The sequence below is a fragment of the Ammodytes marinus genome (assembly GCF_949987685.1).
Source record: "Ammodytes marinus genome assembly, chromosome: 6".
Lineage (NCBI taxonomy): Eukaryota > Metazoa > Chordata > Actinopteri > Uranoscopiformes > Ammodytidae > Ammodytes > Ammodytes marinus.
The window spans coordinates 18808563-18928428 of NC_137235.1; the positions used below are offsets into that span (position 1 = coordinate 18808563).

The 119866-nt window shown below is 41.7% G+C and overlaps 4 protein-coding genes across 6 annotated transcripts; 3 read left to right on the forward strand and 1 right to left on the reverse strand.

Moving 5' to 3' along the window:
- Positions 1-6115: 6115 nt before the first annotated feature.
- prr36a (proline rich 36a) lies at positions 6116-41153 on the forward strand (the record flags this gene model as incomplete). The annotated part of the gene is made up of 6 exons (XM_080028819.1): positions 6116-6358; positions 20382-21055; positions 21197-21290; positions 34864-35042; positions 35315-37933; positions 40075-41153. The coding sequence occupies exons 2-6, from the start codon at positions 20482-20484 to the stop codon at positions 41151-41153; spliced, it is 4545 nt and encodes a 1514-aa protein (XP_079884945.1). The 5' UTR covers positions 6116-6358; positions 20382-20481.
- A 4097-nt stretch (positions 41154-45250) lies between these two features.
- On the reverse strand, positions 45251-49798 carry cUnh19orf67 (chromosome Un C19orf67 homolog; the record flags this gene model as incomplete). The annotated part of the gene is made up of 7 exons (XM_080028820.1): positions 45251-45422; positions 45601-45750; positions 45878-46072; positions 48024-48133; positions 48793-48937; positions 49254-49452; positions 49702-49798. 7 exons carry the CDS (start codon positions 49796-49798, stop codon positions 45251-45253), a joined length of 1068 nt encoding a protein of 355 aa, XP_079884946.1.
- Positions 49799-52547: 2749 nt separating this feature from the next.
- pkn1a (protein kinase N1a) lies at positions 52548-99637 on the forward strand. 3 transcript variants are annotated; one of them, XM_080029767.1, is made up of 23 exons: positions 52548-53379; positions 83392-83586; positions 85183-85288; positions 85820-85968; positions 86716-86839; positions 89783-89928; positions 90353-90566; positions 91529-91723; positions 92380-92489; positions 92605-92748; positions 93135-93210; positions 93645-93780; positions 94050-94176; positions 94534-94613; positions 95072-95147; positions 95516-95607; positions 95710-95886; positions 96461-96523; positions 96753-96829; positions 96955-97097; positions 97334-97441; positions 97632-97712; positions 97901-99637. In XM_080029767.1, the coding sequence occupies exons 1-23, from the start codon at positions 53359-53361 to the stop codon at positions 98102-98104; spliced, it is 2844 nt and encodes a 947-aa protein (XP_079885893.1). In that variant the 5' UTR covers positions 52548-53358; the 3' UTR covers positions 98105-99637. The 3 variants fall into 3 exon arrangements, with proteins under 3 accessions (XP_079885893.1, XP_079885892.1, XP_079885894.1); XM_080029766.1 differs by lacking the exon at positions 52548-53379 and adding an exon at positions 82475-82589; XM_080029768.1 differs by lacking the exon at positions 52548-53379 and adding an exon at positions 82475-82589 and having other exon boundaries at positions 94050-94134.
- Positions 99638-106592: 6955 nt separating this feature from the next.
- Positions 106593-118979, forward strand: map2k7 (mitogen-activated protein kinase kinase 7; the record flags this gene model as incomplete). The annotated part of the gene is given in 13 exon segments (XM_080029343.1): positions 106593-106605; positions 106608-106736; positions 108203-108250; positions 111778-111925; positions 112541-112607; positions 113297-113410; positions 114098-114217; positions 114391-114498; positions 114608-114787; positions 115040-115120; positions 115705-115847; positions 116213-116258; positions 116372-118979. Coding segments are annotated over 13 exon segments (1341 nt in total). The 3' UTR covers positions 116516-118979.
- Between the last annotated feature and the right edge of the window lie 887 nt (positions 118980-119866).

Below are 119866 nucleotides of genomic sequence, written 5' to 3' on the forward strand. Positions count from 1 at the left end.
CTGCAGCACAAAGTGCTCACATAGGCCAGGCAAAGTAAGGCATTTTGGGGCCAAAAATAGAATAAATTGTAAAAGAATTTTTTTCAGCTCAGATAATTTCTATGAGGTGTCCAGAACAACATACTAAAAGTCCTAAGAAATCCTAGTTGGGGAAATATGTTTAATTCTCATCAATCCGAGATGTGTGCCAATAAGGCGAGACACCAATAAATCCCAATGGGGCAATTTTTTTCCTTTACTCCTATCAAAATGAAACTTTACACAATGAAAGTATCCATGAAAATTTAAATGTTTTGTATTACAAGTTTCTTTGGAAATTTATTTTAATATGCAAATGAGCTATACACTAATCGTACACGCCCAAAATAAACCCAAATAGGCTTAATTTTTTCCTTTACTCCTACCACAATAAAACTTTACATAGTAAAAGTATACTTGAAAAGTAAAACATTTTGTATTACAAGTTTCTTTTTAAATGAATTTGAATATGCACATGAGCTCCACACTTATTGAATATCCAATCATCGTACTGCCAATGGGTGATGGCAATGCTGCTTTTAGACTGGCCTCTAACCTGAAAAACTGCCTGGCTTACCTGCCAGGGGTATAACAGGTGCCTCTCATGAATTAGATTTGTCTCTTCAAATACCACTGCACGCAATTTGATGGCACTACATCCAATCAGAGCAATGAACAATGTGACGTATTAAGCCCTGTTCGTTTAGTGAACAGCGGGGTTAACTGTTAAATCAAACTTTTGCCGCGGTCGGTCAGCAAAACAGAACATTCCTCTTACTTGCTAATGAAAGATTTGCGTGCCGTCTTCCAAATTGTAAAGGGTCGAGGCCCCAGAGCACCATACATAGGGCTCTGGCCCGCCCATATCAGATAGAACCAATTAAAACGCAGCTCAGGATTTCTTGACATATTTAATGAGCTTCAATGGAGAGTGCCCAGACCAACAGGCGCAGCACATTTAATTTGCCAGCGCCTAGTGGCAGGTCTGGAGTTCCAGGCTAGTGCCATTCCCTTTCCTATGCCAAATAGACGAGATGTAGAATCACAGCCTGAAATGGCGAAAAGAAGGAGAAAGAGGAGATTGTCACACACCTTGGGACCAAGTAACTCCTTTGTCTACTTTATGCACCATATCCGTCTTGTTTTTGTTGCTTTCTTTGGTTCTGGTGCCAGAAACAGCTCGTGTGCATTCAGATCAGCATGATGCAACAAGAGTACTAACAAGTCTGTGTCATCACCTACTGAGACTGTGTCTTTTGTTCTGGCAGAGGCAATGGCAGTTTGGACAATGAGCACATCTGCATCGTGCTTTGCATGGTTTGTTATACACCATTTTTATCTTACAAGTTTCTTTGAAAATGAATTTTAATATGCAAATGAGCTATACTCTAATCAAATATAGGCTACCCAAAATATATCCGCATAGGCTTCATTTTTTCCTTTAAAGATCCAAGTGACTGCTGCAGATATTGCTACGGTTGGTTGCATACACATTCAGTACTTTATGATTCCTCCTATACGTGAACCTATTGTGTATCAGCCACTGGCTCTGTTGCCAGCAGATAACAAAACATCACAGCTGGATGTTTTGTGGAAGACATCCCTACTCCTTCACTCTCAAAGGCCATCATGGTCTGGTATGATGCAGATCCTGCATCTTCTAGATGAACACCCTGGGAGAGCTTCAGTAACATTACTTCCAATGATTGATCTTGATCCCAGTGATGAATCCTGCATATACTCAACATTGAGGTTTGTGGCAACTCAAGCTCTGCAGTATGATGTGACCCCTGTTCTGACGTTCGACCAACCCCTTCTGGAAAGCCTTGACCAATATAAGTTAACTTCTAATACAAATGTTTTACTTTTCATGTAGACTTTCATTGTGTAAAGTTTTAATGTGGTAGGAGTAAAGGTAAAAATGAAGCCTATGCAGATATATTTTGGGTAGCCTATATTTGATTAGTGCATAGCTCATTTGCATATTAAAATTCATTTTCAAAGAAACTTGTAAGACAAAAAATGGTGTATCACAAACCATGCAAAGCACGATGCAGATGTGCTCATTGTCCAAACTGCCATTGCCTGTGCCAGAACAAAAGACACAGTCTCAGTAGGTGATGACACAGACTTGTTAGTACTCTTGTTGCATCATACTGATCTGAATGCACACAAGCTGTTTATGGCACAAGAACCAAATAAATTAATGTATAGCTGTCCCCAGACAAATGTGCAACATCACATCTCTCTTCCTGAGATCCTCTGAGATTGTCTTTCCCTTTTGGTATGTCTAATCTGTATGGGTTCACTTTCGTGGGCCTACACTGACCTGGTTTAATCTCTGTTTTATCTGGTGCCGCCCAATTACTTCCCTAAAGATCTCTCATTACATTGGTCCATTTCATCACTCAATTTGGCCCACCTGATTGTGTTTACCTGCTCCATTTAAGCAATGCAGCTCAGGGTTCACAAACTTTTGCACATACAAAAGTTGTCAAATAATTAATTTTTTATCAGTTTTAACAATTGATTTCCGGTAAAGAAAAATGTGGAATTGATAAACAAAAATCTGTTATTTCATATAAAAAATACTGGTATTGATAAAAATTAATTAATGATAGTCAAAATAAATACAATTCCAAAAGGCGAGTTAATTGGTCCCAAGGTGTGTGACAATCTCCTCTTTCTCCATGCCATTTCAGGCTGTGATTCTACGTCTCGTCTATTTGGCATTGGAAAGGGAATGGCACTGAAAAAAGTTAAAAATGACACTAGCTGGGGGGGTGGGGGGGGTGGGGGGGGGGAATCTAATTCATGAGAGGCACCTGTTATAAGTAAGCCAGGCAGTTTTTCAGGTTAGAGGCCAGTCTAAAAGCAGCATCGCCATCACCCATTGGCAGTACGATGATTGGATATTCAATAAGTGTGGAGCTCATGTGCATATTCCAATTCATTTAAAAAGAAACTTGTAATACAAAATGTTTTACTTTTCATGTATACTTTTACTATGTAAAGTTTTATTGTGGTAGGAGTAAAGGAAAAAATTAAGCCTATTTGGGTTTATTTTGGGCGTGTACGATTAGTGTATAGCTCATTTGCATATTAAAATACATTTTCAAAGAAACTTGTAATACAAAACATTTAAATTTTCATTGATACTTTCATTGTGTAAAGTTTCATTTTGATAGGACTAAAGGAAAAAAATAGCCCCATTGGGATTTATTGGTGTTTCGCCTTATTGGCACACATCTCGGATTGATGAGAATTAAACATATTTCCCCAACTAGGATTTCTTAGGACTTTTAGTATGTTGTTCTGGACACCTCATAGAAATGATCTGAGCTGAAAAAAATTCTTTTACAATTTATTCTATGAAAAACGCTATTTTGCCTGGACTAACAGAGGGGAAATTACCATTCTGCATCTTTTTTCCTTTTCTTTCTCTCTGAACAGTCCGATATGATGAGCTCATTTCCTGGTTATTGAGCTTCCCAAGCGAGGTTTGGCAGCTGAAGTAGCACATCTTTGCCTTCCACCCACTTAACCTAATACCATCATATATTATGTACTGCGCCGACAACGCCTTGACGTTTTTATCATGTCAGACTGTGCGAGAGCAGAGGGAAGGATAGGAAGGCTTCATAGTTGAATGTCCCTCATAAAAAAATTTTCATTCATTTTCCTACAAAACAAAAACTCATTATTTTCACGTGATGTGTATGTGTATGTGTGTATGCAGCACAGCTTTTATTCACTGCAAATGTTGCACAAAGAATGTAATGTCTTGCTCCAGAGGCCACCAAATGGTGCATCAGTTGTAGTTTCAGTGTGCTGCTGTTGGGTGTGGTCCTTTGTTGATGCCAGTGTGGTCTCGGCTTGAATTTAAATGCTCTCCAGGTACTCTCTTGTTGTACGTGCAGGGCCTTTTCTATTAACAAAGCATATCGGATCAAAACAGCAGGCCTGCAGCAGCCACAGTTTCCTGTTCCTGTCTTATATCTTGTATAATGAGTCATTGAATCTGTGGTCGCATGAGTTTCTGTGTGTTGTGTGTGCATGTGTTTTTTTTCATATATATGTGTGTGTTTGTAACCCCAGGCAGCGTGTGCACAGCTGTCTCTTCTCTACGAGGTGTTTTGGCAGATGGGTGATTGAACCACATTAAGAAAACAGATTTTTAAAGGAGCCAAGTCTGTGAATGAAAGTCTTGTGGATTATCGGTCCATTCTTATTCTGTTAAGGACTTTCACCAGAGCCCAGTGCTGAACCACGAACCAGCCATGCCATTGTGTAACTACATTACGAAGCAATCTCAAATGGATGGGCAGGATGTGGGGGGGATTTAGTAGGTTTTTCAGCTCTGCAATATAATGATGGATGCCATTAGTGTGTGTAGCTTAGTCAAATGAAAGATGGAAGCCTTAATGTTTTAACCATATATAACCAGTATACTGCTGGTGGATTAGCACTCCAAAGGCAACTTCCTTTGGCAAGAATATGATTTCTGTGTTGAGATTTGCATCAACAATACAATTGTTTTAACATTCATACTGCAAACTAACAAAGAATTAGTGAAACTTTAGGGTGAGCGTTGGCTTTTCCCCCTCGCTCTGGCACTGGGCCCCTTAGCTGACTGGAAAGACTGACAGGCCGCTGATGAAATAGCTGCCGGAAGGGTTGGTAAGGAGCAGGGATGGAGAGGCAGAGACATGACTCACCATTATTCTTCATTGAGGCCCATTGAATTGTGTGCACTGGTGAGGCTGTGGTTGGTGCTTTCTGGTAAGCCTGCAATCCTCCCCTCACACAGAGCTAGGTGTCCCTCTGCCCATGCTTCTCCTTTTGAATGTCTCCAAATCTCTCCATTCTCTCTCCTTTTATCTGAGTTTTATCAGAGAAAACAACAGTTGATGTCTGATGCATTGACACTGTTCAACTCGCTTTCTTTCTCTTTCTCTCTCTCTCTTTCTCTCTCTCTCTGAGTTGCAATAGTCTTTGTATGTCCTCTTCCCTTTTCTTCAATTTCTATTGTGGAGCCTGCAGCTGCAGCTCATCATTTTTAAAAAAAGAAAAGAAAAAAGCATTGAACTTGCAGCTATTGTGGGCTTGTACCATAGGGAAGTTGATGCTGTGCTAAACTACAACTAGGCCTACAAGAAAATACCAAGTGAAGTTTTAGAGAAACTGAAAGAATCAGGATCAGAATTAGGCATACTCCCAACTAGACAAGTCTCTGGATACAGAAAGCCCTTTGTGTGTGTGTGTGTGTGTGTGTGTGTGTGTGTGTATATAAGCGAGAACAACTCATGCAATTTGGTGTCACATTTCATTGTAAGCACAGATACTAAACATTAGGGCTTTATTGGGGATACAGCTTGTGAACTTTTCATGGTTCAAGCATTTTTTTTCTTTGCCTCTTTTTCAGTCAATTTCAGTCAAATAGAGTGAATAGCCTATATAAGATCATGTGTTACAAATTGGAGGCTGATGTTTTTGAGACATAGGCATTTACCATACAGGGAAATTCAAAAGAAAAAACTATTAGTTGCATTGTGATAAATTAATCTTGTCTTTTTTGAGTTTGAAAATGTCCTTGTAAATCCCCAGCTTTACAGAAGTGCAATAGGCAAGCAAACTTCATTGTTGGAATACCCCTCTCACCAAATTTTACTGGATTCCTGTTTTGCTCTATCTTGAGGATAGAGCCTACATTATTCAAAGATAGGCTATAATGAAAACAAATCACTATTAGCCTACATCTACAATAAGAGCCCTCTACCCTCAGTTTTTACACATTCAAAGTAAATTCAACAGTCTTTCTTACACCCTGACAATCTTCAGGACTCCGGAGCATGGACGCAAGAAATAGGAGCCTGACCCCGATTGGTAACCACCCCTCCCGCGCCAAAAGACACAAGAGAGCTCGCGCTTGGTTAAACTTCAACGTCATCCCTGTTTTGCATAACCACCAGTCTCGCGCTTTTGATTGGACCGCTCGCGGGATTTTAATCTGCATTTTCTTTTATGACCACCACCACCCATGCCACCACCACCACGCTTCTCCTTTCAATCTGCTGCCGGACTGCTCTGTCACTAACTCCCCCCGCCTGGGTCCATCCTTCATGAAGGGAAGCAGCCTGCCGACGCTCAAACGTGGAGGGAAGGACAAGGAAAGAGACGCTACGCCGCTGACTGCGCGGCTCCATTGTTAGTCCCGTGTAATTTACGTCTCTACCGACATATTTAGTGCATAAATGCATGTAAGCCCATAGCTGGATCCGAAAGGAAGGGACTGTTTGTTTCTCCAGGAGTCTCCAAGAACAGAGTCGGCGGTCGATAGGTAAGGAGAAATAACGTTGTAGCGTTTCAAGCGCGAGCGCAATTATTTAAGTTAACGCTGCATCACCTCCTCGTTTCTTTGTATTATTTGAACAGTTTAGCAACTCAAATATGAATGTGTTGCCTAAGGAAGCCCCTCGCCCCCTTTGGTGTGTCTTTTTAATGGACCAAATGTTACTTGTTTTGAAGCCAGAATGTGACGTGGAATGCAGTTCGCGGCTGTATATTATCGTGATGGATGTGTAACGTTCACGTTAGCATGGGTCGGAACGGTCGGTGCTTTTGATACGAGATTTTCTCCCAAAAAGCCATTTACTTAGGTGTACTTTGGAATGAGACAGAGCTGGCACTGTCATGGTTGTACCATGATGGATTTTATTGACTGGCTTTCTTGTGCTTCTCTGCCCTAGAAGCTCACGCCGCTATTGTTCTGTGAGGCTAAATTGGGCCTTTTGCTAAACCTGGAATTCAGCGTGTTTGTTCCCATCAAATGGTATTATTAAAGCTTCACTTGAGGCTTGGGGGTTAACGAAAACAACAACAACAACACACACCCAGAAAGAAGGGCTCCAAAAGTGAGGTCATGGGACCACCTACAGCTCGATAACATAGGCACAGTTTAAACATCTTAGAACATATTAGACACTGGTGGAGATGGGGAATAAAATGTCTATAAAAAGTAGCTTACCACATTTTGAGATTTCAATAAAACCCTGCAACCAAAAATGAAATCTCCTTTGTGCTTTCTGTTAGGCTCATGTCTGATAAGAAAGTCATTTTGAACCTTTTTGATTTCCTGCCTGCTGACACCCAGGTCTTTCAATACACTCTCAGTTGTGTCTTACCATAGCCATCATCATCTCTGTTGTCATATTTGCATCGTGCACATGGAGTGATCTCATTCTTGGCTTGGCACAGTGACATGAGGAAGAAGGAGGAGTACAGAGCGCCCAGAGGCAGGCTATCAGACGGCATCGTCTGCAGGTCTCTGCGATAGAGGGATGCTGCGTTTTTTTGGCTCAGAGTCCAACATTACATAATCGTTGTGTTTTTTTTTTGCTGTGTGGTGGGCAGGATGAGGGCGTGGGAGCAGTGACTCTCTTCCCTGGCTTTAAAGAGGTATTTGACATCCAGATACTCACTTACTGGGGAGAGTGCGCCGTCTTCTGAAAACGCTGGTCTGACTGCTTTGAGGTTGCAGGAGTCGACACCTGAGTGTGAAACCAAGTGTGAATTACACGTGCATGGTCTTTATCTCTCCCCTTCACGCCTTTCCTGTCTTTCTGGTGAACTCCCAAGAGCTCACTGCAGGGTCACTGTCGATACTGGTGTCAATTTTTGACCCCACTATCCTACACTCCAGTGGAAATTGGTCAATAGCTTAATGGTGCATTGAGTTGAGCTTTGTTCAATAAAACACTATATTTATCAGTTATTTATTTTGCACTTTGGTGCTCATCAGTTACTGGTGCCAGTCAGGTTCCACATCTACTACTGTTGAAATTAGCTTTACTTATTGTTTGGAACCCCACAGGCAACATTTTAAGAACAACCAAATCCTTTTCTTTCTCTTCTGAAGTTGTTTTTAAACCCATTATGTGGAATATGGCATGGACAAATCTTACTTTTGGCCCCCCCAAAAAAGCAATTAACAAAGTATGCAGTATGTTATTCTGCATTTGACTACATATGTTTGGTGTCAGTTGGATCCCACAGAGGTCTAACTTCCTGTCAGACCTCTTGTGGTCCAACAGGAAGTGAATCCACAGCTTCTAAACAGAGTATTTAAGTTTAGGGAAGCATCTTAGTCCATCTTAAAGGAACAGTTAGTTTTGGTGTCTTTATGGCTATTATTGTTATTATTATTATTATTATTATTATTATTATTATTATTATTATTATTATTATTATTATTATTATTATTTCCCGATGAGGTCCTGCCTCTGTGATAGACCCACATCCTTTGCCATATCCACCTTGGGACATCTGGGTTTTTCTATCCTGCAAAGCCACTTCCACTGTCCACACCTCTGTTTCCCTTTCCTCTTCCTAGAGGCCAATACAGACCAGAAGAGGAGCTCAAATTAGTACACTTCACTGCATCCTATGACCATGAGCAGGCCAATAGGATTCATAAGGTAGTAAAAATGTGGAAACTGCAAGCCAAGTGTAAAAAGAGTTTTCATAATCTAAAATCTCCACAAATGTATAACTACTGCTCCCCCCTCCCCCCTTTGCGGACACAGACTATTTTGTAATTCACTGTTGATGTTTAAAATAAAATGACCAATGTTATTGAAAGCAGAGTCATATTGGTCTTGTTATATGATCCAATCCGTGTCTCAAAAAATCCAAACCGTGAGTTTTTTGTTCCGTTGCACCCCTACTAATGGAGTGAACGCAGTTCATTATCAATACATTTCAAGATTTTTAACGGTTTGCTCTATAAAATCTCAGAAAATCATGAAAAATTTGTTTTACATTCAGTTTCTGAAAACTCAAGTTGAGAGATTTTGTTTGTCAACTGAATCTGGTTGGGTTTTGGTCATAGGATTAAGAGGACCGTTAAATATTCCTACTTGGGACGGGTAAATGTTCAGCAGTTTTGTTATTGGAAAAACTTCAGTGACGATCGCCTAACTGATTCAGCTGTAGGTTGGCTTAGTAGTGCTGAATTAAAAAAAATCTGTAAAGGGCTTTCATTTGTACCACCCACAACATTGGCCCTTTTCAACCTGTCTCTTGTCTGAAAACTGACTCCAAAATCTGCTTGGACGTCAGCTGCACTTACCGTCTGCTACCAGGATCGGTCTCTGTCCCACACCCATGGAAATTCAATCCCAACTCACCACTGCTTGACTGAATCTGTTTCGGATGACATTCAGGGTTAATAAACTATATTATTTGATCATTCAGCCTTCAGATTTGTTTATCTCCCGTGTTGATCTTGGCTGTTCAGCTGTGGGGCATGGGACGGTGTGGTGCTGTAACTCTCCTAACTGTGGTTTGGAGCCTGGCACTCTCCTGCCCATTGGGATAGAGTGGTGAACGCTGGCGCTGCATTTTGAGGCACTCAGTCTGTCTGGAACTGTGGACCTAGGCTCAGTGCACTGTAATTATTGAAAGAGTAATTCAGCACTTTCGTCTGTTTGTTAGTTCACTTTGGGAGCCTTGAATGCCATCCGATAGACATATGTTTTCTGTCTCCTGTGTTTTTACACTGATGCATCTTGCAGCATTGTAAAGTGCCCCTATATTTGCATGTGATAAGAGAAGGTACAATAGATAAAGTTGCACATGTCTGGTGGCGCTTGTGATGTAGTGGTTAGACCATCCCCCTACAGGCTCAGTCCTCAGTGCAGCAAACGCGGTTGGTTCTCTGCATGTCCTCCCCTCTTTGCCTCTTTTCAACTCTCTCTCAAAATATGTCTAATAAAAGCGAAAAACGCCAAAATATAATCTTTTTTTGTGCAATTACTCGAGCTCTTCGACCCCAAAAATCTTCTTATCTTATTTTTTATACAAGCTCCTGGTGAGGTTCAAGGCTTGGTCTATGCATGAACACATTTATATACTCCCTAAGGGAAGGGATGAGTGTGGGCAAAATATAGGCAGATGAGGTTGTACACTTTACGTTGCTGCCCTGCTAATTGCTACTGGGTCGACAACCTAGCAAGTGAGTCCTTAGGTTTGTTGTTATAGTGCATGGCAGTTGTTTAAATAAATATTATTTGGGGGAATTCTCAATGCAGCTGCTTTCTACAAAGTCAGTAATCATCCTTATCTTTTTTTGGTGACCTTGTCATCTAGATGTTGAATCAAAAGTACTACTGGTGTCATGGTTATCCAATCAGAACAGCTTTGCTCACAGTCGCCAATGTCCTTTTTTTTTATTTTATTTTTGCTTGGTTTACTGCTACGTCAATAGTGCATGCAAGTTGATAGTGAACTTTTAGAACGTCCTCTGCTGGACCCATAGTCAAACTTCTTAACAGTCTGTTGAGTTTTTAAAAACTGAAGATTGAAATTATACAAATTGTACAAGGGCCAACCCAGTAGATAATGGGAACATGTGTGTGACTCAACTAGATTAGATTTCAGATTTGATGATGATGAATAGGCCCCAAACCGCTTGTGTCGACAACTCAACACTGTCTGTAGACTGTCTGTTACTCTCACTCTACTGTAGCAATACTGAATAGTTTAATCTATTTTGTTTATGGATCCAAGGCTATCTGAGATTAATCAAGGTGCACAGTATATATTTGTGTTGAGCACGCTGGGTAGGCCTATATCCTGTTATCCTTTGCTGGGGATGCGCAAGTCAATTAGGGGCTCAGTAATTGGTTTGTGTGTATTTCACAGCATTTAGGGGTGTAACTGTGGGTATGGGTGACTGTCAGTGAGGCAGGCAGGCAGGCGAGATGTGGGATCACGGTCCATCTGGCCTCAGCTCACCCTGCCCAGTGAGAGGCATGGTAACTGATCTGGCCCTCAGGCTCTCCAGCATTGTACTGTATTGACTATATGCCTGACTGTCTATAGCCAGTTTGCTGGTGATACTGTTGGCTGGCTTTTAATATTGCAGCTCTGGATTCTCTACAGCCTATCAACCTTGACAGAATTGTGTACGGTAGTTAGATTTTTATTTTTTGTCTTTAATGTGTTGAATTCATATAACTGAACATTTTACACTTGACACCAAAATGATAAAGTGATGTGAATAAGAGGTACTGTCGCAGTTTTTCTCATGCCTGGCTGCACACAGTCTTCTCCAGCCCCCTCCTTCTACTTTTATTAGTTAGTTGCCTGTGGAAAGCAACAGGAAATATAAAAATAGGGAAGAAGATAATAACGTACAAAGGTCCTTGGCTGGAAGCAAGTATGAATTTTATACTGCACTATGCCTGGTCTAAATCTATTTTATAGCCTTGGTACTGCCACTGACACAACAGGACTACAGCAGCAAACAAGTTATCTAATATAAAAGTGATGCTTAACGTGTGACTTCCAGTCCCTTGAGCAAGTTCATTAAGGTTATCTCTGCATTCAGTGTGTCCATGTGATATGCATGATGTTCTGCATGAAAGAGGCGCCATCCATCCTTCCCTCTTTCACCCTGAAGCCTATTCGATATCCCTGGGTTCTTTTTTTGGGTGAAGTTACCCGCGCCAGCTGCTCCTCCTCCATCCCGTTGCACAAGTTAATCCACTCCAAACCCACCCCCACTCCCCGCAGCACCACGCCTGAGGGGGTTACTTTATGCACAGTGCAGACAATAGGGCTTGTTTGCCCACCCTCCCCCTGTTGTACCCTAATGTTATATCACTTATGTGCAGAAACACTTAAGACTATCATGGTTGTTGTATTGGTGCCAGATCTGATTACATGCACACGGATACATGCCCTCACTCATCCCTCCCTGCTTGATGATACCACCCTCCTCCTGACTTTAATCACTCCACTGTTGGCCTGTCCTGGTTGGCAGCAGAGCTTGGCCGCTTCTTTTTGAAATCCTTGCCAGGTTCTGAACAGACTGATACCCATGTCCCTGCAGCCTTTTAGACCATTCCCGCTGCCAGTAGCCGCTAGTCCACCTCATTTAGTTTGCCACTCCTTTAAAGGCAAACAGGCTTAGTCCGTTTCACTTGTAGTCACATTTAACCACCTGCTTCTAATGGCCCTTTCATTGAGTGGTTTACAGTCACTTAGCACATGTTAGTGTCCCGTATGGAATTGATGAGAATAAGCTGCATGCGTAATGGAAAGCCCAACCCCCCCCCCCTCCTAATAAGGTGGATGGATTGCCATTCATCTTCTTGATAGTTTTCTGCAAGGAGCCTCTGTCCTTCTCAACCACACACCCACACACATGCATGAATGTGAAAATAGCAAAATACTGATATTGCTGTGAAATGTATTTTACTGTCTGACAAATGGGTTTCCTGTTGCAAAGTACCCCAGCATGTATAAAAAGCAGTCCCACCCAGCCATAACCCTTCCCTTCCCACATGGGAATTCTTTAAGGGGGAGGGGAAATGTTAAGCAGTGCTGTGTCTTTGGGTGATGTTTTCATGTTCTCAGATCGCATAAATGTTTCATCCACCATACAGGATGTTGATTATAAAAGTGGGAAAGCGATAATTCATTTTGGGGTGCTTCCTTTTCTTTGGCATAATGCGGCCTTAACATACCACTACAAATTCACTTCCAGCAACGGAAAACATATTATATAGTTGTGAGATTTGCTGGTTTGATTTTAATTTCTTTATATTGTGACTCATGTTGTGTCCAGTCAGTGGTTATTCATAAACGGACATTATACTTTTTTCATTTTCATTCCTTTTAGTTGGACAGATCTGTGCTTAAGATCCACCTGTGATATTGCTTTTAGATTTTGCCTATTTACTGTCACTATGGATCATGCACATAAGCAAGATAAATGTTTTAAAGTGATTTGTTTTAAAATACAAAGTTCTATTGATATCCTAACAAAGAAGCACTGCCTGTAGTAGCACACAAGCATGTGTTCCTGTTGTTTTGCTTCAGGGAGACATTTGGTGAGAAAGAATGCTTGTTTTTACTTCCTCCATCCTCACAATGTCCCACAAGGAATGGGGCAGTTTTGCTTTCGGTGTGTTTTTTTCTTCTTGCCTGAGGAATAAATATAGTGATTAATGGGTTGTGTTCATCTACAAGTTACTCCATGTCTCATTGATATCCAGTCTAAACTGCTGAATATTCTTTGAGTAATTACACCTCTGTCAAACAGCATGTTCTATTGCCTATGGTTTAAAAGTTTCCATGACCTATACAGTAGAGTCTAGACAACACCAGAACATTTCTATAGATACAAGGAAGGAATTCACATTTTGACTTTGTCTGTGCTCGGAACAGCCAGCAGTACACTACACTGTGTGTTAAGTCAATAAACCAATTGCTGTGTTGTATGGTAACTTCTAGTAGATGGCAGGCTATATTGAACTTCATTGACTTGATGTTTATTGGTTGTTCCTAACCTGGTGCAAGCTGTCACTATCATTTTAAGATCAGATCATGTAAGACCACTTTGCTGTGGAGAAGACCGTTAATTTACACACAGTGGCAGGGCCAGAGTGCTGTCTGAGTAAAATCAGTTCAACAAGATCATTGTTGGTCTAACTCTGGTGGAGAAGCCTGTTAAACGTGATGGCCAAGCTGCATCTCTGGCTTTATTAATATGTGACAATGTTGTTGCTGCCTTATTTGGTTATCATGGCAGTGCATTCTTGTTCATGTTTTCTGCTTTTAATAATGCATTCCTGTCTGTAGCCTGCCTTCTTTAACGTTCATAAGCTTGCACCACATTGTACAACACAAGCCTGGCTTCATTATTAATCGGAACTCAAGAAGTGAGTTTAAGCCACATCACAAAGTCATCCTTTGTCAAAGGAGAAATACGATAGAAATGTTGATATGTCCCCCTATCTTGGTTTTGTTCGTGAAATACCCTCTGTGTGTGTGTGTGTGTGTGTGTCATAGTGAGATATAGCTGGTTTACCCTTGTAGTAGTGGTGATGATAGCAGTAGACAGGGTTGGAAGTGTATGTGTGCAGTTTCAGGACTGAGGCTTGAGCTTCAGCTTGGGAAAACACCTTAATTTCCCAAACGTATAAAAATATTATAACAAACCACTAACCATGAGGGTCAAGTTCACCAGGCAAGCTTTAGTTTATTTTTATTGTTTAAAGGTGCGGTTCGAGTCAGAATGTAGAGATGTATTGAATGTGCCTGTGGAATTGAAAGAATGCAGGAAGTGGAGACCCACTAAATCCCAGTTTCCCTTCTTTTCTGTCTGCATGTCCTAAATTTGTGAGACATTTTTACATCATACACACTTTCATCCTACACACTCTTTGTTCATTGGCAATCTCCTTAAACACTGCTCCATTTGATGAATGTACAAACAGAGCACACACATTCATCGGACCTCCCTATGACCCTTTCGGTCCTCCGCGGTCACACACTTGCATACTAACACACACACACACCCGCACATAAACACAGCCAGCTGTCATTGTGTAGACTGAGGAGTCTTGAGGAAGACAGCAGAGCTGGAATGTGGATGGGTCGGATGTGCTCTTGATACCGCTGCTGATTTAGGCATGCATTTCTACCATTAATCATCGAAGAGCAGATGCAGCATTGACATGAGTCTTAAAGTAGAAACTCATCATCAGTAAATGGACTCAATGTAACCAACAAGGGGCCGCAATCTGAAATCTGCCCTTTTCTAATGAATCGGACATGATATTGTTCAAGAACCAGTATCAAAGCCAATGTAAGTGTATTGATAATAAAATAGAAATAACGATACCCAGCCCTACTTATGTAAAAAAATTGTGAAATCAAATCAAATCAAATCCAAAAGTGATGTCTTTATATAGCTGGTTTTGTCTGACCAACACCTGAAATCCCAAAGATATTCAGTTTACTACTTTCTTCTGAAAAATAAAAGCTGTAAGGTTCTTAAAGCTCACCCGGAGTTTAGATGCCCAATCAATGTGTAACACACCTAATGTGCATTGCCTCTTTACTGTTTTTACAATTTCAGCCTTGTGACAGCAGCAGTCTAGGGCAAACCTACGGATGACAATAAGCCCTAGCATCAGTATTAACTGCCTCTTCCATCCCCCTCCACCAGCACCTCCAGCAGTCTACACTATGCATTACATTCCAAACCCCTGCCATGCTCACTGCTAATTCCCTCTCTACTTGTATTAGACACGGTATTAAAAGTGACCCATTTTGTCAGACACCACTTCCAATGTCTGGGCGTGTATAGTTGGAGACTTAGACATGGGCCGTGACAGATGTAATTAAACTGCCTCAAGACAGAGGTCAAGAGTAAGATTTAATGACACACAAGGCCATATTTCTTTATTAGAATTGGAATGTAAATACCACTGAGGCCACTGAGTTCTTTCTCCGTCTAGACTCTAGACAGACTCCCTCTAAACATCTTAAAGTGAAAAGGCTGAATATATATACCAGTGTTTCCCCCAGCGCTTTATAGCTAAGGCGGCCGCCTTAGCAACGCCAGCCTCCCGCCTTGACTACCAACCGACCCCAAAAAAAAATAATTTTTTTTTTAATTATTTATTTATTTATTTATTTTGTGCTGCACAATCAATGTACTAGCAAGCGCGATGTGCGTGTTGTGCATGGTCATAACTGCGCGAAAGGCCGCGATTTGCGGTAAAAAGCATGTTTCTCCAAGCGTTTCTCTATCAGCTGCTCTGTGTCTGCGGCGCGACCACGGCATGCACGCGGGAGAGTTAAACGAGCAGAAGCAAACCGAGATTTAACTGGTGGCGATAATAAACGCAGTGCAGTTCTATGGGGATATTTAGCTGAACAGAAAGAAGTGCTCTGCAAAGCTAGAATAGTGAGACTCCACATCACTGTGGCAACACAACCTATCAGCGCAGAGAAAAGTTTGAAGAAGGCATGAGAGTGATGGCCCAGGCAAGTTTCAGTAATGCCTCATTTCCACCGAGTAGAGCGGGTCGGATCGGAGCGGCTCAGAGCGGGACAGCTCACTTTTAAGAATCTCAGTGTTGTTTCCACCGCCGACCCTACCCTTACTGGTAGGGCGGGGTTTAGGCTGGACTGCGATAGCCGCCGCCAGATTGTGGGTCAAACTATCGGGCTGTGGAACAACTGTGGTCAAGCCAGCAGTCTCTTGTTTTTGCTTGGTCAAACCAGCCGCTTCTTTATTTATTCCCCCGTGTTGTGAGCACAGAGACGGCTCGATGCAACTGATAAGAGACGGTGAGCGAACAGCGCTGGCTGCGGCAGCTACGTGACATCGTAGCAGTGGGACACAGTGTAGCCAACTGATTCATTTAATGACGAGGAAAAACACCACACAATAAACAGTGCCGCGCTCACATTGTCACCAAAACTCCCTTCACTCTAGCCGAGGTGACTACAAACGGCGGAAATGATTCAAACCAGCCGCTTCTTTATTTATTCCCCCCGTGTTGTTGTGAGCGTGTATTTACTACTATCTATGGCGTAAACACACAGAGACGGCTCGGCGCAACTCACAGAGACAGTGAGCGAACAGTGCTGGCTGCGGCAGCTACGTGACTATGGGACACAGTGTAACCAACTGATTAATTTATTGACGAGGAAAAACACCACACAATAAACAGAGCTGTGCTCACATTTTCGCCAAAACACAAGACTATCTTCACTCTTGCCGAGATGACTACACATGGCGGAAATTATTCTTTCGACCAATCAAATGACGGCTCCGCCGTTTCGGCACCCTTTCAGGCGGCTAGTACCCCTACGGAGGAGTACTGAGATCGGGAGCGGCTCAGAGCGGTTAGGTGCGCTTAAACCGTACCCTACCCAACTTTTGGCAAGTGAAAAGCCAAACTACCCGGACCGAACCGCTCCGACCCGCTCTACTCGGTGGAAATGAGGCATAAGTGTTTACAGAAGTGCCAAACTAGGCCTACTGTCTTTGAAATGCATTAAGTCATTTTAAGGGGAAAACACATTGTATTTATTATTTAAAGTTATTTTTAAAACAGCATGCTAGTGTAGGCCAAGAAGATTTATTTTCTGAATTTTCAATGCTGCTTTATTTTTATGTTTTAAATTGGGAAATACATGTTCCAAAACGACCTCTGTATTTAAAAATAAATCAAGCAAGTAGGCTTAAAATAACCATTAATCGCACAACAGCCCCCATCCAAAAAGGAACTTTAAAAAGTTGTATTTGCACTTTGATGTGCATACAGATGTTAAATGTATGGTCCATTATTTATATTTAGTGTGTCTGTATAGTATTGCACCAAAACAGTAGAAGTTTTCTTTAATTGTGCTTTGTACTGTCTGTACGTTTACACATAATTTGTACCTGCACATAGCAAACAAAATTGCCAACTGTAAGGTCAGTGTCTGTTTTATTTTTGTATTCAAATAAACAGTTGTTTATTTCTTTACGGCGCATTGGCATCTTTGAGCAAAATACCCCTAAAATGTTTGCCGCGGCGCTTTGCACCGCGCCTCCCCCAACACGGGGCAGTGACCACCTTGACTAAGACATTTTCTGGGGGAAACACTGTCACTCTTCTTCCACTTGGACTAAACATGTATTTCAGCCTTTGGGCCTTTGTTTTGATCATCACAATACTTTGAACAAATTTGTATTTGTCACCAGGGGTATAGAGTGAACCAAGAGGCATGCTGCGTCCTGAATATGGTTTAAAATCTTCAGTGAAATAGCAATTGTTGTGCAAATTTGAGTGACAATAGAAAACAATAGAGGTTTTCTTGTATTTCATCAAAATGCATGAGGCTGTTGGTCTTGACCAGGCAGTCTATTTACAAATTGCTGCCAGTACTGTCGTGCAGGTATTTCTCTAAACAATCTAAAGCTCTGACTCAATATGTTTCAGTTACGTGTCAACAGCTTGAGGAATTACAAAAAGGATGTCTAGTATTGGTGTCAAGTGTGTTTAAATGTTTAAACAAGCGCTATAGCTGCAGAGCAGCTCACTGTAATTTAGTAAAACATCACTTATCTTAACGTGCGTGCGTGTGTGGATGGGATTTTAATAATCCATTCACTTACCCTGTGCTGCGTCACATAGTGACTGTGCTGGTTAGAAATTATGCATTTACCTGCCCAGAAGGGTGTCACTCACCACACGAGGAATTTGATTCATTCTGCTAAATCCTAGACTAGTGAAACTGTGCTATACTCGTCTCAGAGCCAGTCAAGCTCCCTGTCTTTCTGTTTTTGATACCGCCCTTTCCCGTCTGAACAAACTAGGTCGATCAAGATTCAAATTTAGACTACTGGTTAGAAGCCAACTTTAACTCATTCTCAAGATGTTGAACATCAGTGGTGTGAAATCTTGATTTATTTTTATTTTAGATTTTGCTTTTATAGTTCCCAATTTGCTATGACATCCAATCGTTCCCATTAACACGAATAGGCCGATGGCAATGGATTTGATTTGTGCAACACTGTCCCAAAGGCTTTGCACATTAGCTAATTGATGCTCATTTAAGCCTTGATATTTATTAAAGGAGAATCCAGGTTACTGCTCGTCTTTCTTTCTGTGTGAAATTTGTTACCAGAGAGCCCAGAGTAGAACCAGAAAAACAAGAGAAGACGGGAGGTGTGAACACTCTTTAAAGGCAACCACTGAGTCAATCTGTGTGACTTTTCCAAGGCTGAACCAAAGGGTAGTAGGACTTTATTATGCCATACAAGAGATCAGGTGGTTTCAGTGGGTTTGTTCAGGCATGGGTGTTTTTGTGAAATATGCATTTGTCTTTAGATTGTGATACACAACAAGTAAGGCATAGAGGGACCTTTTTTTAACCTTAACATGTTCGGATCTATTCACAACAATATCATCATTTTATCTAAGATATTGACGAGCACAAGCTCTAACAAGAACAAGCTGTTGCTGCTGCTTCTCCAAAAGAGTTGATTCAAAAATGTATTTTGGACATTAGTCAGTTGGAGATAGATGCTTTATCCTCCCTGAAGGCAAACATTTGTAGTCCATGATTATTATTTTACACTTTAGTTTAGTCTGTGGAAAATCTTGCTCATTGGAACGTTTTTCCAAGATGTTATATTATCCGTCTTAATGGCTTGCATTTCATACACTATCTATGCCTTTGACCTTCTTATTAGTTTGCACTGGAGGGCTGAGTCTGCTCTCTTTCTGAACTGCTGTCATGGTTTGTTCATTCTTCTGACTGAACCAGCCTTTCTTTTGTAGTAATTTGGACGTGTCAACATCTGTTTCTCTACTACTCATTTTGTTCCTTCAACTCTTTATAAATCTATTTTCATAGGTCTTCTTTGCTATTGTATATCAATTATTATTTTTTCAATCGTTGTCTTTGTTTCATTTCTTGCACTGCTCGTTATATACAGATATTCTGCTGGCTACACCATCTGAGGAGCAGTTTACTGGAAGGACATCTACAACGTATTTGCAGTGGGAGGAGGGAAGGGTGTGACCAAGGAGTGAACAAGTGGCAAAGTAGGAAAAAGGAGAGGCATTATCGGGAGGGGTTGGGGAGAAGCTACTGTGCTCGGAGGGGCAAACAAGTAGGGAGAGTGGGAAAGGGATGATGGGGGGGGGGGGGGGGGGGTAAACCCATAACGGATCCGGGAAGAGAGAGAATTTGAATGATGTTAATGAGTTCTAAGGCCTATATGTGACTACTCGCACACAATCCTCCACATCTCACCCCTCCACTTCCTTTTCTCCAGTTCTTCACCAGAGTGTATTACACTCCACAATCGTTTCAAGTTTTTCCAGTAGTGCGGTCAATTAAGGAATATATTCCAGCACACAAATTTTATTAAGAATGACATGACGATTACCATATGCATCTGCTCGATAAAGAGGAAGACAGTGGCCCACAAATGGGGCTGTTTGGTGCTGGTTTTCCACCTCCTCCCTCCTTCTCCTTGTCCTCTGTGAGCTGTGTGTCATGTCAGGAGATTGTGAATACTCTTGGCTGTCACAGTTCCAAACCACAGCTTTTTTTCCCCTTTCAGCTTCATGATTCTGGAACCATGTGGAGCCCAGTCCCCATTTCTGCCCCATAAAAGCTGCAGTTAAAATATCCCTGGTTTCTTTTATTGTGGTATTTTAATGGTGATCCCTAAGTTTTATTTTGGTGCCACAAGCATTGTGATGCATTATCATGGTAATTCTGTTAAATGTAACAATACACTGTGGGTGAGAGTGACTGGTTTAGAGAAGATGTTTTTGCATCTCCCATGTCTCACTTCCTCTTTTCCAGATTCCCCCTAGATTCTTTGGAGGGCCCCTTACCATACATGGCATTTCCTTTGGCAGACAGGGATATGTTTACCATGTGATCTCCAGAGTTCAATATGGTTAAATTCTGCATTTTGTTTAAGAGGTGTGCAGTAAAAATACATTCTATAACATCCCTGTGATCTTTGTTTTGTTGTTCTTCTACAGATCATTGAAGTGTGAGACGAACTGGCCATTAAAGACGAGAGCGACTGGACCTTGTAAACAACAGCAGCAACGTCGGCGTCTACACTATTAGGAGGAGGGAATGAAACCGGATGGGGTTACCATGGAACCCACGGAACCTACTGAGACCGCAGCAGTACCTGAGGCCTCCCCATCGCAGGACAACATAGCAGAGCAAGCCCCGTCGCAACCAGAGGAAGCTGCGAACGATGCAGCTCCGGCGGCTGCTCCAAAGGCCAAGGGCAAGCCAGTGACGGCAGACCCTAAAGTCAATCCAAAAGCTGCTGCAAGTAAAACACAGCCCGCAGCTAAATCAGCGGGGGCTTCTGGAGCCAACTCACGGCCAGGTGCTGCCTCTCACCGCACAATGAATGACGTAAAATCAACTCATAATGTGTCTGTAGCTCCAGTCAGGAAAACAGCAACAACTACAGCCAAAGCATCAGCTGCGGGAGCTGTACCTAAAAGACCATTGGGTGTAGCAGCAGGTTCCTACACGGTCAAGAACCAAACAAGAGTACCTGATAGGAAGCCAGTTGGAACGGCCAGGACTACCTCTGTTGCTGCTGCCACAGTAACAAATGGTACCAAACCGACAACAGCAAACTGCAATCCTAAGAGACCCGTGGCTGAGACTGTTAGAACCAAAACCTCATGTAAGTCTGAATGAGAAGTATTATTCAGTTGTATTAGTGTCACTCATTATGTGTTGTGCCTGACAATATTTCATTTCTGCCGTCTTAAACAGCCTGAATTCTATGCAGTCTCATTTTCATGTTCTTTCATTTGTCTTGTAGCCACTGCCAGTAGACCACCGGCACCCACTGCCCCCAAAGCCAGCACTTCAACCACAGCAAAAGCTGCTGTTGGTTCCGTTTTAAGGACCGCCAGGTATGCATGGCTATCATAATCAGAAAGCGAGTTATTGAGTAATATCAAATTCATTTGTTTGCAGTTGAAAAACCCCTTTTTTATTTTACTAACAACACTGTATCATCCCTTTCTCCCTGTCCTTTGTTGTTCCTGTTCGTCTTTCACAAACATCTTCCCCATCTCTGAGATCTTAACTACAGTACCCTCCATAAGTATCGGAACAGTGAGGCCAATTCCTTTATTTTTGCTGTAGACTGGAAACATTTGGGTTTGACACCAAAATATGAATATGAGACAATAGATCAACATTTCAGCTTTCATTTCCAGGTATTCACATCTGGATCTGATACACAACTGAGAAGATAGCATTATTTGTAAAGGAACACCACATTTTTAGTTGAGCAAAAGTATTGGAACAGATAGACTTAAAGTGAATAAGACTTAATATTTTGTTGCAAATCCTTCGCTTGCAACAACTGCATCAAGCCTGTGACCCATTGACATCACACAACTTTTGAATCCTCCTTTTTGATGCTTTTCCAGGCTTTCGCCGCAGCCTTATTCAGTTGCTGTTTGTTTACTCTCTTCAGTCTCCTCTTTAGCAGGTAAAATGCATGCTCTATAGGGTTTAAGTCTAGAGACTGACTTGCCCAGTCTAAAACCTTCCATTTCTTGACGCTGATTAACTCGTTTGTTGTTTTTGCAGTGTGTTTTGGGTCATTATCTTGCTGCATTATGAAGGATCTTCCAATCAGTTTGGTTGCATCTTTCTTTAAATTGTCGGACAAAATGTTTGTGTAAACTTCTGAGTTCATTTAGCTGTTGCCATCATGTGTTACATCATCAATGAAGATTAATGAGCCCAGAAGAAGCCATGCAAGCCCAAGCCATGACATTGCCTCCACCGTGTTTCACAGATGAGCTCGTATGCTTGGGGTCATGAGCAGATCCTTTCTTTCTCCAAACTTTAGCCTTTCCATCACTTTGGTAAAGGTTCATCTTGACAACAACACAGTAACACATGATGGCAGCAGCAAAATGAACTTAGAAGTCTACAGAAACATTCGGTCTGCCAATTTAAAGAAAGATGCAACCAAACTGATTGGAAGATCCTTCATCATGCAGCAAGGTAATGACCCAAAAAAACTGCAAAAACAACAAAGGAGTTCATCAGGGGCAAGAAATGGAAAGTTTTAGACTGGCCAAGTCAATCTCCAGACTTAAACCCTTTAGAGCATGCATTTTACCTGCTAAAGAGGAGACCGAAGGGAGTAACCCCCCAAAACAAACAGCAACTGAATGAGGACTGGAAAAGCATCACAAAAGAAGAATGCAAAAGTTTTGTTATGTCAATGGGTCACAGGCTTGATGCAGTTATTGCAAGCGAAGGATTTGCAACAAAATATTAAGTCTTATTCACTTTAATTTACTTTAAGTCTATCTGTCCAATACTTCTGCTCACCTAAAAATGTGGTGTTCCTTTACAAAAAATGCTATCTTCTCAGTTGTGTATCAGATCCAGATGTGAATACCTGGAAATGAAAGCTTAAATGTTGATCTATTGTATCATATTCATATTTTGGTGTCAAACCCAAATGTGTCTAGCCTGGTCCAACCAGACCATCGTACTTCATTTCATTTGTACAGAAGGTCTGGAAGTGCTGTAATTGGCAAACGTTCACTCACTTGGAGGCGGGTGTCTGTCGAAGTTTAAAACTATTAGATCTGCCCAGTGCCACTCTGGATTAGCCAACCAATCGCATCACGTTTGGTCGTCACGTGTGTCATGAGCCGGCTTCTGGCGGTGCGTTCCAGTTGTACTGGGAACTCGGACATTTCCGACTTCACTACATATTGTAGTCTATGAATCTACCGGTACCTGGCAACAGTAACTTGTTAGAGCCTAACGTTTAGTTATTTGGACGAGAAAGGTTTTAGGCGTCCATACTTTCGCGAGCAGATGCACTGGAACACAGACAGGTCGGAACTCGGAACTACCAAGTCGGAAATCTCCTTCTTCCGAGTATAAAGGAACGCAGCATTCAACTGAAACTGGAGCGCGACTTCGACGTCATCGTTCTCAGCCACTCGCTCTGTTCGCTGATTGGACGACTGTAGATTCTCCGGCTAAAGCTGGGAAATGCACTGTACACCCAGACTGACTACTGAAGGGAAAATGAAATTTGGCCCGAAGTAGGCGAGCGGGCGGAGCCAGGCTAAAATGTTTCCAGTCTACAGCAAAAATAAAGGAATTGGCCTCACTGTTCCGATACTTATGGAGGGGACTGTATGTAGTTCCCCATTTAAAAACTGTGAAGAGAGAATGTGACTTTGTTTATCTTGATGCCCTGAAAGAGAGCAGTGCAGAACAATGTCCATTGTGGGCTTTGGGCCGTTATTGAGTCAGATTTTGCTTGACTGCGAGTCATGTTAGCAGAAATAACCTGAGACAGAGAGCCTTAACAGAGGCAACGATACTGAAGAACTGCCGCTTTGTCCCAAACAGACCCCCTGGCAGAAACCAGCCCCACCTCCCCAGGGCACAGAGCTATTGACTAGGATCATAATCCCTCTCATACTGAGCTGGTGGTTTGGATAGAGAGTGCTCTAGTTGGACTAAGCTTGCCCAAAAGGCTTTTTCCAAATGATCATTTTATTTTATTTTATTTTATTTTATTTTTATTTATTATTCTTTCGGACAATTCCACACAATACACAATTTTCTCTTGCAAATATTCATACATCATACTTTGTGTTGTCCGAAGGGAGACGGAAGAAGCCAAAGGCTTATCAGGTCCCGCCCCCATTTCATCCATTGTAGAATTCCAAAGTTGACCAGGTCATTAAAGGCCTACTTCACCGGTTTGAATATGAAGGTGTATTGAATTCTGAGATCCTATGTAGTATAAATGTGCAAAAAAAATTTAAATCGGTTCATCCTAGTCTGAGAAAAGGCAGAAACACAGTGGTTGACACTAACGGTTGCCCGCTTGCCCGGGGCAACTGAAAATAATGTTTGGGCAAGTTGAGATTGCTTCTTGGTTGCCCAGACGGGCAAGTGGATTTTAGAGGGTTTGTCTGTAGTCTAGGCTATGTATTCATGTGTTTTACAGTCTGCAAAACATTTTTTTTCCCGCTAACTAACACAAAATAGATCGGCTATATTCGCAATTGAGCAGCTGCGCGCGGCAGCCAGCAGCATCACGGTCGCTCTTTCGCACTCGATCTCTCTATCTCTCTCTCTCTCACACACACACACACACACACTACACACACAGCCTGTGTGCGCGCAGTTTCGCTGTCTACGTTCCGAAGGCCGGCTCTATCCTACGGACCTGGTTCCGCTATATTCAAAACCCAGAAATCAATAACGTTTGAGCTTATCGATACGGCTATGGAGTCCAGTAGGCTAGGTCACATTATATCATTTTAAATATCGAGTCGGGTCATCTTCATCTAATTAGGCCTACTTCAGCGTATTATTCCATCACTGGACCGCATCACGGACTGTAAAAGTGTTTTACCTTCGACTGTCTTGAAGAAACTCCTTCAACCCGCTCCGTCTCCAAAAAAAAAAAAAACTTGTCTGCTGAGCCGCTGCCGCTGCAGACGGGCTCCGCACCGTCTCATCATTCATTCAATGCAGCGGTGATCAACAAACGAGAGACTGTAGCAAGTCCCGCAGTTAAAAAATCGGATAGTTTTTAAATCCATATTCAAATCTGCAGGATAAGACCTAGTTAGCTAAAAAAAATCGCAAACGGTTCAAATGTGATGTGTTCAGGTCGGCTCAGTAAAATGATTATTAGGCACAGGTCAATAAAATGACATCATGATGTGTTCAAATGTAACATCAAGAAAATAAGAAATTTTAGTTTTTTGCGGGAAGCTTGAATAATAGCCTACAGTTTGGGTAAAAAATTGTTTTCCCAGCAATATAAACTAAATAGTAGGCCTAAATATGGAATTATGACCTGCTTAAAGTCCTATCCTGAGCTCTGCTCATCATATAAGCAATTAAAGCAATAATACCAGTTCTCTTTAAACAAAATAATAGAAAGGTATCGATAAAGATTTGGATTGTGGAGTCTTTATAATGGTATCAATATGAATAGAAATGAATGATCCCCCTCTTACTTACAGTATAACTGGGCAATAGCTTTAACATGGTGGACTTTAATCATTTTATGCCACACGATCACTTTTTGGCAATGTGACCGTTTTAAATAAGTAAAATTGTTCTGTGGAAGCTAACATTCAGCTTGACTCTGAGCTAGACTGAGTTTTCTGAGCCCCTGGGCAAGGTGCATGGCAAAAAGAGGCCCTTTCACGATGCTGCAGCAGGACCAAGCGCTTGGTGTAGTGTGTGATGTCATGATATATAGGCTTATATGAATTGTTGTTCGTTTTATGTGGTCAGGATGAGACTAGTAAGCAGTGTTTGCATTTAAGAGATAAGAGATCGCTAAAATGTATAATTCAATTAGCCTATACTGTATATATCATTGTTTAACAGTTTTTTTGGGCAAGTGAACACAACATTCGGGCAAGTAAAACATTACCTGTACTTGCCCTATGGGCAAGTGCATTTGAAACCTTAGTGTCAACCCCTGGAAACAGTGTTTTTTTTAACCCTATATTTCTCCTTCTCGTGACATCACAGAAAGAGAAATATAGGGTTAAAAAAAACTTACTTTGTAAATATTACTGTGATGTCTTTTACTGTGACATCACAGTAATATTTACAAAGTATGTTTTTTTGGCCTTTGTCCAATCCATTCACCTGCAAAGGTGAATGGATTGGTTTTTATCTGACTAATAGTCCCAAAAATCCGATTTATCTTTGTTGTGTTTAATACTGTGGCGTGGCAAGCTAAGAGTGTGTGGGGAAGGGTGTTTACATAAAGAAGCTTGTCTTCCTGAATTAAACAGATATTTAAACTGTAAGCATCTGATTACAGGAGCTTTTTCCCTGGGCCTCTCAGCTTGAGACACAGAGAGGACAACTTGTGGCAGATGATATGTGTTGCATGTTGTGCCACCTGCCTGGCAAGGTGGCACAAAGTCACTGGCGTGTCGAATCCTTTGTGTAGTAACAGTAGTAGTGGTGTGCTTTTCAGTCAGTGTTGGTGTTCGTGCTGTTTCTCTGGCAGAGTCAGGCAGTATCCCCCAAAAGACCAATCTCTTCGCTCAAACAGTGACTTGCACTAATCATGACCTTGAACATGGTGGCCATAACAGATTTTAAGGGTGTAGAAGGATTTGACAAACTACCTAATGAGATTACTTAGCTGCAACAAAATAGCCTCTTCCTTGTTATTAAAGCACAGTAGTACTTTTTTTTTCTTCTTAATGTTGCAATATATTGTTGCCCCAACTGGCACACAGGAATGCACATCAACATTTTTACGGTCAAGTTTCTTTCAGGTAGACCTATTGATGGAAATAGCAAAGGCTGTCAGTCCAGTATTCTGTTTTAGCATACTGCCTGTGACAAATTAAAAAGACAAGTCTCTCATTAAATATTCAATTAAATTGGTCCAAAGGGAGCAATGAAAACCATGAGTATCATTCATGAGGAGCAAATGGGATTTTTTGCAGATTGCGTTCAACTGCTATCTCCTGGAGAAATTATTTTTGCCTGGGGAAAGTGGCAATAAGACTTGATAGGATATGAAAGAAAATGGCTGGATCTGTGCTGAGCACACTTACTGTACGCAGTAATGTGGCAGGTGTGTCATACATGTGTCTCAGCACAATCCATCCAAACGGGTGAATCTCACCATACAAGTGGTCAATGAGAACTTGAAAACTGTAGTAGTCAAATGTTTTGAAGGCTTGCACCTGCTTTGCTTTCTGCTCTCCTCTATGGTGGGTTATGGTGTCCTCACTGCCTAAGCAATCAGTCTTTGTCCACCCCACCCCCTATTTCAATCTCAGTTATTTCGCCCCATGTCCCTTTTGTCATGCCGTCTCTGCATGTAAATTGTTGGGCATTTGGCTAGGACCTTTTCAAGCCTTCCCAACAACCCATTTTCCATCTCGTTGGCATTAATTATTTAGCTGCAAATATAGAAATGCAGAGTATAGTTGTGTATCATGAGGAGAACAGGAGAACAAGATTATGCCTTCATGGTGCTGAATGATCGGGACGATGATTTCTATTAAATGGGTCACCTTTGGGAATGACCAGTATTGCAGATTGATAGTACCTTTTGGTTCCTCTGATACAGAATATTCCCTCATTATTGATCAACTGAATGGGCTATTAAGTACAATTTAACCACACCAAAACCATTACTCTGGCCTTAGAATAATTGCTTTCTTTTTGGGCAACACACTTTTTTCTTTTAGATTTGTCTGCTCCTTTCCCTTGCTCATCTCCCATATACTTCTTTGTTGTCCCATTGGAGATTAAACTGTCATTTACCCCCGGCAGTCTTGGCAGGAAAGCGAGATTACTGTCCCCACAGAAACGGCCCATGGCATCCATCACTGGGACAGTTGGGGCCTAGGGCCTAAGCTCCAACACTACCAATGCTATTGCTAGGCTGCAACATTTCGTCTTAACTCTCGACTGACCTGATTCAGGCCCTCTCAGACTCTTTATTGTCAAGGAGATAACTGTAGGCCCACACAAACCCTAGGAATGTGTGCTCCTCTCAGTAAGGAGTAAGACGACTGGTTTTGGACGGCCTACAAGCCAAACAAGGTATTGTTTGGGCACTCCATTTCCATTTGTTGTCCTGGAGGGTGCTCTTGAAATGATGAGGAGGAAAATCGGCGAGGACACAAACATTTGTGTTTTAGACTTCATTTTATTTGTAAGATGCACCTACTGCAGCAAGGATAAAGTGTACTTTCCCGGGAGAGCCCTCGCCTTTTTGGCTTGATTTAAAAATCGAATAATAAAATCTACAGTGGTGGGTATGCTAAGGCCGTCTCCCAGCAGCATTTTTAAGACAGGGACAAGAGGAAAGAGGGAGTCATGGATGATGCATGGTAGGGGAGTAGGTGTGGCTTATGTTTACACTTCTGTCCAAGCAGATGTTGCAGCTGCTCAGTATTTTAATACATTGTTATACAAGGTTGTTTGCATCTACTGTAAACACTCCAAAGCAAGCTATAAAGTGTATCAATGTCCTTGTGCTGACCTTTTACCTCATGAAGACATTGTGTTTGGTCATTAGAACCCTGAAGAAGGCTGTGTAGTGCCTCTCATCCTCCCTTTGGACTGTGATTTGTATTGATTTCAACTCTGTGTTGGCAGGAAATGAAATCCATACTAATACACCAACAACACACAACCACCAGCCACCACCTACAGGCAGTGTGTGGAGTGCAGACATTAGTGGGTCTCTAGCTCTCTGTGCCGTCCCTCTGGATCTAGCCTTTGAGTTATGACTCATCTTAAAATAATGGACGGGGGAGGGGGGTTATATTGTGTCTGTGACCTCTCCTTACCCCTCTTTTATTCCCATCACTTAACTCTTATCTTCATTTCTGTCTCTCGGTCTGATTTAATTTTTCAGTCTCACTCACGTTTCCCTTTTGGAGAACGCCGACTCAATTGTATCCGCTTTGATTCATGCTATAATTGAGCGGCTCCATCAATTTTTATTTTGCCTGGACATGAAAACAGCCACAATTAATGCATAGTTTTTTTTCAAAAGTTCAGACTCGTGCCCTTTTCTCCTGTCTTGCTTGTATTTCTTACTGTTGTGCATCATTACCTTACATTTGTTCGGAGCAGATTTTGATCTAAGTGCATACTCCCAGTGGGTGGACTTGACTTCACATTACAACCCAAATCTCCTGTCTGATGGCAGCCAATTACAATATCCTTATTAGTCCATGTCTGTGATGTTGCAGTCTGATCTTGGAAAGAAAAAGGTTATTGTAATGGCTATTGTAATGTGGGAGCAGCATCTGTGTGCTGGCATGCTACTCTACTGGAAGCCAGTCATTGTGTCTTTGTCAGTTCATGTCAACATCAGACCAAGTCCAAAAGAAGACATAATGGAGATTTTTTAAATTGGTGGTCAGGTCACACAGTTCCTTTAGGCAATGGTTTTTTAGCTTGTTTTTTTTTGGTTCTTAAAGTGAATTGTTTTTATTAGAAACGGATGTCAAACAAATGATTTACCATGCAGAGGTCTGGCATTGTTTTTTTACACCAGGGTTTAAGTGTCGAAAAGAGGTCTTGTACTGCCTGCGGCTGATGACTTGCTCATTTACTAACTTTTTTTATTTGTAGGCTAGCCAATGCAGTAGTGCATTGCATCACACACTATGTCAAATTCTTGGAGCATGACAAGATAAATGTATTGTTTGAAGATCTCACAGAAACCAGTATAACAGAGCAAAAGATTCAGAGTTTATGTATGCTACTGCTTCTGGACTAGTATCCCTGCCCTTTTTTAAGCCTGACTTACAGATCACAGAATAGTCACTGGACGTGTCACTTGTCTGATTTGACAAATTGAATACCATAAGAGGTTGTTGGTGTATGGAAATTGCTTTAGTTGCGTTGAGCTGATCAGAGCAGGACTGTTATTGAAAGAAGACTTGCCGTTAGGTCTTCACGTGTCCCTCACTAAGGCCCTAGAATTCATAACTGAGTGATATCACATATGGGACAAAAGTATAATGTATCAAGTTTCAGGTTCCGTTCATTCATTGCACTAGGCTTTGGCTTTGGATGTGGTTATTCAAATCTGTTTTTTTACGAATGTTCTCTCTCTTACATATCCAATCAACTTAGCCCAGTATAACAAGTAGATTTGCATTTGTGATGCCCAATGGGGAGAGGGAAAGAGGCGGTGTTGGCAACGCTTACATTAGCTGGTAAAGAGTTGGTGATTTATTATATCAAATAAAAATTGTCTGGTTCATCTCTCAAATATGGCTTTACCATCAGGTTCAGTGAGGTATGATGCTATAGACAAGGATAACACAGATTCCGGTCGCAGTTTTCGGCCCCTAGTTGGCTTAAAGGTAACTTTTTCTGCAAAATACACTTTTCCATGTTTTTTCAACATTGATACGAGTCCCTGGTTTGACTAGAGTCCCAAAGTGTGAGACAAAACAACCCTCTCTTGTTCTATACCTCTGCCTTTCTGGAAATCCTGTAAAAAAAAAAGAAAAAAAAGAAAAGTCAGATTTATCTCCATAAGGGCAGAAACCACGCTTAGTGGTCAGTTAAGTGACTGAGCTAGGAGCAGAGCACATGCTGAATCCTATTGCTTGTCTATATGCAAGAAGAGAGGATGATAGGAACATTTGTTTCACTTGTTGTAGCTGCAGTTGGAGTGACTGTGTGGATTAGTGCATTGTCACATAATAACTCCTCCAGGCTGAGCAGTAGACCGGGAGCTTAATAATTGAGTTAAAGCCATGTTTTATTTCCTCCTCCCCAAACTGCGCTATATATATATATATATATATATATATATATATATATATATATATATATATATATATATATATATATATCACATACACACACACAGGTCCTTCTCATATAATTAGCATATTGTGATAAAGTTCAATATTTTCTGTAATGTCCTGATAAACATATATATATATATATGTGTATGTGTATATATATATATGTGTATGTATATATATATGTTTGTATGTATGTATATATGTATATATATATGTATGTACAGTATCTCACAAAAGTGAGTACACCCCTCACATTTCTTCAAATATTTCATTATATCTTTCCATGCGACAACACTGAATAAATGACACTTTGATGCAATGTCAAGTAGTCAGTGTACAGCTTGTATAACAGTGTAAATTTACTGTCCCCTCAAAATAACTCGACACACAGCCATTAATGTCTAAACTGTTGGCAACAAAAGTGAGTACACCCCTAAGAAAAAATTTCCAAATTGGGCCCTTTGTGTCAATATTTTGTTTTGCCATCATTATTTTCTAGCACTGCCTTAACCCTCTTGGGCATGTAGTTCACTAGAGCTTCACAGGTTGCAACTGGAACCCTCTTCTACCCATTCATGACGACATCAAGGAGCTGGTGGATATTAGAGTCCTTGCGCTCCTCCATCTCCCATTTGAGGATGCCCCAAAGATGCTCAATAGGGTTTAAGACTGGAGACATGCTTGGCCAGTCCATAACCTTTACCCTCAGCTTCTTTAGCAAGCCAGTGGTCGTTCGGAGGGGTGTTTGGGGTCGTTATCATGTTGCAGTACTGCCCTGCGGCCCAGTTTATGAAGGGAGGGGATCATGCTCTGCTTCAGTATGTCACAGTACATGTTAGAATTCAATTAACTGTAGATCCCCAGTGCTGGCAGCACTCATGCAGCCCCAGACCATGACACTCCAACCACCATGCTTGACTCTAGGCAAGACACACTTGTCTTTGTACTCCTCACCTGGTTGCCGCTCCACACTCTTAACACCATCTGAACCAAATAAATGTATTTTGGTCTCATCAGACCACAGGACATGGTTGCAGTAATCCATGTCCGTAGTCTGTTTGTCTTCAGCAAACTTTTTGTGGGGTTTCTTTTGCATCATCTTTAGAATAGGCTTCCTTCTGGGATGACAGCCATGCAGACCAGTATGATGCAGAGTGCGGCGTATGGTCTGAGCACTGACATGTTGACCCCCCACCCCTTCAAGCCCTTCAGCAATGCTGGCAGCACTCATACGTCTATTTTCCAAAGCCAACCTCTGTGTACGACGCTGACCACGTGCACTCAACCTTCGTAAACTGGACCGCAGGGTGGTATTGCAACATGATAACGACCCCAAACACACCTCCAAGACGACCAGTGGCTTGCTAAAAAAGCTGAGGGTAAAGGTTATGGCCTGGCCAAGCATGTATCCAGACCTAAACCCTATTGAGCATCTTTGGGGCATCCTCAAACAGAAGGTGGAGGAGCGCAAGGTCTTTAATATCCACCAGCTCTGTGATGCTGTCATAAATGGGTGAAAGAGGGTTCCAGTTGCAACCTGTGAAGCTCTAGTGAACGACATGCCCAAGAGGGTTAAGGCAGTGCTGGAAAATAATGGTGTCCACACAAAATATTTACACTTTGGGCCCAATTTGTAAATTTTTTCTAAGGGGTGTACTCACTTTTGTTGCCAGCAGTTTAGACATTAATGGCTGTGTGTCGAGTTATTTTGAGGGGACAGTAAATTTACACTTTTATACAAGCTGTACACTGACTACTTTACATTGTATCAAAGTGTCATTTATTCAGTGTTGTCCCATGGAAAGATATAAAGAAAAATGTGAAGAAATGTGAGGGGTGTACTCACTTTTGTGAGATACTGTATATATACAGTATCTCACAAAAGTGAGTACACCCCTAACATTTCTTCAAATATTTCATTATATCTTTCCATGCGACAACACTGAATAAATGACACTTTGATACAATGTCAAGTAGTCAGTGTACAGCTTGTATAACAGTGTAAATTTACTGTCCCCTCAAAATAACTCGACACACAGCCATTAATGTCTAAACTGTTGGCAACAAAAGTGAGTACACCCCTAAGAAAAAATGTCCAAATTGGGCCCAAAGTGTACATTTTTTGTTTTGCCATCATTATTTTCTAGCGCTGCCTTAACCCTCTTGGGCATGTAGTTCAGTAGAGCTTCCCAGGTTGCAACTGGAACCCTCTTCTACCCATTCATGACGACATCAAGGAGCTGGTGGATATTAGAGTCCTTGCGCTCCTCCATCTCCCGTTTGAGGATGCCCCAAAGATGCTCAAAAGGGTTTAAGACTGGTGACATGCTTGGCCAGTCCATAACCTTTACCCTCAGCTTCTTTAGCAAGCCAGTGGTTGTTCGGAGGTGTGTTTGGGGTTCTTATCATGTTGCAGTACTGCCCTGCGGCCCAGTTTATGAAGGGAGGGGATCATGCTCTGCTTCAGTATGTCACAGTACATGTTAGAATTCAATTAACTGTAGATCCCCAGTGCTGGCAGCACTCATGCAGCCCCAGACCATGACACTCCAACCACCATGCTTGACTCTAGGCAAGACACACTTGTCTTTGTACTCCTCACCTGGTTGCCGCTCCACACTCTTAACACCATCTGAACCAAATAAATGTATCTTGGTCTCATCAGACCACAGGACATGGTTGCAGTAATCCATGTCCGTAGTCTGTTTGTCTTCAGCAAACTTTTTGTGGGGTTTCTTGTGCATCATCTTTAGAATAGGCTTCCTTCTGGGATGACAGCCATGCAGACCAGTATGATGCAGAGTGCGGCGTATGGTCTGAGCACTGACAGGTTGACCCCCCACCCCTTCAAGCCCTTCAGCAATGCTGGCAGCACTCATACGTCTATTTTCCAAAGCCTACCTCTGTGTACGACGCTGACCACGTGCACTCAACCTTCGTAAACTGGGCCGCAGGGTGGTATTGCAACATGATAACGACCCCAAACACACCTCCAAGACGACCAGTGGCTTGCTAAAAAAGCTGAGGGTAAAGGTTATGGCCTGGCCAAGCATGTATCCAGACCTAAACCCTATTGAGCATCTTTGGGGCATCCTCAAACAGAAGGTGGAGGAGCGCAAGGTCTTTAATATCCACCAGCTCTGTGATGCTGTCATAAATGGGTGAAAGAGGGTTCCAGTTGCAACCTGTGAAGCTCTAGTGAACGACATGCCCAAGAGGGTTAAGGCAGTGCTGGAAAATAATGGTGGCCACACAAAATATTTACACTTTGGGCCCAATTTGTAAATTTTTTCTAAGGGGTGTACTCACTTTTGTTGCCAGCAGTTTAGACATTAATGGCTGTGTGTCGAGTTATTTTGAGGGGACAGTAAATTTACACTTTTATACAAGCTGTACACTGACTACTTTACATTGTATCAAAGTGTCATTTATTCAGTGTTGTCCCATGGAAAGATATAAAGAAAAATGTGAAGAAATGTGAGGGGTGTACTCACTTTTGTGAGATACTGTATGTATGTATATATATATATGTATGTATATATGTATGTTTGCCATAATGTCCCCCTTTCAATTTCCTCCTCTTTTATTGTTTTGTCTCCTCACTCTTGACTTTGCTCACCTTCATTACTTTTCCCTGTTATTTTCTTGTTTTCATTATTCTCAGCATTGAGTTTTGTATCCTCAGAATCCAAAACCCATTCGTTCTCTGCTCCCATCACCATTAGTTGCATCAGATCTCATCTCCTCTTCCTTTCCAGTAACAATTTTCTTCGTCTGTTAAAGCTGCTCATTCCTCATTCGCCTTTTGACATTTTTTTCTGTCTTTGTCATTCCACTTGTCATTACATCCCATCCTCGCCTCTTGGGTGTAATTGGAGAATGAAGGAGGCATTTCGCTGTGGCAATAGATAGATGATGCTGTGCTAATGGTTTCCCATTGTTGAAATTGATTTTGTGGTTCACATTAGGACATGTCATTTATCTATGCTTGCAAGTGCATGTAGAAGTGGAGCATCATGTTTCCTGATTTAATCTTTGCCAAAAAAGTCAATTGACCACACAAATTAAACTGCTACAACTTGTTTATTTTAATTTTTTTTCCAATGTTTGAGTGAACGTGACTTTCTTTTTCTGCTTTCAGGCCTACAACAGGTCCCTCAACATCTCGACCTGCTACCAACACATCCAGGCCCACCACAGCTACAACCAAGCCCTCCACCACTGCAACTGCCAAAACTGCTGCTTCCAGAGTTACCACAGCATCCTCTACTGGCAGGACCACAGCAGTACAGCCTCCAAAAACTGTTGCTGCTAGGAAAGGTAAGAAGCTACACCTTGTGCTTCAGAAGATTGTCTCCTGGTCAGAACATCTGACGGCTTTAGACAGGTTCAGTTCTTATATGAATATGTGATGACATGAATCTATGACCTGTTATGAATATGAACTAGAAGTATAATTGTAATTGTCTAAGCTCAAATAACACAAAGGTACTCGACTAATTATGGTTGAATCACAAAATTTGAAAATGTTTTTATTGTTGCCAATCCTTTTTGGTGAACTGTTTTTTTTTTTTTTTTTTTCTTTGCACCAGATGTCAGTCGACCAGCAGTTGCTGCAATGGCTAAGAAACCTACAACTGCTTCAGCAACCGCTGCTTCCAAAAAACCTGAAACCTCTAAACCCACAGCCACCGTAAAGCTCACTGCTGGCTCCAAAGTGTCAACAACAGCGAAGCCAGTAGATGCAAAGGTGTCGCAGTCCAAAACTCAACTTGCTCCAAAGTCTACTCCTATAAAGAAACCTGCCGCTGCTAGTCGGTTTCCTGCCCTTAACAAATCGCCCCTTGGCCGAACCCCACCTGCCTCTCCAGCCAACAGCAGCACCGCTCAGGCAAAACGTGGCACCAAACCCTCTCAGGCTGTCTCCTCTTTCACACCTGTCAAGAAGACCGGGGTTTCAAATAATACCACACCTGCTGTGACGGCACAGAGAGCTGCCAGTGCAGTGTTGGCAGCTGCCAGTGCAGCGACTGCGCTGGTAGAAAGCCAAACGGAGGCTACAGTGTCGTTGCCACAAGGATCATCCCTTGCTGCCTCCGTAAAAGAGGAGGTCCCACTCTTGGCCCAGGATACCACACCAGACGTGGTACCTACCTACCCAGAGATTCCTCAAACCAAATCAGCGTCTTCCTCACCTCCAGAAAGTCCTGTCAGAACAGCATTACCAAAAACATATCCACCCCAGGAGCAGCTAGAAAGCAGTGCTCTCTTACTAACAACAGAGGAGCAGATCCCTGCCCCATTGGGGCCTACAGTAGCACTAGTGGCCTCCATTGCAGACCTATCCGAGGAGCCTGTTTACCCTTTATCTGACCAAGCCCCATCCACATCTATGGCCCTCCCAACGCTAAGTGTCATCCCTCAGATAGTTCCTCCCACCAATCTAAATGAAGAGGAGGATGAAGAGGAGAAGGAGGGAAGCCAGCTTGTTTCTGAATCTGAAATGAGTGGAACCACGCAGCCCACAGAGGAATCGCGTCCCGGGTCGGCTGGACCGGTAGGAGGGTCTGCATGGAGGGCCGGTGGTGCCTTGCTCTCTGAGCTGGACTCTGAAGAGGTAAGCGGCAGCCAACAGGGTGCGTCTGAGTTGAGCGCCCCTGGTGTCTTGGAGGGCACAGAGAGCATGGATGATCTGGGAGACGGCAGTCTCAAAGGTGCGATTGATATGGAAGGAGCCTCAGCAGGTTCCCCAGACTTTGAGAAGGTTCCCGACATACCAGTTAATGACTTTGATGAGGAGGAAGACATCTACGAGGATCGTGTGTGTGATATGGAAGTGGGCTCAGAGCGCGCGGATGAACCGCAGAGACCCAGGCATGACAACGATGTGGACGAGGAGGATGACGAAGATGTAGAAATGGCTAGTGAGGGGGTGACAGAGAGTGGGCTGGAAAGCTACGGAAACGCAGATGAAGATGACTTTGCTGAGGATGAAAGGCTGGACAACTTAAACAGGATGGCTCAGCCGCCTCCCCCTCCTGCGCTGCCCTCTGCCCCTGCTGCACAGTGGGACCAACCAAACCCCTTTGCTGATCCCTGGGCAGATCCTCTTCAGCCACAGCAGGTTCTGGAGCAAGTCTCCCAGCCCATACAGGCTGCAGGAGGGGCTGCAGAAAGCCCTTTGGCAGGCCCTTGGCAAGCAGACTCTGAGACCCCGACTCAGACCCAGGACCAAGCTTGGCTAGAAGTAAGCTCTAGTTCTTTTATTCCTGAAAACCAAGAAGTTGCCCATCATTCCACAGTCAAAGGTGATCCTCAAAATCTGGAAGCCCAAATGTACATGGATCAGTCCAACTCAGCCCCGATGCAGAACCTGGCCCCGGCCCCCCTCTCTACCCAGGGAATGTCTCTGTCAAGCACCCTGAGCAGTGAGACCAGCACGCCCGAGGAGCTCGGCATCTACAATCCAGACGGGATGCTCCAGCCTCAACCCGCGGCAGCAGCAGTGACTTCCCCACAGCCTGACCTGGACGACCAGGATCTGGGAATCCACTTGGAGGAAGAAGAGGAGGCCGAGGCGGAGACTCTGCCTGCTGATGAAGTCCTGGGAGGCCCCACGACCGCCCCCACTTCCAACCCCTCCTCGTCCTCTGGAACAGAAGACGAGGCCAGTGACACAGAAGGAGAAGCTCAGTTGGAGGATTCTTTGGAGAGTCCAGCGGTGGTGAGCAACATAACCTTTGACAACCAGCCTCCAGCCCAGCGCTGCCTGTCCACCGTGGAAGAGGGAGAGGAGGTGGTGAGCGGCGGTGCAGGTGAAGATACCACCCCACCTTCGGCTACGTCGTTGGCATCTTACGGCTTCGACACCATGACCACGGCTTCAAACTCCAATGCCCAGTCCACAGGGGAGGGCTGCATCAAGAGCCCCGGCATCTTCTCCCTGGAGGAGCTGCCCGAGGAGGCCAAGGAGCCCTGCCCGATCCCACAGCCTCACACCCAGCCGTGCCTCGCAGAGCACCAGTATATTGAGTGTGAGAAGCAGGAAGCGGAGTCTGCCGAGCAAGTCAGGGGGGAAGTGCCGGGATCGGAGGAAGCTCTGGATCCTTCGTCAACTCCCAGCACTTTGCAGCAACCAGAGGAAGCCCCAGATGACATCCAGCCTCCCTACTATTCCACTATCTGTGAAAAGACTGAGAACTCTTATGCAGGTAACGTATAGATCATCATCTATATAACAGCCTAGTTAATGTCCCCTAACTCCCCTCCGGCCCCGTTCCAGCCTCCCCACAATATCTCACTGTTGTAGTTACCATCGTCAGTGTTTTTCTTGAATTATCTGGGGGAGGACATAATCAAAGCATAACAAACAACAGCCAAAAAAAAACAGAGAGCAAAAAAAAGAAGAAATAAAGAGGACAGCAGTGGCACTTCTCCTCTTATATAACATTTCCGATGATGAGTATATGGCTTCAATTCCTGTATGTGCAATAGCTACTACTATTTACTCCTAATGTTAGCGCTCCTATAATAGCTGGTTGCTATTTTAATTAACACAGAATGATGTGGTTGCCCTGAACTGGCTTGGATTTGATTTGTCTGCTTACAGCTCTTAAAGAGGGATAACAAAAAGATGACGCTTAACAAAACAATTGTGGAATGAACTGTTCATCTGTATATTTACCCCAAAGCTTTTTGCCGAACAAAGTTGATAACTGACCATGAGGTGTTATTGTATATTCCTGTTTGATTTTGTTCTCCTACCTTTATACGATACAGACAATCTTCCTTATCCCCAATCACTCCTCATCTCTTCTTGCACTTTAAATTGTACCCTGCCTTTTTCTTGTGTTTATCCATCTTTTGAAGTAATGAACCTTTAAGATTAAATAAAGATTAGATTTATACCATGATGTACTCTCACTGTACAGTTTTATTGAATTGGGAGTGGATTGGAAAGCATACGTATGGTCTATGGATCTGCGTGCGAGACAAATCATCACCACTGGTATTCATTTCAAGGTCTGACAAACTTCACTAGTGGTTCTATATATCTCATTATATATAGCAGACACTTCCACTCAGTCAACCATTCAGCCAAAAACCCATCATTGCTTTACTACTGCCACACACTCGCACTGACTCGTACTTAAGTCCGGACCTTTCAATTTGAAAACTGGACATGATAAACAGAGGAACTCATTCCGCCAACGTCAAAGACGTTAATGGTCTGAAAACCACATAAAGGGAATACATCGGCCTCAAGTTGATCAGACAACAGCAGACCCCCTAATCCATGGATCGAACTTCGACATCACAAGCAGCAAAGAAGTGTGACATCTCTTCATCAAGCCTCAAGAACCGAACCCTCCACATTCTGCTGCTAAATTTCCCTCCAGTCCACTGGGTGTGTTGCTGTTGTAGCTCTTTCTCTACTGCCTTTTTTCAGGCATTCTTATTGCCCTGTTCCACAGCACTGTATTAACGTTAACTTGTGCTTATGCATGTCACTGTTGCATTATGACTTGACTTTCACTACGTTACTTTGGACTGGTTTGTTCAGGGTCCGCCAGATAGCTTGGCTCTAGGACTTGATGTACTGTACTTCAGTTGGAAAAAAATGTATTCCTTCTAAGGCCAAGCTATTATTTGGAGTTTTCTTGTGATGCCGGACGTCCATGATGCATGTAGAGCTTTTGCATGTACCACTGGTTGACTAACTATAAACTTCATTCACGGGTGATGACGGTTTAAGCTCGCACTTAGCTTTTCTGTGGTTAATTATCACCATATTTGATAGTGATTGCATATACAGGATGTTGGCTGCCATTTTTTTTTTTTTTTTTTTTTTTTTTTTGCACAAAAATCCTTCTTTTTGGGTACCGTTTAAAAAAAAATAAAAAATTTGAGGAAAAAATTCACATTTGCTCTCTGCTAAAAAAAAAAATCTCCCCAGCTACCACCCCCAGTCACCTCACCTTGGATCACTAGATTATTTTAATGTGCTCACTGCTTTTATACAAATACTGTAGCTGCATCACTCTGAATACTTAGCAGGCTGTGTCTGTCACTGCTGCATCGCATTCAAACAATGTCCCACTGTCACTTCAAAGTACAAAACTAGAGTAGTTGCCGGTCAGTTAGGCTACTGGCGGATGTTTGGTTTAGGCTTCACACAATGCTTCCACTATTCCTCCAGCAAGTCTGAGCCTCTGAAGGCCACACCCCCTTTCCCCTCTACATCCTTCTGCTTGTACTCACACTGCACAGCCGTCACTGTCCTGCTGCCTGTCACCTGTTTTTATAACATCACGCTACTGTAATCTTCCTTACCGCTTCCTCTCACACACAGGCTTGGCTGCACTACCGCAGCCTCACCGGCGCGACCACGCAGCGTACCCCAGAACCTACTGTGACATCGTCAAACCTCTCGGCGCCGCGCCCGCCCCGCCCAAGCTCACTTGTGCCGACCTCCCGCCGAGGAGCCTCGGGCAACACGCGCTGAGCCCCCAACTCCGCCGGCTGGAACAACACCACCGACAACTGCTGGAGATGCAGCAACGCAGGGAGCAACAGAGCAACAAACCACTGGAGGAGGCCGAGCAAGAGAGGAAGAGGAGGGAGGAAGAAGAGCTAAGGAAGAAGAAAGACGAGGCTGAAGAAGAGATAAAGAGGAATAAGGAGGAAGTGGAGAGGAAGACGCGAGAACAGGCTGAGGCCACCAAGAACAAGGAAGAGGAGCTTCAGCAGAGGAGAGACCTGGAACTGCAACTGCAGCAGCAACAGGAGGAACTCAAGCAAAGGCAGCAAATCTTGCAGTGGCAGCAAGAACTGCAACAGTCCAATAAAGGTCAGACGCCGCTGCTGTCCCCGTCCTCTGGCCTGTGCACCATCTACGAAGGCCTGGAGAATAGCGACGGAGAGGACACTGAAGGCGAAGAAGATGGCGTAAATGAGCTCAACTTTACTAAAAAGAAGAAAGTGCCTGTGCAAAATATGTCAAATCAAGAGATGGATGGCCAAGACTGTGAAAGGAGCACATCGGGTGTAGATGAACATCGAGAGCCTTCTCCTCCTCCCCGCCCAGACTCTCCTCAGACACCCAGCAACCCTTCCTCCCCTTCCCCCTGTGAGTCTCCAGAGCGTCCTCCGCCCCTGGACCTGGACTGGGGTAAGAAAGTGGACATAGTGCAGCAGCTGATCAATCAGACCCTTCTGCTCAACAGAGATGGCTGCTCCTCCCTACTCCTGCTGCCAGGCGGGGCTGGAGGCACCCTGAGCCCCCTGGAGAGCAGCCTGTGGCCCACCCTGCTGCCTCCCCTCACCCCTCCCTCTGCCACTGTCACCTCCGTTAGTAGTTTCTCCCCAGAGACCACTGGCAGCTCTCCACAGGGAGAGTGGACAGTGGTGGAGCTGGAAACACATCACTGATTGGGACGCAAGTGTGTGTGTGATCAATACAACATCTACAGGACTGTTAAACATTAACAACACTCATTCGGGGAATGAAGGTGACACAATTGCTGTCTATTCAGTATTCACACACAACACACGTGGGGAAAAGGCACACGACAAACAAGGTGATATACACATGCAAAGCAACACACAGACACACACGATTATGCAAATGTCATAATTGCTCCTGGGAAACGGCTGTCAAAACAGTATTTGGGCCGGGGCAATGTGAGAAAATAATACTGGTTATGGGCAATAAGCTTGATCACTTTGTTGACCATTGTACTGAATAATAATGGATTATTTATATTCCCAAGTATTTCAGCAAAATAAATGTAGTGTGGTGTCTAATAAGACAATGTAGAGCTGTTCACACACGTGGGGAGAAAAATCATTATGGGATCATACAGAGCCCTGTAGGTATAAACTGGTGCTGTAGATCAACTTGGGGTTATGAGATGACTAACAAGACAGAATAGCAACAAAAAAATATTTTGGCTACACAATGTAACTGTTTTTTCAGACCTTTTTCTTATCTTTTTGTTATTTCTTCTAAACTACTGAATAAATGTAAATTAGGGCTTAGTAAAATATTCAAATACAGCAATTTTAGCAGGAATAATCACTTCTAGTTTTTCTGTAGGCAGATGCAACTTGTGTTAATCAACATAAAATAGAGCTGTGTCTTAATGGGAGCCACTGCAATAGATTATCCTGAGCGAGAGAGACATGGATTTCTAACTGTACTGTTAAAACAAGCACAAGCAACACAGATTCTAATGCTTTGTGGTGCTATAGTTCCATTGTTGGCTGTTACTCTTAGCATGCATGCCTGTATATTAATGCAAAAAAAAGGTCAAAGGTAAATACTTTCATGCCCTAAATTGAGACCCTCAGGTAGTGCGTACCCACTGCCTTGCTACCACCCCAACAAAGTTAACGGATGAATATGGGACAGGGTGTGGATAGGTTTTTAGAAAAAATAAGTTAACATGGATGTTTTTTCCCCCTTTTTAATTCAGTTAAAAGTACCAAACAATTAGGTATTTAGTCATATTCCTAGGCTATTTTCAAACTTATTTGATTCAAATATTCATTGTTTTGATCAAACTATAAGAACATATGTTTATTATTAACACTGATCCATGGAGTAGTTATAACAAAAAGTATATATTGTCTGGGGTGCTGCCAGCCAAGAACCTGGGTCTCAACTCAGCCACTGAAATTTAAGAAGACAAACAACACTACACTACACTACAGTGAAAACTTAAACCTCTTACCTCACACCTCTGCAAACACAAACCTAACACTATATAATATATAATATAATATAAAATGTCAGTCCTTTTTAAACTCACACCTGAAACCATGCGATTACTGCCAGAATCCCATGATGCATTACTGCTACTGAATGACGAGGTTGGAACTAGAAAAGTTTCTTTATGCCAAATCTCTGCCATTGTCGCACACGGAAAATCAAGGAAATTTGACATAACTTTGTGTTCCTCACCCGCAGCCCAAATTTAATTCAATACACACATCCTTATATTACCTTTTTATTGTGAAATTGGAACACACACTGGACGCTGTGCTACTGAAGAGTGATCAAAGAACAAAGATTCCCAGATCGCATTTAATCAAATGAAAGCCTTTTATTTTGTATCAATGCATATGTGTTGAGTATTGACAAACTCAACTGAAGTCAAAGAAATGTATTGAACTAGAGATGAGGAGGGTCATCGCATTTTTGACAACCTGAGTATGAGCTCAAGCATTCCTCAGTATGAGGATCTTACACTTCCTTAGTAAAGGTCCGGACAAAGTCTAAACTTTTCCATCTGAAACACTGGAGTCAAACTGAGGTTTAAATGATGTGCGTATTATTGTGCTATGAGCTTAGTTAGTGATTAGATTTTTTTAAAAAAACAATGGTAAAACTTAGCTTAACATGGTCAACATCACTGTTCTATTGTAATTCTTTAGAAAGTTGTTGGTCTTCTCTGTTCTCATGTGCACATTTTAGATGCTATTTCAGTCACAGACTACTACAGACACATGAAGCCGGTTATGATATAAGGCCTTCCACACTGGACCAGTACACACATTTTACATTGGACAACAACTGACTCTGGGATTTAGCCGATACTGCTGTGAAGGTCACTTTATTGTGTGATGTGAAGAAGATCATTTAAAAAGGGGGAATGATGGGAGGGTTCAATATCGGGTTATTCTGGGTATTAAGTGTTATGGTTGACACTGTGATGAGCTTTGGTACGGAAGTGTGTGTGTGTGTGTGTGTGTGTGTGTGTGTGTGTGTGTGTGTGTGTGTGTGTGTGTGTGTGTGTGTGTGTGTGTGTGTGTGTGTGTGTGTGTGTGTGTGTGTGTGTGTGTGTGTGTGTGTGTGTGTGTGTGTGTGTGTGTGTGTGTGTGTGTGTGTGTGTGTGTGTGTGTGTGTGTGTGTGTGTGTGTGTGTGTGTGTGTGTGTGTGTGTGTGTGTGTGTGTGTGTGTGTGTGTGTGTGTGTGTGTGTGTGTGTGTGTGTGTGTGTGTGTGTGTGTAAGTCACTGTTTAGGGCAGAAACGTTGAGCCTAACTGTAATATCACAGGTTTTAAGATGAGAGGGAAATTCAGTGTAGCTTTCTGACTGTTTGGGGAACAGAAACCGAAGAGAAAATTATTTTGCACTGAAGTATTTTTGAATCCAGTTTTTATGTGTATTTTGTTCTTGGCTTCTTTTTCTCCCCTGCTCTCCAGTGACAAATACATTAAAGTCTGAATTAAGCTTAATAACTGAATTGAAAGCAGTAGTGAACCAAGTGTGAAATTGACTAACTGACATTTTTTCCCTACACTGTTGATTCCAGCGAGGAAAACCACCACCTGCTATTTTGTCCACTCTCTTATCAAAGCATTTGTGTAGCAGCTGAAAAGCAAGCAGGTGTGTATGCTTTATGTATGTTTGCATTTCCCATACCTTGGGGCAAGGCACATTATCCTTGCTGCATTTCTGACAAAGCTGGACTTTTTCAATGTGCTTTCTTGTCTGTGTAGTGTTTTTGTAGCATTTCTGTGTATATTGTTCAAAAAGACTGTTCACTGTAATGAAGGGAAACTCCACTTTTGTACTTATTAGGTATAGTAGCCCTTAAAGTCATATATAGATTTATGATTGACTAGTCACTAGAGAATGAAGGAAGTTGGTTGTATGTGGTAGATTTTATTCTTTGTTGTAAGTAAATTGCCTTATTGTTCTATGACCAGTCAACAGAACTGATGAGCTCAATGTTTATATGGTCAAACTGAACACAGAAGACTGAACTCTGAGTGAACAAATTGAATTTGTTACTCGGGTTCAAAGTGATTCGATCTTACATTTTGGATATGCATTTATTGAAAATTAAGTGAGTCCTGTGAAATGAAGTGCACAGGAAATCTCACTTCTGGAGCCCAAATCTTGGCAGCTTGTTTAATAAAATTATTATTTTTTTCTAAACTTTCCGAAAGACAGAACTATGTGATTGTAAGTAATTATTTCAATGCAATGTTTCATGTATATAAAATGTTTTTTAATAACACGTCTAGACTTATTTACAACAGTACAAACTGCTCTAAAAAAAGAAAACGTTTAAAAAAGTTCACTCAACAAAATATTTACAAACTCTTATAAAACTCACACCATCAACATGCGGAACAGAATAAAGTGCCAAAATAGTGGGCAGCAAACATCAGACTTAAACACACTTGTCACAGTACACGGCATAACACTTCTTTTCTTTTTCTTTTTTACATAACCTGAGTCAGACAATAAAACTGTGTATTATGAAAACACACAAACCTCTACAGCTTTAAATGTGGGAAACCCCAACAAGCCCTGAATGTATCAAATCCCTCTAGCTTTAACAGTTGTGTGACATCCGTATCATCACAGCTCTTGGATTAAGTTCAGACAAAACCAGCTGTTAAACCTTACACATCTCACTTAAACTCAACAACATGCATTTGCATAACTCTAGTGGATTTCTGTGGGATTTAAATTGGTCCTCCTATCAACCATCAAGACTGGGAGACGGATGCCTAATTTGCACTGTTGGACACGTACTCGTCCTGCAGGGTGTAACTTCCCTCCGTTGTCTGGCGTGCCAACAGCAGCTGCTGCAGGTAGTCTGTAGCACTGCAGCTTGATGGCTCGTCGCTGCCCAGAAACAACAGCCTGTGGTAGTTGGCCTGAGGGACCTCGCACATGATCCTGAACCAAACAGGAAGACATTACCTAAGAACCTAACCGGTTGCAGAGTTATCAGACCTTCTGATGATGGTTTTACACTCCTAACATGTTTAGTATTTACCACTGAGCATCACAGACAAATCCCATGAGATAAAAAGCATCAACAGAGAAATCAATGAAGAAATTCAACTCTGCATACCAGTCATAGATGTCGTTTGTGTCGGGGTTCTCCTGCACCCACTGACCAATGGACCACATCCTCGTCACCAGGTCACCTTGAGAGACGCCTTGGCTATCCCTGTCAGCCGCTGCGTGTGTGTTGGGAATATCCTCGCAGCACAGTAGGTAACTGGTTGGGACGTTGGTAATAGGAGATTAATAAGAAGTGTGTCATATCGGAGGAAGAACGGGTAAGAGATAAAAAATAAAAAAAAATAGAACAAAAAGATAAAGAGGGTACAGATATCCAGACTCACTACTCTGTGTCTGCCTCCCTCTCCTCTTCTTCATCTGCCTGCTGCTCCCCGTCTGGGAGTCTCTCCACGTTCCAGCGCATGCGTTTGTGCAGGCCGGTGTCAACCCGGGCCAGAAACGGCGTGGGCTTACAGTATAGGAACGCCGTCAGCCTCAGTTGACCCAGCTGACTCTGACCGATGCAGAAGTGAGACACGCTGAGGATGGGAGTGGAGAGAGTCAAAGATGGAGCCAGCCATTCTGGTTAATGCTTTTTTTGGGGGGGTCAAAATCAGTGAATATCTCCTTACGAACAGCTACCTGTACACACTGTGTGCGGACTGTAAATAAATCCAATGCTTTTACACAGACTAGGCTCTGTAAGGTATGTAAACAAAGGGGGGCCCACCGTAGCAAACGTAGCAGAAGCAAACACTGGATTTTTTTTCAGAGCACACACGGTACAGACAGGTAGCGGGTCGTGATGAGATATTCATTGATTTTGACCAAAAGCGAATTTAGGAAGCATTGCATTGCTTGAAGGAAGGAAATAGACTATAAGGCAGGAAGGGAAGTACATTCATGCTGGAAAGAATATCGAGCAATCTGTCAAATTGGACAGCAGGGAATGTGCCATATTGATTTCATGTGTTGTGTTTGTTATCTGGGAACTTCAGAGCCTCAAAATTGTAACAGGTTTGTACAACTGGGGCTTCCAGATGGCATTTGCATGTGTGTAGTTGACTTAGGGGCCACTCACACTAGGGCCGCGGCCCCGTGCCCGAGCTCATTTGCATACTAAAGTCTAGAACGTTTGGCTAGTGTGACCACGCCATCCGTATTCCAGCACGGAACAGCCCCTTGGCCACGGCACACTTGGGAGAGGTGTGCCGTGGCCAAAGTACAGATGCTAATGATATGACACGCGCACAAGCAAGCGCACCAGCAAGCGCACAGGCGGCGTTCCTGACGTGAATTTATTAAGGATGCATTGTCCGTTAATGTCCGCTGCCTTTCTAGTCGGCACCAGAATTGCCCACCACTTGGACATAGCTACATAAAATGTGTGAGCATTAACGTGTGTGTAGGCCTAGGTGTGGGCTAATAAGGGAGATAGCTAAATAGGTGAGCGCAGAAAGCAAAGCAAAAAGGTTTTCGTGTTTACTCACGTTCGTCAGATGATTTTTTTGTTTTTCCTCCCGTCAGCTGTCATAATACTGTCTTTACGCATGGCGGTGGAGACGAACACAAAACAACACACAACGGGACTCCGCGGCCCGGTGATAAGGAAACTGTCAGTAGCCTACACTAAGGTTTAACAAGAAACTTTATAAAGACACTTAAAAAAACGATCTCTGCCCATACAAAAAGTTCTGACTCGGATTACTTGATGGAGCGATCGATGTGTATAAAACCATCCGGTAGGCTACGTATGGTCTGATGACGGGCCGTTATATTAATAATAAACAGCGTGCTGCACAAATATGAGACTGTCCATCGCGACCATTACGTCAAGGCTACATTTAAAAAAAAACAATAGATTAAGGATTCTCGTTGCTCTAATTTGGAAGTGGAATATTTGATGCAAATTTGGCCGGATGAAAATATTCACAAACAGTCGTATAGCCTACAAGTAGACTACGCTTCAAATCCTAAACGCGCACGGTGACGTAGGCAAGGTGCAATCGTGCCCAGGCCACGAGCAGTGTGACCACGGGCCAGCGGGGGGAGTGGGGAGGGAGGGAATCGTGCTGAATCTTCCTGCAGCACGGAACAGACAAACGGCCCTAGTGTGAAACAGTTTGTGTAAAGGTTTGTAGCTATGCAAGCTTTACATATACTCAAACTGTATGGTAATTAAAGCAATTAGAGGATCCTTAATTTGGATATGATGCATATACTGTACAAACTCAAAGCATTGCATGCGTATCCTTTGTTAAATGAATGGTTTTACTTTATAATCGTTAGGGACTGAATTAAACAGATCAACTGTGCTGCAATGTACTTAGAGAATATAGAGGAAGCTATACAATGAAGAGACAGAAATTGGAGAAAATTTATCATTCACATGAAACCAAATGCTGCACATAAATAAAATAATTAGAGACCTGACGTGTTACTGTGTGTGTGTGTGTGTGTGTGTGTGTGTGTGTGTGTGTGTGTGTGTACCTGTTAGGCTCTGTCTCATCCAAACAGAGGACATTGTGGCTGGCATAGGTCAACACCAGCTGCTCCAACCTGTCACACAACTGCTGAGAGAAGTCCAACAGCTGCATGCGCTACACCCACACACACACACACACACATACACATTTAGAGTTGACTTGTTAATGTTAAAGAATGATGTTCTCATGCAAAGTAAAGAGAAATGTCCCTCAAACAGCAGCAGATACAGTGTGCTCACCTTAGAATGCCGTTTGTTCCAAACACTGGATCTACGTTTACAGTCACAACTAGTATTTCCTGTAGCTCAAATCTGAGGATGTTCTTTAAAAACATGTTTTTCGTCTGGGATTTCACATGCAAAGGAAATGCTTTCTAAACCTTTCACTTAAGATTCACCCACCTTGTCCAACAAAGTAAACCAAAGACAATCACTTTGGAATAGACAGTATATGCATTTTATGATGTGATAAGAGGCAAAACTCACAGCCATGGGATAATTACCATCCAGCACTTTCCTTCATTTAAATGATAGAAAAGCTGTTTACTCAGTTGCTAAATTAATCCATCAGATCTGAAATTAGTATACTTTAATGTCGGGCACATTGCATATATTTTCTCTCTTGCCTCTAATGGTGTTGAGCCGAGCGGTTTTGGTCTTATTTGGTTTCATTGTGCTACCACTCAAATACAATGGAGGGCAATGGGGGAAAAAATTAAAGTTGATATACATTCAGCAGCAACAGCTTTTTCCAGCCCCTTAAAAAAAACGTACCCTGGTGAACATGTCGAAGGGCAGGAGTGTGTGCTGGGACACTGTGTTCCTAGTTGTAGATTCCAAGTGGTTAAAGTAAGGCTGACAGGTGTACAGGAAATTGGGCACTGCTGCAGCAAGAGCCTCACTTTTTAGATGACCCTGTCTGCAAATAAACGCACATGCAAAATAAAATCAGAAAGTAGCAGAAATAATATTTATACACTTAATTCCTATTGTGCCTTTCAAAACCGGAATTTTCCCCCAAAAAAGACAATATTGTACGTGTGTAAGGAGAGAAAAGAAGGAAAATAAAAATGTAATTCTTTATACGAGGAATATGCAAAGACAAAGTATAAATGATATCATAGATAGATAAACGAAGTATATAAGAACATTAAATAATGACATGACTCCAGCCACTGACTCAGCAGCTATGATATTGTGGCAGCATAGGTGCATAGACAGGCCGGGACTCCTACCCGTTAACAAGGCATTCCTGTAAGTCGTCCGCTTTGCTCATGAGGAACTGGAGCTGAAGCTGCATGGACTGGAGGCTCCCTTCCATCCTCCTGACCTCCAGACATCTGCAGGCCTCACAGTCACAGCTGCAGGCCGCGTGATCGCCGCAGGGTGTCGCCAGAGCAACGTCGACCAACAGCGACAGCGGCTCCTCCATGTCTGAAAGTTAACATTGAGGAAGAAAATTATCTATTAACTCCTCTTTGTCCCATTTCAAAATATTAATGACAATCGCATACTTTTAAAGCGGCGGGGACAATTCTTGTTGTTGCTTTTGGGGGCATTAATGAGTGCAGCTGAATGAGCGGTGACATTGTGCTTAAAAGTCAAAACGAAAAGACATCCACTAGCTGAGAGCGTGTGGGGGAAAGGCTGTCCGACCTCGTTCTCCAGTTTTATGCAAACTACCTGCGCGACATGGCTCCTTCTCCCCGCTCATGTCCCGCTTTCCTGGCGGACAGTTTGGGGTTAGCTGGTCCACACCCTGAACTTCAACGTCCGTCATACTCACTGCTGTAGAAGGTAGGACTACGTCGGTAAATCAAAATTTTGGGAAAACCAGCCGAGAAAAACACGTAATATTAGCCGGTGGTTTGTAGCCTGTTGCCGAGCTAGCGAATGACGGCATTAGCCAGGAGTATTTTTATAATGTAGTCGAAAACTTTGGGCTCTTTTGGCCAAATTAATACACACGATATTTAAATGGCTACCCACGCAGCAGTCTGTATAGTTTACCGTTTTAATAGCAGAGCAGTTAGCCTTAAGTTTATGCTGCCTAGCTAGCGGCTAAGCGTCTGTACCTTCTTCCCTGCAGGGGTTGGCGCCTTGGGTTGAGAGGTCAAAAGTCACAATAATTTAGGCCACACTACACATAAAACAAGATACAGGTTTTATTTTTATTTGTAGTGTTTTGCTTTTGTATTGGGGCGGTCAGCAGTTTAAAAAAATATATCAAAACAGATAGGTCTTTTTGGAATAAAATTACTTTTTCTCGTTTTATTAACCAGACATTGTCAATTAGCCAACATTAGCTCAATCGCCAGAAAATAATCAGTGCAGGGTAAGTAAATTCTCCCAAGTAAATATTTGCTGCTTTTTTTCTTCTTCACATCTTAAATATTTAATTCCTTAATGAAAATCGTTCAGCTCGCTTCTTCGGGCATAACAATGTTGTTATTATGAAGTAAAATGTTAATACCCATGCACAGTATCCATGTGGTAGCCTATTAACACTTGTTGTATAGAATATATCAAGGCAGTTTTATAGTTAGAGTTAGGGCTGATTTTGTGTATTGAATGTCTTTCAGTTTCTCTCAGAAGCTCGTAAAATAACATTACAGACACTGCATAATTCTCATTTTGACATGCATTAAAGGTGAAGTAAGCGGTCTATTTATGTTAATATATACGTGTTTAAAGCTGGGTTGGAGGATTTGGGGAGAAAATGGCAGTTGGGATAGAGATTCGAATTCAAATACCTCAACCGCTCCATTTGTTCTCTTTGGTACATCCCCTATGGTCCCTCCCTGAAACGCTCTAGTCTACACCAACAAAGTCGTGCCAAAGTGAATGGACACTTGGACAGTCCCAACAGCCATTTAGAACAGAGAATCGGAGCCTCGCTCTGATTGGTCAAAGTGTATAGCTCATGTTAACTTTGACCAATCAGAAATCATATACCCCAGCTTTAAATCGATCTATATTCATACAGTGATCACTTATATAGTGTGCGCGTTTCATAACTCCGATCTCTCAGTCACCCGCTCTGCATGTTATCGGCAAATAAGATTTTCTGGGATCCCACAACTGATATCCAATCAGAAGAGAGAACGCTACAAACCAGCACGTCTCTCAGCCGGTGCACGCAGAGCGACAGATGGGTGAATGTTTATGCGCCTACTATGGCGGAGCAGGTAAAAATACTTCCCAATGTCTATTTTGATGGTTTTTATCATGTTTTATCGCACTTACGGATCTGAGATGATGCTAGATAGCTCGCTGCTTGAAGACTGCTGTGCATTAGTGTGGTGACGTAGGGACGAGGAAGGGGACAACTGCAGTCACTGACAGGAAGTTAGCTAAAAGAACCATTTCGCTTACAGCACCTTTAATAACACATTATCTTTTTAAGGCTGTTCAACCTGCTGGCTTTTAATGTTTTAAAAGCCAGTAAATAAATACAGCGTTTGCGACTTGTCTTTAACACATTTTTCTTCAGAATAATAGCAAAAGCGTCATTATCAGCATGAAAAAATATATAATTTTGTCAACAAAGTCTTACTAAACTAACACATCTTATCCTGTCTTGTCCATTAAGATTTATTTTTTATTTTTTAACTCAACCCTTGACATCCACAGAATATGTTTGTAACGTTTTATTTTTTAACTCAACCCTTGACATCCACAGAATATGTTTGTAACGTTTTCACAGTGTCATCCTTTCAGCTCTCTCAGAGCAAGTTGAATCACATTCAGTGCTGACTGACTCAGGGTTAATCATTATATTGTCAGTAAAAATGTTCACATCATGATATTAAGGGTATGTTGTGTGTTTCCCGGAGTGTTGGGGGTTTCTGACTGTTCCCTTCTATGTCTAATTTACATCATGCAAATCGGTTATGCAAATTGTTCCAGTTTTGCTTCTCCATCAAATCTACAAAAGACACCTGCTCACACCACTACGCTATCACCTAACTCACCGTCAGTTCCTCTCACAAACCAACAAAAAAAAATCCCTGCAGGGATGAAAAAAGTTTCTATCTATCTATCTATCTATCTATCTATCTATCTATCTATCTATCTATCTATCTATCTATCTATCTATCTATCTATCTATCTATCTATCTATCTATCTATCTATCTATCTATCTATCTATCTATCTATCTATCTATCTATCTATGCAACTTAAACAGCAATGCAGCAGTATATAGGCCTAATTAAACAACATCAGACATAATAGTAAAACAATGACTGATGATGATGACACACTTTCACTTAAGTAGTGTTTTGAATGCAGTTCTACTTTAACTTGTAGTAGGGTATTTTCACGGTATGGTATTAGCACACTCCAGGTGAACTGATATAAACAGTTGTATACAGTATATGCAACAGTTGGTTCATTAGAAGTTACAGTTGACAATGATAGCTGTGCATGTCACATGTCACATCCGGGCGCGCCACCGCCGCCGAGCCCTGGACCAATGAAAGCCCGGGCGGCATTGTATGAGCGTCGGGAGCGCGCGGCAGGGTCGACTAGTGTTCAAGTGGTGCGTGCTCCTGCGCCGTCATTTAGCCGCAGTTCGAATGTGATGGGATGTGGTTTTCGTCCATCCAGTGTGTATCACAACGAAGAACTGCTTATTTTTTTCGATCTTTGCGGGCGGAATATGTAATGGACATATACGCTTTCTATTGTTGCCCATTTGGGGGGATGTGAGCGGCTCCTGAAGGGCTGACAGGCGGCTTTTTTGTGTGTGGCTTAACAGACAGACAAGACCGAGGCGTGTTCATGTTTCACGGATGTTACCGGGAAAATAAGAGAGGGAAGAAGAGGCTTTTTATTATTTTTTTCGTTGTCTGTGGATGTGACTTTGTCAACGCTCGGTTTGGGCAGGACATGACGGAGGATTGTGACGCTGGATTTTATGGGGCTAGCTAGCTGTTGAATGGCACGCACCCAAAGAATAAGATGAACAATGACTGGAGCTAAATAGTTTTGTCTGGATGCTGTAATGCGAGTGTCTTTTGTTTTCAAACGTTCAGAGAGTGAACGCATTTTCTATCTCTGTGAAGTGAGGGCTAAAACCCCTGAAACGCACAGGGAGGATCAATTCAGGCGCGGCCAGAGAAGCCAACAATGCGGATTACCTCTTGACTGTTTGCCTTTGTGTCATTACAGACTGTTTGAGTAAAGTTGAGATAATAATCGCAGGACAAATAGCCGTCTCCTTTCCATTTTATTTTATTTTATTGACTCTGAAAGGAGACAATACGTTGACGTGAGGCACCAATCCCACACGTGCAAAGGTTGCCTGTGAAGCTTCAAACTGACTGACTTCAGAGCGATGGCGAACGACTCTATACAAGTAAGTTAGTGAAGTTTGCAGGGTCCAATTTAACTTCGCCTTTATTGACCTGCATCCTTTTGGTTTGAATGTGATCCGACTCTTTTTCTTCTTTTATGTCAAAAAATATATAAAACCAGTGGCTACTGGCTCCCAACTTTGTTGTGCTGTCAGAACTCATTGAATGCCCTGAGCTGTAAGCAGTGTTTTTACCTTCTCATAATTAACGAAATAATAAAATAATATTAGATGTATTGTAAGTATACTGTATTTCCTAACCAAAAGGGGGGAAATTGGAAAAATAAAGACTTATTGAATTATAATATTTAGGAACTTCAACCTATGGCTGCTCAGCTTTTTCTTGGGTCTCTCAACCCCCCCAAGTCTGGAACCCCAGTCTGAACCACAGATAAAATAAAAATCTACTGGAGAACAGGAACATTGAAATGTAACTAAATACACAATCAGACAACTGCACAGAACCGTAAACAACACGGCTCAGTTGGGAGCATCAGACAACTCAAGGAAAGGCCACATAAGAGGCAGCAACTGGACTTTCTATTAATGCAATATAAGTGGATGGATGAAACTTTCATGATATTTCTGGGGGGAGTGGAGCCTTAATAGCCGTGAGACCCCACTGTGAGGACCCAACAACTACTCAGGTCAATTGGAAATTGATAGTTAGTTTTTTGTTAATTATGTATGATGTTACACGTTTGGTTTTGCAGAGAGCTCCAGCCGTGCTCAGTCACATTGGTGTTCTATATCGCATTCACCATTATGTTGGTCATTTGGTCAAGCTGTGGCTTTGTGTCTTCAAGATATTGTGTTTGTTTGTGTGGTGACAGTGATAATAAAGGCAGGTGCATGCAGGCACAATAGCTGTGTTTGCTATAAAACCACTTGCATTGCACATAACATTACCAAATCCCACGATGTTACATCTTAATGAGAGCGTAAGCAAGCAGGAAGTCTGCTTACTTAGCATTTTACTGTAAGTTGTTTGGTTCTGAGGTAAGACACCCACAATATCCTGATGTAGGAAGTAGGTCAATTGATTTTTGCTTTGCTCTTAAGTCACTAAGCTTGGAGTGATGATATCAAGAAAAGTCTTGACATATATTTTGAAATTCTCACGGGTATGACGGGGCAGATGAGCATTATGAGATTCATACCACTGGACTTAGTGAGCCATGGTTCGATTGGAGCCTGAGACACTGACATTTAAGTCAAAGCAAGTGTCATGTATCAGTTGACGCGTTACACACACACAGTTCAGAAATACAGATGAAGCTGGTGTATAGTATATACTTTACCAGTTTGTTCTGCAATCATACCTTTTGTTTGCGCTATGGGAACTCTGCAGTCCTTCAATAGAGAATGTAGCTCAGTCAGTGAAACAGGAGACAAGTTGGCATTGATATCCCCTATAATTAGAAGTATCCAGGTGAGGAACAGGTGCACATGAAAATGCAGAAGTGGGACAATAGTGGGAATCAGTTTTTAGAAGACCATGAGGGTTCAGACAGGCATTGATATTTGGCTGAAAATGCCACATTCACAACATGTTTTCCTCTTAATTTGTGTGCCTCATAAAATGCTGGCTAGACACTTGGGAGTTCTTGGGAGACTTTACTTCAGTCAACCATTTTGCCCATATTTAGCCTTTTACTCCATTGCATTATAAATGAGCATGGCGTGTTCTTTATCGATTGATGTCCATCTCTGTTGAACAGGGACGCATGAGAATTTATGTTCTCAGGAGATTTAAAGGGGGTTGGACGGGTGACGTAACTTGTCTACCTGTTGCTAACATGTTAGAGCTGGAAAAATAGTCAATTCATTGATTAGTCAACCAAAAGAAGATCAATTGGCAGCTAGCTTGATTAGCATTTAAACATTGAAGTCATTTTTCAAGCAAAAACGACAATCAATGAAAATAATTAGTAGACCAATCAGTAATTTTAAGATAAAATATTATACTCAACCTTTTAACATTTAGCTACTTAACAGGTCTTTGCACACATGGACAGTGTCTCACTGTTTCTTTATCGGTCTTTAATTTGCTTCAGGAAGTCTTTAACTCTAGCACAAGTATGTAGTAAAATAAGCTACAGTTGGTGTTTAATTATGCAGTTTAAGTGCAGCATGTTATCTGGCTGCTTTTAAAGGCTGTGTTCTGGTTTAGCTTGCCACTTCAACCAGCTTTAATTTTAGGTTTGGTGCCTTAATGTTCCAAGGCTAGACGACTATGTTACTAAACAGATGTAAAAGTGCCTTTACTCTCAGAACTCTTCATATGGGAAACGACTATTGTTGGAAACTAAGCCAAACTGATACAGCTAAAAGCCAATTATGGCCTTGCCTACTTAGTTTGACCAATGTGGGAGATACGTCATTGATTTAAAAGTTGTATACTTGAAACAGCCGATTTATTTGGTTTGTTTTACCTCCTGTAATGCAGAAGTACTGGTGATGTCTTTCCCCCTCTTGGACAATAGAGAAGACTGTTCCCTGAAAGAAGGAAACATGCAGAAGGACAGATCCATTTGATCTTTGACATTGTGTGTGTGTGGGGGGGGGGGGCAGCTTTTCTGTGGCTGCTGGCTATAGATTAGATAGAACACCTGAAAAACCATTATCTAGACTAGAGAATGCTAGTCTGGTCCTACCAGACCATCGTACTTCATTTCATTTGTGAAAATTGAGCGGAAGCCAGGCTAAGAGAATGCTGCATGTGCGCTGAAAATAAATACAGCGTTAATACACAGCCGAGGCTCCATAAACGGGCACTTTTTCTAGCTGTAGCTACGGTGGGCCCCCCTTTTTTTTTTTTCTTTTTTTTTTTTTTTTTTTTTACATAGGCCTACCCTTTGTTTGAATACCAGTTTACAGAGCCTAAACTGTGAATTAACACCAGATTTTTTTTTTCAGCACACAGTGTGGACGGGTAGTGGGGATATGAGGTTCTATTCACTGATTTTGACTGCAATCGTTCTCCAGAATCGCTGGATGAAGTTGTGACAGCCTGTGTTTTATTACAGCCAGGGCATCTGTTTTAATTGGAGACTTGATCAAGCAAGACTTGCTTCGAGACCCTAACTCAACAGGTTAGGTCAGGGTGAGTCTCATAGTAACTCTTCTGACCTGGGCTACAGAGGTTTGTTAAGTCCCTTGTTTCTAATGCTAATGCCACAGCCCCAGAGTTTCCTTTTCTACAATGTGTAAAACCGGCGGAGGTCCCTTTTTAAGTTTCTGTTATTATAGATATGAGGCAGGCAGTGGAGCTGTATGTACACCCTTCCCATGGACATACCATTTGTTTGCCCCCACAGGAAGACGATGTTAAACTGCCCCAATAGAAGTCTGAACTCAACTGCGTCACACTTCCTCATAAAGGTTAGAGGGGAGACGATGATGAGGACGATGTATATAAGCACTCTGTAGTGGTTGCTGCTTGTGTGACATGTTTTGCAGAGTCTCTGTGCACTGGGAAAACCCAGACAACTGTGACACGCTCCAGTGGTAAAACAAAATGTACTTCAGCCCAAATGCTCATATCAGCAAATGCACATACTCCCAAACACAGAGATTCCCCGTCTGACACACAGATAAAGTTAAACACTCACAGGGAATGCATAGGAATACTTCACATAAGCCTCACCATGACGTAAGGAGACAGCTATGTGCACAAAGTAGGCTTTTCTCAGCGCTGCCCCGCAGCCATGTAGGCAGACAGAATCCACAACAAGACATCAAGGAACAGTTGAACAACTGGAGTCTAATAGAGAGCTAATATTCACATTTATTTTTTGTGCCAGCCATCCCCGTTTCCTGAAACAATGTGGTCAAACAGGACTGTACTCCCTATCATGTGATAGTCTCTCACATGAAGAATGCTACATTTGGATTTGTAACACATGATTATCAACTCATTTAGACTACTGACTGCACTTTATGTTGCCTGACCCTCAATGAAATGATAACATTTAGAAAACAGTTACCAACACTGTACAATTGATTCTTTAAGCTACTCGACACATAGAGGAATCAAGGCGAACATTATCTCTACCATCCACTGGCTTACCCTCACAGTTGGCTATCGAAATAAATTCAGGCTGGATATTCAAAATAGGCATGCTCTCACTTCTTCTACCTTATCATTTTGGTAGGCAGTATGATTGTTGCAAAGCTTTAGGAACAGTCTACGTGGCATCTAAGTGTTGAATACAGTCTGTCCTCTGATAGGCCAAAATCAGTGTTTATATATGCTGTCCACATTAGTGTCACCATTTTTGCAGTGCGAGGTTAATTTGTATGCATCAAAAGACAACTTGGTGTTTTATGATGGATGAGTTTGTTATCCAACCACAAAAAATTAATCTGAACTGAAATGTAGTCTCTTCAGGATTTAAGTTTTCAAATAACCATAAAACGTTAAGATAAAAATGCCTTAAGCCATGAGTGAAATTCAAGCCAGGGTTCGACATAACGTATAGCCCGATGGCCCGGGGCCAGTAAAATCATATGCAGGGCAAGTTGATTGACCAGTCACTGTCCCGCCCGGGCCAGTGACTGGCCAATCACAGTTCAGTATCTTTTTGTAGACTACATCATGGTTCATTGAAATGCGCGTTCAGAGTCGTAATGAAAGCAGTGTTTATTTAAGACTCAATATAATAAACCTAATATAAAATATATTTTTTAATGAAAGGCCAGTGGACAACCGATGCGTGGGCGTTTTGACAGGCGGAGCAACAAGCGGTTGCACTCTCGCTCCGTTGGCAGAGCTGCCTACCGTCCGCCTGCGAGTCGACAAATCAATCGACTTACTCTGCCCCCTTTCTTTCTTCCCACAGCAGAGGTTGAGGTGCAGAAAATGATAACTGCGCTTTTCCTTTATCTGCCGCCGTAATGTTACAGTATTTGCATCCAAGCCCCAATGGTAATACAAATGAGAGGCGTTATTTAAACGCTGTGAATGCGTCTCCGGTGATTGTGTCGGTTGTAGACAGAAACGAACGGAGGGACTCCGCTCACTGTACAGTTCCTATAGTCGCGCAGTTTGGCACTGTGTTTTCAGGCTCGAGACATTCAATCAGATCGCGGAAGTCTTTCCCATTGAAATCGCTAACGGGGAGAATATCCCCGGTTATTATTTTAGCCACAAACCACAGTTCATCTGCGCGGCGGCTCACTCGCTGGCGAGATCACACGGTGAAACGCTGCTGTGATCGGACGAAGGCATTGTGTGTTTCTAAGGTGATTTAACGTCATAGTCTTAGACGAGCGTTTAACTTATGCTGCATATTTTGCACTGCATTGTTTTTTATCAATAGTTTGAAAAAATGGTCCCACACCGGACTCTTATATGTGAAGCTGACACTTCATGGAGAAGTGACACTCCTGCAGCGCGCTCACGACCAGACGTGAACTCACATACACGGTGAAATCTCCCATTAAAAAAACGGCATAACCCACTGATTTTCGGATTTCTATTCTATTTTTAAAGTCAACTTGAGCGCAAGTGGAAAACCGGTCATTCGGTCGACACATTCACATCCCTAATGCATATAGAGAAAGTAATAAAAACAGCCTACCACACAACAAAAAATGATCAGACCTTCATCTCTTATTTTTTTTTTATGTTTGAACATGACTTCTGCAGGTGAACTATTCATTAAACTGCCCAAATTCAAGAATAAAAACAACCATCAAACTACTGGACTTTAAAATACTGGCCGACCCCTTCAACATACTTTCAGTTGTAGGCTTCTAATTCAATATGTTTGCCATGGTTTTATATTATGTGTATGAGCAATATCAACATTTCATATAATTAACTAAAAGAAAAATAACCAAATCTAATAGGCCTTTCACACCAAAATGAACCAAGAGTCAGTTCCAGGCTGGTGTTGGGGTCAGTTCAAAACTGGTTACAGCCTTATCCCAGTTATGAACCGGTTGGTTTCACATCGACCGGAGACAGCCATGGAGCCGGCAAGAGAGCAACGTCATGACGTCACTGTAAACGTGTGTGTACGTCACCCGACGCCGCTGCTCTTGTGGCTAACGCTAAAGCTACCGCTAGCTTTAAGCACAACAACAGCGGCGAATACGTCTTATTTTTACACTTGTTGGCTCTCGCTTTGCTTTCTTAAGCAAACAGGACCCATACAGCGTATTCTCGCCGGTCAATTTGATCGCTACGTTCGGTAATTATGTTATGTTTACGTCTCGTAGTAGCGGTGTTTTTAAATATGGCGGGCATGAGGTTTGAGTTGCTCTGGTTGGTCAGGATAATCCCTCCCCCAACCGTTCGCGCAAGCAGTTCTTATCAAACCCTGCTCAATCCTGGGGTATGAGTTCCCCCGGTTTTTACGGCCCGGAGCAGGCTCTCTGGCGGTGTGAAACCAAAACACTGGCTCTAACTCCGAACAAGCCCAGAACTAGCTCCGATTTTGCGGCGGTGTGAAAGGCCTATAAAGGGAATATCTATACTGTTACAGTATAGATATTCCCTTTAGATCTGGTTATCTTTCTTTATTTTTCTAATACAGGTATTATAATTATTGACACTAAATTATGAAGAAAAAAAAAGTGTGTGCAGGGCCAGTGAAAATATACAAGGGGCCAGTAAAACTCAGATCCACTGGCCCGGCGGGCCAGTAGGAAAAAAAAGTTATGTTGAACCCTGCAAGCGTTAAAGAAGTGTAGAATGTTCTCCTTTTTGCTGAGGCTAGATCAAAAATATACTATTTACCTGAATGGCAACTAATGAATACAGTCATCTGCAAAAAGAAGCACAAAACATTGGATTGGAAGGTTTTTGGATTTTAATGGTTTATAAGGTCAAGGAAGGATGGACTTTAAGTCTCAGACTTTAAACCTATAATTTCTAAGAACCTGCAATAACTTTTTTGTGCCAATTGGGTGGTGCAGACACAAGTTGTAAACCGAGATAGACATATTGTCACCTTGTACGTTGATCCCTGACACTTTTGTCTTTTGCACCGAGACTTGGCCACTTTGTAAAGCGCTGCTGTAGCTGGGTCATTGCTCCTCTGGTGGGAGCAGTTCAGATGTGGGTAAGGATTTGGTAGCCACGACTGTGGAGGGTGGAGGGAAGGGGAGGTCTAAAGGGCATTATGCTGATGATGAGGCTCCACAGCCGCAGCAGTACAATAGGTTGTATTGTCTGACACCAGCAGCCCAGATCACATTCAGTTCACTGTGAGTTCATTTTCCTCATCCTGGCTACAGCATATTAGCGACCACACCCTCACTAACCGACTAACCCACCAATGCACCCAGCTGTCCACACTCAGGCTTGGTAGTGAATAAAAAAACCTGTGGTTAATAGTTCTTGGATTGTCTTTGACACCGGAGGTTTTGAGGTTGTCTTGAGCTTTTAGTTTCTACATGAAAACTAAAAACCCCTTGTGTGTTTAAAGCGTGTTTGTTCTGCATCGTTGGTCCCAGCAGCTGTTCTCGGCTGATGTTTCTCTTCATGGATTTTGCCCTGTTTCTTAATCTTATCCACAACTCTCCTTCCCTCTGCGCGAAACAGCCCCAAATTCTCATGACCTCATAGTGAAGTACCCCTGCATTCCAGCTTCAAATGGACCCCTCCTTTTCCCAGACACACTCACAAAGTCAGCAGCAAAACTCAGCTTGCACACTGTCATGACATCACCTATCAGCCCTGGGCAGACTTGAACCCCACCAGCTTTTGTTGAGAGCACGGGGAGGGCTGGAAAAAGCAGGAGTGGTCAGGAGGAGGTACAGGGAACAAGTAGGTCAGGGTGGGTCACTCAGCCAAATAATAAATGTTACGGACGTTTTACTGCCCCTCTCTGTTTTCCATCTCACGAGTTGGAATAGATAACAGATGCTGGAGATGTGTCCTCATGTTTGCATTAGTACAAATTTGAGACGGATCCCATGTTTCATTATATAACAGCAGTAACTCCTCACTTGTCCTCTCCCATTGGGCATGGGCCTAGCTTGTCAACACCAGAAGCATTGCACAGCTTGACCCCTGACCCCTCCTCATTATGGCAGGGCCCCCGGGCCACATACATCGATCCCAGCACCATCGCTGCCTAGCTGTTTAAACAGCCACTCAGCTGGGTTAACTATCTCTGGAGCGGCTGGAGAATTTTAATGCGTATCAAAGTGTTACTTTCTTAAATCAGGCAAACCAGATTAGAAATGTATTAAAATTACAGTTGCTTTTGGTGGTAACTTTTAAGATATGTTTAAGACAGTTGAAAGTCTTGCTGATATTCCTTCACACTAAAATAATTCATTTGATGCTCTGACTTCTGGTGAACCGCCCAGCTTGACTCGCGAACAAACTGAATGGTTTAGTCTGCCCCAAAATACTCTGCATACAAAACCCAACATTGAGCTGTCGCATGCTTTCAGTTCTTGCATAAAAGCGCAGATGTTTTTAGAAATAAATCAACAGAGCATTATGTTTTAATCTCTGGGAGGGGTTTTCACTTAGGGGAAATGTGCTCTTCCCCCAATAGGACAAGATATTTCAGGACCTAAGCTGATGTAATATTACAGCTATGGCAAAAGGTTTACTGGGGAAATAATCAGGAAATGGGATGTTCTGGTGGGGATTTACTTAGTATGTGTATATGCATCTGTAGTTCATTGTTATTGCTTTGATAGGGTGTTGATGAACTCTATGGTAGGACACAGCCAATAAACTGTTCCAGCCACCACTCTGACACTCCTTTTTTAGTGTACAGTGTTCTCATCCTTTTGCACGCATTACGACTATTCAAGCATGGTGATTTCCTGCCCAGCAGGGGGTGGCTGGTAAACTGTTCCTGGACAAAGCGATATCTGCCAACTTAATGGGATGAACTAAGCATGGTTCCCTACAGCTCACACTGCAACCAGTAACAAGTGCTGATATGTGTAAGTCTCATTAAACAGTCCAGAAAGCCCCCCTTAATAAACTAAAAGGTTTACTTATTTTATCTGAGCGTGTTGAGGATAATCTGCTCCCCAGATCTAAAACTAGTCAACTGCTGGTTTAACCTGCATGTGGTTGTTAAACGTTATTACTTTACCATCTAATTTAACAGTTAATTAAATCATTTGAATCCGCTTACTTCACAGCCTTTTAGACTCCGTCAGTTAAAAAAAAAAGTTATCTTGTGGATTGCTTGACAACCATGGATTTACAAATGTTAGTACTACTTTTTCCCCCTTGCAGGGAATGTGGATGGTTGCCAAAAGTACTCTCTAAATAATATGCTGACCCTCCATTCCAAGGTTAACCCAACCTCGCTGTCAGTTCTACCACAGAAAGCCCCTGGTGGACTGGGCAGACATAGCATGAGTTGACATAAACATGTGGTCTTGGATTAGGGTTAAATGTTTTTTCTTCAGTCTTGAGTTCCTCCACAAAGGAAGATTGGAGTGAGTGTAGAGTTCCCTAACACCATATTCTGGGAGCCTGAACTGTTTGTTTTTCCAGCAAAGCTATATTTCCTGTGTTTATCCAGTCGTATATTTTTATATAGACCCTTAATGTTAAGAAACGATTTTGATTCAGATTTATTTTTTAATTTGTTTAAATGTGATGTGATCTGCAATCAGCTGTTGCTCTATTGTAGCTGTAGTTCACCTGCTTCTCTACCTGGTCAACAAATGTTTAATCTCCAAATGGTCAATGACTTTTCTACTTCTGTTTGTCATGTTTGACTCTTAGTTTGCCCTCTGCTAGCTGGTGGGCTAATGTATGTGATTTTGCTGAAGCTTTGCTATTTCCAGCAGAAGAATTGTAGACTGGGGGAGAGGCATACAGCGACTGTTTCTTACATCAAAAAGTGTTGCCAGCGGGGGGCAAACAACCATCAAGGGGAAGTGGTTACAATGGTCCACATGCAGTTACCAGGGACAACTGGGCAATTTCTCTTGTCAGTTCAGCAGCCCTTGTCCTTTGCTGTGCTGATGATTGTCAGTTCTTTGCAGGCGACTTCACAGTGATGATGTGTTGGAGGGAGTTGTAGGCCTACATTAAAACTTGCCAGACGTTGCATTACTGTGGTAAATCAGTCTTTAACAGGGCCACCATAACCTGTTTAGGAATATTTCACAAGTTGTGTTTCAGTGTTGTATTTGATTGTTTTTCTTACTTTCAGAGGCCCCTCTCTACATCTCTAGAGACACTTTCTGTAGTGCAGTCTGACCAAAGTCTCTCTAATGAATGGATTCTGGACCAGCAATGGTCTTGTGTGTAAAGTGATCTACCATGTTGCCCTTCTGTTATCTTGCCCCCCTCATCTCTCTTATACCCTCTCCCGCCATCTCTCCCTCCTGTCCAGGCTACGCACAAGCTGTTCTCCTCCTCCTCCTCCTCCTCCTCCTCCTCCTCCTCCTCCTCCTCCTCCTCCTCTACAGCTCGCTTCCTTGTTTTCCATTTTGGATACGGTTGAACCTCAAGAGCTCTCATCCACTGGGGATAATTAGAAGGAAAATACTTCAGATTTTAAGATGTTGTTGCTGTTAACTGGATAACATCCAACAACAATACCCACTTGAAGCCTACACAGGGTTAACTAACTAAATACGTTTTTACTATGTGCATTACCATCGACCTGGCCTGTGACTGACCTATATATAGTGCTGTTGGTAATTTGGTTTATTCCCACAGTCAGAAAATATTTTATACAGGTCTGAGACCATGGCTGTCACTACCTACCAAAAATACATACAGTAGATCATTGTAGAATGTATGAGGTAACGGTTAAATAGATCAAATAAAACTGTGTGTAATTCCTATTTATTTTGACTGAGTAAATAAAGAAAATATTTGCTCGCATTATTTTGACAAGAGTTAAGACCTTTCAACATCGTCTTAAAAACGTCTTTTAAAAAGTCGGTGTGTGTGGTTTGTGATTTTGCGTCATACTCTAAGGGTGTGACTTATAAGATATAAATAGGCCATGGGAGTTATTAAAGTCTCCCGACAAACAATCCCTCTCATTAGAAAGGGCTGGAGATCGAGTTGCACTGATAATATTTGGCCCATTGGGAGGGCTCACCGCTCAGGCTGAAAAAAACTCCAAGCTTGGTGGAGTTGCAGTCAAATTACTTTGAATCAAATCAGTTCAAAATGTAAAAAAAAATAAGTGAACCTAACCTAGAAGAATTTTTTTTAAATGGTTCTCCCTGGCTATCACACACACACTTAAGTAAGCCTGAAATGTTTATTATTATTTTCAAGCATACAATACTGTGATATTGAATTGCAAGATGCGTGTAATGCTGGGCTTACACTACATGACTTTTCACGCGATTTGACAGTTGCAGACAATCTTCCAATGTCGGACTGAAATCACAGAAGTCGTGCTGGAGTTGTGATCTCAGTCGTTTGGTGTATGGTGGTCTTCCGACCCGATTTCAGCCAGTCTTCCCGTCTTGACGTTCCGACATTATCAAACATGTTTGATATTATCATTAGTCTTAAGGGGTTGGCTCAAGCAAAATGACGTAAACACTGTCACACTCTCGCATGCACCAAGCACGACACAGGAGGAGCGGCATTAGTCGCGACCTGTGTCCGCCTGTGCCGGCACTTATTTCGGACACTTTTTCCTTGAAGCCTCGGCGGGAGAACCAGGCTGACAGCCGCGCAACCTTAACACTTTACCATCAAATACAGGGTTAGGAGTTAAAGTTATTGGGGGACGAGATCAGCAAATAAAGATGGTCAAATAACTAAAGGAAGTCCCCCGATCGGAATATTGAATTAACCTTTTTTTTAATTCAATAATCATTATCGCGTTTGCGGAAAAAATATTAATCTCAAAAGGAATCTAGTTGTAGTCTTGCAATATAAGACCCCCTGTCTTTTCAAAATCTCACTCTGTGACTGAAAACTAATGACTAGTTGTCTTCAGGTGTGAGTTGATTGTCTTCAGATGTAAGAGGGTTTCAGTCTTCAGTCTTTTAAAAGTCCTCTAGTGTAAGCCCAGCATTAGGAACATGATTTCAGTCTTATAGTTATGGAAGTCAGTTGGATAGTTAAATAAAGGATATTTATGGTGTCTGTTTAGGTCACTCCATGTTTGTATGTATTAAAAGTACAACACTGTTTGATATGGAAAGCAGAGTCTACAAGCACTTATCTGTGGCAGGCAACATTTGAATATGGCAGTATATCTACCTATGTCATAGGTCCGTCAGTCAGATAGAATCCCAGATACAGACACAAGATTGTTTTTCTTTTGGTAATCCATAGGCTTTTTAAAAGGGAACATAGTCTGTTATTAGGAGTGAGGTATTACTGTTTGTGTGAAAACGTGTTATAAAGCATTTAGTATTTAGAGAAGTGAGCTGATCATACTGTATTAGCTGCAACTAGCATAACACACTTAATCTCTGATTTACTGTCTTTTGTTAAGTTGTAATGTGGGTGAGGTAGGCTAGGTACCAGGTTTTGACAAGGAAGTGTGAACAAGATATATCTGGTTGTACTTTGATTTTGATTTTTAAAATCAAGTATTGAGACAGAGAACTTGAATTTAATCTGATATAACTATTTTTTTCACATATGCAGAACCCAGTTTTCCCAAGAGCTATATACAGATTTTGACGTGTAACATCTGGTATGCCCCGTTAACAGATAATTAAAGGCAGTGCTAGTTTCTGTGCTATTCCTGTTGTGATTGAAGAAACTCAAATCGTTGGATGAGGATGAGGTGGTGCTGCAAAAGCAAATTTAGTCGGGCTCCTTTGAACAGTATGTTTGCGGAGCCAACAAACGTCTGCGTAAAGGTTTCTCCAGGTTCACTCCTACCGGCCCTGCAGTGTAAATAAATGAACAATATGAAGCCATAGCAAGAACGTACAAGCGTGTGAGTATAGCTACCGCTAATTTCCTATGCCAGTCCCTAGAAGGATTTTTTTTTTAAATCTTTAAAAACGCATATGAAACATAGCCACATTAAGAAACATAAAAGCACATAGTATGTGCTGGTATGTTGATTAATATGTATGTATGATACATATTAAAAACATACGATGTGACATCCCCCCACACCATGCCACCCCGCCCTGTATGTGACTACAAGTCTGACTATCAGTTAAAAAATCTTCTTCAGTTTAATTTTTAAAAGCTTTTTATTTCATATTGCTTTTGGGATCAGTGGGTCGCTGAAAGCTTTCATCCTGCTCATTTGAATGTGGGCGAGCCTGAGCCCATAGGGAGTGTCAGATAAACAGGGAGCTGAAGAGGCCGCCGCTGTTTCCTGGTGTGTTACCTGGAGCCTTTGCTGTCATAGAAACAGATGGCGATAGGATGAGGTCATAGTTTTTGTATATAACCTTTTAAACACAACCACACACCCGGCAAGAGGATTGTCTTATTAAGGCCTCCGCCCTGTTGAAAGTCAATGAGGCATTTTGTATTCATGTACAAAATGTTACAAGTAAAAAGCAACATAGATGGAACATTCTGCTCTTAACACCATTTCATCTCATCGCCACTTTTTTTGAAAGCTTTAATGAAAGTGAAGTCTGAAGGAGGACAATTAACCGAGTGTAGGCTGTAAAATTACGTTTGGCTATGTAATTACAGATGGGTTTAATGCTTTTCCCATTCTAACTTGATTAGATTGATCAACCTGCAGTTGCGGTTGGTCAATCAGGCCCAGACCTTCCTATTATCCCCAAATACTTTTTTATATGGCCCGATACAAACCCAGCTAAATATTGACCAAAAACTACCTCTAGTTTTAGTTCTACTTCACTTAAAAGCTTATACATGCACATTTTATAGAGAATTCATCTGTTAAATACTCTCTCAAGTCGTGTGTTAGCCCACATTTTTGACTTTACCTAATATCTATTGCTCTGTTTGGGTCTATTTAAAGCCGAATGCTTTTAACAGTATTAAACATGTTGAGAGATTTAACAGATTCAACTAAAATGATGCAGCAGGTTAATTTTAATATGAAAATAGTTTTGAAGCCAAAACTGCACAACCTGGATGACAGCTGTTCAATAAAGTTACCTGGTGAATTTGAAATAAATAAATAAAAATTAATTCACTGAGATAACTGATTTACAAACATTGATAATTGTGGGTATAAAAAAGGAACATAGTAATAAGGAAGAAATGGCACATAATGTAAGGAAAAATATAAAAAATGATTACAATGCTAAGTTAACACTCGCATTTCCTATGAAATATAACTCTTGTATTGTGACAATCTAACTTTGTTACATAATGAGAAGTTGTAATCCCGAGTAAGTAATGAGACGTCCCTGCAACAACGACCATATAATCTCTGTTGGAGAGCTGAACTTGTTTCTGCAGGTCCTGTTAACACACACACAGACCTGCTGCACTGGTCTCTGCTCTTACTGCCACACCTGAGCCCAACTGTCATAACCGCTAATGCTGTGAAACACAGACACACACATACACTCAAGGCAGTGAAGCCCCACATTGCCCCCGTGGCACATTTATATGCAATTCCATGCTCCGTCTTTCTCTATTAGATTCACCATGAACAGTCACACAGCATCATTTTCTCCTGGGTGCTCTGCAAACGCAAATGGGATGAACTTGTAGCCAGTTTCTGTCTATCTGCCCACACGCTCACACAACCAGTTGTACACATAAATTGTAACTTGAACAAAAATGACTTGCTGTAAGTCAAGGCTCAGCTGAACCACCTTCCTCACAGAAAACCAGTTTTTCCAATTTGAAACTCAACGTTCTTTACAACAACAAAAAATATTAGTTTTCTTTAAAAATATCTTCTGTAGTAACTGGTCAATGTGTTATTTTGTACAAACTCGCAGACCATGCACTTTAGACACTTGACTAATTAAAACCATTGTTATTTATTTTTATGACACTCCTCTAAACCGAGATCATTGTAGAAGGAGGAATATTGTAGAGGCAGCACATGACACTGTACAAGCAATTTTCCTCTGCCCACAGGAACTGCTGCATGCTGTAGATCAGATATGCATCTGACCATGTATATACAGTAAGAAGAGTTTATCACATGCTTTTGGTTACAGCTTCTTCACTCACTCTGTGTTTGTTAGGAAGTGGTGTTAGACCCTGTGCGTCCGGCCGTCAAACAGCTTAGAGTGTTAATCTCTTGAGCTTAACACACTGCTTTGCTATTAGCACTCCACATTCTCACATACACACACTTTGTCATGTATTTCTCTGTAGCATGAAGCATGTTTGAACCATTTAAACGTATTTATTTAAGTTTTTGGAGAAGCCTGTCCTGTGCCTCTTCATACATAAAAGTAGTATTTTGATAAGGTGTTATGAGAGGCACCACAGGTCACATTACGTACTGTCCTATTCCTTAAAGGAGGTACGTTATGTAGATGTCCTTTTGAAGGACAAGTAGCCAATTCAGACCACAACTGAACTTTTGAGGAAAATTTACTTTTTTTATTTTTTTGAATTAGGCTATTACCGGTGAAGACAGTATCCTATTACAAAATCCATGTAGTGGCACAACATCATAATGACATCGGTGTACCATACCCACCCCTATTTGTCAGACACCTTAATTACCAAAATCATGAACATGAAAATTAAATGTTTTGCCGAACATGGGAGTTGCAGTTTTAATTTGTCATTCATTATTTCTAATGTAGTTTAACCCTTGATTTAGTTCCTGCCTCTGCTGTTTCTGCTTTATACTTTTTAAATTTTCGAATGAACAATGTTGTTTCTGTGTGTGTGTGTGTGTGTGTGCATGATGGAGAGACGTGGTAGCACATTCTGAATTGGATTTTATATTTTTGGGAAGTTGGGTGTGTGTGTGTGTGTCTGTGTGTCACTAGTTTTACAGTGGGACTCTGAATGAACCCTTCTCCCATGAACACAAGTGCTCCCCCCCTCTCTCTCTCTCACACTCATCATTCTCCCCTCATGTGTCTGATGTCCATTTGGCAGTGAGTCTGGCCTCCCAGCTTGCTCTCACATGCTCTTTTATCCATCAGTCGCTTCTGGCACTGTGGGTGGACCAACCTACATTTTTTTCCCTCCACCTGCTTCTTTATAATTTTTTGGCTGACCATCTCACTCTCTCTCTCCCCCTCCTCTCTTTCTCTCTGGCTGTTTTTCCTCCTTCAGTCAGTCTTTCTGCTCAGAGGCTTTCTCTGCCTTTTGTGTGTCTCGTGGGGAAGGGTGGTGTCCATCTCTCTTCTCCTCCTTCACTGCAGTTTCATCCCTCCCCTCCCTCTGCCCGATTTCCCCCACCAAAGGCAGGTTTTAGTATCGACACTGGGAGGAGCACAGAAAGTTCACAGTAGCTAATATGATCATTTTGCAGCGTAAATGCCTTAATCTTTATTTTTTATTTTTTTTAGATTCTTTTTTTTTGGCATTGTTATGCTTTATTGATAGTGTAGAGAGAGACAGAGTTGAAATGGGGCAGAGAGGGGAGTGACATGCAGAGAACGGCCGCGGGCTGGAATCGTACCTGGGTCCGCTGCTGGCCGAGGCCCATGGGGGGACGCCCTACCAACTGAGCTAAGGGCGCCCCCTTAAATGCCTTAATCTTAAAGGTGAAGTAAGCAATTTATTTATGTTAATATAAGTGTAAAATAGCTCTTTATTTATATAGTGATCACTTATATAGTGTGCGCGTTTCTTGATGCCGATCTCTCATGTCACCTGCTCTGCATATAATCAGCAAATACATTTTTCGGGGATCCCACTATAACCAATCAGAAGAGAGAACTACAAACGAGCAGAGCAACAGATGGGTGAATGTGTATGTGCCTACAATAGCGGAGCAGGTAAAAATTCTTCCCAATGTCTGTTTTGATGATTTTTATCATGTTTTATCACACTTACGGATCTGAGATGATGCTAGATAGCTCGCTGCTTGAAGACCGCAGTGCATTGATGTGGTGACGTGGGGACGAGGGAGGGGACTGCTAACTGCAGTCACTGACAGGAAGTTAGCTAAAAGAACCATTTCGCTTACAGCACCATTAATACACATTCCGCTTACTGAACCTTTAATTATGCTGAAATTGTCAAAATGGTCCTTTTTAAAGTAAGGACTTGTAAACATATCTTGTACTTTAATTTCAAATTATATATTTATATAAAACTTTTATGTAAAGCTAAAACAGTTTAAGCAAATTCATCAATAAATTGCAGATTATTTAATCTAATGCAAAAATGGCAACCAGTGTATGGTTCCAAGCTTTTCAAATGTACAATTATAGTATATTCTATTTGGTGTATGCCTGCACAAGTGACTGGCACTACAAGTAAATAAGATGACACAAAATCTGTAACACTTAAAAAGCAACATAGATAAAACAATTAATATTCAATGCCTGCTATAAAAAAAAGTCACTGACATATTCCTTTGGAGTAATGCTACCAACTACAGAGAATAAAACCCTTTGTCACGAAATATATGATTAACTTTGTCGAGCACTGACTTTCACCATCAGGTCACATTGTCGATTTGTTCAATACTTTGGTTTATGATCTTACACCTGGAAAACTAATGACATGCCAAGCAACTTCAGCTTTTTATTGCTAAGATGGTAAACTAAATTGCGCTCGTGGTGCAGTGGTTAGCGCTGGTGACATGGCTCCCGGGCAAATCATATCAATCTCTGACGATATGAGGTTTTCACCAGACAACGTTCCAGTTATAAATAGGTTCCGTCTCATCTATGTGGTATGTAACGTAATGTAAATGAGTGGAGCTAGATTGGGTGGGGACATACTGTAGGGAGTGCGGTGTAAGAAGTTATAGCTCAGTGAGTTTTATCGCTCTGGTGCCTCTCTCTAAGTCTCTCTCTCCCTCCGACTCTCCCTGCTCTCCGTTTACCTTTCCCTTCATCCCTCCCTCTCTCCTCCACGTCTTTCCTGCCAGGTTGGCTACTGTCACCGCTCAGGCATCTCAGGAATGCCTCCAGATGTTTTCTTTGCATGACTCAGCCACACACACACACTCACACTCGCACTCACACTCTTGGAAACATTTCCTTTCTTGTGCACATAGAGTGCAAAGCAGACATTGTTTTGACTTTAGGTGGAAGTCCATATCCTACCCAATCCCTTCCCAGTGAACAGATCCAGGAACATGTGACCTTCTATTTTCATGCATTTCGTAAGGAGCGACAAAATCCAAACTGACATCAGATCCTGGCTTCACAGCAAATTAGCCATGCAGACACATTGTTATCCCTTTACTTTAGAGATCACACGCACAGACACACGCACAGGAGTTAAATAAAGTGATATTAGTAATATTCATGCAGCTCTGCAGGCCTGTCTTTCCATGAAGCCCATCACATCTAGGCAGATACCCCGGACCTGTCGGAGCAATTACCCAGAATCCTCTACTTGGGCTGCTTTCACACACATTGCACACACACTCAAATAGTCTTAACATCACACATACAGAATAATACGTTCAAACTTCTCCCAGATACAAAAAAGCTTGAATATTCCATGCTAGTGTATTCATCTCTAACTTCTGAATATGTGTTATTGTCATCAACATCTGCTAAACATTTTGTCAGTGAAATTACCTCTTTAATTCAACCATTGGATGCTTACTACAATGTTCTTCATCTATACACTGTTGTTAGCTTGTTGTTAGTGCATCAGCAAACTGCAGCAGCTGATGTGTTGCCGGAAAGACTTCTCAGTCGCTAGTTTCGTTTCCTCCTGATTTATACTGTAGATATAGATACACTTCTGTTTTTGCATTTTTTTAAGAGTCATCATAGGTCAGTGAGGTGTCTTTGTTCCTGTCCCATAATCAGTAGGATCCATAACAGTAACATTTGTAATACTTTTTGATAATTCAATTCTCAGAAATGTCACTGTCTGAGACAAAACAAAGTAAGTGAGATCCAAGTCAAACCCACTGGAGAGCTGTGATTCATTTGGTTGCTGTACAGTTTAAAACCATTTAAGAATATTAAATCTAATTTTATATAGAGGTTGAGTGCAATTATTGTAAATCACTGTTAATTTAATGTAATGAGATACTTGCTCGAGGGAATGTGTCTGAATGTGCCTGAATAACTACTCTGATATCATTCGCTTGGATCACTTGCATACCAACGCAAGCACTCACACACACGCGCACAACTACAAAATGAGGATCATCACAGTCTAGTTGCAGCTAACAGCTAGCCTGCAGCTATGGACTTTAATTGGACACTGTAATTAAAGTATTGTTTGGACATAAATCTAACTTTGGACAATGTTCTTCTACAACATGCCAACGGCTGCAATTAATGATAATTTTTTAAATTAATTCAATAGTTTTCTTAATAGTCCATGAACTGTTTTAATATCTCACAGCACAAGAAGATTTTTCAGATGAGTGGTCAAACCAACAGTCTAAAAAAAACAATAAAGTAACATTTCTGTAATGCCAAGGAAAAGTAGCCAAACCTCATATTTGATGAGCTAAAACCAGCAGATGGTCAACTGAAGAACAGTAGTTTTTTTTTTTTCTTTTTTTTTTTATAAACAAAAATTAGTTACTATCGTTAAATTTTTTTCGAGCACAGTAGCGTTTCTTTTCTTCTATTTTTTCTCTTTGCTTTGTGCTGTTCTGCTGTTCATTTGCTCACATACTGTAGGGGTAGGTTGTGTGAGTTTCTGAGAAAGAGCCTGCATGCTCACTGAGGGGCACTTTACACAACAACACGAAACTGTGCAAACGCGGAAAAATTCCCGCGGTTGCACTATATCATTTAAGGCCAGGACACACCAGTCCGACTTGTTTCTACTTGTTCCGACTACGCAAAAAATGGAGTCGGCCGTTTCAGGAAGCTCCAGGCTTCCCGTCGCGGCCAGAGAACACACCAAACTGACTGCTGACTTTCCGTACGCTCTGTTGCTTGCGCGGGACGTAATGTCTCCATAACAGCAGGCGGCGCTAATCTGTATTGTGCAGGGCCCCAGGACACTGCCTTCTCCGAGCAACCAGCATGGACAAGTGGCCAAACCATTAGTACTGCATGCTGTGAATGGGGCTGGGGGGTGGAGCTTATTTTCATGCTGTCCTGAGGTAGATTTCCCCGTCCACACAATACAAGCGGCGAACAAGATTGTGTCTCCGCAAAATTTTTCTGAATATCAAACATAGGCTCATACTTATCATTAGACCATATACTATTAAAACTGAAGTTTTTTCATTTCAAAACGCCACCTCAAGCGTCTTATTAGCCCAACGGCTTTTAACGGCTTTCAGTTTGTTTTCGAGGGAGGAGGAGGGAGGGGGCAGCCGTGGGCAGCTGAACAGAGTCGTAGTTTAGAACTTATTCACCACTGTTTTACTTTACAAAAACGGAGTGTAATTCAAAGATCACATATAGCGGTTCATCGGGGGGTTAGTGACTTATACGACCATGGTCGGTAAGCAATACAACTTTGCTCGCTAAGACCATAGATAGTATAATAAAGACCTTTAGCTTACAATGCTAGATGCTACGGATGCTACAGAACGAGAATGATTCTACATCCGCTACCAGTCCGCTACGTCATTGCTACGCTTGCCGCCCTCTTTCTTGATAGGTCCATAATGCCGCTACGTCATGCTCATGGACCTATCGCCATGAACCATGGACCGCATGAATTTCCGCATATCACTTCCTTGTGGCTTCCCTGCGCCAATGAGCAGTTTCATAGGAATGAATGAGCGCCGTGTTTCAGTCCGGTGTCCATTTCTTTATATGTCCATGGTATTGTGGCCCGAAAAAATACGAAAGCCGGAAATGATGGGACAGCTCTCTAGAGCATAAACATAGATAGAAATACGTATTTATATTTATGGACCATAAGAGTACAATTTTTAGCAGAGAGTGTCGAGCATGGTGTCGAGCAATCAACAAGGGTTGATGCATGTGAGTACTCTCAAAACGAAACGAACAAACACATTAAAACGATGGCTAGCTGTTGTTAGCTGTTTGTGCTACCCGCCTCACTTCCGGGCTTCACTGATTCGCTAGCCCTCCACCAATCAAATTGCTCCAAATGAAAGACGGTCGGCTGCCGATTGAACATGTTCAATCGGCTCAAAACAAGCCCGACGACCTCTACGTCTGCCGACGTCACGGCACACACCAAACAGATTCGTCTCCCGACCCCCTATCGACTCAACGACGGCGATTTTCGGGCTGGTGTGTCCTGGCCTTTACAGGAAAACAGGAAAACAGCAAACGCTGGCATGAAACCGCAGGTTTTTGAGATCACCTCCCAGGGAGGATTTTTTGGAAAACTTAACGGTTTTGGTTTCCTGTAAACACCGAAACCATTTCCCCTGATAACGCTGACGTCACGGCTCCACCCTCACACATGCGTAGTCTATAACATTTGCTGTCAAAATACCCACAACACAAGCGAGTTATAAAGTTAGAAGACAACATGAACGGTGTCTCCACGGCACCATTACTGTGATCAGTGGAGAGTGACATGCAGGGCTAAAATATAGCCTAACACTCGCCAATTTAGTCTAAGCGATTAGTAAGTTATTGAGACCACCGGCCACTTTGTCTGGGGAAAGATTTGTGCTCTGCCGGTTTTTCTAGCCAAATAAACGTGTGTAGTTTCTATGCCAGGGCAGGGACATGGCTCTCTCTACATTAAAAACACTATCAGCGTGCAGCGGTTAAGCTAGCGGCTACTGTTCAACAAAAGGAGCATTAAGGCTACGGCTTCAAAGTAAAAGAATTTCACTGGCTAAACATTAATACTATTTCACTGGACACACGTGAGTTGACTTTTATTTTGAAGTACACCTAACAGGAAGGTATCCGCTCACAAAGCCCCTTCACTATCAGCAAGTCTTCTGTTTTTACGAGTTCAATGCGGTGAAATAAGGGGACAGAAAGCTTGTCTTTTACAATATTTGTAACCCCAAGCTTACACCAACCGCTTTATGAACGTTAGTGGCATTAATTTTCGGTTACAGTAAGGTTTTATGCATCAAATTGTACCGGAAGAGCTATCTACTAGGCTGTGTCACCGCTGACTATTGGCTTGGCACTGCTGCTACAGCGATTTCGGCCCGTTTCCTCTGAAAACTTGTGTACGGGTGAAGATGTCAGATAAATTGTGTCTGAACGGGTTTTTTTTTTAAACCAAAAACTGGAAAACTCACGTTTTCACAGTGTAAAGTGCCCTGAATCTTCCATGAAGTGTTTTACATCCCCACCACGATTCAATAATACTGAAAAGGTTACGCCTTTCTTATCTCTAAATATCCTTTAGAAAGCTCCACTCAGCATCTTGTCCTTTTTTTGTACTGTCCCGAGGATACTTGACTGCTGTTGGGCATCCTCACTGACACAGCAGCAATGATTGATAGATGTCTGGTGCGCTCACTAAGAACGCCTGGGACGGGTATTGAATGACAGATTTCCTGCCGAGCTGAGGGCCTCCCCGTGCTGGTGTGAATGCCTCTGTGGGTTTATTCTCTGAAGAAATAGAGCAGTAGAGACAGTAGCTGTTTGTTCCTCTCCTTTGCTTCCTTTTATCTCTCTATTCCAGAGGCACTCCCTGGACAAACTGTGTGGAAATTCGCACCTGGGGCTGTTTGTCATTTAAACATCCCCCTATGTCCTCTGTCTCTTTTATGATTGATTCGTTCTTTACTGCTCTTCTATAAACATTTTCAGACTCCCCATGTTAAAGCCATTTTACTTAAAGATGTATCCTTTGCTGTTGCTTCTTGTCATGTCAAGGTTGTGTTTAGGGCTTTAAGTAACTTAATACGGCTCATGGATTGATGAAGTGAAATGATCAGTAGGTGGTGAAAACAATGGTTGTCTGGTTGAGCCAGGTTTATGTATCAAGGTCCAGCTGCCAAACATAGAAGCAAAGGGTGTTCTTAAATTAAAGTTTAAAGTTTGATGTTTCTGATGGACTATGTTAAGAGAGAAGAAAAAAGCATAAGACAGAATGACGTATGGAGGGAGGTGATGTAAGAATGGTTAACATGGTCCGGCCTTTATTGTGTGGTGGAGGGTCAGGGCAACTTGTCCCAGTTTCAGCCATCACTGACATGTCTCTCTCCTCCTGTCTGGTTCTCTATTTCCGCCTCCTCCTATACTGCTAATGAATGTTGTGTGGAGCTTAAACAATAAGACAATTAATGATGTTTGTGTTTACGTCCATGTGTGCTAGCGTTAACAGCATTGATGGTAACAGCGGGCTCCACCAATCGGAGACGTAGCTTAGACGCTATAGGATCATGGATAGTGTAGTAATTCTCCCCAAGATCGCAAATAAACTATAGCTTGTGGTAAGTCTACCTTGTATGGTTATAACATTATAGCTTATAATCAAATCTGCTATGTAGAAAATTAATTTTTTACTTCCGGAACCGCACAGTTTTTTGTCAACATTATGTAGATTTTTTTTAAAAGCCCTTAGAGAAAGTGCCAATGTAGCCTATATTTTTAAAAACTACATTCCCATAAGTCTTCAATCAGCTTTGTGTGTCTGGTTCTTATGTGAGAAGCATTACAAATTGTCTAATAGACAAATGCATGTACAGCGGAAGAGAGACTAGAGAAAGAAGAAAAGAGAAGTGTTTATTACTATAAACATATAAAGGATTCAGCCAGTAACCACTAGAGCTGTTTTGATGAGCACTTGAGTGGCTGCAGATTGTAGTGGCAGTGTGGTTGCTGCTGATTCATCGCTGTTCTCTGCCCCAATTCTACCTCCTTCCTTCTCTCTTTGCTTATTTGTCTGTTGTGTCTGCTCCAACCCTGTGACCCTCTCAGCTGTGCCTCATCCGTCTCTCTCTCCTCCCTCTCTTCCTGTCCCCATGCTGCTCTCTTTGTTTGCCTCGTCTGTCTGTCTCTCTCTTTCAGACCCTCGCTAACCACTGCTCTCTCCGTCTTTTTTCATGAGCGTGACTGGACAAACTGGCTTTTGCTCTCTACAGTGTGCGTGTGTGTATGTGTTTTTTTCCCCCACTCTTTGTTGCAGATGGTCCACTTGCAGATGACTTGTCCATTTGTGCTTTTAGTATAACTGTGCTGCTAGCAACATATGTGTACTGTAGCCTTAAACATAATGGGTTGTGTTGAATTGACCAGTGTCTGTTTTGATTGATTTTCTTCTAAGGGCATAGTAGTTTCCCAACACATAAAGGCCTGTGCTAAACCAACCTCTCCCTTGAAGGAAACTGCCTTTGCTTTTATTTCCCTCTTCCCCTTGTTAAACCCTGTCTTATTTCGCCCTGTTCCCTGTCCTTGCCTCACTGCCATGCCATCAGTCAGTTTGACAAAAATAGGAAATGGTATTTCCCTGCAGGTCTGTCTTTTCAGCAGAATAATAAAAAGTGGCTCTCGTCTACAAGTTGCCGGAAAATCCATTAGAGAAGCCATTTGCAGACTCATGCTTCTGTCATAGAAGTACTCTTTTCAAATTCCAATAGTATATATTTCTTATAATTTAAAACATCTATTTAACCTGAACTTGTAAAGTATTAGGGTTCAGTGTTTCCCCTACCATTGTCTTGGGGGGACGGGTCGTAAAAAACAGTTGTAAAAAATGCTGTAATACAAAAAATAACGTAAATTTTTTTTTTGTATTTCTCAGCCAATTAAATATGAATACATCGAAAGTGTGAACTTTAAAGGTCACCTGTTATGCAAAATCCACTTTTTCAACATTAATAGAGAGGTGGATCAACAATCTATGGTCCAAGAAAAGCATCCAGTAGTCCAGTCACAGTCAGCTCAGTCCACTACCCTGCAGGATCTGTCATTTGTTCAACCGGTGGGAACACGTCTCCTGTCACGTCCAACATAACGAGTGCTGAATATGTGTTTACAGCAGCAGATGTTAACAGAATGCTATCCGACACACATGTGTGTAGTGTAGTAGAAAAGCAATGGCGGACGAGTCACCAGCCGGGTACACAAAGAAGCAGGCTTCTCTTAAGACTGACACCTTGTCCATGTACTGAGGGGTAAGGTTGAGTGTTGTGTTGCAACACTACAAAGATGGCAACAGTGAAGGGTAACGAATCTCTCATGACTCCCATCCAGCTTGTTGGGAGACTTGCCCATGGAGAAACATTCAGCAGCGGTGTCCGGGGGAGTAATGACAGGCTAACTCAATAGACAACGGCGCCATGCAAGGCTAATTCAATCAGACAGTGTGAGCAGTGTAGAAGAGCCTAGGGCTGCAGGGAGAAGGACATGACAGAACATGGGATCAAGTGCAGTTTTGTGTGCGTGCGTGTATTAGCATTGTCTTCCACTGCGGGGACTATGCCTCGAGTTTTCCTACTGAGTGATAATGACTGCTCAGTAGTACAGAGATACTGTCCACACCGGGGTCATGGGAAGACTTGGCCATGCAAGCGTACACGACACAGAGAAAAATAGAGATATTCACTTTTAATAAAAGCAAACTAATACAAACACACAGAGAAAACTCTTCTCACTTTCCAGTTAAACATGAGGAGAATGAGAATGTCTCTTAGGGGAGTGAGGCCATAGATTTAGGACCATTTCTGGCAGAAGCCCGTGTTATTTTAGAGGGTGTGATCTTACGACTTCAATCCAAAATCAACTTCGGGGTGGGATGGTGAACATGACACAAGATGAAAATAATATTGGAACCGTTTCTGGACGCTTTTTCTACCGTGAGACATCCAACCATGCTCACAATGACAATGCAAACATGCTGATGGTTAGCATGTGTAATGTTAGATTCAAGATTCCGCTTTATTTTGTCATTGTACATGTTACAGAACAACGATATCTGTTTACAGTTATACCCCGCCAAGAGACATAGTGAGTGACAGTAACCAAACATGGGTGACAGGAGGGATAAACTGAAGTCGTCAAGCATGCGCTGCGCCCCTTATGATAGGTAGGAAAGGATAAACATAGGGGAAAGACAGGGTAAAAAAAAGGCCATTCTCAGACTACGCTACGCTCCTTTGTGGGAGCGCAGTGTGGGACTAGTAAAAAAAACACCTAAGCGTTAAGCGTGTCAGGTTAGTGTGTTAGTAAGCTAATATATTCTAATTAGCCCCTAACACACTTGCTGGTGTAAGTAAGTGGAGGAAAATTCAGTGGATAACCAACTTCAGTAGACTTCGTTGTTTGACATGAATATCTTTTCAAGATTTCAGGACAATCCATTCAGTAGTCCTCGAGATTGAAGTGTAGCTAAGACTAAGGTGGAGGCCCGGCAGTTAGACATTGACAGCTGAAAAGTAGCCAGAATTATAAGGAACCCCCCCAAAAAAAGTTACCTTCCCAGTCAATTAGAACGTATAGCCAGTTGTGTATAAATGAAAAGAATCAGGATCACTGAACCATGCTCTTATACATGTAAAAATAGTAGATGGAGTAGAGTAAAGGCGTCAGTTTAGAATGTATGAGTTAGATTTGGTCATCTTCTACGTGTGTTTCTATTCTAAATTGGAGCAACTGTAACAAACCGAATTTCCCCCCGGGGATCAATCATTTCTGTTTCTGATTAAGTCTAATATCCTTATTCTAATGGAGGTTTGACTTTGGACTTCTGCTTAAGATGGTATGAGCAGAGCAGAGTAGAACTAAAACAACTTCTAAACAACTCTTTTCCAGTTCAGTGACACAATCGGTTCACCATCTGACACGCATTCACTCGGCAGCTCAGCAGAAACACAACAATCCCCAGTAGAACTGCGGCCTCTTTTAACGTTGTAAGTGAAAACAAACATTTCATCAGCGTTTCTTGGATGACAGTTGTTTTTTCCAGAAAGGTTAATCTTTGCAAAGATCCTCATGCAGATGAGGGTTAGAAACTGCTGCTGACCTCTGTTGAGTGGTTGTGCCGTACAATTATCTGTAAAGTTCAAAAACATTTTAATCACTAGGGCTTAACAGTGTCATTTCGGAAGTAAAAATCCCATTCATTTTCTCCATAGCAGATTTGATTATATAAGCCATAATGTCGTAACCATCCAAGGAACACTTGGACAAAGTGTGAATCAATGATCAATTTGCTTCTGTAGATGACAAAAGTGTGCATGATTTTAACTTCGATATAAACATAGTTTATTTGCGATCTCAGGGAGACGTACTACACTATCCATCATTCTAGAGCGTTCCATCAACATCTGTTTGGTGGAGCCCGCTGTTACCATGGAAATGTTTACCTTTTGTGCAAAATTTGGCTTTCTGGTGGCCGCCATTAAAACAGAGTGGGGGAAAAAACAAGCTTGGCGGTCGGCTGCTAAAAGTGTAGTAAACGGTCATATTCTTTTTATTACAGAGTAACAGCATTATAAATGCAGAAAGAATGTCTGCGTACATTTGGAATTAAGCGTGTTATAGCGATCGTTTTCAGGGAAAAGCTCTGGAATCGCAATGGGATGTGGGATTAGTTTTCCTTTGCTCCCAGAAAAAGATATACACAGTCTTGTGCCTTTGTCTTTTTCTGTTTTTCAAATTTCTTTTAGTGCAGAATAAAACGTTTTATTTTTTTGTCATGAGTATTGGAGTAGCTGGTTGGCCTGGTTCCATTGTTAAAATGTCAATGGAGGTATTGAATGATGAAATATACTTCAGAAAAACGTTGTTCGCTCGTCACTGTTGAGCCATATTGTTTTCAGTTATGCTGGCATCCTGTCAACATTTTGAATATTTTTTAGCCAATACTAGATCAATTATCATGATTTTATTATATCCCATAACTTTAACAATAAGTAATGATGAACAATCCCTCAGTTATATTCAGAGTTAATTCTGGTTTATAAATTTGATATTAATCAAGAAGCTTAGTCATTAATGTCTTATTTCTATATTGCATCACACACAACCTGTTTTTATGACGAATCACAAAGATCCCATTCAATCTATTAAGGCCCATGAGTTATTATAATGTGTAAAAAAAAACAATGTCAAAACAATATTGATAATTCTTGAGTCATTATTGCAGGTTTCACCATAGGTAGTAAAAAATGATTATACATAATTAGTTGTACATCTAGAGTTAATAGAGTGACATCTGCCATGGACTTGTGTCTGCTTGCTTATAGTCAGGCAATACAGAGTCTGCTCACCCCTAATTCAGAGTCTGGGGTTGACTGTCATCAGATTACAGGATTACAAGTAAAACTCTTCTGTCAGTGTCACCTTTCTTTTCTTATACACTTATACAGACCTACTGAGTAGAGAGAGATGAGAGACGCATCGAAAGAAGGACAAACCCGAAATGTACGGACATGATTGTTCTACTTTTTCGTGCCCGAATTCCTCCTTTGCTTTTTCTTTGCGATTTTTAAGTGTAAATGTATTGTCTCATGTTCTGCCTTTGTTTCTCCACACACAAAAGTTTGTCTAGTGAAACCCAACCCCACCTCCTGAATTTGTTTAGATAAGAAACAGCTTTTATCAAAACATAAGAGCAGTAGCACAAGGTGACTTTTCATATTTATGTTGTGCCTCTTCTTGCATGTTTTATCTCATTAAAATCAACACCAGGCTCATGTTTCATTTAGCAGGATGATGTCAGAGGCTAACTAATATTAACTCCACCCACTGCTGCTCACACTGAGACTTAATCATGTTTTCAGATGAGGGGAAGGGGAATCATCAGCAGAGTTTGTATATGTGGAGCCCGAAGGAAATAAAGATGTCAAGAAAGCGTTCTCAATCTTACTCTCTGGATTTGATCCAATACTTAGAAAATGCATCCTTCCCTTGTTTCCAACCTCAAGATGATTACGAAGACCCAATTGAGAGCATAGAGCTGTCACAAATTCACTTCATGCCAGATCTGATTAACCGATGCCCACAAGCAGCTGAGGACGACTTAACTATAACGCCACAGATCCAGGAATGATTGGGTCAAACTTTGAGAGGGAGGATGTGTTCTCCATGCAGAGTCCCTCTTTTCTCTCACTCCACTGACAGCGGCAAAAATGGTATAGGAAACAGGAAAGGCCTGAGCAGCTTGGTGTCGGGACGGATATCCTCTTTCTGAGGCGTTCCCCCTCCTCCCTCACTTAACTCTCCCTCTCTTTATCTCTTTCTACCGTTTTTTTCCCCCCACCTCAACCCATTTCACTCTTGGTGTGGCATGAGCCGTTTGGCCAAGCTCCGGAGCGTACCAAAGAGTCTGCGGTTTCTTTGGGTCCTTAAATCTAAAGTGAACTATGTGTTGGCATGGTGACGAGGAGGATGATGACAGCTCGGAGGTGAAGTGTCTTTGGCTTGTTGGTTTGATTTGTGTGTTCTTGTAATAGCGGCTGTGATTTACGATTTCTCTCTCTCCGGCTGTGCTCATTATTGTGTGTCTGACTCGTCGAGTTTCCATATCTCATTCTGTGGCAAGTTGTAGCTGTGCTAAAGGCAGGTGTGCCCAATAGTGTACAGGTGCTAAAGTGTGTACTACTACCAGTGCTACATTTGAAGTTTATGCGATTTCTAACCCCGTTTGAGAGGGACCGGTTCAAACAGCACAGGACATAGGACAGATTTGTAATTTATTGTTATGTTTGTGTACAGCGTTGAGTTTTAGCCCGTTTGGCAGGCAGACTGTCCTTTTTTTTTCTTCTTCTTCTTCTTTGAAGGCTTTTCCAATGGTATTCCTGAACTTTAGCAACCTTAGCTTTTCTTGTAAGAAGGTTGGACATTGGAGATTTGTTTGAAATATTATTATAAACAGTGGCTAAACAAGATTTTTGTAATACCTCTCTGATCTCCTTGCCTCTTTTACCGTCCTCCTATTTACTTCTCTCGCATTCAACATGTTTCCCAACTTTTCCCTTTTTCCTCTTCCCCCCACCCATCACTATCTCTTTCCTCCCATTACTGCGTTATCCTGCTCACCATCTCTTCCTCTTCTCTCTGCCTCACTCTCAACACGCCCCCCTTACCAAGCTGACAGTGTTGTTGTAAGATAAGCCTCGTAATGTCATGACAAAAAGATTTTTGTTTTGTTTCATAACCGCATTGCCTAACTTCTTGTCCTCCATATTCCCTTCCCTCCCCATCCAGAGTGACCCAGACGGGCTGTCTGTTCTGGAGCAGCTTGGCCTGGACCAGAACTCTGATTTCTCAGACTCCAGTGTGCAGCAGCTTCTGGACGAGCAGCGCGAACTGATCCGCAGGGAGATACGCAAGGAGCTGAAGATCAAGGAGGGAGCAGAGAACCTACGCAGGGCCACGACCGACAAGAGGAACGCACAGCAGGTCAGATCCTCTCAAAACCTTCATCAAACAAGGACTTGTTAGATGTCAAGATGTCCACAGCTTTCATATTACTTGAGGAATATAGCCTTTTTTTTAATTAGTAATGGATAATCCTAAATGGCAAAGAAACGGTCAGGGATTTGGTAAAAAAGCAACAAACCAATGCAGGAAACCAGTGAATGCTGCTGCTATCTGAACCAGTGGCTGATGATTCAGTCAAATACCAACCAACAGGAACTGGGTAGATCTGCCGGTATGTTAAGTTATTATCTTGTTGGGACTTTCTAAAGGATCTGGCTTCTTTTTTTTTTAACGCATCATGTGACAAATGTTTTTACTTTTTATTTACTCAGTAGTACACTGAGCACAAATCTCCAAGGTGTGAGGCAGGACAGGAATGCATGTTCTTCCCGGAGCTACCAAGTACAGCTGCTAGGCACCAGTTGTTAGTGAGCATAATACTTTAACAGTTAGAAGGTTACAAATGCCTTGTTCACAGACAGTAGTTATTGAAGGAGGAATGAGGCTTTAAAAGCATAAAAACGGCAAACAAGGTTAAGGGATCACCAATCTCACTCCATTAAAAAAATAATCTATGCCAGACAAGGCATTAAACACCTTATACAGATGTATGCTATTGAAGATTTTTTATAATTTCTTTTACATAATTTTCAACCCAATGACAATATGTGTCCAAAGATGTATTTCTATGGTTTTGGTGGAAGTCGAGTGTTTTATTTATTTATTTTTATTACGGAAGCGGAACATGAATGAGACTAAATTCATTCACTGCAACCCACAGTTTTTCTGTCAATGTGGAAGATGGAGCTGGTAAAATGTAGGTCACAACTACACCTCTCTCAATGTACGAATCCTTTTCCTTTTTTGTTTTGTATACAAATTGTTGTTGTATTAGGAAGTATTTTATGAACACTACCTGTAATCTGTAATCTGCAATCTGCAAACTGAAAAAAAAACTTGAAGAAAAAAAACTGAACTGAAAAAGCCACAGCTCACTGAACATTGAAGAAGCTGCTTGATTGGCTTTGAACATTAAACTGGTGTATGTTTATAGATGGAAGGCTTTAGTCAGACAGTTTCAGGATGTGTTGGCCTGTTAAGGAGATATTTCAAAATGGAAGGAAAGGCACAATAGTTCACAAACGCCTGTTTGATTACAGTGAGCGAACACAAGAGTATTTCACTATTAGTGATATTGTTTCCCTTGGTCCTGTGGCATTTTTATTACTGTAGAACTTTTCCAAAAGGGTTTCAAAGGAATAGTTGGATTTGATTCGACAGGTATGCTAAAGCTACTTTCCTGCTACTTACCTTAAGAATAATACAGATGTAGTGTTATACAAAGCATACTATTGTTGTTATGTATTGTAGAAGTGGTTCAAAGTCTGCTCTCTAGCTTCTCTTCCTTGCATGGATGGATCCTTTTGGATTTTCACGTCCCCACGCTGTCCACATTTTCATAATTTATTTACCGTTTGGTTGATGCACTGAAATTCACACACAATAATATGCTTAATCGAGATTTCTTCTCCGTAACTAGCAATAATGTTCTGCTGTATTTGTTAATGCCAACAGGTTGACAGCCAGTTGCGGTCTTCTAACCGCAAGCTGGACAATCTACACGCTCAGCTGCAGGAGCTGGATGCTCACATTGTGGTGAAGGGAGGAGAGGAGAATAAAGGTATGTGAAAAACTTCTGCCGTCAAATCTAAATTGTTGTTAAATTCCTCTATCTATTATTAGTGAGACAGACTGCTCTTTGTGGGAATGCTCAATCATTAGAATTTTTTCATCAGTTGGTGAAGTACCTTGATTTGTCAGGTAATAAATCCACTGTTTATCGTTATTTTTTCAATATTGAGCACATGAAAAACAAAACAATGAAAAAGAAGCTACTGCAAAATGTATCAGTACACACACCATGACTAAGCTATCATCCTACTTCTACTAATATATTGACAACAGTAAATTCAAGTATTTTTCCCGGTAAAAGGGCAGAGGGTGTCATATTGTGTACGGAATGTTAAGTCCATTGAGGCGAATGTCTATTTGTGATATTAAGCTATGCAAAAAAAAAATTAAATGTCAAAAAAGAATCTTAGGGGAGGGGGGAATTCCCCTGAGAGTTTTTTTCACTTTAGGGCACACACCATGTGAATTCTCATCTTGTTCCTTTTATATACCATCTCCAACCTTTCCCTCCCATCCACAGATGAGTGCCCTCAGTCTCCCGGGGCAGAGAGCCGCACGTCAGCCCACAAGGATCGCATCGCTGCCCTGGAGAGACAGCTCAACATCGAGCTCAAAGTCAAACAGGGAGTTGAAAACATGATCCCCATCTACGCCAATGGATCCACCAAGGTGCAGGACAATGAACACACACACACACACACACACACACCATTGATAGCAACACGTACATAAGGGAGAACGTGATCCTTATTCGTGCAAAAACATCAAGTGTGCAGAAGGTTTTAATGCAGACACTAATGCACAATATAAAAACAAGGGGGAAAAACAAAGGTATGGTACACATTATACCCCTCCCCCAGCTGCCTGATAACTGACAGTGTTTGACTGTCTGCATCTTTATGATCCACAACCTTGCAATGTGCTGACTCGGAATGCACAAAACTCTTCCCCTCCCCCTCTTGTCTCCTGCATCTGTCTCACCTTGTTCGACCTTGCTCTCATATCGCCACTTCCTTTCCTCATTACTTGTGGACCTTAGAATGCAAATATTTTTGCTTAAGGTTTCTTTATTGGTATATAAAGAAATCATACAGAATGCAATGCAGATACATGAAGACAAATACTTTATCACCTCGACCACCACTAGGCACCAACAGAGCCCCATCTCTCTAACAGTAACAGTGCACCATTCAACAAACACCGGCGTTCAGGGATCAAAAGTGAAATGCACACAAGAAAAATAAAAAAAAATCATACTAACAATTAAATTAGCCTACTGTAGAAGAGAAATATGCAAAAAAAAAAAAAAATGCAAAATGCAAATGTAACACCCATCTCAATCAATTAACACAAAGTAACAACGTTTTCTAGTGCTACAATATGTACCTTTGTGCTTTCCCTGATTGTCCTCCTTAGGATAAGAAGATGCTGCAGACGGCCCAGCAGATGCTCCAGGATAGCAAGACCAAAATTGACATCATCCGCATGCAAATCCGGAAGGCTGTGCAGGCCACGGAGCACAACGATCATGACACACAGGGTAAGTCCGATCGACTGGATAAATGAGTGTGTGCAGCCCCGTTCAAGTTCCAAATACCAGCAGAAAAAATTATTTTTTAACCAATAAATCCGTTAGGGTTACTCACCCTGGTGGCTGGTAGATTTTGGAGTTGTTTACAATGATTGGTCTATTGTTCAGTATTTGGTTGCACAGTGGAAGTTTAGATGTATTCCTCTTACACAGCATGTAGACAGTCCAACAACATAAAAAACTGCAAAATGTCAAAATTCTGCATATTCTGTACATAAAATCTACATGAAGTATGTGTGTACAAAAAAAAATAGTAATAATTTTGGCCATCGTTCCTAGCCTGAAGATTTTAAGTTCACCTGTCGGGGACAGTGAATTGAACTGTCATTTTGAATTTCAGATTCTGCCTGTGATGGCAGATACACTCTTTGTGTGGTTTATGACAACAGTCAGCTGGCTGTGACAGGATGGTTTTGGCTGGGTCTGTTTCATCTCTTCTGTGTTCATGTGATCTGTGATCGTGCTCTCCCGAACAGCAGCTCCAGACAACAGACCGGCCGTAGCATAAACAGATCAATAAAGAGCCGACTTGTTTTCATGTCTCACAGCCTTGGTTTTGTGGTGAAGAAGATGAAGTGGACAGTTAGGATTGATGCCCAGAGTGTGTGCGTTTATTTATAAATGAGTAATACAGAGCTTTTGAAATGGCCCACCTGGCACATTACCACAATCAATCAAATTCACGCAGAGATGCACTCAAAAGGAAAAATCCAACCATCAAAACAGATGAATAGTCTCTGTATAGAAGCAAGAGCAAAAACATTGTCTGTGCAGGTGATTGAATGTGTTAAAAGTGGGGAAATGCATTCATTATTTGCTGTGGCAGAGGGATCAATGCCATTTTAGTGCAGTTGAATGAGATGATTACGGTCACGAGAGGTGGATGGTTTGGTAAAATGCAGCAGGTTAGCATGAGGAGAGTAATGCGAATGCGAAGGAGGTAGAAGTAATATTAATTTAAAAAAATATGTATTTCCTTTAAGGCCATCTAGTCCTATTGGACATGTCGAACTGAGGCTGCAGATTTAATTTATTTTTTGTATTCTTAGGCAAAGAGGATACCGTCTATTCGAAAGGGTTAATTGGGGGTGGGGGGGCTGAAGTTCCTAAAGCTTTCAGAGGGAGCTGTGTGGAGTCTGATAAACTGCCTTAAGTGATGTCATAAATTCGACAAAAGTGAGCTCATAGGACCGCTGTAGCCCACTCCTTATCTCTGCTTGGGGCTATGTTAGTAGCTACTAGCATAAAACACCTAAATATCTGACCGAATGAGTCATGTTGCATTGAGGGTAATGTAAGTACCAGGTTTTGTGCACAAGTACATATAGACTAAATGCCTTTCTATACTTTTTCTCTGCGTTATTGCCTGTAATGGTAAAACTGCATTGTCTTTCCTTCTAGGTTATTCTGTCTCTCTACTTTAAAACTCTCTCACACACACACACACAGGGGTTGTGTGTGTATAGTATACACAGTCAAGACGGTCTCCAGGCACCACACCCGGTGGAGGGGTCATCTAGCAGGGTCTGGGCTCCAGGCAAAACACCTTATTAGGAGATAAAAGCATCCCTGTCCATTTCCACTCCTACCTCCCTCTTTTCTCTTCCTCCTCCTGCCTAATGTGTTTTGAACAGCTCATAATTCATAACAGTCCTTTTGAATCACTCCCCCGGGTCCTCTTTGTCCTTTTTCAAAACCAACTTAATATTTGAGAGTGAAAAGCCCCTTCTTTAATTACTATTTAAAAAAATATATATTTATCCTTTTCCGTATCTCATGCCTCCTCTCCTCTTCCCACATCTGTTTGCTTGACTTTTGTGTTTGTTGCCCACTGTGAGATGCTGGTAGAAAGCTACTAAGCTAACCACTTAGCTATGTCGTGCTTCACGGGCCTTACGCTGAGGATGACCCTATGTCTGTTTTTGTAGGTTATGGAGCTTGAGTATGTGTTGCCCTTTTTACTGATAGTATTGCATTTAATGTGTTGCTTTAATACAGCTATTGTTACAAGGGGTTTACATTTAAGAGGGAAAATATTGTCAGTGTTTGATCAGTGAACCTAGTTGCGGTTTGAAGTAGCCATCGGTCTATAATGGAGAGTGACTGTAAGTTGTGTAAAACAATGTGTATGTGATGAGTTTTTTTATTGTTATGTATAAATGTATCTCCTGCAAAAGCATCTTAGCAGGTCTTGGTGTAATAGACCATTTATAATGATGGCAGGTTCATTTCTATCGTCACATATTTATCAGGTCACTTTTTTTCAAGTGTATCGAGATACTATCAAGCAAAAAAAAAGGTTCATTTTATTATATTATTGCAACATGGAGGTTCCAGTTCTATCATGTATTTTATAAGAACTTTTTGTTACCTGTGTTAACGTTAGCAAAGACTGCTATAAAAAATACCATAAAATCATATTCATGTTTTTTAAGATATCACTTATTTCTATATTTCCTCTTTGGCACTACACACTTGTCACTAAATTCCTTTTTTATTTATTATAAATCATAAAAAATATGGATCTCTAAAAAGCAGGAGAGGGCTTTTTATCGTTCCGTTTGCTTTTAAAGATGGGCCTGAAGTTGTTTATTTAGTTTACTAGGGGGCATTCAGAGGCTGTTCCCTCCAGGCGCTGTTGATCTGTTTTTTGTCCGACTCTTGTGTAATGCATGACTTCCATTACGGCATCAAACTTAACTTAGTATTCCCCACGGGAGTTCCATAAAACACACCGTTGCAAAAACAAAAGACTGTCGGTCTCAACGAGCACCTTTCTATGGTCAAACTGTAGAATATAACTGGATAAATGAGCGATTGAATCAGCGTCTTACAGCATTACAGCCTCATTTGCCTGGTATCAAATGCCATTTTTATGTCCCAACGCTGCAGGTAACCAGGACAACTGTGGGATGGAGCTGCGTCTTGAAGAGTTGAGGCATCACTACAGGGTGGAACATGCTGTCGCTGAGGGGGCTAAAAATGTGCTCAGGCTCCTGGGGGCCAGTAAGGTCCAGGACAAGAAAGCCCTGTCTGAGGTAAGACTGAACACACACACAAGCACACACACAATTCCTCAAAATTAAATTAAATCGTTGTGTAAAGTTGTGAGAAGCTTATATACGTTATTTCTATCTCTAAATATATCTACCTTTTGTTAACTCCAATGATTTTTCTGTTTCATTTTCAAACTTTATGCATAACAGCTTTTACAGCATCAAGCCACAAGGTGTCTGAATGGTATATTATGCTCTCTTTATGGGCCCAACATAGACAGGAGATACAGTCTGGGAATGATACTGTGAAACTTTGACAGAAATACAATGGGAACCATGGATTGTATTGGCCATGATATTGGATTTAGAAATAACGGTTCACTTGATGTCCACATACTACTGTAGGCCGTCACAGATTGGATGTACACGTGTATTAAAGCCGCTCTGTGTCATTGCTCTCCTCCAGGCACAGTCTCGTCTGAGCGAGGCCTCTCAGCGGTTAGACCTGTTGAGGGACTCCCTGGACCAACGTCTGGCCGAGCTGCCCGAGGACCATCCCAAAGCCAGCGTCATCAAAGAGGAGCTGGTCCTGGCCTCCTCCCCTGCCTTCAGCTCTCGCCATGGCGCCCCCTACCTACACAACCAGTACAACACCCTCAACAAGCCTTCCCCCCTCACTGGTATGTATAGCAAAACAAAGATATGCTGGCCAACAAAAACGAGCAATCTGTAACCAATAGAAGTCATCGTTCCGTTACCAAATACTGACTTGAGAATGGAGAGAGGCAGTCACATTCTGTATTTAAACATCCACAGAACTGCACAATGATAATATACCAGCTCATATTTTTATGAAAAAAGTGATACGCTATATTCCATGGTTCAGCTGAACTCAAGTGTTTACAGTCAAACATTGGGGTTAACACGCTGCTAGAGAGAAAACTCAGAAGTGTAGATGCTGGAGCAGTCTTTAATATTCCAGGCAGGGTGATGAGTTTCTCTTCTGCTATTTAAAATAGAAAAAATTTATTGATTTTTGGTTTCAAAATAAAATGTGTCACAACCTTTTTGATAATACAGTATGATGATATAGAAATCTACACTGGTAATGTGGCTATCCTGTGTTGAAAACATTTTGTGTGTGCTGCACCTACATACCGTATAGTCCTTTGACCGATTAGATAAATCAATTCACATTCAACTCGGTACAGTCAAAGAACTTGTCATTGTCCATGTACACATGACTGTTCATGTCCTTAACAGAAGGGGGATACATCAATGTGTCCAAGAGAAGATGAGTTGTGTGAGATGTTTTTTGAGTTTTATTCTAGCATTAGTAGTGAATATGATTCCTGTTTTAATTAGTGTGTTTATAGATAGAATTGTGTTGGGTGTATAATGGCTGATCATCGATTTTCAGGTTGGTCATGCATATTTTTGTTTATGACCTATTATGGCTATTCCATTCGCCGAAATGGGCATTACGCTTTTGCAAGTGCAAGGCATCTTAGTAAATCAATTTGTAAATGCATATCTATTTTTGTGTTCAGAGGGATTTTATAGTCTTCTTGAATTATTTATCTGGCCTCTAGTGTTTTGGCTTTTAGTTTAATGTGCCTGACTTGTTTTGCTCTGTCTTCAGGTACCTTACAGGTGCAGCTGCTGGGATGTGTGGGGTTGTTGGAGGTGGTGCCAGGTCGGAATAAAGGAAGCGCTGTCATGCTGCCCTGCTACAGCCCAGGAGACACCAGGTCCTTCATGAGGGGCAACAAGGGTCTCTATGGACGGAGCGGATCAGTCAGCGGGAAGACACCCGGCAAGACAGACGAGCTCTCCAGTAAGTGTGTGGTCTGACTTCAGTCACCTTGAGGGATGTACATTAGACCAGTTGATGGTGGATGCTGGAGCAATTGGGGACAAAAAGCTCCAATGCCCCGAAAATACCCCAAAAGTGTCATAAGTTAATTTACCTGTGTGTCTTGGTTTCAACAAGTCAGCGATTCTGGTGAAGGCTTGTTGTCAAATCAGTTTTTGTCACATTCAGTGACCAACTCCCCATGATCCTTTGCCTGTCTTTACTGTGGGTGCGCAAAAAAAATTCTGGGTATGTAAACAAAGACGGCCCATCTTAGCTTGCAACATGCCCGTTTACAGTGCCTAAGCTGTGTATTAACACTGTTTTTTCAGCCAACACACAGTACGTACAGGTAGCAGATCGTGAGGAGATATTGATGGATTTTAACAAAGTGATTAAGTAAATTTACATACTGTAGGTCACACATAAAGGCACGGCAGCATCAGCAAATTTTGTAGTCAATTCACAACCAGTTTTTCTCTGGTATCAAAGGAAATTAATGAATCATTAATCAATACTTAAATTGTATAATTGTAGCGTGAGCATATAATAGTTTATTTCTATAGTGGTCAGGTTTTGCATAGGTGTGTCACCTATGGAGGGGATAACATTTGGTGTGTGTGTGTGTTTGTGTGCAGCTGAAGTGAGTGCCATGCTGAAGCTTGATAACACAGTGGTGGGCCAGACAGCGTGGAAGACTGTAGGAGAACAAGCATGGGACCAGACCTTCACTGTAGAGCTGGAAAGGGTCAGTACATATAAACACATGCATAATACATTTACAGAAGAGTGCATTTAAGTATTCTTTTAGTAAAGTTAAACTTCTTCTGTACCGTAATTGGGTGCCTGTTTGTGTGTGTTAGTCGAGGGAGATGGAGATTGCTGTTTACTGGAAGGACTACCGATCGTTGTGTGCTTTGAAGTACCTGAAGCTTGAGGAGTTCCTGGACAACCAGAAACACAGAGTTCAGCTGGAGCTGGAGCCTCAGGGCCTGCTACTAGCCGAGGTACACACAAACACACACTCGCATGCATGCACACGCAGACACACACACACACACACACACACAAACACACAACAAAGAATGCTTAAAGAGACAACCACACACAAAGGTGGACACAGATGTCCCTGCATACATGACAGCTTTGCAATTGCTAAAATTAAAACACAGATATTCAAATGTGCACATTTACACCTTCCCCCCCCCCCCCCGACAACACACACACACACACACACACTCACAAGCTGTCACATGCCCCTGTGCTGAAAAACACTGCTTCGATATGTCATGCTTGTACGGTTCAATCGTCCTAATAGGATGTCTGTCTGAAAATGTAATATGCGTGCGTCCATAGTTTTGATGTTTTGTGTGTGTGTCTGTTTGTTTTCCAGGTGATCTTCTTCAACCCGGTCATTGAGAGAGCTCCTCGCCTCCAGAGGCAGAAGAAGATATTTTCTAAGCAGCAAGGTGAGGAAGGGGGGAAGAGCGAGGAAAAGCAAGGAAACACAAACAAATAGTCTAGTTTTAGAAATGATCACTTAAACATTTTTTCACTAATCTGCAGTCTTCTGAGATTTTATATAGATGACATTAAAAGTACACAAACGTTTCAGGTTTTCAAAATGGTTTTATCTTGATAAAAACAACATAAAGAGAAGGGAACATTACTGTTTTCACTAAGATCTCAGCACCATCTAGTGGTGAATAAATAATATTGTTACTTCACTTTAATGAGAACTCAGTGCAGTGTTCAGTCTGATCTGATACTGGACAGCAACTATCAACAAATTATGTGTTTTCAAGTTGGCAATTTAAAACTCTTTATTTACAGTTGTGAGGAATTTACGTGATCTGCTCAGGGACACACGTATTGTTAACTGTGTGTGCACATGTGTTTCCAGGCAAGGCGTTCCTGCGTGCTCGTCAGATGAACGTAGATATCGGGACATGGGTGAGGCTGCTTCGAAACGCCATTCCAACCGTCAACAACTCGGGGACCTACAGTCCACACGCACACAGCCTGACACTTAACTCCGGGTGAGACATACACACGGAACACACGCTCAGTCACATCAAGAACAGATAAACAATGCATAAGCCACACAAATGTACACCCTCCACCTGCACACAGTCTGACGTTTGATAGCTGTCAATCGGACTTTGCTATCAAATATTCCTCAAACCTTTTTTCCTTGTGTCTCCTGGCAAAGTATAAAGCACGTGATGCTTTCTCAGCCCCACCTCTAACAGCCCTTTGGTGTTTGTCTCTGTTCATTTGTCCGTCTGCATCGTGGTGAATCTTTCAGGGAGGTGTCAGTGGAGAAGTTGAGTCTGGACAGCGACTCTCCGATAAGAGGCGATTACAAGAGAGACACGGACACACACACCCCGGTGAGACAGACGGAGAAAGGGGAAGACTGGGAAATGGGCGAGGTGTGTGTGATATTTTAAAGCCCCGAGCCTTGATCCACAAATAAAGAACTGGCTGCATTCAACACTAATGAATACAATTTAGGTCAAATTTGGTGCTAGACAAATGTTACTTTAGGTTTTTGTATCCAACTTGTCGCTTATTCATAACAGAAGTAGAGTTAAGGTACGCTGGCGACGCTTATGTTTAAATCCAGAGCAGGGTCGTAAAGTCAATCCTGCCCATTGGAAAGCCATTGTCCGTCACACTTCCAAACTGTTGTCATGGAAGCATGCGTCCGCTCATCTCTCCGTCTCTGCACATGTCTCTGTGTCTTCTCCATTGTGTGGCCCTCGACCTCGCATGTCCCGCCCCCTCAGGACCGTCTGCCAGACATCGAGCCCCTCTCCCTCACAGACCTCACCCCCGAGTGCCCTGTCCGATCCCCGTCTGTTGGCAGGTACATGCACATGGCATCCTGATGTTTTTTTTATTTTTTATATTTTTTTTATATCATAACTACTTAACTGTCCTTTTTAAGTCTGTGTTTTATATGAGGCCCATTGCTGAAGGCATTTTGGCATGTGACAGACAGTGGGGAATATCACTGGTGTCACACCATCAAGACTTACTAGGATATTTGAATTTACTAGAACACAACCATCATAATTTTCTTTGTTAACACATGCTTTTCCTGATATGATCAGTCAAAATGTCTGCTGTGAAAAGGTCCTCATGTTAGCATGGGAATGTCACATTTGAAAATGTAGATTACTCTAGCCACGCTCACAGTTCCCATGTAAGCCATGACATATTGTGTTGTTGTTTATTATGATCAGTTTGTTTGATTTTTAATCTGATAAATTCCTGTGTGCACTATAAATGTTCCCTCCTGACTGTGTGTGCCCGACTGTCCAGTAAGCAGAGGAAAGGTCCTCTGTCTCTCCAGGACTTCAGGCTGATCGCTGTGTTGGGCAGGGGACACTTTGGCAAGGTACACTATGGCATATGGTCCGTTCTTTTATTTTTTCAATTAATGAAATTAGAGTGGAGTCCTTCAATTCAATATGTAAACAAATCTAGAGAAACATAATAGCAACAAAAATGCCATCAAGTGCCTGTGTTTGTGTACATACCTATATAGAGCATATCAGATATCCCTGCAGCAGTGATGTAAAAGGGAACTTCCACATTTAAATAATACAGTTCCGACTTCATAAATTTGAAGTTTCCGTTGCTCCTCTTTATTATCAAACCAGTAAACATGCATATATCTTGAAGCCCTCGGTTCGCTCGTGCAGGTTTTGTGCATTTTTAAAAGGTGAAACAAACTGAATTGTTGCTGCGTGCGTCTGTCCCCAGGTGCTGCTGTCAGAGTACAAGAAAAGTGGCACGATGTACGCCATCAAAGCCCTGAAGAAAGGAGATATCATATCTCGAGATGAGGTGGAAAGGTGTGTGTTTATGTGTTAATCACTCAACCTGTTATAACACATTTCATTGTGTTGAATCTGAGCTGCTGTGCTGTCTAATTGTCTGTCTCTTTCCTCCTGCAGTCTAATGTGCGAGAAGCGCATCTTTGAGGCTGTGAACATGTCCCACCATCCCTTCCTGGTCAACCTGTTTGCGTGTTTCCAGACTGCAGAGCATGTGTGTTTTGTTATGGAGTACACAGCGGGAGGCGACCTGATGATGCATATCCACACAGACGTCTTCACAGAACAACGGGCTGTGTGCGTAATGTCTCTACGTGTTTGTGTGTCTGGCAGAGAGAAAATTGTTTTGTATTTGTTGTCTCATGTGTCATTGCACTGCAAGTAAGCAAGGAAACGTTGTCCAGGAAAAACTGGAGACTCATATTTATTAGCTTCCGCTGAACTGAAGTATATATTTTTCACACAGGAATGTGGATTTTATTTGTTTTTCTCCTATATCGAAATATTATAAAACCCTCACATCTCATTAAAGTCCCGGCACAACCCCATTGGATTTACATGACGTCATCTGACACAATGCACAATGAACTGAAATAAGGGAAATCATCAGTGTGGGTTTACAATAGGTGTTCAGGGCTTTTTTAATGAAGTGAAATCTGGAGAAGAACTTTGCTTTGAAACCAATTTAAAAAAAAATGTAATGGTATCAAGTCCATCCAACAAATCCATGACCAAAACCAAAAGCTTACAACTTTGACATTAATAGTAATAGTAGTAGTGTGCAGTGTAGCTCTAGTTTGTTCATCATGAGGTTTTCATTGAATTCCCCTTTCATTGCAGCTTAGTAATAATGTGTATTTGATCACTTCAGGTTTTATTCAGCCTGTGTAGTTCTTGGACTTCAGTTTCTCCACGACCAAAAGATTGTATACAGGTGAGTGAAAATTATGCAAACCTTTTTCCTCACGATAGGTCGTTTGTAAAAAAAAACCTGACAAAACATAAAACATGTTTGTCAAAATATGCTTTTTAGTCCATCCTCCTCTGTGCAGAGCAGCAAGCATGGCTAGTTACTCTCTCTTTTTCCTCTTTGTGTACTCTTAGCTGCTGTTGGTGAAACACTGTAAAGACTCTGATATCTTTTTACCCTCCCTCTCATCCAGAGACCTGAAGCTGGACAACCTGCTGCTGGACACTGATGGTTATGTGAAGATCGCTGACTTTGGACTGTGTAAAGAAGGTGAATAGAAATTATACTGACGGATGTGCACAACTTTGGTGTCAGTTCATACTGCCTTCTGAACTCATTTACCTTAGACGCTTTTAGCCACAAACAGTTTCCATCTGTTTTGCTTTTGTCTGTAGGAATGGGCTTCGGGGACCGCACCAGCACGTTCTGTGGGACCCCAGAGTTTTTGGCCCCAGAGGTCCTTACGGATACATCCTACACCAGAGCTGTGGACTGGTGGGGACTTGGGGTCCTCATCTATGAGATGTTAGTGGGAGAGGTGAGAACTAAGATAGGACGGGGGGGGAGTGGGGATTTGATTTTATCATCCAGACTGTCTATATATGTTTCCTGTCCAGCTAAAGCATATTGATTTCAGATTGATAAATGGGTATGAAAATATGACCTTAAGCATATTGCATTCCTTCTGGGCTTTTACATTTAAGAGAATTAAATCAAAACGCACAGGTGAAAACATCAATTGGTGTATTTTAAATAAAGTGCGTGTTTGTGTAGTCTCCATTTCCAGGCGATGATGAAGAGGAGGTGTTTGATAGCATTGTGAATGATGAAGTCCGCTATCCACGCTTCCTGTCCACTGAGGCCATCGGCATCATGAGAAGGGTAAAAGAACACAAGAAGCTCTATCAGTCTATCATCATCCCCACCCACAAACACGTGACAAATGCTGCACATACACACAAAACGCGTATTATTCACGAACATAGCTGACACTGACTCAGAGTCACAGTTTGAGGTTTGACTGTCGCATAATATTACCCTGTATAATTTCCTTCTGTGTTATGATGAGCAGCTGTTGAGGAGGAATCCAGAGAGGAGACTGGGCTCTGGTGAGAAGGATGCAGAGGAGGTGAAGAAGCAGCCGTTTTTCAGAGTAAGCTCGTTTTTATGTTGGTGGAAGGTAGAAGTTATTGTTTTTTTTCTCACAAGAGCAGGACACTAATCATATGGAACCACTACTTTTTTAATCACTTTATTTATTATTTTCCTTTATGACACGTTTAAATGTATGCAAAAAAAAAAATATATATATATATATTGTTTTTCTCTGTCTCCCTCCAGAACGTGGACTGGGAGGCATTGCTGCAAAGAAAGTTGCCCCCACCCTTCGTCCCCTCAATCGGTGGCAAGGAAGACGTCAGCAACTTCGATGAGGAGTTCACCACTGAAGCTCCGATGCTCACGCCTCCCCGTGAGCCTCGCGTGCTCTCCCGTAAAGACCAGGAAAGCTTCCGGGACTTTGACTACGTCTCTGACCTCTGCTAGTGGGCCCGGGGGGTGCACAAACCTCCAAGAATGTTTTTGGGATTTTCAAAGGCTTCATGATGAGTTGTGTCGAAGCGGACCGACAGTCTGGCCTCCGCTGACTGTTTGTATTCCGTTAATTACACTGTGAATGAATACGTAGAGACCGTAGGAAGCCGGTCTGCGTTTTGTGTTTTTAAAGATGGAGGAATGAAAAAATAAAAGCCGGGATGGAGAGCTAATCACGAGAAAAAGAAGGACAAACGAAAGCCTCCCTTCTCCAATCATTGTACATCCCACCAGTGACTAGTGTATCTTTCAAACATTAGCCTTTTTAAAATGCCTCCTCCCATAATTTGTGTGTGTTAGTGTCGTCACCTGTGTAGCTGTAAGAGGAGGAGCTCGCCGTCTCTTTGTACTGTTGACTGTTTGGAGGTCGCTTAACGCCCTCTCATACCAATGCCTTACATTTGTACTTGTATTAGATCCACAGAAAAGCATTATGTTTTTATTTTGGGGCCCTCTGTACACAGCAGCAGGATGAGTGCTCTGACATGCAGCAGTCGTATGACGATGACCTTCGGTCATGATGATCGACACTCAACAAAATATGAGTTGACTACGGGGTAATGAACCACTGTCCTACTTTTTGGGGGGAACTTTTACCAACTACTTTTTTTAAAGTTGTGCTGCTTGTATTTTAATTTCTGTGAGACATGTTACAACATCGTATATTATCACACCTGGTTTCGTAATGCATCATTCAACATCTGCCGCATACTTAGTTTTAACTGGATAATTTGGGTTTTATACATTATTTGATATAAGCAGTTGTAGCAGAGACAAAATCACAACCACCAGCATAAAAGCTTTGTGGGCAAGTGGGTTGTGCCATTTTCATTTTAATAGAAAAAAAAGATCTGAACACTAAGCCTTGATGTACAAGTAACAGAATGTCTACTGTGTGTTTGAAACACATTCCTCCAGTTTTCTAAATGCTACCAGAGTTTTGTGAACATGAACTAAGTTATTTCCCTCCAAGACTATTTTATCAGAAATCTCACTGCAACAGTTGTTTCGGTGTCTGTTTTAAGAACTTAATCTACCAACAGTTTTAAAAGCTCTCCGCTGTGGTCATTGAAGGGTTTGGTTTCCATGATAATGATGAAACGATGGAAAGATTGGACATCCTAGTGATTTTGAAAAATCTGTTTGGTACCTCAAGCACAACAAAGCTCATAGTCACTTTCCCTAAGTAGAACCCTTTAGAGCTTTCCACAGTAGTGCCGCCTCAGATTCCAGCTAACAAGTTCTCGTGGCAATAGGTTTCTAAATGAAGAATATCATTTGAGGGGAAACTGAATGATACATGTTGGAACATATGAGCCATTAGGATAAACTTGTATAACACTTTTTAACATTTCTGAGTACAAGAGAGATTTGTTTCCAAGCTGTATGTATGTGGATTTCTCTTACCCGATGTATGACAATACAAACCATGTGAGACAATACAATACCATGTGACCGTATGAGATGACTTATTTTATAAAGAAAGCCTGGAGTGAATATGAAGTCGGTGTATTATTTTTGTTTCGGGTATGGGAGGATCCTTTACAACCAAGGCAGGCTTGAGGACAGATAGTGGATATAGCATGGCATTAACATGTTGAATAAATGTCGGTGAAAGAAAAAGTGTTGAATGAATAGATCTAAATTGGTTACTGACCTGTTTTGATTTAAACTTTTCGTAAATTCAATATCGATCAACTTTTGGTGGAGATGTGTCGTGAAAACATCTCCTGTTGTATTTTTACAAAATGTTGATTAATCATTAAATGATTAATGATATTTTTAGTAATCTCTTCATAATTGTTTAGATACATTCTGATTCATCAATTCAAATGAATGATGTAAAACTGGTAAAAAGAAGCAAATCCTAACATTGGAGAGGGTCAAACCAGCGAGAGTCCGCTCTTTAAATGACAGATATTAACAACCAATTATCCAAATTGTTGATCAAATTTGTTATCTCTCAGCATCAGCTTGATAAATATGATTTCAAACATGTCGCCTTCATTCAAACATGAGAGATGGATTTCTGGGAGCCGAAAGAATATTAGTTTGCTTGGATTAGTTTGACATTCAGGATGACATTGTGACCTTAAGGATCACCCACTGAAGAGGCCTTCTATCCGGGTCCCTGAATCCTAGTGGCTTTCTGAGTTGCCTAGCCTTTCAAGGTCACATTATTTTATGTTCATTTTCAGGCTCAACATTGTAATTTTGGTTTCTACTAGAAACTGTTTTTATGGTGTAGTGTCCAAAAAACCTTTTATATTTCTCACAGTGCCATTGTTGAATCTCTTCTTTTCACCCTTTATCTTGTGGTGTGCTTATCGCAGGTGGAGGTAGTGCTAAGTTAGATTGGTAACAGGGGGGCATGGCTTAAGATGTCATAAAGGGAGATAAATCTGATTGTGGTATTTGAACTCAGGTTTTCAGATAGGCGAAGGTGGAGAAAAAGGGAGAGGGTTGTTTTTTTCTTATACTTAGGGTGTGTCCAGCCATATACGGGACCCATATTTATGTTGAAAAAACATGAGAAATTGCATTTTGCATTATTTGCATTTAATCTCCCTGTAAAGGGGCAGTAATCTTTAATGTAAAAATAACTATTGGTTAATTTAATAGAGTTAATACCAAATACTCATATCACCCATACTGTGAAGCCAGTATTCCATGAGGAAACCCGAGAGTGGATCATTACAATGATCACATTTTGGGTCAGTTCATGTAAAATTATTCAAACACCACCTTTTTTAAAACACTTGGATGTATTCTGTGTGGGCTGGGGTCGGGTGTGAACTAGACCAACTGTCATATTAACAACATAGCAGTGTGTGTAATGAGTCAGTAAAAGCAACCAATACTGTCACTTGAGGAATCAAATTTTAAGAGATCACCTGAGGTGATCATAAACATCTGCTCCCATCAGTAAAACGCATGGAGATTCAACCAGTAGCCTCAAAATATCTGTGGTTCTGTGTTAAATGTAAAATGCTCACACATTTAATTTTTGACAATGACAGCAAAGATACAGACAGCTATTCTTCCCGAAAGCTCTTGGTTCATGTTTAGCATAGGAGCGTATGGAGGTGTGATTAAAAACCATTTTCATTATTTCTTATACATTTTCTTTTAATGCATCAACTACAACCACTGTTCCCATTTGAGCAGCATGCGGTACACTTGCTTGCCGCCTATGCTGATCTTGAGGATATGCATTTATGGGAAAGGAATTTGCATAATTATATATATTTTTTAAATAGATGCTAACAATTAGTTTGATATTCAACCACGCAACATTAGGAGGAAAAAATATTGAAACCTCCTCCCCATGTCTTAGCATTTTTTTTTTCTTCCAAACAAAAAGTCAATATTTATTCAGACTGAGTGATTGCTTTGTCAATGATATGGAAGGTTGTACGTTAAGTCAATTAATCAATTACTGTGCCTGTCAAATATGAGTACATGTAACACCAGGAAAATATAGAACCCAAGGGTTTGAATAACAGAAAAATAAGTAATTACTCTACATACTTTACAGTACCACATGCATAGTAAATGGTCTGGACTTATTAGCAGTCGATCCCTGGATGGTGAGTGAAGTCGCCTTGGGCTTTTATTTATTTATTTATTTATTTATTTATTTATTTATTTATTTATTTATTTATTTATTTATTTAATTGAAGGTTCTGGCAATAGTCACATTAAGTACTGAATATATATATGTACAGAACCATATTTTACAGTTTTTTGCTTGCTTTAACAAAACACAAAAACAGCAGGGGACAAGACATCAAAATCAAGATACAAAACAAAAGAAATAATGTGAGAGACATAACAAAAAACAAACAAACACATACACCACCAAATGGACATGTACATTCACATAGAATTAATCTCCAATATTACAGGGCAAAAGTCAGACCAGAGGGGTCAACAACATCCAAGACAGGCTGCCATATGTCAATAAATCCTTCTGCGTTTTCATGAAGGGTGTATGTCAATTTTTCTAGAGGGAGTACTCTCAATACCCCTTTATACCAATCGTCCAGTCCAGGGGCATCCTCTGAAATCCAGAATTTGAGAATAGTCTTTCTTGCTATAGCAGTTTTCCAACCAGTTTGGTATTATTCCTTGCATTGTCCACTTTAGCTGCCAGAATACACTCAAGGGGTGACAGCTCCAGGTTACAATCATATGAAAAAGTTTGGGAACCCCTCTCAGCCGGCATTATAATTGACTCTGCTTTCACGAAAAAAATATAAAAGTGGTATGTCTTTAATTTACCAGGAACAGCTAAGTACTGGGATGTTTTCCAAACAAAGATTTTTTGAAAAGCAGTATTTGGTTGTATGAAATAAAATAAAATGTGAAAAACTGGCTGTGCAAAAATGTGGGTACCCTTGTGGTTTTGTTGATTTTAATGCCTGTAACAGCATGTAAAACTGATGACTTTAAACACAACGTTGGTTGGATTATGTTGTTAAGCCTTGAACCTCATAGAAATGTCTGTTTAATCATGAGAAAATTTATTTTAGGTGCCTAAATGCAAGTTGCACTTCTCTTTGACTCTCTGCTGAAGTGAGACAGAATGGGATCATCAAAACAGCTCCCAAAAGATCTGAAAAACAAAGATTGTTCATTGTCATGGTTTAGGGGAAGGCTACAAGAAGCTTTCCCAAAGGTTTCAATTGTCAATTTCGACTGTAGGGAACGTTGTCAGGAAATGGAAGGACACAGGCACAGTGGCAGTTAAACCCAGGCATGGCAGACCAAGAAAAAAACAGGAGCGGCATAGGTGGAGGATTGTGAGAATGGTTGCACACAACCCACAGATCACCTCCAAAGACCTGCAAGAACATCTGGCTGCAGATTGTGTATCTGTACATCGTTCAACAATTCAGCGCAATTTGCACCAAAACATCTGCTTTTTATAAAGACCAAATAACTTAATTTTTGTCTCATCAGTCCAAAGCATTTTCTTCCAATATGAATCTGGCTTGTCTAAATGAGCTTTTGCATACTCCATGCAACTGTATCTGTGGTGTGGGCGCAGAAAGGGCTTCCTTCTCATCACCTGGCCATACAGATGTTTTGGTGCAAATTGCACTGATTTGTTGAACCATTTACAGATACACAATCTGCAGCCAGATGTTCTTGCAGGTCTTTGGAGGTGATCTTTGGGTTGTGTGCAACCATTCTCACAATCCGCCGCATATGCCGCTCTTGTACTTTTCTTGGTCTGCTAGACCTGGGTTTAACTGCAACTGTGCCTGTGTCCTTCCATTCCCTGACAACGTTCCTTACAGTAGAAATTGACAATTGAAACCTTTGGGAAAGCTTCTTGTAGCCTTCCCCTAAACCAGGGGTGTCAAACTCATTTTCACAAAGGGCCGAATTAGGACATGATAATCACCCGAAGGGCCAGACATGTCGCTTACTGACATGCCTTCTTTTTATTCCAAAAATCAAACAACATATCTAGGTATATAACCTGCGTACATACGGGGCATAGGCTAGGTTTTGTTTACATATTTTGGGGGACAAATTATAGGTGGGGGGTATGGGGGTGCTCCCCCAGAAATTTTTGTGCGTCAAACACTTAATTTCCTGTATTCTGGTAGATGTTTCTGTTTTCTGTGCCTTTTCTGCATCAATTTATTGTGGAAATGTCTTTATTTTTCTAAAGGAAAAGACAACATTCAGGTTCCTGGTGAAACAATTATAAAGGACTATAATGCAGTAAGGCTCTCAGGCATCCTGGATTGAGCCACAATGTTTTCTCTTGGATTTTTCAAAACTTTCTGCACTTTCAAAACATATCACGTTTTTTTATTTTATTTTTTTATAGGAATCATGACGCAGCAGTGTTAACTATTTATGACACTTTACATTGGTAATGAAATGCAAAGCCACCATTGGAAATGAAAGGGGTGGGCTATCAGCGGCTATCTAACGTTAGCTAGTGAGCTATATTGTAACTTGAGGCAAAAGTTGGAAACCAGATAATGTTAGCATTCATCCTCAGATAGTTGACACAATCAATCATCATATTAGCATGCTATTTAGCCACATAGATTGGCCTATTTACAGCCATTAGAAAACTGACATCTTTTCTTCAATGCAAGTTCATCAATTCATGGCTTAAAATCCTGAGCTGTGGAACTTTCAGCAGACATTCCTAGTGGTAAGCTGTGCGAGTGTCCTAACGGTTGGGAGCGTGTGCGACATGCGGATATGGCACAGGCTCCGCATGAGAAAAAAATAAAAAATAAAAAAAATTCCCGCGGGCCGAATTGAATGGAATTACCGAATTGGTTCGCGGGCCAGATTAAATATTGAAACGGGCCAGATTTGGCCCGCGGGCCAGAGTTTGACACCCCTGCCCTAAACCATGATAATGAATAATCTTTGTTTTTAAGATCTTTTGGGAGCAGTTTTGATGATCCCATTCTGTCTCACTTCAGCAGAGAGTCAAAGAGAAGTGCAACTTGCATTTAGGCACCTAAAATAAATTTTCTCATGATTAAACAGACATTTCTACGAGGTTCAAGGCTTAACAACATAATCCAACCAACTTTGTGTTTAAATTCATCAGTTTTACATGCTGTTACAGGCATTAAAATCAACAAAACCACAAGGGTACCCATATTTTTGCACAGCCAGTTTTTCACATTTTATTTTATTTCATACAACCAAATACTGCTTTTCAAAAAATCTTTGTTTGGAAAACAACCCAGTACTTAGCTGTTCCTGGTAAATTAAAGACATACCACTTTTATATTTTTTTCGTGAAAGCAGAGTCAATTATAATGCCGGCTGAGAAGGGTTCCCAAACTTTTTCATATGACTGTATATCCAAGCAAAGCAACAATCTCATCCATTACATTCACCCAAAATGTTTGTATCTTTGTACATGTCCAAAACATATGAATGTACGTTCCAATATGTGATTTGCATTTAATACATTCAGGAGAGCCTCGACCCAGTCTGCTTCTCAACAATGTTGAGCAATACAGTCTGTGTACAATTTTAAATTGTGTCTCTCTGTCAGTATTGCAGCTCATTGTAGTATGTGTGTTTTTTATAACTGATGCCCATTTATCTTCGTTAATCTCACATTCTATATCAATCTGCCATTGCCTTCGGATGTGATCCGTAGAATAATTAGAATTTAAACTGAAAGCATCATAAATATAAGAAATAAATCGCTTCTGTATGGGCTGTTTGAGAATTTCTTCCAAAAAATTTAAATTTGGAGCATATAAACTTTTTGGTATGTAATGTCTTACTTGTAAATAGCGAAATAAATTAGACTGTTGTAAGGAGTATTTACTTTTCAAGCCCTCGACTGAAACGTATTTCCCTCATATAGTTTTGCAAGCTGATCAAGGCCCCTTTCGTGCCATAGCTTAAACACTGAGTCTTGGCATGAGGGGGGGAAATCTAGGTTTCTCCAAATGGGAGCTAGAAGTGAGAAATGGTTCTTAAGTCTGAAGCAGATCTTAATCTTATTCCATGTATTTAATGTGTTAAGAATACTGAAGTTGTTTTGAACCTCCAGTTTTTCTTTTTTATAGTTCACAAAAAGGCAGTCTCTTAGTGCTAGTATACCACAATTTCTAGACTCCATATCAATCCATGTATTTGTACATCTGGGTTAGCCCATTCATATAAATATCGCATTTGTGCTGCCCAATAGTACATTTGCATGTTTGGAACCCCAAGACCGGCTGGTCCTTGCCTCTCTGTAATTTACTTATTTTCATTCTGACCTTTTTGCCCTGCCAAATGAACTGTGTAAACATCCTATCTAGATCTATAAAGACACTGTTGGGGATTGATGTTGGCAACATCTGCAGGGGATACAGTAACCTAGGCAGTATGTTCATTTTAAGTACACTTATTCTGCCTAACCAGGACACAGGAAAGGCTCCCCACCTGTCTAGGTCCTCTCTAATGAGCCTTATTATTGGTTTGAGATTAAGGTTAACCAGTTTTTGAAGTGAGGGGCCAATTTGTATGCCAAGATATGTTATCTGTTTAGTGGACCAATGGAAAGGTGGGACAGAACCCACTAGTGCCCCAATTGGCATTGCCTCAGTTTTCGATAGGTTCACCTTAAAACCTGATAGCCTACATGTCCAAATTGTTGTAGGCATTCCAGCAGAGGAGGGATACCAGTCTGTCTTAGCATTTTTAAGATTTTGATTACATGGGCTACTAATGAATAAGCCTACCTTATTTTTAGATTAATTTATTCAAATTTGTGTGTGTGTGTGTGTGTGTGTGTGTGTGTGTGTGTGTGTGTGTGTGTGTGTGTGTGTGTGTGTGTGTGTGTGTGTGTGTGTGTGTGTGTGTGTGTGTGTGTGTGTGTGTGACGTTACTGGCCCTGCCTACCTGCCTGCCAGAGAGGGTAGTCGAGAGATCTGCTGGGAACTACATGGTGCTCAATTTTTCAAGATGTCGTCGCTGGAACAGAGGCTGTCGCGAATCGAGGAGAAACTAAAGCAGGAAAATGAAGAACATCGCCGGAGAATCGACCTAAACATCGACATGAGCCCGCAGCGGTCACGTCCGAGGCCGAGTGAGTGTCCACCGGGGAGAACCGGGCCGTTGGTTACGGGTAGAATAGCTGAGGGAAAGGCTCGGAGAGGCGGGGGAGGAGGGAGGGAAGGAGCTGCAGCTACTACATGCTAACAGGCTAGCTTCATAAACAAACCCCGACTCAGCTTGTTCGGTTGATTTTTACTGTCAAATCACTTACTTATGAAGTGGGTCACGTTTTATAGTGAGAAAAGCGTAACATAAAAAGACTAAAGCGCTGTCACGAGATATCTCCCTGGCAGTCACGTCCCGAGATCTGCTCTGAATCTGTCCTGTCAAACGTGCTACGCTAGCGGGCTAGTAGCCTGAGTGATAGTCGGTGGCAGGCAGGCAGGCCCAGCGTCAAACTGAACATTTGATGCCGTTTCCAGCCTGCGTATGTGATATAATGGACCTGCCGTTTAACCCACAGCGTATCCGTAGTTTTTTCTCATTATCATGAAGCGGCAGAGCCGTTTTTCCACGGCAAGTTGACTGTTGACCAGCGGGTAATGGGTGTTAAGCTAACGTTCGACATACGTTAGCTAGCTGTCTTTGGTGGATGTGTGTGCCATGGACATATAAAGAAATGTTTTGCACAACCGCTGCTTCACGCACACAGGTTACATTTCAGCCTCTCGCTGATTAAAGTCCAGCACAGCTGTCACTGAACATGGTGTCGGTGTTTAGAAGAACTAGTGAAAGTGTAACGTTGGGCCCCTTGAAGTGTCTGAAGGAGAAAAACTCCCGAACAAACAAACCCGACTCGTTCAACATGGGAGTCAACATGTTATCCGATTATCCAACCACTGTCAAACAGTTGACTTTTATATGACAAGGCCTATTCCCTCACTGACTTCACAAAGATCATTCTTTCCTTGCAGATCATCACTTCATGACCACGAACCTGCTTTTTAAAATTATTTTTCTGATTCTGAAATTGTTTTGTTTAGGTTAGCCTACATGAGCTCCCTGTAAGAGTGTGAATTAGTTTAAAGGAAAGGCTGGCCACAAAATAACACTAATAAGCATTGCGTATCCAGAACATGATAACATAATACTGTATACTCTATGACTAGACCAACCAACTTACATTAGTTGATTGGGTGATGGACCTCTAATCCTATCATCATGGATTCAGTGTTTTCATTGTCAGAAGGTACAGGCTACTGAAAGATGGACTTGTGATTTTGTTGATTTTGGTCTTTTCATGGGATTGTTTAACCATAAGAAAAAGATAGGATAATGCCAGGCAGCCATGTCCTCAAATATATATCACTCAGAGTTGTGTCTTTTGTTAGTGTGAGGAGAATAAGGGATTTAAAGTATCTTTTTCCCTTGTTGTTGTATGCTGGAGCGTGTGTGTGTGTTTGAGTATGTGAGTGTGCGCGTCTGTGTGATAGTCCAGTCTCAGTAGAACCGTGCAGTAACGTGTGTGTGTGTATGTATTTTCTTTCCTTTGTCCAGTCATCGTGATCCAGCTCAGTCCTGCTCCAGCCCCTTCCCAGCGTGCAGGTATCATTTAATCCATCGCTCTCTCTGCCACTGCACCTCTCTTTCTCTCCCCAAACACCTGTGTTACCCTTTTCACCTCCCATCTTTTTTCTTTTTATACCACTCTTAAACCACAACAGAGAATATGCACAGGCAGTCTTCCTCACCCTTCTGCTGCCAGTTGAGCCTTCAATATAACTACTTTACTCACTGTAATAGGTCCCATTCTTCCTTTGTACATTTTAATGCACAACTGTTACATTCAGTGTCATTTAGAATCCAAAAAAGACAGGCTATGTGGAAAGACAGTCACTCTACTCCTTCTCAAAAATATATAGGCATATTGTTGTTAGTCATGTGTTTAGCGTCAGTTGAAAGTATGAGGTTTTGTTTCAAAAACATGGATGAACCACAATTTTATTACATACCAGTATATGAGCGCCTAATTTTCTTTTCTTTTCACACCTCCCTGCACACATACACACTTTCTCCTACACACTCATGCACTTAATCTGCATCTCACACAGGCGCCTGATAAATTATGTTTGCGACTGAATAATAATCTTTGCCGAGCTGTAGAAGTTTGATCCATGTTTGTGAAAACCAGTTGTTGACCAGTTCTGATATGGTAGCCCCCAGCAGTTCTTTACACCTCCCCTCAAATCACATCATCTCTCCATCTTTCCATCCCTACTCCTCTCTTCTGTGCCTCTGTGTGTCTGTGTGTGTGTGTGTTATGTGCGTGTTTATGTGCCAGTGGCAGGGCAGCGTTGGTGTGTGTTGATGTCCACAGTGTATGCTGTGTGGACGCGTGTCAGATGATTAACCTTCATGTTGCTGGAGGCAGAGGATCACGGTGCATGTGGCTTTTTCTGCACGATGACACAATGTTTTTGGTTGTGTTTGGTTTGACACAGTCTCTAATCCGGCATCCCCCACACTGGTCCGTCTGCAGGAGTGCTGTGAAAATTCTGTCTTTTCTTTCTCTGTCTGTATTATTTCCATGGCGACTGAGGAACTTTCCTTCCCGGCCTGAGTCCGACTGACCGACTGTCTGACTGCCAGCTTTCGTCTTGTGCTATGCAGTTTTGGCCGAATCTCTTCTCTTTCTCGCATCGGACAGTTTGATGTTGTTTGTTAATCATCTTCTTGCTTCCATCCTCCCCCTCCTTCCTTTTGCAGCAGCACTGTGTGAGCAGGAGGCGGTGCAGCGTTTCCCCCATTTCCTCACGCTTCTGTCTGTCCGTCATTCTATCCTCCCATCCGTCCATCTGGAGCCAGCCGAACTATGGAGACGCTACAAAATGCCTTAGCCTTCCTTCCTCTTTCTCCCGTACTAACGGCTCTGCTCCTAACCTTCGCTAACTTATTCTCCCTGTTACAGGCAGACCCGTCCACAGGTGACGCATGGACACAAACACCTCCTGGCGCTCCAGCCATGCTACAACAACAACAATGATAATGATAATAAAAAAAGCTGCACAGTCCTCAAAATGTTCTGATAACTGGTTTTGAACATTTTGAAAAAGTTGCAAATGTGAAAGTCGATAAGAAGTAGGGATTTTAAACGCATGGGACCTGAGGACACGCATAGTGTTCATAGTCAGGGAAGTCACCAGAGCTGCTGAGTTTCTGTCCGAGCGTGTGGTTTGCATGACAAGTCTGTGCTAATACTACTTCAGATGGTCCTACTGACAATCTTTAACATCTCTGTTTGAAAATGGCTCAGTGCTTGCTTGCACATACACATGATTTGACAAGGTCAACGTTGTTCTAACATGTCCTTGAGCGCATGATTTAGACCTAGGTTGTATGGGGGCAAGACGCATCTTGCATCTTCTGTTGTCAGTTGTGAACTGGACCTACTACTGTCAATTTTGCATCCAGGGTTATAAGGTCGGCTTTGTGTGGATAATGCTGGCTCAAACTATTGTCTACTACAACTTGGATTTTATTTTTTATCTCCGGCATTTAGTTCTTTGAGTTATGATAACACTGTACGCACCAAATAATCTCTGAGATCTGGGAACACGGTCACATCGCTACAAACACAAACAGTTAAGTGAACACAGAGAATTATTGTCTACTGTTAAGGTCCAATACTTGTCACAGTCACAGATTGACTTCCTGTTTAAAGATGGCTTACGTGTGCTCTCACTTTTAACGTAACACCCAACTGTTGTTCCTGTGTTGGTTAGCGTTCTCAGATCTCAGTGGCCACTTTAATGCAAACAAGGCAGTCGTAACTGATAAAACCAATGGCTGGAGTTAATAAAATAAAAAACAAAAAATTGTTAATAGACTGTTCTCTTACTCTCTTAACCCATTGATGACAGCTGCTGCGCGATGCCACATTGGCTCTCCTGCCTGATGCTGCGTCGCGTAGCATTATTACTTTATCTAATTTTCATGACATTCCCAGCATAGAATGCACTGTCATTGGTTCAAATACACATGAGGTGAGGTTTTGTTGATTTTTTTAAGACCACGTGACCACCCAAAAGTTGTGTGGTTTGCCGAAAATCATGTCAATCAAAAAAATAAAAAAATAAAACAAAATAATAATAAAAATACGCCAGCTATGTCGGCGACAGAACAGTTAGTGGCGTTTGGTGCGCAGAATCAAGGTCTACTATAGACTACTGACGAAAATCACACAACACATTGCATCTATTTATTAACAATATTTAATAATTTTCTAATTCATCTAATTTTGACGATTTTTAGAAATATTTGTTGGTTTGTAAGCGCTAAGGGAGCATGTTTAGATAAAACCTGTGAACCTTAACTTTTAAATGTATTTTATTTCATGTTTCTATGTGCTACACAGGCTTAGATATTAAGGTTTTGGTAGACTTGACAATTCGTACTATTTTTTCAGAAAACCCTCAGGCATTAAGGACATGCATCCTAGATTGCCATAGTCATCAATGGGTTAACAAACTCTTGACGTCCACCTCCTTAAACTCCCGAGCTACGGGCTAACACTGCTGTCTCTCCCTGCCTGAGAATAGTTTTGCTTTAGCTCTGAGATCCTCTTTGTTTTAACATTGTGCCGAAACATCACTGAAACAAAAACAGTGCTGTAACTTTGGGGGAAATAAAAAACAAGTTCATACGCTGGTTAAATACTGCGCAGGGTATAGATAACAGGCCTGTAGTGAAAGTACTCTTTGACTTCGCCAAGGACAGTTTCTCTTATAGTTTGATTCTTACTCTGTACTTATAATTTCATTCTTTTTCTCATCAGGTGCTTTAATGGTTGTGTAAAGCCCATATTTTAGGATGGAAATTTGAAGTCCAAGACAAATCTAAAATACTTTAAAGTGAATAAAGCATAAATAATAATCATATACAGTACATTAACACCTTCTCTGTTGTTGCACAGCTTGAGACAACTAAAATACAGTAGTCAGTGAATGCATGAATAAACATAGCCATCTTCCACCTTCTGGCATGCTGGCCTTTGGTTTGAAACATACTGTACCATTCGTTCTGTTATGCAGTCTGTGTCTAATGTGTCATGCCCCTCCACCCCTCGTCCCCAGCGCTCCAGTTGCCGCTGGCCAACGATGGAGGAGGCAGCCGTTCATCATCTTCAGAGAGCTCGCCTCAGCACCACACCTACCCCAGCCGCCCGCGACACATGCTCACCCTGCCCACCCCACCGTACGGCCTACAGAAGAGCCTAGAGAAGTATGTGGACACATGCTCATCTTTATCTGAGCGACCATTAATCAGACCCTATGTTTACAGTAATCCACAAACGGCATAAAGGATCTTATTGTGCTCCTATGGCACAAGTAAATGCCTGTATGTTGTTGCAAAGAAGTATACAGCATAAATCAGGGTTACTTACTGCGTTCGTAAAATGGTGGTCTAAGATTACGATGACAATTTTCAATACATTTGACAATTGCTGATTCTGGTCAGAAAATATGAACACGGACACAGGATGAGTGCAACCTTTTACGCATAGAGGAATTATGATTGTAAACACGAAGAGACAGAACAGAGTCGAAGCGATCTTACATAAACACACAAGGTTGTCACATGAACACACCCCTGTACATGACTTCAGTCACAAATATACTGAGGGAGTGAGTTGAATGAAGGGTCATAAAAGAAATGGCAGGTTATGTTACACATAACGGAACAACATGAACATGGTTTGTGGGTTGAAGAGAACTGCAGAAAACAGCATCTATTTGTAAGTCACAAGTGCCTTTGACGTTTCACACTGAAACATAATTTGTAAAGCAATTGCGCTCCCTGACATTCCGCGTTGTTGCGTGTGTTTTGTTTCTGCAGTGCAGAGATCGACCAGAAATTGCAGGAGATCATGAAACAGACGGGATATCTGAAGATCGATGGTCAGGTGAGATGTGCACTAATGTGGATACGTTAATCCCCTGAACTGAAAATCAGAGTGAGAGGTCAGAAGGCAGGTGATATTTTGTATTTTTTCTGAAGGTCAACAAATCCCATGAAAAGACCCAAACCAACCATAAGCATATGTCCTTGCAGCTAAAGTCTGATGCGTCTTATTTCTCTGTGCCATTCATCTCTATTGTAGTACAAAACTATTAGAAACGCATAAATACACCGCTCTGTTGCTGTAAACACTCACAGAGCAATACCTTTTTAATAATCCATGGCTGAAATTACATTACATAGGCTTTTTTTTTAAAGTCATGCTTTTCTTCTCATTAGCCCAGAATGGTTGATACATCTTGTATTTTCAATGAGACGTCACTCACAGCATCCCACTGAGCAAAGATTTAATTTTAACCAAGCAGTGAAATTATGCATCTTCCCTGATGTGTGCTGATATTCTCAGACATGGCCAATGGGGGAGCAGCTTTATTACACATCAAAACATTTGTTAGTAAATGGGCCAGAGGGGTCTTTACTTTTCCTAAGATGCAGGAAGCCTGAACTGGCCTCTCTCATCTGTTTTCATATTTTTATAGTTTGCATATAGTAAACGTTCGGTAGAAATATATATTGAGAATGATTTGAAGTCTTATTTTGTCTGTGTTTTTGCCTCCCTGTCCGTCAACACAGCGGTATCCAGCGGAGGTGACAGACCTGATCAGTGAAGGGGAGATTGGCAGCGGGACGTGTGGACAAGTCTTCAAAGTGCGATTCAAAAAGACCGGCCATGTCATTGCTGTCAAAGTAAGACCCTTGTCTCACCCCTTCTCTTTGAAGTCAATGTCATCATGAGATCCACAAATATACATACACGTCTAGCTATCGACAATTATAAAGAACATCTAAACATTAGGTTTATGAAATTGGGTTAAAAAAAACAAAATTAGTGTTAACAGGTAGCCAGGATGTGATTTGAAAGGCCTCAAGTCCACCATAAAGATATGTGTCTGATTTTGCTGCTGTGACGTTGACTTTGGTTCATACCATCCTTTAAGCTATGCCTTTTTAAGGAACACAGTGTAATGTGTGGGCTGGTTATGTCTTGGCTTGTGGCTTAATTTAAAAATGTATATGAAAATAAAAATCAAGAACATTTTCATTTAAAGTCAATTCACATTAATCATCATGATTAACGCACAGAAGAAGCTTGATGCTCAGCCCGACTTTGCTCTCTCATTTTCTGTTGTGCTTTCATTGTGACTAGTGTACCAACACAGTGGCAGTAATAACCTCACATAACAACCCTCCAATTGAAGAGATGACTTAATTGTAGCAGTCCGAGCAATCGGGCAGCCAATCAGCTCAAAGGAGGAGTTTTTGTGTTGTGATTTCCTAATGGCTTGTTTCTTCACATGTACACCCAGCATGCTGTGTGTTCTATACATTAAAGTGCTGGCAGGACTCTCATTAGATGTCTGTTTGTGTGTCCAGCAAATGCGTCGTACAGGAAACAAGGATGAGAACAAGAGGATCCTGATGGACTTGGACGTGGTGCTGAAGAGTCACGACTGCCCTTACATCATCCAGTGCTATGGCGCCATAGTCACCAACGTAAATACATCATGTCTTATGTTTTTAACTAGAGTAGTTACACCTCTACACACCCAAAACAAACTGTAGCTCAGGTTAATTGTTTATTACCAAATCTTACACTTCTGTATTCTCCCCTGTGCTTCTACTTTCTGAACTGAATTGGTAAAAGCTGGATGTGTGTTTGTGTGCAGACGGATGTATTCATTGCCATGGAGCTGATGGGAACTTGTGCTGAGAAGCTGAAGAAGAGAATCCAGGGTCCCATCCCAGAGAGAATCCTTGGAAAGATGACAGTGGCAGTAAGTGGAAGACACAAACACACACAGACAGACAGACAGACAGACAGACAGGACAGTGTAACACTGCTCACTTGATTGTTTTGATTTGATGTGTGTGTTTCTGCTCCAGATAGTGAAGGCGTTGCTGTACCTAAAAGAGAAACATGGCGTCATCCACCGGGACGTCAAACCTTCCAACATCCTCCTGGATGATAAAGGTCAGATCAAACTTTGTGACTTTGGCATCAGCGGACGCCTCGTCGACTCCAAGGCCAAGACCCGCAGCGCTGGCTGTGCTGCCTACATGGCGGTGAGTAAAAACACCTACACACACACACACACACACACACACACACACACACACAACCCTCAAAATATTACAAATATATCACACACAATCATCTAATCCTATCTTGCCTACTACGTAGCCTATATATTTTGTATTTAATCAATCCAACAAATAACTGGATACAAACGATAGCTATGTCAGAATCCACGTAACACACGTAATACACACACTGCTTCCCTAAACAGATTGTTGCCTGTTTCTTTATTTCTGCAGCCTGAGAGAATAGACCCTCCAGATCCCACCAAACCTGACTATGACATCAGAGCAGACGTGTGGAGCCTCGGCATCTCTCTGGTAAAACTTTTTTTTGTTAACACAAAAATATGCCTTAACACTTGTTCTAAAAGTGGGTGCTGGGTCAGCATGGAGTGCTACACTATTTGTTTATTTATTTATTATCTGCCTTTTTATATAACATTTTCAAATGTTTCAAAAGTTGAAGAAGTCTAAAACACTTAAAAATCATGTGTATTAAAAACCTCCTTGCATGAGGTCATGGTCAACGCAAAGGGTGATGACAGGGTGTGGTGGTTTAAATAATTGGGAAACAACTACAGCTTGGATATTTGCACTACAAGATAAAGGAGTAGCTGAACATTGGTTGTATAATATTTGTCTGAAAGTCTAAAACCTGTTAGAACCGATTCTCCTGCCACTGTCAGCCCATTCATCTGCATTTCCCACTGTGCATTCCTCCATTTCTGTAAAGCTGCCAACACAGACATACGTGGTTACCTGATAAGCCCCTCAAGATATATCAAGATATGACAACTGTAGAGTAATGGTTTTGTGTCATTTATTTAAACAGTCTCATTACAAAGAAGTTGATCATTTATCAACAATGACAGTGGGAGTTAACAGGTCCTTTCATCCACTAGGTGGAGCTGGCCACGGGACAGTTTCCCTACAAGAACTGCAAGACAGACTTTGAGGTTCTGACCAAAGTGTTGCAGGAGGACCCTCCTCTGCTGCCACTCGGCATGGGCTTCTCCCTCGACTTCCAGTCCTTCGTCAAAGACTGGTGAGCACAAATCTGTCTCTTCACATTCAAAAGTCAGGCTTTGTGTGTGTGTGTGTGTGTGTGTGTGTGTGTGTGTGTGTGTGTGTGTGTGTGTGTGTGTGTGTGTGTGTGTGTGTGTGTGTGTGTGTGTGTGTGTGTGTGTGTGTGTGTGTGTGTGTGTGTGTGTGTGTGTGTGTGTGTGTGTGTGTGTGTGTGTGTGTGTGTGTGTGTGTGTGTGTGTGTGTCATTTGTAGCTGTATGCACTTCAATATAAAGAACACCGAATTCCCCCAATACTTAAATGTGTTTCGTTGCCTTAAAGTGTATCTTAAAAACTAATGGCAGCTTTACTTCGTGTGTGTTTCCCCCCCCCCCCCCCCCCACAGCCTCACAAAGGATCATAGAAAAAGGCCAAAATACCACACGCTGCTGGTAAGACATCAGCCATAATGAGCAACAAACATGTTGTTGATTATCCAGTGGTTAAATGGCACTGAATTCTAACTGAAAGACTCTGTATCTCTCTGTGCGTCTCCCTCGTACAGGAGCATAGTTTCATCCGGCGGTATGAGGTGCTGGAGGTGGATGTAGCCGGTTGGTTCCAGACGGTGATGGACCGCACCGAGTCGCCTCGCAGCAGCCAGTGTTACAGCCATCAGCACCAGCTCCACTCGCTCTTCAGTAGGTAGCCTAGCCCAGCCTGGCGTTAGCATAGCCAGACGCTAGTCTAGCCTAGCTTTAGCTTTGCCAAGCCCAGACTCAGTCTGTCCTTGTCTAGCCCAGCGTTAGCCGCTAAGCCTAGCGTTAGACCCAGCACGACTGTCTATCTGTCCACCTGGAGCACCTGAAGAGCCACCAGCGGGGTCGGAGGACTCTGAATGGATGGACTGAGAGATGGACCGATGGATGGTTGGATGACGCAGGTGGTTAAGTTAATCAGTGTTTTGAATCTGGACAGGCAGACATGGGAAAGAGGGAGGAGAAAAAAAAGTATAGCTATAGTTAGCCTCATTTCGTTTACACACCTTTACGTCTACTCACACTGCGTGTTACAGCCACATGCACACTTGCATACAAACTCTAGTTTTTCACCTACATGTCTGTCTCATTGTCGGTATTGATCCAAGCCTTTGGATTAGTCAACAGAGTAGTCACTACACACTGGAACAAAGCATCTGCTAAATTAGCAAACATGTATCTCTCTTGTTTTGTACATAAACATTATAGAGGACACAACCATGTCTGGTGCAATTATGATTCTTCAGGTGTTTCTACTATCACATTCTCAGGCTGAATCTGGTTGTCAGTTTGTTGTTTGTGTATGGATAAACATCCATAGACAGTCACTGGTTGTTTTTTAAAGTGAGATTATATTTCCTAATCATTTATTCACCTTCACATAATAGCTGTAACATACAAACAAGAATACATTAATCCGTTGTGCTTCATGTTCAAAGTGACAACAAGGAAATGTTATGTTTTTGAAAAGTCAAATTTTTCCTCTGAATATTATAAATGACCTGCTAACGAGACCATCGGTGAAAACAATGATTTTTAATATAGTTATCATAAATGCCTTTGCTCAGGTCAGAATCCTCGCAAACTCAGACAAAACTATTTACGGTAGGCAGTCCGGACCAGGACCAGCCTCTTTTTCCCAAACGGTACTAAAATCACTGTTAACTTTGCTTCGACATCGTCATATTACCATTATTAATGTTGAATACTCACATATAAACATATAACCTCATCGAGATGCATCGTGCGGTCTGTATTTCACTCTCTTCTTAAACAAATACAGAGAGCTGTGCGCCGACATTTTTCACTATACAGTATACTCTTCACCCTTACCGAGGTGACTAAACGCGGCGGTTCAACGCGGAAATGATTATGTCGACCAATCAACAGACTGCAGTGAGTGGCTCCACCCCTTAGGAACCCCTTTAGATGGCTTGGTACACCAAAAGAAGGTTCTGAAAATAGGAATGGCTCAGCTCGCTTAATTTAGAACCACACCCAACTTTGGACCATGGAAAGCGGAAACGCCAAAAAAAAAAGAAAAGTTCCTTGTAGTCACTTTAACATAAGGATAGTAATCCTTGTTAACATTTAAATGAAACACGTTTAGAAGACCCATCGTTGTATATAGCAGCTGCATAATTTGAAAAAACGCAATGAAAAAACAAAAAAATTAGTGTTCTAGCTTTGTACAAAAAGGGTCATTTATGGCTTTGTTTTTGTGTATTCAGAAAGACTTAGATGGACTAAAAGATATATAAATGTTTTCATTACTGATTAATCTAATTATTTTTATTCAATCAATAGTTTTAACATGTGGAGTGTTTTCATAGTAAGAGAGAAATGTGAGAAAACCTGGCCAGTTCCTGGTCATTTAACTTTGAGACCCCTGAACTAGGGAGATTAAGAATTTAAAAGAAGAGTGTATCAGGCTGGTAAACCAGGAAACCCTGAACTGTTTGAAACTGAGATGTTTAGAGGTCTTCAGAAACGGATTGTCTAGAGGCATGGGGCCTCCCTTCTTGCAGGGCTACAGCCAAAGCCTGCTTAGATATGCAGACTCAAACCTCCCACATCATGCACCAAACCAAATCACTGCTAGACACAGAGATCTGAGGACTGGCAACGATAGAGAGGAGTCTGTGAAGTGTCGGATAGAAGAATGAGATCCAGAAATGTTGTTGAGATGGCAGAATACATGAGTGAAAAAGAAATGTTAGTAAAACGAGAGGGAAGGACGGAGTGAGGCGAGAAATAAAGCGAGTTTTGGGAAAGTTGGATAGGAAGTTAAAGAAAAGTCAGTTGGATTGAGTTGGATGACAGGACATAAGTGTAAAAAAAAGGAGAGGAAACGGGGAAGGAAAACATCAGTTCAATCTGAGGCTAGCTGGATATTGTAAAAAGCTTTCATGGTGTTACACCAACATACCAATTTAGATTTTAGCAAGTGAGTTAGCATGTTGTGTTTTATGACATTTTACTGTTCTGTTCAAACAATGTTATTTATTTACATTGATACTGCTGCTACATTTTATTGCTTTAGACGCTGCTGTCACTTCTTTTCCCCAAAGGACAAAGACTTTATTCTTTTTTTTAAGCCAAATAAGTGAAATAATGCAATGTTAACACATGTTACCAAATACAGAAAGGCAAGTCTGAAGAGGGCAAAAGCAAGTGATGGATGGTGAGAGCTATCTGAAGTAAGAGTTTGGGAGGGGGGAGGGGCCGGCTTCTCAAGAAGTACTAACTCACAAAATATAAATACACAACACATCAAAATATAGCTCTATGTGTAATGGAAGTAGTTCACCGTTTATTTCCCGCTGTCACACCATGACCATATCTACAGTGGTAGATATGATTAGAGGGGATGTCTGTCTGTCCAGATGCTTTTTGTCACCACCATCCTCTACGCCGTTCATCCAGCCCTCCATCTGTCCATAGGTCGTCTGCTAGCTTGACAACCTTGACAGTTCACACCAAAGGTGTCCACAACTCAACAAAAATACGAGAGAGCATTGTTGTTATGACTATTGTTATTGGTATCTATTCTCTTTATAGCTAGTGGGGGGTGGGGGGACTGCTGTAGTATAGCATGTGTCATATACTGTACAGGGGGAGACTGTCGCACTAATGCACGACAAAGGCCAAGCAACAAAACCAGCCGGCTCATATCTCCACTCAGTGGAGATTTTCCAATCCAGCTGTGGAAAAACTTCTTTATCACAAGGCAAATCAAATGTGTCTTTACGTTACTTATCGGACTGACACATACACCGATACTCATAGATCCACCATAAGCATATTTCACTATCTCTTCTGCATTTCCAGTGAAAATAACCGGAATGATTATCAGGGCTATCTTTCTCAATGTTCACTCATACTGCTAAAGTTAACCTACTCCAGAGCCATTTAGCCCTGCAAATTAGACTACCCCGTTGACCAAATGAACCAGCTTCTTGAAACCAGAAAACAACAAGGTTTAAGCCCCTGGGCAGACACAACCGTCAGTCGGCACAACT

Bases quoted from the DNA above. Each gene is read 5' to 3' on its own strand.
- pkn1a (XM_080029766.1), top strand. From the start codon at position 82,548: ATGTGTTGGCATGGTGACGAGGAGGATGATGACAGCTCGGAG. The intron at 91,724-92,379 runs GTAAGTGTGTGG...GTTTGTGTGCAG, and splicing joins CAAGACAGACGAGCTCTCCA to CTGAAGTGAGTGCCATGCTG. The intron at 97,442-97,631 runs GTAAAAGAACAC...TATGATGAGCAG, and splicing joins CCATCGGCATCATGAGAAGG to CTGTTGAGGAGGAATCCAGA.